We start from the raw sequence: 134,569 nt of genomic DNA, 5'->3' as shown, positions 1-134,569 counted from the left end.
ATCATCCCATGTACGCAGAACTTCCCACCAACCTTGTTCCGCAAACGAGACCATGTCATTCGATTCCACAGTGCACGTAATAGACTAGAGAGGCATGTCAAAAATGCCGCGCACTGGTTATTTCTCCACCGCGGTCTTATATATACCATATGCTCATCCAATAATGGTGAAGATCTCTCCGATGATTAAAAGGGTGAGTGGTAGTCATATTTGCCCTTCTTGTGCGTAAAAACACAGGAAAATCATGAACAGTAGAAACAGCGTGCCATATTCAAATGCGCCATTTTGAACTTTGACAGGTCAGAGGTCACAAAGGAAGGTAAAGTTACGTCGGCCCTAATTCTGGTACCGGTAAGTGTGGACACGGACCAAATTTAATCCCAAAAGGACAATTATTTTGCGTCGGCCCAAATTTCAGTTGGGTTGCCAATGTGAACAAGATAGGGAACTGGTGGGTGGACCGATGCAAAAACGTATCGCCTATTGTTATACGACAATACCTCAGATGGGTGGCACATTCTTGGTTGAAGACGAAACGTAAAACCGGAACGTCACTCACACCCATATATGTATGTTTACTTACAAGGAACTGCCTGATTTGTAACAGGTATTGGAGTTGTTTGGCCACAAGGAGGCAACATGCCCTTGACTTTAATGAGTGCTACGCTACGAGAACCATAAAAAATAACTGATTTGACTACCTGATGTATAATTCTTTACTTACAAGAGTTTTCATAAAACTATTTGGAAACCCGTAAGTAGGACAGGCACGTGCCAACTACATTTGTTTATAGAAACCATTTTCCAAGTGCCATATGACTAACGTTTTGATTTGGGAATCCCCAAATATATCAAAGGGCGTGTTGGCTATGGAGTCCCACCGATGTGGTTACAAGAGACTTATTTATTACAAACAAAACTATTTCTGTTTAAAATCTCGTGATTACGCCGGTAAGTTTTGTATGGTGGTAATGGATTTCTGACGAGTAATTATCCCACCCAGTAGCTTTAGTAAATAAACCATTACATATTCTCGTTTTGGTTTTTTGTGGTTTTTTGTTCTTGTTTTTTTTCAAAGTGTCATATTCTAGCGTCTCTATTCAAATTTCACGCGATATTGGTTACGTTTAAAGTTTACTTGCGATGAGATGATAGAATCAAGTAGAAGTGATCATTTTCTGATATCTTAACTCCTGTAAATAAATAGAGACTGATAAGATTTCCTGGTTTTTGCGTCAATGTTGATAGGAATACTCTACTAGCGTCCCTGAAATTATCGCCAAACAGACATTGCGTACCGTCACGGTGACGTCACAGGCCCCGCGTTAATGAGACACGTGATTACAAACTTGGAGGAGGCCAACCATTTTAATCAATACTGATCGATCAATAGATAGATTAGCCCAACCACGGATCCTCGACCACCGTGGCACAATCAGACCGCTGACGTCATCAGAGTTATCTTAATATTTTAATCATTTCCGGCAGAGATACATTTCTCAGCAATTAAATTCTGTCCGGCAGAAAATACAATAACAGCAGCTTTCGTGCATAGTCTTCCGTATATTTATTTTGTTTCAGAGTGACTTATAGATTTCAAAATCACAGGAAAATCGACTAAATTCTTCGAGGAATTAGCAAATAAAGTGGCTTCAAATTCCATGAAACCATAAATGGTTTCGGGTTCCTTCTGGTGCGATTCCAGTTTGCTTACCTGCTGCACAGATCGTATATTACTGACAGGGATAATGGATACAAATTATGTGTACAGAATATCATATTCAATGTTTTAAAATAAACATTAGTCCTTAGAACCGGTTTCACATTCGTGCAGAAATAAACAGCCATTATTACACTGATTTTCATTTATCTTTAACATTGTCCTTTCTGTCCTAAAGATTTTTCTTTCAAAACACTTCCTCCTTAGTTTCGTTATTTCTTCTCACTCTGTGACTGCGGACTTACTCCTCAGAATTTCGAAGTCTGGAGAGAAACGGGAAAAGGTTAAACACTTGGCAAACGGAACCGGCAAATGTAAAATTCGAAGATTGACGAGGCACTGCTCGTCGCCCACGATATTCCTCATCACCATACTCCCCCACAGACTGATTACTTGGATTTTGCAATGCGTCTATATGGCCACTGTTACAAGTCGTATTACAGGATTAATGAATATCATAAGTGCCCAGCAATTAAACGACTTCTCTGTCGAAACTTTTTCAGCTTCGTTTCAGAAAAAGGCGGACCTTGAAGCAAGAAACAACACCTCGAATAGGTCATTTTCATAATCTCACATTTTAGTACAGCGATGAATCCAATAGTTTGATTTAACACTTTCAAGGGAAACATACGTCGGATCTGCGCCTGTGCGAGTTTCTTGTTTACAAACAATGTTTTTCGTGCACGATATCTAGATACATCTCATCATCATAGCTGCAACGTTTAAATTATACGATGCAGATTATGACAGACATGTTTTAACTTTCATCAATCACCATCGTACCTTGATACAGTGTTGCCATTGGTCGTATCGATCCCATACGATCTTTGAGCGCAGTTCCAACGACTATATTCCTTTAAACTTCAACTGAAATCCGTACTGACATAATACTTCGAGTATTTTCAATCAACATATTGCATTTTTCTAGCTGCAAAATGTTGAACTTAAAACATCATTCATACTACCGAAAATGTGAAGATCGTGGCTCACTTCACGACCGACACTTAACCTCAGTTGAAATTCTGATGATCAGTCTAGGCACAGTACACCCGCCAGAGACTGTGGTTGAGGGTTTCGCCCTATTGCTTCTTTTAAAGTGCAAGATGCTCAACTTAAGACGACTGCAACTGACGAACTCCTGTCTCAATCTGATCTTAAGCTTCGAAGTCATCAAAACGGATTGGTAATGATGTGATGGACTAGGATAATATTCCTTTCATTGTTCTCAGACAGTAACACACGGCGGTGAATGATTGAGAAAATATTCATTTGACGAAACTTCGTAGCTCCGCTTTCTAACAGAGTTTAAGGCATCGCAATGCAAATGTGAAACTCTTCCCTTGTGACTTTGGCTTGATTTTTTTTTATTGCAATTTGTTTGAATCTTGTATAGGGATGGCGCTTTGTCCACCTTTACTTGTTCACGTTAGCAGCATGTTGGTCACCTCATTATACCTGTAAGAGGTATATGCCATATATATAATTTAATTTTGATCAGATTTATTTCAAGACACGGTAGACGTAAGTATGGTGACCGAGCCTCGAAATTAAACAAAGTAACTGGTTTTTAACTTCTACTTGGAAAAATGATGTGGTTTGAGATCGTTGAAAATATGCTGCAGGAAACACAGCCATTGTGCGTTTGTCTGACATTCTTCTGTTGTAAAGCTGGCTTGAAGGCAACATTGTCAGCAGACAGGAAACAGTAAACTTTCCCCAGATAACCCCTTTCCCCGGATAATCCCAACCCTTAGATTCACCATTTTCTTTGAAATTTCAATTTCTTTCTATATTGTGGCAGGTTTCATTCAGCTTGCTTTGTCCAACCATCTCTAAGAAAACAAAGAATGGAAGGTCTCCCACTTCCTCATTTTAGAGTTGTTTTGCATCTTCTTCGACAAAGGCGGGTTTCAGACATGTAACCACGCAGAGAATCCCCTAGTTTTCCAGTATTGTGCGCATATTTTCTAATACAGGATGATGTAATTGCCATTTGCAAAACTGCAGTTTCTGTCCTAAATTGAATGAAAACTGGGAACCAAAGTGCTCGTGAATTGACCTTCGGGAGTAAAATGATCTCACGTACGTCAAGACTTGCCGATGAGGGGTAGGGGACCAGGCGGGGATTTCACCCTGTTTCAGAATCTGACCACTTGCTTTTGAAATGCATAGAAATTCTGCCCCGCACGGACGTGATGTAATACACGGAGCATTGGAAAGTGTTCTGTGACCTCACATGCATAAACAGTCTACTTTTTCCTAACCCGACAACTTGATAATGGAAGAAACGGCGTGAAGAGTCACGAATTGTATCGTTTTGTATCGTCAAGAATGTCTTCATCGAGATGTAGAAAAAAGTACGAATATACAAAAGACAGAGTTGAATATTTTAATGTCAGTGTACGTGTAGTCTTCTGGTACACAAAACCATAAGATATCGCATAGTCAGACGACAAAATGACAGGCTTGGATGATTGTGAGAAAAAATGAAAGAGAATATAGATAGGTATACGTGACAAAGACAAAGAATGAACAATGTATACGGCCTGATAAAATGTATTGGGATTAATTAATCGAAACTAAAGATTAATTCGAATAGCTAAGGTTTCCGATTTATTTTCCAAGTAACTATCATACCTGTGATCAGCTGATTTCCTGTAAATTTTCGCGTCTTCTTCGAAACAAGTTTTTATCCTTTGACTCATACTGCGCTTCTTATGTTCGATTTCCTTAATTAAATATGTAAATTTATGCATAGTGTGTGAATGAGCATTGTTTGGATATGTAAAGAAACTAACAATCGGCCATCATACCAGTGGACCCATTAGCCTAAAATCTTGCATTCAGTAACCTCGACTATGGTTGTAACTTTTCAGACTTTTGGCGCATTTTCCGGTAGATTTTTGCCAATTTATAAAATGTAGTATTATTGATGCTACTTCAAATCTCTTGTCAAGATACCAAGCGAGATGTTACGTGCACAGCATGTATATGTGTCGAGTCAAAGTGTTGATATTGGTAAACGTTTCCTGACTAGAATTCATTTGTCAACAATTACGTTGCATATTATACACAAAGCACTGCGTTTGCAAGGCTAATAATTTTGTAATTTAGCATTGGGGGAATGCACATGTTTCCATCGAACAAAAATGATGAAAATGTTTCACGTAAACTGAGAATATTATCAAAAGTTGCAGCTATTGTTGATTTGAGGAAACGATCATAACAGCACTGTAAACAAGACAGCATAAAGCAAAACCCCGTAGAAGTGCAGGTAAATGAACTTTTCCGACAAACAGTTCTTTGTTACACAATATACTCTTTCCCGCCGCCATTGAACATTCTCTGAATTATGTAAAAAAATCTTGAAGAATGAATAGAGGAATAGAAAATATACATGAAAAGATTTATTTTCACCAGTCTGTTGGCGTCACACAAAATATGCCAAAATACGTCACCTCACGCGTGAAAATGTCACCCTTTTTGCTAAACACTGTTTTTCTTTCTCTTGGCGGGAGAGCTCTGCCGGTAAACATCTTTGAAAGGAGCTGGCTCTCTAACTTAACACTTGAGAGTATATTATCGTTGATCTAACACACAATGCACTACTAATAGATCCACAGACCTATTATCCACTGCCCCTTACTCAGCGGTGTGTCTATGCCGATTTGTGCACGTATTCACTTCAGATATCTCGCTGACTTGATACAGATGAGGGTTATTTCAGGTCAGATGCCGTATCGCCAAATTTCATTAGGGGAGCATGGTTACCCGCCTGCTGTACAAATTTAGGATATTTAATTAAAGCCAGTTGGTCTTCTTGTCGTTCAACATTTGCTTCATTGAGAATGCTAAAAATAAAGTTGTGTGACAGAATTAGGGACGATTCAGAATTTACTTCCAGGGGGGGGTGGAGGATTTTCAGGGGGGGGCCACCCATTTTTCCCAAGAAAATTTAGGGGGGGCCAGACAAAAATACCACAATCTTTTAGGGGGGGCCAAGGAAAAAAAAACATCAATTCAATATTTGCCCAGAATTTCTGATCTCTACAAAAGAGAACCATAGACGCTACCTGGGTGACAGATAAACTCAACATGTTTAGTTAAACTCCTTTAGCTGCCAAATTCGGTAATATTCACAGTGGTTTGTTTTATGCATCTACTGCAGTATCTTGTTCTCCTCCCTGAAGCGTTATGAAATGTCCAGTATTTAGCATGTCAATACAAACCATACAGTGAACAGTCAGGGTTGTTTTTGTTGAAAAGAGATCTCAGATCAAGTCCAGACTAGAATTCATTTATCAACAATAACAATGGTCATTTATGTTCACACTGGTATGTTGCTAAATACAGCATTGGGTGTTCTATGTAGTGATAGAATAACAAACAAATGCTGATACACAGAGATGAACATTGAACAAATGCTAAAAATTACAGCAAATGTCTTTTTAAGGTTGGGTTTACCTTGTAGCTTGTAAAGCAGTTGAAAGTTGCATGATAAAGAAGTGTTAATCTATGCAAATGTATGCAAATCACCCGATTTCTTGGCTTCTTTTGCCTCCCAATTTCAAAATTTCCAAAGAATTTAACTCCACTCCGGCTGGGTCAAATTTTCTGAACACAACAACTATCAATTGGTTTTGTTTGGCAATAAAGCTCTTACATCTTTAATAAGAGGCATTTTGAATAAGAGGCATTTTAATTTTGCTGATCATGATTTTAATCAATTATGAGAGTGTCAGTCTTTAAATCCCTACAATTTTAAAATGAAGATGGATAATGCCAAATAAAATAGTTGTTTTTTTCTACATGAATACTATCCTTTCAAGTGAAATATTACATTTCAGAAAATACTGTCTAGTTTTTGACATAAATTAATTTTTATCATTAATACAAAAATTGAGGTTTTTTACCCCAAATATACACCCACTTCATCCTTTGAGTAAACTACTGCTACTGCTACTCTTCTTTTCTGCTCCTTTTTACTATGTTTCATTCTCATCAATTTTACCCTTTCTAAATTTTTTAAATGTTCTACATAACTTTTTACAGTGCTTACATCTACTATAAACTTTTTGAAAATAAATTTATGGCCGTCTCATCTTCAAGGTGCTTTTCAGCGAATAGTTTTTTAATGTTGAAAATAAAAATATTATGTATTACTGTCAAAAATATATGGTGAAAAATTTACAAAAGGGTTGATTTTCCAATAATCCTGTATGTGCATCCAGAAGATCATGTGGCACTGCACCAATGCTATGGTGTCAGATTGTTGAAATATCGTGTACACAAGAAATTTGCTGTAGTCCAAGAAGTGATCTCAGTGTGTATGAGGCTAGGAGAAATGTGGATAGGCTTACACATTGTGTATTGATGCTAATACTTTTGTGTCCCATTCATTCTGATATGTATAATCAAAGATTTCACAGTGGCGGCTGGCAGAAAAGGCAAAAAAACAAATTAACATGTATTGTTTCGTGTCATCTGAAAACATGCACATCATGACTATTTTAAAATAAAGTTTGTTAAAAAAATTTGAAATATGAATGCTCTGTCAATTTTGAAAAATACTGCTGACAAAATGTGAATTTTGACTTACACAGGGTTATCTGCATTTAATATGAACATTGGATTGTGAATGGAATGAGCAGAATAACATGTGAATTCATGTTTTGGATAAGGTGTTTTGTTCAAGAAATGTTCTAAAATATTCCTCAGCATTGTTGCTTTCAGTGGCAGCTACTTGGTTTTATGACAACCAAATTAGAAAAAAAGAGAAAATTAAAAACAAGTTGGCTTTCACCAATTTTAATTCCTAATGTTTAAAACTTTCACCGTGAGTCTGCAAATATTCAGCATCATCAAATGAAAATGTATGCTGAACGTGTGCATGTACATCTAACTTTCCAGAAATATCTGGATATCTGCAATTGATGTACCATTAAACTTCAAGATATATATCACTTTGCCAATTATCTGCTCCTCTGATTTTCTGTTCACCATTTCTAACTGACATCTTTGCTTGTCTTTGTGTGCATCATATGTATCAGTGAGACATAACGAAAAAAGTATTCATAATTAGTAATTATTTTTTCTTCAGAAATTTACAACCGGATATGTTTATTGCTACCCTTTCCAAAAGTGTGCCACTTGCAGTCCCTGCAAATCATTCTTTTTATAGTCACATAACCCTGAAATGATTTGTTATATCATCGATTAAATGTCCACTACAGTTCCTGCAACTTGTTAGACTGGATATGTCTATAGTGTATAAGCATGCATGTATATACTAGGGGGGGGGGGCCATGGAAAAAAAACAGGAAAGATGAGGGGGGCCATAGATTTTTTCTATAATTTACTAGGGGGGGGCCATGGAAAAAAATCACCGAGAAAATAGAAAATCCTCCACCCTCCCCCTGGAAGTAAATTCTGAATCGTCCCTTATTGTAAACTTTTCTCAGTATCTGACACCTAATGAACTCATAATAGACTTTTTGTTTGTTTACAGTTGGTATGCAGCACACGAGCCTCTCCAAGACATCTGTCAACTTTGCACGCGATGCTGACACAGCATTAAAGTCGTGTCTTCATAAACACTGAACTCCACACTTGCTTACCCGACATTAAACGTTGATTAAAGCCCGTGCTTGTCTCATTTCCTCTTCTTCGATCATCAGTAACTTTTGATTTATATTTTATTATTTTTTGTTCTGTCTGTAAACTATATGATTTCTTTTCCTACTGTCAGATTCATGTTGAAATGCCCAATGTTCAAACTCGTATGTGTGTTAATGTTCAATGTCATTATCGACAGCTTTCTGTTGGTCAGAACTATCATCTTAATATTTTCACAGTAACATTGAATATTGAACAATTTGTAGTGTCTTTAGTAGGGCTAAATACTTTGTATTTCAACATACTTTTTGCAGAAGACTAAGATAATGTATTTGTTTTCCCGAACAATATGAAAGTACCGTAAAAATCTTCAGCTATTCAGTGTGCGAGTGGTCGACTTTCTCATCAGTGCAATTGTACATCAACTGCCGAGCTGTAGCTGAGAAATTACATGTGACGAGATTATTTCCCGTGAACAGACGAGAAAAATCCGTATATTTCATAGTTTCATATTCCAATTTCCTGGAAACTACGGGAAAGAAAGATATATTTTAATGACCGACTGGTGACTAAATTTCATTTCAATTTTAATTATTTTTATATTGATACTATATTTATCTAATCTCATTTACTCAACATTCCACATTTTCTATATGCAGTCGTGTGGGCGTCCCGGCTTCGAAATGGAGAGATTACGCAAAATTTGCCTTTAATTAGCGAGACATTTTTATTTCATCGATGGTGTGTGGGCGGACATTTACAACTGATCTGGAATACAGGAGATTCTATGATCGAGGGAAAGAGCTCTTTTAAATACTTGTGGCGCTTTGTAATTACAACAAAATTATAGATAAGAGAGTCTACGAGTCGATGAATTTTTTTGCATAAGGAGAAATCAGGCTGAGAAATGGAGCAATGAAAGGAAATGGACATTCTAGCGGCTGTTTTATTGTGCCGTGTCAGCACCTGTCACTGAGCTGTCGCACGGGACATAATTGCTAGGTAAATACCATCGATCATTATTCTATGATATGGTTTGTCGTGTTCTCCGGGTTACCGGTGAAAATTTATCAAAATCAGGTGGTGTGACGACCAACTATTAATAGCACTGATAGGCATTGCAAGTGGAGTGTTTGGTCACGTAATTCGTTGATGTGAAGGACTATTTTACCAACGGTCATGCGCAGAGCGATTGTAAAGCAGATGCGATTGGATTCGGTAACCAGGGTTACTTCTTGACGTTGCTTTGGATGGATTCGTCCAGGATTAACGTAATTGTACGGAACTCTTCCCGGTTGCCCGTCACACTCTATTGTTCAACGATAATGGGATTTTAATATCGATTTGTTTCCACAGAGAAATGAAAATGTAACTGCATTAGGTATAGAGTTTTCATCCCATAGGACTCTGGACGTGAACCGAGTGAACGAGGATGTAATTAATGGGCATTACGTGCAGCCATTCACTGATTCAACACACAGGAATATAATTGTTCTGTTAAATTTGCGTGCCAACGCCATATTATATGCCATTGTATGTTTTCTAATACCCCCTTTCTGAACACAAAATTCAAAGTTGGCGGTGCTCCGGTCAAACATTTTCTCAAATAAATTACAGTTGCCAGTGTTCAGATCGTTTCATTTGTGTTCGAAAGACTATAGTCTTCCTTTTGCATCAAAGTTTCCGTGAAAATGCGGAAATTCCTACTCCACAGACTGAGAAAACGAGAAGTTGTTCACACAGGGTGGGGCTGTTTTTTTTTCACTCAGGTGGCGTGACTCCTGATTTCAAAAACGGAACAGTTCACTGTTATCTTGGTATGAAATTTAAGTAAAAGTTTACCAAATCTTTCAAACGTAAGGGGGGGGGGCGACAAGTTAATTATAAATAAACTATATAGCTGTGTTACATACTTAAAAAAACAGATGCGTGAAATACAGTATAAAAATGGTTTTCATTTTGACTCATATATTTTCTTGGCCCAGAATAGTAGCATTGTCAAAAAAGTGAATAATGGTATCACTTTGATTAAATGATATGATTGCGATCAGATGTGTATCAAAGCGGAAGACGAAATGAATGGTGCCATTAATATCCCTGATCTACTTTTCCGAATTGCATTAAGATGACGTGTCCTGTAAACCTTTGACATCGTGCACAGATGACACTTTCCATAATAAATATCAGCTAAGAAAGTTGAAAGAAGGCTGAAATGGAAGCGTTGTCTTTTTCTTGATTAAAGACTTTGAAATATATTTTCCCCATAAATGAGGGGGTTTTTGCACGAAGACACAACGTGTTATTGTCCGAATACGCACTACGAGAGATTCATCGCTAGCGGTGAAACATTTTTACGAAAAGTTAGAAATACTCTGATTATTTTATCCTGAACTTGAACGAAGCATATGCACCGCCTTCCAATCGCATTACTTGGCTTAAAGTTCACCTACTCGGTCTATAGTTCAAGATCATCACGCAAATGACGACATCTCTGGCAGACGACTAGCAAAATGCGATATCTCGCAACGGTCGGCTATCAATCTTTATGGGTTTGAGAAACGTGCAAATCGTCAGCTTTCAAGATAACAATACCTATAGTACAATGAGTAAAAAGTTTATTGCACAGACAGTACGAGAGCGCACAGACAGTACGAGAGCGAGATAATGTTTCTTTTTTTGTAACAGCTAGAAATTTGCCCCAGACAGTGCGAATGCACTTCTGCTGCATGGCCGCCGTTCTTTGACACCGGTAAGGTCACGTGATCAGCACCATTTAAGGGCCCTCTCGAGCTTGCAACCATAGACAGTACGGAAACTCTACTGTTTATGTTGCAACGAATTTTTACACGATCCTTTCAATGTTTGATTTAATACAAATACAGAACATCGTGCGCAAAGACATATGAACATTTTAGTCGATTAATTTCCTCAAGATTTTTTCTTGGTTGCTCCAATATTTAGTATTCATATATACTGTTTGTCTTTTTTTAAGTTTTACGGTTATTTTCTTCTTAACCTGAAGATCTGAGTCGTATAATATGTTCCAGACCTCCGCAAAACGGGTTTTGTAACACTGATAGAGTCATCATGGTTAAAAACACAACATATATACTTACCTGTACAACAGAATACGTGAGACTTAATACGCAAGGCTGAATTTACCATGTAATATTTCAAATTTGAATTCGAAAGTTTCGGTTAAATTCAAAACCGATTTAATTTGTCAAAGTTAGTGACTCTTTCACTTTGTATGATTTCATCGATCTCACATCATTATAGATCTTAGTCTATGATCTGGCCTATTCAGAGGGCCAGAAGCTATAACTTTTGATGATTTTTTTTTTTCACAATTCTAGTTTTTTTAGTGTCAACAATAGTTTTTTGTTCCATTCCCGGAAGCGTGTTGAGAAAAAAAAAACGCTTTTCAGATTGTCAACTCAGCCTGCTCATGTGTAAACTATTGTTATTGTCGACAAGTGAGTTCTGATCCGGACTAGAATTCAAATGTAAACAATAACAGTGCATTTCATACGTATAGAAGCTATGTTGACAAGCTGAAGAGTGTAGGTGTTTCAACATGCTCTGGGGAGTAAAAGAAGAATTTGCGATCGACACACAAAACAAAAATAGCAAATGAAAACCTCAAAACTTACAGCTACCGGTCCTTCTAAAAATTATCATCACATCGTTCTATTTTCTCAAGGGATGGGCCTGCTGGAGAAGCTATCGAATTGAAGCCCAGGCTATCTTTGAATCACACTGACTTCATGCTTCATATAAAGAATTGCAGAGAATCATTTGACAAAACAGTAATCGTTGTGAATGTGCCCAACACAAAAATGATACATTTATGCTGAATTTATTGTCCTCGCATTGCTTTCATTACGACTGAGCTATGGCCAGTAGTTGGTAAAAATGCACGTTTCACATTGTTGAAGCTATCGTGCTATGGGGAGTTGTATGCCATTGTACATTATAGAACCCAAACGTGTAAGGCAAACGTGCATGACTAAACACTGTAAAAGTCTGCACGTTAGACATTTTAGACACGTTAGGTTTGCAAGATACACGATAGGTCAGCATGATTGGCATGGTAGATTTTGACCGATGTTGAAAACCTAAAATGACATACACGTTAGACATTTTAGACACGTTAGGTCCGTACACGTTAGGTTTGCACGATTGGCATGATAAATTTTGACTCATGTGGAGAACCTAAAATGACATGCACGTTAGACATTTTAGACACGTTAGGTGTGTACACATTAGGTTTGCACGATACACGGTAGGTTTGCACGATTGGCATGATAGAGGTAGACCTTACCGTGTTTGTAGGCCATCACGTGAATCTTGAGAAATATCGTATAACGTGCCGACCTCAGATTCACGGAGCTAACGTGTCTAAAATGTCTAACGTGTATGTCATTTTAGGTTGTCCACGAGTCAAAATCTATCATGGCAATCATGCAAAGCTATCGTGTATCGTGCAAACCTAACGAGTACGGATCTAACGTGTCTAAAATGTCTAACAAGTATGTCATTTTAGGGTCTCCAGATAAGTTGAATGGTACAGTCATGATATACATGTTAGACATTTTAGACACGTTAGGCGTGTACACGTTAGGTTTGCAAGATACACGATAGGTCAGCATGATTGGCATGGTAGATTTTGACCGATGTTGAAAACCTAAAATGACATACACGTTAGACATTTTAGACACGTTAGGTCCGTACACGTTAGGTTTGCACGATACACGATAGGTTTGCACGATTGGCATGATAGATTTTGACCCATGTCGAGAACCTAAAATGACATGCACGTTAGGTCGGCACGTTACACGATAGGTTTGCACGATTGGCATGATAGAGTTAGACCTTACCGTGTTTGTAGGCCATCACATGAATCTTGAGACATATCGTATAACGTACGTTCCGACCTAAGATTTACGGAGCTTAAACGTGTCTAAAATGTCTAACGTGTATGTCATTTTAGGTTGTCCAAGAGTCAAAATCTATCATGCCAATCGTGCAAATTAGGGGAGAACCATTTGATTTCTGGGGGGGGGGGATATGGAGGATTTTGAGAAAAAAAAATTTGTTGCAAGGTGTGATAGAAGAAAAAAAAAATTGATCCTGTCATGGCCTGAGAAAAAATAAATTGTCATAACATACAGAAGTGAAAAAAAAAATTGTCACAATGCACCAGAAATTAGCAAAATTTGGAAACCATATTCTCATGTATTCTTTGCCGGCGCGCCGCCATAGGCGGCGCATATGTTTTTACCACAAGCAATTCTTATGTTGTTTTTTTCCTAGCACTTACGATATAAGCATACACTACATAGGTCTACTTTACACCTCAGTACACTCAATGTTTTCCTTCCCTTCTCTGACCCAAGAAGTCATATTTCAGGACTTCTGTTGCAATATCTCAATGGCATAGGCACTATCTAAAGGGGACCATTTGACTTCTGTAAATTGTGAAAATTCAAAACACAAGACAGGAGTCAATAAACTAGTGTTAAAACCAATATATTATTCTCTCAATATAAATATGTTAGAAAGATGTACCTTGACAATGAAAAATTGAGAAACAACAAATATAATGAAATACAATGTGTGAGCCTTGTTTCTCTGACCACAAAAGATAACATCTTCCCTGAGAACTTACATCTATGCTTGGTCATGTAATCATAATATGACACCAGACGCCGGATCGCTCACTATAGAGTCCGTCAATAGTGGCGAACTTTCTCAATAACTAATCTGGCACAAGAATGACGATGACAATGTAAAAAATATCAGTGTTCAATGTCATTTTCAAAGAGTTTTACCAAGTGCAAAATAAACTGAAACTCCTCTCTGATTGCACCATTAAACACATAAATTTCTCAAATTTCCAATACGAGAGGGGGAACCCCCCTCTCGTGCTCTCCCCCTTGGGTATTCTAACAGTTTCACTTAGTAACAAAATTAAAAAACACCTCTCCGATTGCACCAGACTGCACCATTGCACACATCAATATCTTAAAAATTTCCATGCAAGATAGGGGAAAGCCCCTGTGACACTCTCCCCTAAGCCTCTCGCATGTTCTCCCCCTGTACTTTCAAATTCTGCCCGGTCAGATATCCTAGTGAAAACCCTGTCATAATACCCATCCAAACCAAACAATATACTATATTGTTAGATACTGCGTGAGCTTTTATATCTTTATTTTATTTTGACTTTGAATTTCATTTTGATGTGTTCACCTTTTTGAACCATCATGAGATAACTGATGATAGTGTAGCAGGGTACATTAGGATTTGAAAGGTCTTTATTGTTGCTGTATTTTGTAAATTTTACAATTACATGTATTGGTATTTAACTTTTCTAAGTGGGGGGGGGGGGGTCAGTCAAAATTTCAGAGTTAGAGAGGGAGGTTACTCAAATTCATCAGGGTTGGCGAGGAGGGGGGGTCACTTGAAATTTTGGAGTTTCAGGCCATAAATAATGACAGCTCCCTTATATACAACGCATTACAAACTTGATGACCAATAAAAAAAAAATTTGCACTGCTACTCCATTTGAAAAAAAAAATTGATGCAGGTCAGACAGTAGAAAAAAAAAATTGCTGTCACGCTGACAGGAAAAAAAAAATTTGCTCCCATACCCATTTCCTCCATACCCCCCCCCCCCAGAAATCAAATGGTTCTCCCCTTATCGTGTAACGTGCAAACCTAACGAGTACGGATCTAACGTGTCTAAAATGTCTAACAAGTAGGCCTATGTCATTTTAGTGTCTCCAGATAAGTTGAATGGTACAGTCATGATATACACGTTAGACATTTTAGACACGTTAGGTCCGTACAACTTTGCGGAAAAATTGGTGCGAATTCAGCGAAATCTCTCATGCGTAACGACACATATGGAACCGCTGGGGAAACATCAAGGTCAACGACAACAATAGAGAAAACAGTGATGGTTAAAGTGGCACCTGCAATATTGTATGGATACTAACCAGATTAACGCTGTGTTTGAACTATGTTGAAATCAGAACGAATGCTGTTACGTAAGGGCAATTGAAAAAACCCACCCGAACAACAATAACAACAACAGCAGAAAAATTGAAAACAGGAAAGGCTCCATTACGCTTTCGATAGTGCCTTCTAAGTGTTCAAGGCTGTTTGAGGATTAGGTAGGCCACTGTGCAAAGTCAAATGCGCTGTGTGTGTTCCCGGAAGTCTAACCGGTCAACGTTGTTAATAAGTAGTGTAAATTGGCGACACTACTTTCACGTGCGATAAGGTGATGACGGTAATGACGTCAAACGCATTATCTTTAATCAGAGTGCAAACTGACGTTACAGCCCAGTGGTTTATAATACAGGAACCAAATTGCAAAGTCACCGTTAGGCAAAGCCCTGTGTTTGTCCAGGGCAAACATTGCGTTCATTTCTCGTCATATCCAATTGTACCCTTATCTCAGGTGCTATCGGACTCCTGATGTTATCTGCGTGCGTATTGCCAGCTGATCGCTATCTTCTGGGCTTGACAGTTATTAGAGCCTTTTAATTGCATTTATCTATTACTCGGCTATTGTTTGAACTATCTGAAGTCTTTCGGTCTGTCTTTCTTGGACAAAGTCTAAGTGGTTTCACAGACAACGAGCTGCTCTTCACATTTTAACGATGTGTTTCATGCGTCATAGGCTGACGGTCACCATGGTACATTTTCACACAACTGCCATGTTTATTATTGTCTTGCTAAATGATTCTCTACAACTCTTACCGTGAAGTATGGATATTTGTCTATTCGACTAAAAGATGGGGCTTCAATTCAATTGCTTCTCCCGGCCAGCAGGACCATCCCAACAGAAAATGACCCGAGGAGTTTCACCCCGCAGGCATTTTGGAAAATTAAATTTTATTCATTCTGTCAGAGCATTTTACTGACCAATAGATCCATGCTCTTCATCATGTTTTAGGAACAAACTCGTATGCTGCGCCATCGTGACCGTTCATCTTATGTTTTGTATTGATGTCTATTCGGTCAGCTATGTTCAGTGTCACCCTGACCGTCTCTTTCACTCAGCTGCCCGCCTCACCCGAGAACAAAATAGCGGTAAAACATTTTCTACGGACGTTCTATGTGAAACTATACTGCTTTTTAAATGGAGTGCCTAGTGAGGTAACTTGGCAGTTCTCCATACCCGTTGCCTTTAAGTACATCTCATTTACCCTTCCCTTGGCCGATTAAAACTAATCCTCGAATAAAACTCCGATCCTCTTAAAACGCCCACTCGCTCCTGAACATCACAACATCAGTGTGTTTCGACTACAGTATCCCCCAAATTTAACAAAACCACAAAAAAACATATAATACGATACCCCGTGTCCCTTACACAGGCAAACCAAGGCAAGATACACACAAAGACCGGCTCATGATCCGCATTTTTACTTTACTGTAGAGAATGTTTTTTTTCTTTTCAAAAGAGTCACTCATTCTTCTTGGGTCAGCATATGCAAGTTCTCGAGTCTTTTAAACAGTATTAAATTTATCACTTTCAACAAATTGAAATACCAGTATGTATCTGCACTGGGAGGGTGAATTTGCCAGCTAATGTGTCAGTTAATAAACTGAGTACGATTCGCCAACCGCAAAAAATGCCATCAGCATGTCAGTGAAACGAATAATAATGGCCCTTGAATCCATTGGTTAACACAAACAGGAGACAGACATCAATTTATAAGCTGCGTTGACTGGAGGAATGTCAGTACGTGACAACGCATACCGTATTAATATGCATGAGAATAATAAATGTATTTGATGACAGAAACAAAAAATTAATAAAACCTATCATCAAAATCGCCAGCATTCTTAAATTGTTTATACATGTAGGATATTTCATAAACAGCATGCATTGGTCGCCATTATATGTACACTTTGCGAATCTGTGCCATGGTCTATTAAAGGTACCTCGGGCTTACTCGAACTTTGCACCCTTATAATTTACTCGTTTCAGTGCGAAAACAAAATATTAATCAGAACAAAGTAAACATAATTTGACATGTTAGTGTAGTTTATACTTGTTTCAGCGGCTTAAATTGTCGCTGCACCCTCCAGACAGCGTCTCTTTCATCTGATTTATCGCGAACGAACTGCGCTCACATGGTATCATGCGTGATATTCAATTTAAAACTTCATCTTTTCATGCGCGGCTGCAACATTTTGATGTGTTTTCCAGAATTGTTTCCGTTCGTTAAATGATGTTTCTGATTCTACTCCCTCAAATCATTTGTTGTTCAGCTTGCCAACGCAGCCTATATGCATGCAATGACGAATATGTGAATCTTACGTACCAGAGAATTAATTTGTCAGCAATATCACAAATGTTGTACGTTCTCAATGCGTTCCGTTGTATTTCTTTGAATTTCAAGACTTTATGGAGGACAAGGGGAAGAAAAGATACTTGTTTTATAGAACAAAACGAATGAAGATATTTTTATAAACTACACTTTTTGTCCCGATAAAGCAGTTGGTCCCCAACAGGACCAGTTACTGCTAACTCTGCGGACTTCAAATCGGGATCAATCGGGTGGCTTAACAAAGGTGTCAATAGTACCATCAATTACATCGTCGGGCCCAGGCCCTTATCAAAACACTGACCCCCAAAGCATTTTTGTCCTGGAAAAAAACTCGGTCAGACTTGAAGTATTCAGACAAATTGTTTTTCAGACACTTGCTGTAGCCTCAGTATGAAAACAATATTATAAATCAATTTTAAAAATGCCATTGAAACTTCGGGAAGCGGCGCGTACTTTTCTTTCACAGTGAGAAATTAGGAGCACCCCGCCTTGACTTTTTTGACAACTTGCACGTTTTTGACTTTTCTTCAGTAATTTGTTTTATAAATGTTGAAAACGCAGTGCATACAATCCAAAGCCTTCGACCACACATGAGGCTGTTCACCTTTTTCTTCTATTTTCGTACAGTCGGGTCGCAGCTTGTCCCATAAAATAACAATAAAATATAACAATATCTCTTGTGCATCCGAGTTCCAAAGCCTGTAAGTTATAAGGACTGTTTGGGCCCTTGTACAGTGTGCTATATAGAGGCGTTCGGGCCGGAGCATTTATTCGCTCATTACATCTTATCCTTCGACCATCCTAAATCTATACCTGTAAGCCTTCTTGACCAACAAAACCACCGTATATCAAAATAATTCAAAAACACGAACAAATGTCTAACGAAAATCAGATAAAGCCACGCGCTATACACCACCCTATAAAGGCATGTAATTAAAAGGTTATGTAAAATGTTCATAGCCTTCCATGGTCGTCGGCTGAATAACTCAGCAGGCGTATGAACACTAGTTGGCGCTGTCAGTTCAGATTGGCCGGGACAAATTAAAAAGTTATTCCCAACAAGGTATCGTGCTAAAAATATTACCGAACACGCTGAAGCTGCCTGTTTTACGCATCGATTTCCAATCGGGGACACTATGTTCTTTCCAAGTCAACTATGAACGACCGAATTTCGGTATCCAAGCAATTCGTCATAGACTGATGCACAAACAAAGAAGGGGTGGGGCAGCTCCAATTGACTAGTGCGCCTTATAAGCGATACAGGGTCAGTTCAGGTGACCAGTAATGGGCGGAGGGATCAAAGTGATTTACTTTAGCTGTCTTTGTGATCGGTACAGAAACTCGTAAAGCTTCCAGGTGTTGTATGGACACAGCGGAGACGTACAGAATGGAATTTGAGGTGCACTTTAGAAGAGTGGGCAGGCACAATACTACTCCGCACTTTTGTTGTATTCAAAGATTATGAAGTTATTTAGTCCTCGCAGACACCATCCTTGTCAAAAACAAGACTACAAGATGTCCGTATTTACGGCATCGCGTGTCACATGTACTACCAGTGCAATTGTTGCGATGTCGTCTTAAACATACAATTTTCACTGACTTTCAGCCGTGAGAGCGGAGCTCAGACAAGGAGAGTGAGTGGAGTGACATACATGTAATCATTTGCGCGGTTTCAAACCATCTAGGCCTAGTTTAGCAGCAAACCGAACCATGCATGCAATAACGGGTTTCCGTGGTAACGGTCCGTTCTTCTACCGTGCAGGTTGAGCATTATCACCATTCCATCTTACGTTTGAAAGCTCTAAGTGAAAATCCAACACAACTGATAACATTTCCCAACAACTTGAAACTTCTTACAACAAACACAGATGTAGATTTATCAACAATAACATTATTTGAACTATATTTAGAGAATTGCATGGCGATTAAAGTAAAATAAACCTGTATGATTTACGCACATTAAGCTGTATCGTTGCAGGAATATTATGTAGATGGTCTTCATGGTAAACTTTGCTTCACGACGAATATTCTTGACAAACTGAAACGGAATAATTTCTCAAAATAATACCGGTGGTATAAGTTAACGTCACTTAGCTTGCTCTGGAAGTTGATTTTGAGAGAGAGAGAGAGAGAGAGAGAGAGAGAGAGAGAGAGAGAGAGTATTTTTCAATGATGTCACAGCTGTGGGTATCATCACCTTGATATGCTGAACAGTTCATTTAAGGTTCAAAGTACGTCCTAACATTCCCACGACCGAAACTCCCTCGAATCTTTAAAACTCGCACCTTGATTCTTTGAGGGTTTAGAAAACGAAAAAACGGAACAAACTCAATGGGATCGGGTATTTCGTAAAGAGTTACAGCTGCGATGGATTACCGGACAAATTGTACAAGGAAGAAAACAATAAAACCCACTTTACAACATTTGTCGCCGGTTGAAAGGTAGGTTACTTTATAGACAGACAGTAAATATTGGGGTACCGATACACAGAGAGAGAGAGAGAGAGAGAGAGAGAGAGAGAGAGAGAGAGAGAGAGAGAGAGAGAGATGGGGGAGGATGATGTCAGTTTACTCCACGCATTCCAGGAAGCTGACGTCAGTATACGATGTTCTCAAATTGAATACGTTTTTACGGGATGTTTGCAAGACAAATGACGTTACTGTAAATGGTCAATTATATTGTAACTTGTATGCATATCCTTAGAGCTACAGAACAAACTCAACACTGATTTTCTTGTGTCCCGTTGTTTGACGCTTTCTCTTCCATAGTCGCCAAGAAACACTTGACATTTCCTGATTGCTTTTTGATAGGCAAGCCACAGTGATGTACCTGAATGACTCACCAATAAATACTGTACATTGATGGCAACCGTATTATCTTTCTCGTACTTAAAAAGATATGCCATGGCATGTACGTGGTGTCCACGCCTCTCTTAACGGCAAGCAAAACATATCAACATGTGGCGCCTACAAGGGAAAGCTTTTCATGCGAAGGGAGGCAACCACTTGTAGTGTACATGTGCATGCGGGTTTATGATTGTTAGAGAAGCCACGCATTTTAGATCATTCACAGAACAAACTGGAACTTTTGATCGGCGTTACGTCAATGCCATTGATGGAAAGTCTGTGAGTCAGTTTATTTTTTTATTTTTAGACTATTATTTAAGAAATACACTTTAAGATGGGAGAAAGATATTATAAAGGAACTTGGGTGTGGGGGAGGATACGTGAAAACAATGTGACAAGTCGGGTGGGAACTCAGAAAACATTTACAGTAGATGAAGCACTATGAAAAGTTTGACGCATGAGTTGGATACCTATATAAGCTGAAATTAAAACATGAAAAGACCGGAATATTTTATCAAATTCATCTCAGGCGTTGCTGCAGTTCCACAGCCCACAACTTTCCTGGACAACTTTGTGTTGTGGGGAAAGGGCCACCTTTACCCGCAACACAATAGTAGTATTATCGGGGAAAGTTGTAGGGTGTGTGGAACTGCAGCAACTCGGAGACCGCAACAAACTCAAGAAGTGAATGATGTGGAAGCATTAATATTTGGGTTGTTTCAATCCCACAATTATCAAGTACTACAATAGATAATTATCATTCCACAGACAGACTAGTTTCGTTTGTCAACAGTTGAACAACTTTCCATCGGTATTTGGTCTTTGAAGCCTGATTGAAGAGTTTCCTGAATTTGAGTCATCCTTCGTTATCATAAAGGCCCGTTTTTCGAGCCCACGGTCTGATAATACTATAAATTTCCTACACCGTGAAGGTGCTTTGCCACTGTTTAGAGCACCAACATAAGACAGTTGAAATGAAGAACTGCAGATTTACCTTGTCAGATTACTGTTAACATGTTTGCACACATCAGCAAAAATAAGAAGTCTGATCGAGTGTTATCACATTAGAACACATTTAAAGCAAACTTTGGATCCATGCTACATTGAAAAATGATTGCTAGAGCAGGTTTGAACTATCGTAATGTTTTTGAAGTCTTTACAATTGAGAATAAAGCTTTACTGGAACTCTGTTAGTAAAGTGACGCATTTGAAATCTTAATGTTTAAATGAGGACCAGTGCCCTGACAATTTTACTAATCACAAATTTTCCACGATTCTTGAATAAACTGGATATCATGCTGATTTATGGATATTGATATGATGGGTGTCGATTACCTAGGAAAATAAATGATAAATAAAGAAATAAACAAACAGCAAGTAAAAAAATAAATTGCAGGTATGTATATGACTTTTGCTTCTTGTCCCAGCTTAATCTGCTTATCCCATTGCACTTCGCAGACGTCCAAGTTTATCATAGTAAAACCATCTCTTATTCTGAACACACCCAGGCTTCAAAATTGTTGTAGATATCAAAGTCTTCTATTTGTTTCGTTTCAACAGCTTTTGTTTCTTTTTTATCAGAACAGAGCATGGATGGACAAGACTGGAGAATAATGGGCCCACACTAAGATGTAGTAGAATTGACATGATGTTAGGGGGTATGTTGTATTTATTCACTATGCAAGGCCTACTCGGACAAGCACTGATTACAACTGTGGGGAGGATGTGGCCCAGCATTGGTCAGGAATGCGCCACTCACTACAGATAACTTATAAATCTCAATGAGATACATCACAGAGAACAAACGGGATGGCAAGTATAGCTGATTACTTCTAGTAATAGCTGAAGGTAGTATTGACTGGCATTGAGTATTTAGGGAATATTTCCCGGTGTCTTGGTACCATCTGGAATGATTAGGCCACACCGTAGCAGTAAGGATGTCCTACAATGCTTTGGGAGGGAAAGTTTTGTATCAGTTTCACCTCAACGCAAATCGACGAAATGGAGACTTTCAAAGGAGAACTAAGGTCAAACATCAATTTAACAGTCAATGTCAACAAACACTAATGCCAGAACCAGGGATTGATGGCGTGCTGCTTTAAAGGTATACAAAGTCACGATATTTGTCCTTTTCAATGTACAGAATATTACCCAAAGGAAATCTGTGTACTTGGGAATCCAACTGGGGATATGCTGTGATTGTCACGTTCAAGTGGAAACAAAGAGGATCACCAGCTGTTTAATCACATCTTGGCGACTTTTGATAACCTTGCTGCAAGCTGTGGAGGAAACATCACAAATGAAAAATGAGAATATTTTCACAGCATTTATTCAAGGCAAGGTTATCTATCCTTGGTGTGACAATGAAGGTTACACTCATCGGGTGACATAACAAAAGTATCAATGGATTGCCTTGAAATATTGAAATATTGGCATATGGAGTGATCTATGACTTTCAATGAATACCAACTTTCACAGTCCTAATGCTAAATTGCATTTTGATTGGTTACAAAGATGCTGGACACGTAGGTCGTATTACAATGTTGATGGAAAATGTATGGATTGAGAGACCCCCTCCCATGGCTTCAGTAGGGGAAACGTGAGAACATCTCCTATCTAACAGTGGGAGTATACCTTTTGTAAATCAGACGGAGTTTCAACTTTTGAACTCTGCCAAATGTACAACGCAGGTGTCGGATGGCAAATCAGTCAATGCTTTATTTTACACTTGTCAAGAACAGGAAACAGTGTTTGCACAATTAACAGGTACAGCTGGTCATTTAAACATGTGTTGCTACATTCAGAAAAATCTCCCGGCCCTCAGGACTCACACACATACCTGTGATTAACACACACACACACATACACACACACACACACACATTAACACACAACATGAGATGAGATGAACACACATTAATTTGACAATTTTGTTTATTTTGCAAAAAGAAAAGAATTTAAAATAATAATTCTCCAATTGACTATAATGCAATAAATGCATAGTTTGTACAAGGGTTTTTCATAAAAAATTTTTCACATCATATTCCGTTCACATTATGATAACAAAAGACTCCATTGTGTCTCCAGCCTTTAGAAAAACCAAAAAGAAAAGTACATTAACAATTATACAGAAACTGCCATCTAGGATATTGGCTAATGTCTTCTAGCGTTTTTTACAAAGTGAGCTGTAGGTATATTACAGTTATTGGGGAAGATATACTGAACAAGACCTGCAATTTTGCAACACTGAGAAAATGCAAAAATGAACGGGCAATACTGTATGTTGTTCAATCGAAATAAAAAAAGTACATCATGTTGTATTTGTTAGATGTCTCAGCGTACCAACGACCAAAAATTCTCCATATTTATGAAACACAACTGGCAAACTGGTTGCGACAAAACTTTTCTTCATGGCTCGTGTTTGATCTGTTCCTGAAAAGAGTGACACTGCCCAGTTTTCTTATTATGTAAAAATACATCTTATTGGCTGGTCAGTTTTTACAACAATATTTTGAGCCTATCTGCTGTCTCCTTGCATATGGGACTAACCAATAGACTGCTTCCTTGTATTGTCATCTATAATATGAGGCTGATAACTACTTATTACTATATTACAATGCAATAAGTCCACAGATAAACTTCTGTGGGTAAAAACTTGGAGTTTTAAATTTATACAGCAGTGATCTGTACAACTGGTATTATTATTGCACCTATGTGATATTTGTTTTTTGAGAACTTTTGAAAACCACCAACATTCTACAAATAAATTAATGCACCTAACCCTCACCATTAAAATCTACATGGGATCTACCGTCATATAGCTACTACTTCTTTCTAAAGCGATTAATGGACTTCTATCTGATATCTGTATTAAGTAATGCAACCAGTACTGACTGATTCATTCATCTAGTACAAGAAGTATGAGGATTTCATTTTGTGGCCACTCACTGCTCATTGGGTTCGATAAGAGTTCAACTGATTGGTCAACATTTGGCTCTTCTTGATATTTGGGCTTTGAATGGCCAATCAGGGCAGGGTTTTTGGAGTATACACTTCACCAAGTTCTTTTACAGCGTTTACAATCTGCTTGGAAGGATATTAAAAGTTTGAAACAGAGAGGCATGATAAAATCAGACCTAAAAGTTACTTTTACTAAATATGTCACATGACTTTACACAACTCAAATGTGTGACATGACCAATAAAAAAAAAGCACCACTTCTGTTGTAGAATGAACACATACAAACAGCTTGCAAGACCTGAAATCTTTAACTTTTCATTGACTTGGGTTTCTGATAAACAAGCAGCACAACTTAAAAACAGTCTGAAAGTTTTGCATAGACAAAATGATGACAAAAGTGAGAGAATAAGACACTACAAAATAACACTAAATGTGGAAAGAATGAACTAACAATACAGCACCTCAGATATCTGATTGACCGTGTATACATTATTGTTATTAGTGAAAGACAGTTACAGCTATCGTATGAAGCAATTTCAACCAGGAACATGTGAGTTCAAAAATACCATAATTTCCCCTTTTCTAGATTTGCTTTGTCAGCCTTTTTTTCACATATGCTTGAAAAAAAGATATATATCAAAATGACATTGAGCTATGCATGGCAGAGAGTTAAGGTGAGAATCAAACTGACCAATTTTTTGACCTTATTTCATCATTTGTCCTGTTCAACCTATATCTTTGTGAACAGGTCTATAATCACCATTAATAACAATAGGTTTGGGCCAAACCATAGGGTACTGAAGGGGTTAATGGTCACAGTGACAGAGCAATTGCCACTGTTGAAAGTCGTTTGCTTTCACAGGCTGTACATACATTTAAAGAAAGTTAAAATGACTGTGGGACTATACTTTTGATCAGAAACACAAATGGAAAACCTAAACTTTATAATCAATGTTTCAAATATCCAAGTTATGAGTGCCTATTCCCAATTTGTTTTGTAATGTGTTTGTTGTCACGTTGAAACACTGCAAAAATACTGCCGTGGGTTGTTTTGAAAGAAAAAAAACAACAACACCTGTGCGTATGCAGCACTTTGTGAACTGACAACTGTAAGTCTTGAAAATAAAGATTGTACAGGTTACAAATGTATTTGGAATTACAATATAAAAACTTGTGCAATAAATACAGCTTGTACAGAATCGATTCATCTGTTAATTTGATGACTGAAAGAGTCTGTAAACAGAAAGCTTTGAATTTGTTACATTTTGAAGACTGAAAATTGCAAATGTGGACATTTATCAAACTTTACAACCTTTTCCATCAAGGCTTTTCATTTTCTGTTGAAAGCAAACTGCCTAATCACAGCTTTGGTTTACATAATTACACATATAACGATACTCTCATTTTTCTGTTTTCTGTGGTTGTATGACAGATTTATGATAGCACAAATCTTTCTATTGATGTAATTCAATTCACAGATATTTGTGAAAAAGGTATGTTTCAAAAAATGTCAATTTTATCTTTGCTTGGAAAACAAGTAGATGGACCATTTGATTTTTTTCACACGATTCCTGTGTAAACTTAACCTCGTCAATGAATATAAAATAAGAAAATATGAAAAACTTGAAAGAAACCAAACGGATACTAAACTTGTGCGTTCATGAAATCAACTTCCATACCTGTCGACCATAATGCGGCATTGTATTGTATAAAGAGTTTCACTTTGGTTCAAAATTGTGCGAAACTTTGTGCACACTGCACCAATGAAAATCGGCATAAACCTTTTTTGTTTGAAAATTTCATGGTAAGTATAATTGCTGAGGGCTTGTGAATGTCAGATTATTTCTTCTTTTGGTACCATTTATTTAATTAATTATCAAATTTGTTTTTATATCGTACAGCAATAAAAGTTCATGGAACACTTTCAATTTTCTTTCATCTGAAATAATTTTGTGCCAGCTGATATTTGGACTGTTGAAAGACTTGTCTATGAATGATAAGCTTTTGTCACAGTTTAGTCCGTACAGAAGCAAATGTAAGAATCGTTTTTTCACAAATCAACACAGACATATTTAATTGTATTTGTCGATACAAAAAATGAATTTCTGAACAGCTCTGCTCATACAGCAAAAAAAATAAAAACTACTGAAGTAGTAAAACATTATTTATTCTGTTTGCAATTTTACTTAAAAACAATAAATTCAAAAGCCCAAAGTTAAAGTCATGTGTAAATGTATTTATAATACAAAAAATCACGAAGAAAAGCCTCTTCACTTACACCGTTTACCATAAATAATATTACTCAGCAAAATTTATCACAAAAAGTATATAAAATATTCATCACATTTGAAATTAATCCGAATTTTGTGATCAGGGGCTCCGGTAGAATTTGCATAATAGACCAAGAAGTTACGTTGTGTGGTCTACAAATTCATCCCAAATTTTATTTAAATAAGATATTTACATTATATTTGCCATACAAAAAATGACAGGTTGGTGATATTTTGATTAACTTGCTGACTGGAAAACATAGTGTTTCAGATTCCAAGTTGACTGCTAAGTTAGGCAAAATACATGATACATGACCTTGAGAATTTTATACATTGACATGAAATTACAAGTATGACACCATATGCAAAAATATAGTACAGAATATTTTGGGTGAAATGGCTTTGTACTGGGGGAAAAGTGTGGCTTGAATTTGATGACTGTAAAGAAGGAAGAATTTTACAAATCAAAGTATCCTAGGGGAGCCTGTTGCTTCACAAAGGGTCCCCTAAGAAAACCTGTTTGTGCTCACAAGTAACATTTCAGCCCCGTGTTGTTTGGGTGCGCGATGACCATTTTAAATAGAAATTTATTTTTGGTAGTGTATTAGACTTGATGCTTGAGGTCTGTGTGCACAGGAATCTGGGAATCATTCTTCCCAGAGTATAAAAAAGATTAGCGGCTATTTAACCTCGGAATTTTCATGAAACATGCAGGGAACGTGATCTTATTGGTATTCAAATTTAGCAAGCCGACTTGACAAGACTTGAACCGGATTCATGGCTTGGCTGACCTTGATTGGGGGAATAATTATGTAAATGTACAACAATGGCATGATTGCACAGATACAAATAAAAAAAAAAGAAACAAAATAAATTCCACAGAAAGAGATAACAAGCTTACAGGAGAGCTTATGATGACATTTTCATAATTCCGATATTTGCTATCAAACCTACATTCATTCATGAATTCGCAACGACACCATTACTGCTGTAAAACACAGAAGTGAACATGCGTTGTGTGGTGAGAATAGACGAGAACCAGAAACAATTTGCACCAGATATCCTTCAAATTCCTGGGCACAAAGGCAGGAATTTAGCCCTTTGACGGGATTCCGTCTGCATTTCCGAATAAACCCCTTGTACCACTTCACTGCTTCACTTCATTGCAGTGTATCTGCATTACTTGTATTCTTTTTCCTCCAATGATTTTTGCAAGGTGACCTGTCCAATCCAGACAGACATAGCTCCAGGGTCAAAAAAATTTCGTCTGTGAACTTTGTTTCCGTAGCAGGCTGATTGGACATCTATTGCCTTTCATCAAAAGAACATCAAGAGAGATTTGAAAGACAAGAATAATTCCCAATGGAAAGATTTGGACAGTGATGTGTATTTGTTGTGGGTATAGCAAAGTGACCTACTTTAAGACAAACCTTCTTTGATCGCATTCCAACTTGCAGAGTGATTACTGTATTAACAAGTCCTTGTTTCTCACTCTGAAATGTTGAAAAACCCTTGAATTCAAAGATTTGAAGAATAGATGATCAGCAGTCTGTCAGAGATAAAAATTCCCAAAAGATCTACACTCATTGTTGGCAGAGAATTTTATGATAGGGCTTTAAGGACAGTGGCTCTCTGTGTGTAATGTGTGTATACAGCACATCACACCCTCAGAGACATAACTCATTTCAGCACCCGGACCAAGGTGAAACCCTTTCCTTGCTCCATGTGCTGGTGGCAGATACTGCCACCAGTTCACACCTGACTGGATTTTATAGCAAATGTGACTCCTTTTGTGCAAATGAACAGACCATCGCTAGAAAATATGGCCAAAAGGGGAACATGACCACACGAAGCAAAAATATTTGTTTTCCATGAGGGTGGGGTCCATTTCTCAGATCTTTTTCACATTATTTTTCTACCTCAGTACGGTCAGCAAACTTGTCTTCTGCCCTAATTATTCAGTCACTTATAAAGAAAATACTGATTTTTAATGACAGAACCATCCTCAAATAAAACTTTCAGGATTCCAATTATTTTCCCATCATAAACATTATGCAGAATACTGATATTAAAGTTACTGCGTCGATACAGTCTTCTCTTTGATTTTTATATCGCCATGTTACATATTTCAATCTCATTGTCTTTGTGCTCCACAAATTAATATCAGTTTTATTCTCTTGAAGGCTGAAGTCACCAAAGAGCTTAAATATTTTAAGTCTATAAATAAATAGCATCCACAAAAAATGTTGTGAATGAAATCCCCTAAGCCTTGAATGGATTCTTCCAGTCAGAGTTACATCCATGATGATGTGCAAACGTTGATGCCTGGCCTGCGGAACGTACCATTGCAATACAGGGAGTACTGATACAAAAAATAACTGTACACACGGGTCCTTGTGTCAACTGAGATCAACTCCTCTTGTCGCGAATGGTTCCTTCCAGACTGCCATTACGTAGAATTGGCCATTGGCTCGTTCCACTTTTTCGTTCAGGTAGTGCTGCCCGTAGAGCGATGTGAACGGCTTTACTCTATACCGAAGGTACTTGTTTCTTCCACAGCGGTGATTAGTTTTTCCAACAGCATTGCATAGGATGTGTATGGCGGCAGATCAAGTCTGTTGAAGCACGTATGAGCTCTGAAACATAGCAACAAACGTAGTCTTTTGCTGAATACACATACAAAGTGCAGAACATTTTGGGTGGAGTTGGGTGGATACAAGCACTTTGATCTGAGTGCTTGTACTCTACTTCAGTCAAGAGTTTTGAAACAGTCAAAACAAACCGCTCAAATATCAAAAGGAACCAAACTACCTGAACTTTAAGGAAAGGTGATCTGTTCTCGTCTGTTTTGAATTTTTGGTTAGCTTAAACTGGCTTATAAAAACACTAGGATGGATTAGCTCTGATGGTTATTAATTTAGATTGAGGATATAATGTTACCTATACACAATGTGAATTAATCATCTGTAATTCCATCTCAGTCACATTTCAACTATTTCACACTGATTTTTAAAGTACAGCTGGGTTAACCTACAGTGACAGGCTCCAGTAACCCAAAGCTACAAAATACACACACACACAGAGGGAAAAACTCACCTGGGCAGACTGCTTATCTTGCCCCACTTTTCAATGCAGAACTTCCTGGGCCCATTGCTGCCCCTGAGCGCGGCGAATCCCTCGTACGGTATGCTGGAGGTGCCCGTCACGAACTGGATCAGCCGTAGTCGTCTCTCGTTGTCAAACCTCTCCACCGCCTGCCAGAACCACTGAATGACAGGGTGTTTGTCATGATATCCTGTGAATAAAATCAAACAACATACAAAATACGATAAATGATATACAATGTCATAAAATTTGATTATGATTGGATAATGGAAGGAACGTGGACAGCCAGCTGCATTGTTGTAAGGTTATCTGTGATTGGTAAATTTCTTTTTGGTTCACTGTCACTGACCAATCTATGAATTTGTTCACCAGGTGAGCAGACTCTCTAACCAATGACACAATGCCACCTGACATGTTCTGGGTCAGGCCAAGAAACAGTGAGTCTGCAAATACCACTTGAATGGCAACCAAAACCCATGAACCGGCAGGTTACAATGAAATGTCATGGGAACAGGTGAATCTGTGCTGCAGTATTCCACACTTTGTGGACACAGCTTACATAGTTACCATTACAAATGTCTGCCAGATGATACGATAGACCAACAAAGTTGGCGTAATAATAAAAATGTAGTGGACTATCTGCAAGCTAACAATGTCACAGACCACTTATCCTACTTCCATTATTCTGGGCCCTTTACCGGGTCCACTGCAACCTAAAACAAGGATAATAGGGAAGTAGCTTGATATTACACTACGGACAGGCTTTGCATGAGACAACAGAAATCTGTCAAGTGGGTAACCTGTAGACTTTGGTACAGTAACAGTATTTATATTGTTTGATAGCCATGGAGAAGTAACATACACCCTTTCTGTTGCTAGGGATTTGTAAATGGGGCATGTCTACATGATGAAATGTCTGCAACACCCTAAAAATAGTACGCACACTGTTGAAATTTGACACGGCTAGTTTCTGAAAACTGTCATCTCACTGGATGGGATTTTTCCTCCCATATCAATCTTTTGACTTCACACCTGTTGCTTTCGCACAACGCCGCTAAACCTTCACCCTCACCTGTGCCATGAGGAAAGCAATCTAGGAACAAAGTTTGTATTTTTGGGGTCACGACGACGATCGCATTTCACACCTCTTTGTTTGCCCACAAAGCCATCATTCAAGTCATTTGATGCTTTATTGGTGAAGCGCTGAAATACCGGAGTGTCACGGAGAACCCAAATGCTGTCCTTGGCATCAACAATAGACAGGTAACCTTGTCCAGTGGATGACAATAGCCATGGCCTGAGAAGACCCCCACACAGCAGCTCCGCTATATCAGTCAAGGTCAAGTACACCCGTCCAGATTCATGTTTCCTATTGTGTGATTGGTTCGGCAGCATTGTACCTCACCCTTCTGTCAGCGAGGCGTTATCTTTGTTATCTTGATCAAGATCTGCTGCTGCCTTTTCAAACAGGTACGCTCCTTATTAAAAAATACCTCCTTGAGAGTAGTGTTTGTTGAATTTAATTAGCAGGAATTCATGCATCCCCACAGCTCTCTCCCTTGCAGCTATCTCCATTGTGTCCACTGGAATCTAAGGACAGTATAGACCCCCTCAACTTTTGTAACAGGTTTTTCTAAAACATGGTCTTTTCAGAGTTTTGCCATTGATGACAGAAAATTTCTATGAAGCAATTTCCGGAACCTTGACCAAAGCTCTGAGCATTGAAAAATGCATTTCCTCTTAATTGAAGTCGGTGATTTTAACCTTAATGATAATTATTTTGTCACTTTTCAAGTCCATTTGACGCACACAAAGAATATGCTGAATCTCTTGAGCTGTTAACATTTATTGAGTTTATAAGATCACATTCCTCAGGTTTAACGCTTTTTTCCAGGACTCAATTTTTCACTGAGGGCAAAGAATTGTGAATTCCTTCGTCAATAATAATGAGGGATAATACTTAAATACCTTGTACAGAATGTACCTGCTTTAGTCCAGGTTGGTGGTGATAATCTTTCAAAAAGTTACGGTTATCGTCCCTTTCACAGGTTGTAGATTGTACAACAGATCTTTGAACAGAAAACAAAATCAAAGAGTTGTGAGAAAAAAAAAGAATTGAGATTCAACCTACCTGATCTGTACTCTGAGTGTTTCCTCCAGTCACTGACATCGACTTCTGCGATACCAGCGATGACCAACTCCAGCTCCCTGGCATCAAAGACCGAGATTAGCCTATTGTCCATGACTTCATAGAAACCCCTGACTAGCATCTCTGTCTGTTCAGAGACTCCGCGCTCTATTCTCCATTTCACCATGCGCTCTATGTACTCTTTCTTGTTCTTCTCCGTGACTGGAATGTTTTTCCCGTTTGTTTTCAGTTCCCTTTCAGTGAGCTGTAAAAGTAGGCGGACAGAAAGCGTTACGCGGACAGCTCTGAACAGAGAAGACTCTGTGTAAGAGTTAAGGGAGATTTATATAACAGCTTGATTGTCCCATTAAATTGCACTGGTTGAGAATGTTGAATACAGACAGCTGTAAAGGTTTGAGGTAACCAAGTTTAGAGTTGTCTTAATAAACAGTCCATTTTCATTTTTCTTCCGCAGCAGAGTTATTGACTTTTTCTGAACTGGCAGCAGTTTTTTGTTTATTGTCCTTTCCTCTTTAACAGCCTTGACATTGGCTCTTCATTTATGTCAGCTGCTGTATCACACAAACACTGACCCCTGTCCAACCTAGCCAAGAACTTCTCAATCTATCCAACCCTCTCTCTATTCCTACTGAACTCCAAAACAAACAGTTGTATAAACCCCTGCCATCTATATTGTAGAGCAGTCACATCTCCTATGTTTGCACGCCCTCTATAGTTAGGAGTACATTTTATGTTGTTTTACACAATCTCTGTCTCCAGTTGGCGACAATCCCTACGTGGTGACCTGAGGGAAACGTAAACCTATCATACATTTGACACTTCAGTTTACTTTGGTCAGGAACTTTTCATTACATTTCGAAGTTGGAGAAAACATCTTGGCAAAAAAACTGAGGTAGTACCTGTCCAAAGACTTCTTCATCTACTGTAAATGTCAGATCCAAAACGTCGGTGATATCGTTGTCTTTCAGCCATTGTAAACTCTGATGGAACTCAGCATCCAGATACTCCAGATCACTGAGTGTACACGGCCGACGCAACAGAGCCTTGTAGAAAGGTCTTGTGAAGAAAGCATCTAGCAAGTACTGATGGACTATGGTCAGACCTATTACACGTCCACAAAATCTAAACCTGTCAGAAGACAACAAGAGGTTGAGCCACGGTGAACATTTTTGAGATTTCTATAATTACAACTATGACAGGAATTATCAAAAGAAAGCAACTTATTATATATAGCACATAAAATATTGCTGATAAATAAGGGAGGTTACCATTTTTAGGCTGTGATGAAATATGAGACAGTAACACAGCTGGTCTTGAATTTAAAATCTGTGGTCTTGACAATGTTGAGCTAAATCACGAGAAAAAAACTGCCCTCTAAGATACCTTCTACAGAAACTTTTGTTTTTGTAATGTTTTACACTGCAGCTCCATGCATGTGGATATTACATCAAACGGACAATATAGCACCCCATATACACACTTTCCACCTTATAGAATTCATCAAATTCAGACTTAACAAACTCAATTGTGTCAAAAGGGAAAAGTATAAAAATTATTTCGGAGAACACTTACCATTCAAGTTGATTGTCTACAAATGCTGACATTGGGCTGATCTGTACTGTGTATGTATCATTAGCAGAATACTCAAATAGACCATAATATGGATTAAATAATTCTCTTGATAAAAGAAAGAAAAATTCTCTTGATGGCCCACCATAATCCAACCTGTGAAAAAGGGTGATAAAATTAATGTATACTACTGTACTTTATTGTTTATTAGAGGTAACACAGACGGAAACATTGTTCAAAGATAGTGAAGTTAAAAATAATTATAGGTGGGGTTGAAGGCACAGGATTTCTATGAAACACTTCTTTGTTTTGACTTATCAGAAATCTGATCAGTGTTTTCTTCCTCTTTCGATGTCATGATATGAACAATGGCAGCCAGTATTACAAAGAGCTGTTGCCACAGTATGAAACTACTGTAATTTGAAAGTCATCTCTCACGGGACATGAGTTTGAAAGTCCTTGACAACTGTGACAGCAGTTTCCTGCATATTTCGCTTTTTCTCAGAAATTTTTGTTGAAATCCGTTTCTATATTAATTTCTGAATAATTCCTTAACTGTGTCAGTGAAACCAGAAATACACTGATTATTACATTATCAGTTGATCTTTGATGACATAAAACTTAAATATCATATACTCACCCTTCTTCACCGACAAATGATATATACAATTTATTCTTCTGTAAATCTCTCTTGGGGGTTGCCATTATTTTATTGAAAGCGTCCTCCAATAGATGATCTCGCCTAATATTTAACCTGAAGTGAACGCAAAAGTAAGACAAAAAAGTTATAATCTGAAATTTTATGACTAAAATTTCACTGAGTAACAAGTAGATATAAAGTTTGCTTTATACCATACCTCATTGTGAAGATTATTATTTGTAGAAACTACATCATGGAATATCGTTATTTATAAACATAGGGCCAGCAAAATTCACACAATCTATATATATTGGACAATAACAGAATTTTTTTGAATTAATAAAATAAATCCATTGACGGATGAACTTACTTAAGTTTTCCTGGTCCTTGTCCATACCCCTTGGATTCCATCTTCCGGTGGAAATTCCTGAGTTTAGCTTCAAAATCTCTTCTGTACGGTGCTGGGGCTCTGGCGTTAGCTCTGGTGAGACCTGACCAAACAGGAAATTGAAATTTCAGATGAGTATCTAAGTTGCCCTTCAGCTAATTCTAGCCAATTATCCACTTATCTCAAGGCTTTACTTACTTACAATAAAAAGTATGAGAGATTTTAAAGGGACAAAGTCGGCCATTTTTCACGAATTTTGTTTGATGTAAGATACTCCTTATATTGTTTGACATGTTGAAATATACTGAATGTATGGTTGACCATGAGGATATTCAACCCCAGTTTTAGACATGGTAAATGAAACCAGTGCGAAAATGAATTAATGGTCATGACCATTAATTCATTTTCGCAATAGTTTCATGTATCGTTTCTAAAACCTGGGTCGAATACACGCATGGGCAACCTTTCAGTCAGTATCTTTCAACATGTCAAACAATACGAGTAGTATCTCGTATCAAACAAAATTCATGAAAAAATGGCCGACTTTGTCCCTTTAAGACTTTCCATTTTATACTGAGTGTTCTGTTTCTTTCTAAAACATAATGTTTTATTTTTAGTCATTCACTACTACACTCTCAAAGCCCTCTATGTGCTGCACAGCTCCAAATCCCTGCAGTAGATTGATGAACGCCCTCAACGGTAAAGCCTGGTGTATGGTGAGACCCATAGCAGGCTGGGCACTGCTTCCCAAAAGCTTGGCTTTTCAACAGCTGGCTGAGCTAGGCTATGCAAAGCATAACCATCAACATTACATGTATGGCAAAGGGCAATCTTACATACGAAAAGAGGGTCTGTAGTTTGCACTGTCAAACAATGAACATTTTCCAATATACATGCTAGTTGGTCTTTTACCTGGAGATGCTTGCGGTGAGTGTTGAGGTGACCCTCTAGGTGATGCTGTGCTTGCAGTGTGTACCACTGTAGGTATATATGACATGATATCTTCTTCAAATAAACTGTAAAGAAATGCAAACTACAAGTGAAGATTTCCAAATTGAAAACTCTGCATCCAGCTACATAGTTTGTTTCCTCACAGATATTTATGGTTACATTATTAGAGACTATGCAATATGAAATACATGAGAACTCACAGATGGTTAGTCATCATCTCAAACTTCAATGCTTACAGAATATTAATAAACCTGTACATGAATGAATACTGCTGTGTTATATTTCAAACTTTAAATGAGTCTGCTTATTACGAACCAAAACTTGTAAGTTGAAAAAAAAATCCATTTACTGTCGATAGAGGGCGCTTTCCGACTGGTTTTTCAGCACATTTCTGTCTTTATAAATTCTACCCTATTGGTATGATGCAAGCAGACAAGCAAAGGGAAGCCACTAACCTGAGAAGAATGATCAAGTCAATATCATTCGAAAGTCTGTCCAGCACCTCTACACCTTCCATTCTAATATGATTTATTTTATCCCTGAAAATATCGGAAAAAAAGTATATCAAAGTACTGCAAAAGGTCTTTCATACATCGATCAAACCCAGTGTTTTATGTCATGTTGCGTAATATGCAAGCTTGATTAGATATGGAAAGGTCACACATCCTGGCATTTATGACCTGAAAGTGACTCAGAAGGTCATACTCAGGGCATCGGTCCAAAATATTGCAAAATGGAGTACCCCTTCTCACAGAAACTTCCTCCCCTGGCTAAAACTTCCTCAGGAGTCTAGTTGAGCTGCTGACCTGAGGTCACACATCCTGGCATTTATGACCTCAAAGTGACTCAGAAGGTCATACTCGGGGGATCTGTCCAAAATATTGCAAAATGCAGTACCCCTTCTCACAGAAACATCCTCCCCGGATAAAGCTTCCTCAGGAATCAAGTTGAGTCGCTGACCTGAGGTCAAACATCCTGGCACCGAAGTATAGTATGACTATAATAGAACTTTACCAGTTTTTTTTATTTCAGTACATTTTGAGCAGGACCACATGTGATTTTAATTGGAAACATTCAATTCTAGACCTTGGCCTGCCCATTGGAAATCGTCCAGTTCATTGTACACGTGGTCATTGATCTATTTCAGTGTTCAGACAAAAAATGAGACCACTGGTAAGCGTTAGATCACTCGTTGAAGTAGAGCTATTCCTGTGACTTGTGACAGGGCCTTGAATATTAAGGAAAATTGTCAAAAGTGTGAAACAACCCAATAGATGATTGAATCACAGCAAAGGCTGTATACAATCACTACAACAACACTGCCAACATAGATGTTACTTACTTTAGCAATGTATTTGATCCTAATGCTGACTGCCTTTCTTTAAGAATCTCCATAATGTTTGGCTGACGTAGAAATGCAACCACCTTCTCATTGTATGCTGCAAAAGTGGGCAGAAACAATTTTTTTGACAATATAAAACTTAATACAATGAAGCAGAATGAATTCCAGCAATGTACTGCAAAATATAGCCTAGTTAAGATGTTTATCAAACTCTGTTTAGATTTACAATATATGCGTATGAAAATTCATGGTTATGTCTAGAAGATTTAATTTGAATAAAACTCCGTTATCCATAGAAAGTTTTGGCTGTATTGGTCTGTAACAAACTTTCCACTGAGAGTGTTTTTGGAAAAAAACATAACTCTTTTTATGGTCGTGTGAAGATAAGAATGGACAGTGAAATTGATCCAAATGTTATCACACTTGTGTAATTGGTTTGTAAAGTTGTTCAAAAACTTGCTGCAGTATCAGTACTTGTAATTAACTTGAGGCAAAGAACAGACGGATGATAGTGTTGTTTCACAGCAGGCTTCAGCTGTAATTGCTGAAGTAAAGCAATAAAACCTCTCGGCTGGTGTAGGAACTGATTAGTGTCTATGTTGTGGGATAAATGTTTCCTACAAGTGTACACACACTTGTATTTCAGTAGTGCCATGGCCGAGTATATATGTTCAAAGTCGAGTGTCTCGTACTATTCCCAACACGATAGTGCCCGTCTTCATTTCTGAGGATGACTTTCACAGCATTCTTACGCTGATATCTGTCGAATGACGTTCCATCCACGTACATTTCGAGAACTTTCTCACGTACTGCTTCTGGCGTACTTACACCTCTTTTTCCCGCCGGATCATGATTTTTTTTGCACAAAGAACTTCATACAGTGCGAAGACAACAAGAGTCTAATGACAACTAGACACTGACTTGGCTGTGACACTCAGGGCGGCGGTAAGGAATGTAATATGATTCTGCGTATGTGAAGTGCACCGCAAAGTGTACTCCCATGGTGTGTGTTTATTAGGGGTCCATAAAAGCTCTCTGATTTTCACCGCAATTATAACAAGTCAGTGCAACTTCTAAGGCAAGTTTTGAAACAACTTTACAAACCAATTACACAAGTGTGATAACATTTAGATCAATTTCACTGTCCATTCTTATCTTCACACAACAGTAAAAGGCCGAAAAGCTTGATTATGATTGCCAAGAGAGTGTCCTTACCAGTTGGAACTGAGTTTGTTGGTCTTGGTCTGCCTAGTGTGTCCACTGGTCTGGGTCTGATGGGTGGGGTTCCCTTCACACTGCCAGTCTACAGATAAAGATCAAAGATTAGAACAAATACAAGATCAATATATGTGAATAATAACGATGTTTCATTTATCTGTAGACAAGGGAGTGTGATTTCCTATGAACCAACAATCTACATATACATGAATGAAAAATGTGATAACTTCTGGAAGTATGCTATATTGTCTTACTTCTCGAGTCAAGTAATATTTGTAGACAGTATTGCAGTCTCCTTGTCGTCTACAGACGAGAAGCTAACAGTTTTGAAGACATTTCAAGTATGATAGTGAAAGTAGAATATTCAGGTGCTACAAGAATCCATTATCTGTGCTGAGTGTTCTTACACTATGGTGATGCATATTCCACTGTCATCCGTGATTATATTTTTTCCCATCCAGCCATCATAAGAGTGTTTTAACATTCGACTGTTATCAAAAGACAGCAGTCCCGGATCCTCCAGATATTTTAAGCATATACTTGGTTGTTGTAAATTTACTGAACATCTCTGTGAAGTGTCATGGAAGATGACAAGTCCAGTAAATCCATATTTGATCTTCACACCAAGTGAAAGGACTGCACCCATTATCACTGAGGCTTTTTGACTTACTTGGCAAGAATGCAAAAATCTTACATAATTTCAATCAGAGACTGTAAGAATTCACTCCACACACAATAAAAAAGTCAGATTTCTTACCAACTGATATGAATTCCTGATATCATCTTCACCAGCACTTCTGCTTCGTGTCCTTGATGAGGGCACCTGTAGCATGTTCATACTCTCAACAACATTTCCCAACGGCGGTTTGTACGGAAGTCTGGGATCTATGAATGTTGTACTTCTGTTGTTGTGGTCAATGAAAAATGCCTAGAAGGAAGACAGCAATGGGGAAAATTGTCAGTGAGAATATTTTGATGTTATATGCACTGAAAACACTGTCATTTTTATCCCTTTAACTAATGCAAGAAAGAGGCAAGCGTGGAGGAAAAACAAGAATAAAGACCTGTCCTCATTCTGTCATCATCACCGCCAGAATGATATTTATCCCGGAAGTTTTCTCACCTTTCCCGCTCTGTCATACTTGACTTCCCATCCCCTTGGCAAGTCCTGTGAAGTGTCTGCAAAGTGGTTGAGAAGAGACACCAGGTCTCGGTTGTGTTGGTAATGTTCGTACTGGCTGGGATCTCGGCGTATCTTGTTGACCATGTGTTTGAGAGATGAATTCCTGGCATATTGCTGGCTGGCTTCCTACAGGAAAAAGAACATAGAATTGGTACAGTATTATGTATTACAGGTGTCTTCTGAAGCTGTCTCACAAAATGTTATTTTTCTTGGGGTTCAATACGAGATATATAAAATTGAAAAAATTACAGTGCTGCTAGTTTCATCTCACTGATAGTTTCGAAATGAAAAAAATTTTTGTCAAAGAACTGACATGGACATATATTCTTTTTCCAAAAAAATCCTTGCTATGGCTAAAGATTCTGAATGCCTATGAAAAGTTTTGATAATGTTACAATTGGAACCTTATCAGTGCTTTTTTATCTAAATATTTGATGGAAAACAGTTTGGAACTCATCACCTTGCAAAACATTCTTGCTTTGTCAAAGATCAAGTGTAAGCAGACAGAGAGAGGTGCCAAACTTACTGTATTTTCGTGAAGTACAGCAAAGAAATCAGCTCTGGTCATAAACTTGACTGCTGGAGAGTGGAGCAGTGAGCCTCTCTCTGGGGCAACATTTTCACTGATGTCACTGCCACCTGTGAAATCAAAACAAAAGGAAGATGAGATTAACAATATCACTGAAAATTTTTGTTCCAGTAGAGATAATTTTGAAAAAATATCCAAACATTAAAGTAGATGTTCTAAATGACTTACCTGTAGCACCTTGTGTTTCTTCAGTAACTGTACTAGCATCAACATCTCTGTCAAGTGTTCGTCTTATGCTCTGATATCTTTGTAAAGAGATAATAAAATTTGAGAGAAAAGTCAATGTTTGAAATATTTGTAAATCATACATCCCATCATACGGGCTTCATACACTTCCAAACCTGATTACAGTGTAGCAAGAAAACTAAGTATCTGAGAGTAAAAATTGGTCTAGGCAGAAGATCAAGACAGTTGATTCAGATCACAATTTTTTTAATATAGATTTAATCGCAATTTCATTTGTCTCATAAAAGTCAGGGATTGATTCTCTCTACAATGTTCAGGTTTTGCATACTTAGCGTCAGCGTAGTTTGGCTCTAGTTACCACACATTTTTTTTATGAGAATGTCAAAAACGTTTGACTTTCTTTACAATATTTACAATCAAAGTTCAAGGGGGTTTGACTCAAATTATAGATTTCATAATTAGAAACAAATAGATTAAACGCTAATAATATATTTTATAATTAGACACGAGTGAACTTTGACTTGGTCACAGCCTCAACGAGGTCTGTACTTTGGTGTTAATCAGTAAACTCATCATCACATGAGTGAATATGTATATATACACACAGGTGTGTGATAACAGATAATTGACAGGTCACTTCAGTCAGCTGGGTTGTCACAAATTTGTCATGTCATATCAACTGGAAGAATATGATTGGAATTCTTAGCTCACTGTCTTGTGTACCCTAAGAATCACTGCACACGTCAAAAAATGTATGTGTGACCCTTAAACAAACTGCTTCATTTTCTAAGAAATGATTGATCCAGTGCACAACTAGATATGAACTGAAAATGCTCATGTGTTCTGTTATATATTGTAGTTCGTTATACCGGTATGTTGCAGTTGTGTGTAAATTTAAACCTTCGCCACATGTTTGCAACTTCATTGAAAGTGTTATGATAAGCCTTTTTGAGTTATCAGGCCAACAGACTGACAGACAGACAGACAGACAGACAGACAGACAGACATCACTGTGAAATTAGCTCATGTGTGTGAACATGTGAGCTCAAAATTCACAAGATTTCTTTCTATAGAATAGGAATCATCCTTACAGGATACTGTAAGATGAAAGGAATTGAGCTATATAAGGTTGTCTTCTGCTGATGCTACTTTTTTAGGGCAAATAAATATTTTTTATATAAAGTTTTTTTTAGGGAATTCAGGAAAAGTCTATGCATGAATCAGATTTGTATCAAAACGAAGATCTTATCTCATGCATCCTGTTGTTTTATGATATCATAATTTGGCATGATATGCAGCGTGATAATAGAAAGCACAGAATAATACAACAGGCCAGTGACCTCAATGTGATAAATTAGTTTCCTGTATTCAGTCGTGATATGTGTTCACATATACCCGGTAAGTACATTCAAGATTATCTATACATCTATATTGACTGAAAAGATTACACACCCACTGCAATATTAGATCATGCACCCATTGAAACAAGGGTTGGGGATGTAATTTGTTTGTTCCTACTTTCGCATAAGTTCCTACCACAGTATTACAAATACAGTATTTTTATTCTATCCTACTGTATGTTGACTTTGGCCAGAAGGAAGAAGGGAATTGCATATTTTCTTTGGACTCAGATAGGTATGGAAGTTTGAATGTATCATCGTCCCTAGCTGCTTTGAACTATATTTGTGTGATAATCTGCAGTTCAGTGCCCTATCTAGTATCATTGGCGTCTATTGATACATATGAACAGTTTCCGTTGAACCAGTGCAATGCAGAATAAAGTTCAGAGAAAATCTTATATGAATGGTTTCAATAAATTTGGCCATAGCTTCTCATTAGCGACTTCATTAGTGATGTTTGGGACATCCCGGAACAGGTACCATTGATTGAGTGTCACCAAGACATGCGTACTGCGTCATTGTACCTGGGGGGTGTGGTGCTGTTTAAAGTCAGCTATATGATAAAGGTACAGACTGGCGGGCATCCCTTTGTTTGTTTATTTACAGAACACACCTATTACCTATACTCTGAAATGTCACAATTAAGGCGTACTATCAACCACCATACTTCCCGCTGAATTTTTGCAGGTCACCAATCTTTCTCAGTTTTCTTACATTGGCTTAGTGTCAACTAATTCTATGGCTAGAGATTAAAAGTCTGATCTATGATAAATTCAGAAAAATTCAGTAATGTCTACCCTCACTTTGATTCTATTATTATAAAATGTCAAAATTGTGAGAGAAAAAAAATATAGGTCAAAAGTTCATGTTGTCCATCATGACCTTCTTTTCTGCAAAGTCAAGAGCACTTGTGGATTTCCGAGTAGATGCTGGCTATTCCTGAAACTTTTGTCACAGTTATTACTGTGTGATTGTCTACCTTGTTTTATGACAAAATGCGCCATATTCTTATCAAATGCACCTCAATCAACTTGTTTAGTGAAAGAAATCTGCAGGAGAATACCACCCCTATCAAACAAGATCAATGGAAAATTATTTTAAATATCAATGTCAATGTAACTTTTGTGGCAAATTTGTTGATAGAAACTTTGGTTTTAAATCAAAGTTGTGCATTAATTGCCACTGTAACCAAATTCTTTTGAAAATATCTAATGGAATGCGTACGTGTTCAATACAACGTGGTCTTGCCACAGGTAAGTATAAATAACATAACAGCTGTCATGCTACATGACATTTCTATTGACATTATTGACATATGTTTATTATTTATTGATCCTTGAAGTACAGGGTAATTTCAACACTTTCGATGATGTCATTGGTATACCTCCCTTGTCACTGGGTTTCCACCAGTATCTGTTTTCAAGTTGTTCTCATTTGTATTTCTAGAAACTTCTATTGAAAATACATGCGTGAAGCCTTGTCTACAAAATTTGACAACCAAGAACTACGCCGCCCAGATGTCAATCAGTGAATATGACACACACATTCATACATTTCTAATCATCGTAAAAATCTAACTCTGGCAAAGGTCACTAATTCCAGTGTTCACACAGTCAAAAGTTGTCTTTACCGTAATTTGAGCTATATTTAATTTGTAAACAAACAGATATACGCTGTATGGATAAATATATTTCTGACATTATTTTGGTTGCTCTCTGGCTTCCATTTTAAGATCAATACTATTGTGAAACAAAACAAAGGCATGCAAAATCGTTAGTTTCCAGTGCTCCATGTACACAACCATGGAGACAGTAGCTTACATGCATGCCATAAATATTATACTTATGATTATCAATTATCAATATAAAATACTTTATTACATTGTCTCAAGGACCTCTATCACCCTGTGCAATTAATATTGGTATAAAACAGTCTACATTTTGAATTTAACTTAACACAATAAGTGTCAGATCTATCACTTTTTTTAATGTTCTGTGTGCTTTATAAAAGGCTCTTTGAAAACAAAAACCTAAACCTAAGGAAAGCAATGGAAGTTTATAATGATTTGTGGTAAATTTGAGCAAGTTCAAGATGATTTCATTCAATTTAAAAGCACTATATCTTTAATTTCTTTGTAGAATATCACTGTGTTCGTTCAATAAAACACACACACTTGCTTTACTCTTCTTGCTCAATTATGATAAAATACAAAGTACAAGCCTTGATATACTACAATACACTGTGTACAATACACAATGCTACTGTTGACAAACAAATTCTACTCCAAAAAGAATATTACTATTATTACAACATTGGACAATGACACACATACAGGCTGTGTTGACGAGTTGAGTAGAATGGACATGATGGCGTGGCTTTGGAAGTAGGGCAAGGAATTGTATATTATAGGCAGATGAAAAATGTTTGACAATATACCAAAGTCACAGCTAAGTGCATTAACAGCTGTACAGATTTCATACCTTCTGTCAAGTTGTTCTCGGCTTTGTTCGGATTCTAGGGACTGCTGTCGCTTGAGATGTTCACGACCACCGATGGATGGTTTGGTCCATGTTGTGGTTCTGTTCACATGGTCTATGTAGAATATCCGACCGTACTGGTCCACTCTGGCTTCCCAGTCTAAAAAGAGGAATACAAAGGCATGAAAATATTTACCAAGTAATCTTGTTTTCCGAGCAAAAAAATTCTGTGAAAGTCTTTGAATTGGTTGGCATGTACCATTACGTGAAGGTAGAAATCTTAAAACTGATGATTCGACTGACCGGCAGTATGAGTTAACATTTCATGGAAGGCACATACCGGTAGTACATGTATCTTAAGATAAACTTAAAAGATAAAGATGGTTGTTATATTTATGGATGAATTATTGGTGTTGCAAACACAACTACAAATAAAACAGTGAGAAGAAGGCTTAAATATGACTGCTGTTGTCTTTGTTGAATCCAGATTTCTGTGTATGACAATACATACGATGTCATCCATCATAACTTCTATGCATAAATACATGTGTCTGGTGCAAGACATCCGTGAGCAAGGTCACGCAGAAAGGAAGAGTATTTTGTTTGCGAACTGTAAACATGGCACATACTCGGTGGAAGAGGTTCTTGTCCCGGAGGCAGCTCCACTCTCTGGTAGGTGATTCTCTCGCTGTGTACGGGTGGTGGCGGTAGCGTGTCCTCGCTGTCGGTGGAGGTTGACTGAGACTGCGACGAGGCCAGTCCCTGGGATGCAGCCCCTGGCAGAGAAAATATACACTGCATGTTAGACGCGCCACATAAACACACACACGCACACACAGGCACATGTACCGGTACACATTGGCTGTGAGCAAGGCACAGGTGAGGATGTTGTCTGTTATCTAGACAGGATTTAGGGATTGCTCCTCTGTTTGGTGTTGATGTCAATTCCTGTGGTCTCTTCCTTCCTGTGATTTCATGCTTCCTGATATTTGGTAATGTACTGGCATCAGTTTCAGCTTTTGAAAGCAGTGGTCAGCTTTGTTTGGTATATTTGAATCCAAAATCTGAAATTCTTCTATAGTGCCCTACAGCTTCCTCAGCTGTAACTTTTGATACACTTTCATCATTTTCATTCCAAAAAAAGATTGCGTTTTTCTTATATTCTTCTTCCAGAAATTTGATTAAACACAAATTGCTACCCTTGCCATTGGCACAGTACTTTTTAACAACATACAACTTCATTGCTGACACATAAATTCTAGTCTAGACTTTTTCAACAGTGCCCTTCTCAATCCCTGGTTCACGCATTGGCGGATATGTGAAACACTCTGGTGAATAAAGCTCATTGAAAAGTGCAACTCTATTATGTGAGAAAAAGAGTAAAATCAACATTTGTGAAGTGTGTAGGTGTTTTTATCAACTGATACTGCACGTCTTCTTCTTGTCTAAAAATAACTGGAGGAGGAAAAAGGAAGTTGGTTGATGCTAATTTTAACATCAAGCTCTCAGAAGTGAAACAATAATCTTGTAAGAGAAATAAATAAATGCCTCATAAGATGTTATCAGAGAAATTCTGTGATGCAATAAAAATTTATGACTTTTGTATTTTCAAAGTTTATTGTGTTCAAACAAAAAAAAGTTTTGTCATGTATGAGACATTTTTCAGTTTGCTGATTTGCATGCAGTGTAAGTATATTGCCACTGTATGCATAAATTGTAAATGATAAAACAGATTGACTGAAGGTAGTGTGCACCTTGTAGACCAATATTCAGACTCTCAAAACTTTTACGATACCTTTTTGGCCAACCTCTTGTGGGGGGGGGGGGGGGGGGGAACTCATTTTGAAGCTCATGGAAATAAAATGTTCGCTAACTTTTTTTTTGAAAATCAAAAATTCTGCTTTTCCCTATAGAGTTAACATAGAGGTGGTAGTTGTTTCTCTATGTTACCAAATTTTGCACTGTGGCCCCTAATTTTTTATTCTTGATTCGGACAGGGAGTGGTTTCAAGTTTCCTTACAAATAATTTACGCAAAGGTTGAAGTCTTTCAACGTTGAGGCATGTATTACATTAACACTGAAGTGTCATTTCATGCAAAAAGCAGAAATTGTGGTTGTATTATGGACCAGCAGCCAGTTTTAGCCATTTTGGTCTTTGAGCAAGTCTGAACTGGTATGGACAGAAGTGACTGAAGAGAATTGTCACAATTTTTGTGTACTCACTTTGCGCAAATCATATTCCTGTCATCCCAGGTCTTAAATAAACACAGTTTCACAGGTAAAAATGTCAAATGCACAATCAAAACCATGATAATTGTCTCATAACGTGAGAATAGCTTCTGTTTTCTGTGATTGTATTCTCATATCAAAACCAGCTGTAAAGTCTTTTATGACTCTATTTAGCAATTTCACCTCCAATAAGCTCAACTGCACCAGTCACTAGACCACAATGGCTTTATACGGTGGCGATGCAGCCGTCTCCCTGAAACTAAAATCTTATACTTGGTTCATAATGATCACGGCACAATATTTAAGTGAGGATGCGGACTGTTACATGCCTCATGTACATGATCTACAATTCTTGGAACTTTACACCAATGACTTTGTGTAACTTCCCCAATCTGTATGCCTATGCTGCAACAGTTCAGTCTCCTATCAATATGCTAATATTTATTTTGTTCTAGTTCAATCATGTAATCACATCAAATTCCAGAGAAGAGGTACCCAAGGACCAAACCTGTCTCTACTCTCAGAACTTTTGATATTAAACAAAAAGTCCATTCAAATTGGGAAGTCCAATTGTCGGCCCGAGGGAAGGTTTCGCAGCTACGCTGGAATCCGGTGCAAACTCAAAGATAAGGTACGAGACCAAATTAAATGATACGTCCGCAGATACAAAAAAGCCCTTCCCTTGGTCAATTGACATATCTACGTGTGTAGCTGTCAGATATAATTTGTAAAAGGGTGAGGAAATACATAACACACAGGATTTTAACATTTCATACACCATTTACCAATATCAGTTTCTGACGTTTAATTCTGAGAAAAGGCAAAAATTGCCTGAAAACACACACCTACGGACAGATGTTAACCATTTAACCAAACTCTGATTCAGTTATAACTGATGTTCACTGCACAGACATAAACTGTTATGTCTCTGTCTGGACATTTAGATAAGAAAACCACCAACTAACACTCAGAGTTGGAGTACTTGTAGCAATCATTTGAATCACTCGGAGATTCTTCAGACTTGGAACGGTGACAATCTAAACCAAAAAAGTGATTTCAACATCCCTAGCTTGTACAAAGGTTGATTCATTCAAGAAATCTGGTGACATACTTCTCTCAGAAGTCGGTATCTGCACGGTGTTGTTTATCAAATTGCGCAATGTCTTCATGTATAGTGAGATGCTGAATATTGGACAATTAAATGGAACATAGGAATTTGGAGTCGCCAATATGGTATATAGAGAAAGACGTCACTGAAAATTCCACACGTCTGTGGAATGGAAGACTGTTACATTTCTTATACAAACACCACATTTTCATTTCTGTTGCCTGAACGGTGCATGATTTCTCTCCTCAGAAAAATTAATTTTCAAATAAAATATTACACATTTGAGAAAAGCAACTAGAATACAGAAAGTTGAGTATTCATGGTCTACCATACAATGGTGAAATAGTTGCAGTATGGGGTTTTTTACATAAGAAAATCATGTCTGGTGCATGCTAATTTTGTTACCTTTTACACCAAATGTCAAACACAGCTGATTTTTGTTTGAAGAGATTTGAAATGTTTCATTTTACACTGCGACTTAATAAAATGGAACACAGCAGCAAAGTCTAGTTAGTCATTCTCTCTCTCTGTTTTGGTCTTGCCATGACCTTTAACCTTGCCCTTGCAATGACTGGCTCATAAACTTCCACATATACCATTGCAGACAGGACTGGGAACCCAGCGTTATCTCAAAGTGCTGGCATCAAATCAAACATTATCTGACCAGCAAGCAATTAAATCCAGATTTTGCGGTGTGTGTGTTTTTTTATCACAGAATAGCATTTCAAGGGGAAAGCAACAAACCTTGAAAGTCCACTCTCCAGAGTAAGAAGATCAGCTTTCAAGGTCAACCCTGGCAGTTGGATAATTATATAACGACCAATCTCGCAATTGAAGGAAACTGAATCAGAAAAACTAAGGTTATATGCTGACTATGTTTTGCCTCCTGAGAAATGACATTTGTGCCCAGCATGTGTAATTCACAAAACAAAATTTTCAACAATCAGGTTAAGCCACACCATATATTTATGTCACTTCTTATAAAAAAAGAGAAAGCTACACAATTATCAATTATACTTCTAAACAAGGCAATTAATTACATACTGGCTGTTTTTTTAACTTTACCATAAGGTTTTCACTGATGTTAGTAAATGGCCGGAGTATGAAATATCACACACCATGACAAGAGGACCCATGGCAAAATTTCTAAGATTTCCTATAATTATGCACGCTAGCATAAAACTTGATGAAAATTGCATGAATGGCACGACAGAATGTATTTACTATTTGCTAAAGAATTTAAATTGATCCTCTATTAAAAAGAAAATGGTGTGAAAGAGGAAACATTAACAAAAAAATTGCCGTCAGATAGTTTAATTGACATATATAAAATTTAATGAGGCAAGATCTTGAGTAGTTTGTTGGAGTGAAAATTGAGAAATTGATGACATCAAACTGAGGGATACTTTAAGTGAGACAGAAGTGTTCTGAAAAGATACGGAAAGTTTCCGAAAAAAGTCAGTCACAGGTAATATTTACAGTAACCATTTCCCTGTACATTGCGTATAAATTACATGTAGTGTGAGAAGTACATGAACTATATAGTCTGCTTGCTTCAAACACTGTAATAAGATTCCATGACTGCATTTTTATAGGTAACAGTACACCCAACTAGTTCCTGACAGGAAAATCAAGAAATAATAAAAATGAAAATAAAAAAATCAACCGCAAAATGAAAAATAACTTATAAAACTAAAAACAGTAATTTTGACTATGGTTACCTTGAGTAGATACTTGTCTATTTTGTCCGCATAGTCCTATGCCTTTTCTCCTCGGATAGTGAGGAGGGTGATGGTGGGTTTCGAGTAGACACAACATAGTAGCTGTATGGATCCTGAAACACTACTGACTGACTGACTGACCGAGTGGCTGAATACCTCACTAGGTCATACGTCAGGAAGTACCCCCAGAGTAAACGATGATGTCATCAACTTTTTAGCGCTGGCTCGTGCTAGCACGCCTACCGTGCCCCATTACGCTGTTCCTGGATAAATCAAGATATAATTGATGGCGGTGCGTTCTCAGAGGTGACCCCTTAGCTGCCCTCAGAACAACGCAGAGTTTGGAGGACGTTGACTCCTCCACTGCCAGAGGTAATGAACGCATGGAACGTGACATGGTTGATGAAACCAGCGGAGATAATAATTAACAGGACTGTTAGGGAACTTTGTTGTATCTCCAAGATTGTCACTGCTACACTGATACATAGCGAGATACCAAGCCATACTAGGTTTTCACCAAAATAAAATTATCATAAACCACATATCGACAAATTGCTGTCATTTCCCTTGGAGATGAATGAAACAGATCACAACATAAAATGTACATTGAAATACTGAGACACCATTATGAACTGCCAATTTTCACATGATACCGCTCTTATCATAAGCCTATTAATTTGTGGAGAAACAGTCTCCTGTGCTCGTAGACTAGTAACCAGTTTAAACTTGTGGGTAAGCCTATAGGCCTCAAATGTAAAGTTTGATATAAAAGTAACTGGCACACCAATGATACAGTAAATTATGGATGTGTTTTCCGAAGCCTGAGATGAGAAAAGATTGGAACTGAACACCCACAGCAAAACTCTTTGGGCTGCTACCCCTGACTGAGTACCCTGACCTTGTTATTGTTTCAATGTCACCACTTTACAACATCACCAATAAAACCTACCATGCCGACATCTAGTTTTATTAATTACAAAACAATGATACACGTCCTTCATGAGATATGTTCTTAATTGTTTCATGGTAGAAATATTTGTTCTCTTTAATACTTCTGATGGAAGTCCCAAATGCTGGGAGTAGAATGCTGCAGTAAAGCATGTACCTGGTGTTCTATTTCTAACATTATTTGCAAAGCCGCAGTTTTAATAATTGCGAAACAGAGATATCTGCCCTTCATCAGATTTGCTCATTTTGGTATTTTGGTAATCTGCGTGTCTTAAGGGAACATTTCATAACTGGCAACTAGAACCAGACCCCTTAGAACAGTTTTTAAATCACAACACAACTTGAAACGATACCAAGCATCTTTTCTTTTTACAATGAAATCCTGATATACTTTTGTAAACGTGCAGTTAGAAACGTTCTATGACAGAACCATGATCAATACGCTGACCTGGATTGTCTGTGGCAGACAAGGCTGTCAGTGCTGTTCAAATTTGAAGGAGTTTAAATATGGCATGATGAAATTTATGAGCGTTCAGAAAAGATCCACTTATAGAACTCCGTTGTCCTTGGCTCAAGTTTTTGTCACATGCCATCTTTTATCTCAATAAATAAGCTGACAATATTTATGATGGCGTGACCCATGTACATGAATGCATTGTACATACATGTACACTGCTTCTGTAAAAATATCTTTGTAGTTGAGGACTCTGAGAATGTATTGAAGAAATCTACATAATGTTTTCATGCTCTATTAGAATCTACATAAAGTTGCAAATGTTGGAAAAGTCCCGAGTTTTCAGTAACGCTCAGAACCTCTGAGCAATCATTGAGGAGGAGTATTAATTGACAGCAATTATTTTCACGACTGTTTACAAGTAACGACAAGGACAGAAATAGTTTTGACAAGATTTGTATAAATGATATGTGTTTTCTGAGATCTGATTTTTTTTAATGGAACTTTGTAATTTCATAAGAAATCATATATTTTCAATTAAATGGTCCATACACGGACTTGAACAAGGAACACCGGGTTGTTTTGTATCAAAGGAGTCAAAAGTAAACACGGATCTAGACAAAGCACACACTGGTAATCTAAGCAAAATACTGGATACCATCTCATGATATTGACTTTCTGATGTGACTGACTGATTTTCTCCCAACTTCTCACTGCAGGTGGTTTTGACCACACCACTGACTGATTTGACCGACTTAGGTGAGTAGGAAAAAGTTACAGATGTAAATACAGATGTAGATATGGAAAGATGTGTGGACTTAATATGTAAAGAGGAACTGTTGACGTGTATTGTAATGGATGATTGATTCAATATCATCTCCCTGAATGGAAAAATCTTTGGTTCAACAATCCAAGAGAATTACTGAAATATTGACAAGCTTTTCAACCACCAAGAGACACTATGTACATACCATTACAGAAATACTGGTCTCTCAAACCTGTCACAGAAGACTAAAAGGCAGTTCCACCATTTCTCTTCTTTCGTAAAACGTGAGGCAAACAAGTTACTGGTATAATATCAATGAAGAAATCACAGAGGGGAAGAAGCTTTACCTTTTTTGTTAGCTCCAAATGTGACACGACGCTGTTGTCTGGGACAAATATCAACCATTTTCCCTGGCGAACTGTTTCAAGAGGTTTGATTTCAGCTGAAACAACTCAAAACTGCTAACAACTCCAGTACCATTATCTGTTAAATACCACGGCCATCACAGTAAGGAAATCATGCCAAACTGTGGGCAGAGATCCTGGCTATACTATAAAATCAACCACATGACAAAAACATGCTCTGGACCTATCCATAAATATTCATTGGATGTTGGAAAATGAAACAGTTCCTCATATCGTGACTTCCGGTGCAGTCCAGCTCTGTGAACAATTTGAAAACTTTTGTAGGTAGGCAGCAAAGAAGCGAGTCGGACTAATTTTAGCAATTGAGGCAATTTCCTTTTCACCAAGTGCAGTGCTTGGTTTTCTGGAATGTCGGGTAGCAATATTTTTTGGGAAGAGGAACACTTCTACGCAGGAAGTTACTTGAATTTCACGCTACGATGGCTACATACTCTGATACCATAAATGGACAAGCAAAGGGTCACTGAGGTCTTACAACTGACATGAGAACACTGTTCATTATGACCTCACTCACTGATCTAAGGTCAATCATTGGAGTAACTTGGCATCTGATACTCTAAAGCACCATGTCCCTCTCAGTTGTCAAAATTTGCTACAACCAGATTCATTTCCCCCAGTGTACATGTAGTTGTACCAATGTGCTTGGAATGAGAGGTGGTTTAATACCTTAATAAATGTTATCAAATTGCTGCACACAATATAGTCTAGACTTTTGTTTGATATCTGTTAACAGGATTTTGATTTCTACTGTACTTTTGTACCACATATACCCAAGACTTGTGTAACTCAAGCGGGAAATCACCTCACATGAGGACATACATTGGAAACCATGCATACAGCACACAAAGAACAGGATGCCATACCGGTACTCAAAGTTTAAAGGGCTAAAATCATTCACGTGAGAAGAACTTAATATAAAAATATATCTGTCTTTGATCCATAAAAATGCTTGCACAAGCTTTAACATGGCAACAAAAACATGTCGAGTATCAAATTTCAATTGCAGCGCTGAAAACAATTTATGAGAACTGGGCGGTGATTTACCGATTAAACACTTTCTTAATCACTCAGTTACAAAAGCATGTGACAGAAGTATCAGATGAAATATCCTGGTTGTCTTGTATCTCAGCCTTGTTTCAAACATAAAAAGTTAAAACAAAATAGTGTTAGCGTTTCAAGTTTGAAACAAAAGTTAGACTTAGACATCCTGATGGCTTTGACGTTACAGATAAAAAAATTTCCCTGCTTGACCTTGTAATCTTTTTAAGAATTAAAAGTGACACAGCAGATATCTTTTTTGTAGATCCCTATAAACCTTCTAACAGTGATCAAATTAAGGCTTTCATGCTTCCCCCCTGTCATATGGCTGTGATGATGATAAAAGAATATGATGTAATGAAAAAGATTTTTTCTGGAACTTTACCAGTTCATGGCATCTCAAAAATCAAATATGGAAGTTACTGAGAAATAATTTTATCTTGATGACTTTTTTCATCACCCCAAAAAATTGCACAAAATCCAAAGCAGACATGCCTAACAAATTTTGAATGCATTATCCCTACCAACATGTACACCAATTATCAAAGAAATAACTATGTCACTAATAGAAATCTTTGAAATTTTTGAAAAATCATAATCATATGCTTCAATTCTGCAAAAGCAACATCTACAAGATTCCATTCAGTTCTAGATACTCATCCAAACATTTCTCATACCAAAGCTGGTCACAGTCGGGGCAAAAATTTGTGTCTACAAATGGACACACAGATGGACAGAAAGACAGACAGAGAGTCAGACAGACTGACACACATACAGACTGACAGGGTGATGGCATTGCCCCCCCCCCCCCAAAAGTGTGCCCCTGCCACAATGGGCCAAAAATAACAGTAAAGAATTCTATGTTCTCAACTAAAACTGTAAGATTTGTTCTCTGTAAACGTAATTTCAAAATAGATTTCATTTCACAGCAGAATAGCTAATGTCTCCACATTCAAAAAACAGAGAACTGTATGGATGTGGTTTCATAAATCTGATTTTTCATGTATTCCTGAGGCAGATTTCTGATCAAACAACCTCCACTATTAAACATAGCACACGACAGCAATTATCTGAAACAGGATCTAGACCAACAGATGTTTTCTCAATCATTTTCAAGAGATAACTGACAAGTTTAATTACTTGGTTTGGGCTAAGACATACTGTACAGACATTCTAACATTTAGATGTACTACCTCTCTATGTTTGAATGAATACAAAATATAGCTTTGGCTCTCTTGTACTGTTCATTGCCATGAATGACCTGTGTACATAACACTTTCTGCGTTAAGGAAGTATGCACTTCAAACGTGAAAGACTTAAAACTTTTGCTAAAACTTTCTTTAATGAAACTTTCAGCCATTCTCTTACTAATTAAAAAATAAAATTTTCAATTTTCAAAAAAAATAAGCAGGTAAAGTTTTCTTACACCAACAGCTTCAAAATGAACCCCCACCAGTGGTAAATCAGAAGAGAAGTGTAAAAGTTTGAGAGTCCCAATATCTGTCCCAAAGGCACGATCTACCTTAATTGCCATCTTAGATGACTAGGCAGACACTCATGTCATTGCAGCTAGCTGTGCACAACTCTTTGCCTGAATGAATTTGTATGACATTTCAAAATGGCACCAAACCAAAGAATGTGGTTTTGTAACTGAATTCCAACCACAGCCACAAGACAGATAGGAAATACATACAGTTGTAACTTTCACTCCCAGAAAAAAATCACTACACAGTAATGGGTATTACCGTAAAGAATATTACTGTACACAAAGGACTGTTTGAAGAGTCATCCTTTTTTTGCTGTTTATATATATATATATATATATATATATATATATATATATATATATATATATATATATATATATATATATATATATATATATATATATATAAAATATTTTCAGCATATAGAAATGTATAAGAATTATATATATACATATATATATGTTTATATATAATATTTTCAGCATATAGAAATGTATAAGAATTATATATATATATATATATATATATATATATATATATATATATATATATATATATATAATATATTTTCAGCATATAGAAATGTATAAGAATTTTACATCATTCAGAAATCAACTCTTCCAAACGTCTTTCACTGCTGCATGAAACAAAAAAACATATATATATATATATATATATATATATATATATATATATATATATATATATATATATATATATATATATATATATATTATATATATATATATATATATATATATATATTGATTTTTTTTGTTTCATGCAGCAGTGAAAGACGTTTGGAAGAGTTGATTTCTGAATGATGTAAACTTCTTATACATTTCTATATGCTGAAAATATTTCATTCAACTGTACTGCTCAGTTCTAGAAAGAGTTTTATCAGTGCCTGTTCTACTAGAAGCAATAAAATATGATCTTTAATGGAAAGACCAGGGATGCTACCTATTGGATTTTTTTCATTGTCATTTTGCATTCTTCTCGACAAAGCTAGCTGTTGAAGGGCAAAATGTGGAGTGCAAAGATGGATTAGGCATCTGTTCGTTGAAATACAAGGACACTTGTCACAGTTTTAAATCACTTCTGGATTGACCAAGTGCACGTTACGTAACTTGTGTAGATACTGTGGATTTGAGCAATTGGAATCACTGAAGCTTACCTGCTCGCGCATGTGACTGAACTCTCCGCTCCCATATTCTTCCCCCGGTGGGACTAGAAGCTGTTGAAGTGTTGGTGGATGACATAGACGATGCACTGTTCGTTGAGGGGGTAGGAGTTGGTGCTGTGGCAACTGAAGTTCCTGTTGCAGCCATGGAAGTCGAAGTGACCACAGCATTGGTAGCACCAGAGTGGTTGGCAGCAGTAGCAGTAACAGTTGCAGCAGCTGCAGCGCTTGCATTCCCTTCCAAAGATGGGGTCCCGGGGTCAGCTTGATCAACGGCAGGCTGCATATGAAGCTGCATCAAGCTGCTATTGCTGGTTCTACGTCTGTCGGACGATGTCGCATCCAGCCGCTGCCTGCTCCCCGAGCTGGCTGTGACTGTCCTTCCAGGACTAGATTCTCTGGAAGCCTGCCCTGTGCTGCCCAAACCCTGAGAAGTGGTATCCAAATGTGAGTTCTCAGTGGAATTAGAAGGTCTCCTTGCCTGTGACTGTTCTGTCCTTGATTCAGAGAGCATGGATGAATTTTGCACTGGGCCTATTGATGCCTCCCTTGCTGGGGATTCTCCGATGGGTCTCGATTCTCTGGGCTCTGAGGTAGTAGTTTCACTCCTATATCTATTGTTGTTTGGACTCCTTTGCTGATTTGCTGCATCCTGTTCAACTTGCACAGGTAGAGTCCTGTTAGCATCGCCAGCCTGCTGCACCGCGGCACTACTCCCGCTGTCATATGCACCATCCACTTGATACAGATGAGAATTCTCACCATAGATATTGCTTGGGCTGCTCAAAACAGCCACACTGTCGCTGTTCAGTCCACAACAATCTCCTGAGAAGTTAGTATTGCCACTTGCCGCTGTGGTCACGGCCGCTGTTGTCGTTGCTGCTGCAGCTCCAGCAGTCGTAGGGAACACAAAGATGTCATTACGAACGGCTGGCGGAGTGATCAGAATACTTGGTGACCTCTGTGATTGGATTTCCGATGAAGTCTCTGATGATCCTTGCACAGATGGGGACACTGCACGAGGGGATGTGCGAAGAGATCCCGACCTCCGGGGTGATCTAGCTGGACTTGTGGAAAGATTTGACATTGGCACTCCGACTGCAAGGGGGCCATTGGACAGCTCGACTGTTGGGCTCCTATCAAAGTTGTCCGGTGTCTGAGTCCCACCCTCTGAGATCTGTGCCCCTGGCTGCAATGTAGTCAGGTATGGTCTAGGTGATGGCTGCGAATTGCGAACAATATTAGATGGAGATCGGGATGGAGACCGCGACGGAGACCTCGAAGGCGATCTACTGTTCGGTGAAGATGATACACTGCTCCTTGTGTTGAGTGAATAGGAACAAGCAATACTTTGAATGTCAGCTATGCTATGCGGAGTGTTCCTGGTGAGCTCCTCAGTTGCTTGGTTAAGCTCCTCATCGCTGAGGGCGCTCTGGTTGCTTGGTGGTTCGGTTGGCGTTGGTGGGGGCGCAACACTACGACGATCACCACCGCCACCGATATCAGTTCTCGGTGGCCCCGAACAAGTTCTCCTCACAGAGGCATGCGAATGAACAACTTCAGCTAGTCTTGGATTATTGATATTGTTATTTATTGCCACAGATTCATGGTTAGCAACGTCTGTGTTTCCAAATGGTATGTTCTGTCTCTCCTCAAATCGACTGCCAGGGCTGCCCGGTTCCGAGTACGATCTCCTCAACAGCTGTCTGCGTTGCTCTATTTCTGTCTGAGAGGTTGGAGATGGCAAACCTTTGGGAAAAGATGGAAAATAATAAAATTTAGTAATGTCACATTTCCAAACACAGAAAATCTGAACGATTTTCAGCTTTGAATTACTGTCTACTTGAAAATCTGACATTTCTCAACCATGCATAGGAATAATGATCCATCGTGCATACTCTATTGGACATGAACACAATGACAGTGTAACAACTTGTCTGCAAGTTGCTGTAACATTGTAATTACGACACTTGTACTTTCCAAGCTGAAGGAAGAAAAATATTATCTAAATAATATGTTATTGTAAGGATCTGTGTAAATAACACATATATGTTTCAATATTTAGTATTTTCTTCATTAAAATACTGATAACTTCACCTTCTTACAGTGTATGTGTATGTGTGACAATACCATTAAAACTACATGATTGGAGCTGGTGTATACTCGACAAGTGTTGCATCATGGTAATGGGTGTGCTCAGATTTCTCAAAACATCTCTGGACAAACATGAATTCTGTTTTCATTAATCTTTTAAACTCTAGTGACCTATGACACTGTATGGAAATTTTCTTCCTAACAAGCCCATTCTCAAAGAGATATGCAGATTGCCAATATTAAAAGAATGGCCATTTAATTAATGAGTAAGTTGGATATTAAAATTGAAAGATCCTTGCTTGCTGTATTTGAATTTCATACACACATCACAAAGAAAGACAAAGTTATTTGTTTGTGTGAACACATCTCGCCTGTTTTATTCTGACGGCATTGGTTGCCAGTGAAAGAGAGAATCAAGTTCAAAATTATTCCATTGATGTTCGAAATTCTTCTCAGCAAATGTCCACAGTATGTGCAATCATTGAAAGATATCCCTGGGCATACTCTCCCTTCATCTAATTAAATATTTCTAACTAGGCGTGATACACCAGGGCCACTACAGTTAAGTATGCTCTATATTGTGCATTTTCAGTTGCTGCTCCATTGTCTTGGGTTGGTCTTTTGAGTCCTTTAAATGTCATCTTAAAACCCATCTTTTGGCAGCATTATGGTACTTATCTAATTTTATCGGTAATTTTTCATTATTATGTAAAGAGCATTGAGATGTAGTGTAGTGTGTTTTAAGAAATAAATATAATCATCATTATTATTATCGGTATTTTATTCTACTTACTTTCATTATCCCGGTGCCTCTCTGCTTCCACTCGGAAAATCAACTGACCACTAACGTTGTCTACTGGGCTTCTCCTCATCAGGGTGTATGTCAACACATGATCTCTGAAAAGAAAATCAGAAATCTCCAGTTAAATTTTTTTCAAATACATTCAATCCATTATTTTTCGATGCAGAAAGTATTATGCAGACGTTTCCTTTGTAATAGGGTACTATCTATGTTACCATGGTATTACATGAATTCAACTTATATAAAGGACCAACTGGGAATATGGTATGTCCAGAGTAGTACATGTACATCAACATGTGTACAGGGAAGTACAGTAAAGACTGTCCCAATGTAATATTTCCCGTTGCTCTCTGTTCATGTTGAATATGAACCAATCACACACGAATATATACAAAAACACCAACTTAAATGCGATGCGGTTTTTACAATACCATTTGTAAACACCTATCACATTGTAATGGTTCACCAATGGAGTAACAGGTTAGACCTGGAATTCAAATAGACCACGGTATAAAAATTTGCAGGTGCACAAATGCACATAGCAATAGGTCTATTTGAAATTTTCCATACATGTTTGTACACATGGGTTTGTTTGTACCGCCATCATGTACTTCTTGGGTGTACTGAGTTTATGGAAGTCTGTGTGTCCTTTCCTATTAAAGTAGAAGCACTTCGGTGTTCCTTGTGTCCCCAGGGCATCCATGCATTCATACATGTAGCAGAAAATTATGAACACCCTGAGGGCTCAGACAACTTCCTATTATATTACTTGATGTGTACATGAAGAAATGTACAGAAATACACCATTTATTACACCACTACCACTTGTTGGGGTTCATTTGAAGCTCATAGAGAATGTACTGTTGTTACTTCCTTACTTTTGTGAAAATCGAAATATTTATATTTTTCCTATGGAGTTAGAACTGGGATGCACCAGTAAATAATGGGTGATTTGTTTCTTTGGTCCAAAATTTTGTGTGGTGGTCCTTAATTTTTATTCTTTATTCTGAAACAGAACGGTTTAATATTTCCTACAGACAGTTTCAGCAGAAGTTTAAATCTTGCATATTGAGACACATACTACCTTAACTTGAACTGACATTCAACATCTTACATGTACTGGTATGTGGTACATCACACATCATTTCATTTCTGTAAAATTTGCTGAAAAATATTTCCCCTTTGAATCATTTGTATTGGTGACAGTTTGTGATTTGTAGCTGTAAAGTGGATTATGTTCTTAGCAGCTAGTGATTCCCTTTATGATTAATGGCGGACTAAAGAGTCTACACTTAATTAATTGACCTGTTCCAGTCTGTACATGACACAATTTGTAAATTACTAGTCCAGGAGCTTAAGGTAGTATGTGCCTTGAAAATGAAAGACTTAAACTTTTGCTCCAACTTTCCTCAGTGAAACTTTCAACCATTCTCTGACTGAATCAAGAATAAAAATCAGGAGTCAATGAGCAAATTTTGGTACTGGAGAAACATTTACCAATATCCGAAATTCAAAATGGCCACCACCCCTGTGCTAACACTATGGCGAGAAATAAAATTGACGATTTTCGAAAAACTAAGATGGTAAAAATTTTTCTCATTCCAAGAGCTTTAAAATGAGCCTCATAAGTGGTAGATCACACAAGAATTGTAAAAATTTGAGAGTCTGAATATCTGTCCCTGAGGTGCGTTCTACCTTAAAGGGGAAGTTCACCAAGGATGATTTTTACATATGTGCAAGCTTTGTGGTCACTTACCCGGAAAAGCTATTTTTGCCATTTATAACTTGCAAGATTTTTCACAAAAACCGATAGAAATAGTACAGGAAGTTACTCATGTAATTTGAATGATGGGAAAAAGCGCCAAGCTTGGAGCTTGCATAATGTGATATGGAAGGGACCATTTTCCCATGGGTATGGCATTGTCCACTCACCCATGCTTAAACCAGGCTGTGTGTATTTACATAACTTTTGTATATACCGAGTATCCTTGCATAGACGATGATTCACTTATAATAAACTGTCCACTGTTAGACTTTGTGTTGCTGTGTATTACTGTGTTACTTTGAGTGGACAACGTGGGGGCCATACCCATCCGGAGATGGTCCCTTCCATATCACATTATGCAAGCTCCAAGCTTGGCGCTTTTTTCCCATGATTCAAATTACATGGGCTACTTCCTGTACTTATTTTTATCATTTATTGTAAAAAACCCTTGCGAGTTATAAATGGTGAAAATAGTTTTTCCTGGGTAAATGACCACAGAGCTACCTGGGTAAATGACCACAGAGCTACCACATATGTAAAAATCATCCTTGGTGAACTTCCTCTTCCCCTCTACATTTTATTAATGTATTTCTCCATACCATAGAATTCAGCTTTTAATTCACATCAAGACATTATACCATTCAACTTCCATACTGATAGTGCTGCCTCATCTTTTCTCCTGAATGGTAATATTGAGTCATGATACAATACCAAACTTAGAGAACTGGTCTTGCGAGTGCTAATATTTCGCACACCTCGTGGACGATACATCTTCTCTGGTGTATCTCATTATCCGCCTCAGATTCATGTTTGACAACATTAACAATAAATTTACTATTTTTCAAGTTTAAAGACGTAAATTAGGTACCTGGGGATGGTGAACTGATTTTTCAAGTTTAAAGACGTAAATTAGGTACCTGGGGATGGTGAACTGATTATGATATTCAATGTCAGATGTATTTTACACCAAAAATCATTTCCGCAATGACAAAGAAGCAATGCTATTGTGGGCAGAATCCAGGGTAGCTACATTTTCCATTGGGATATGAACTCCATGGCAATATGAACCCTACATGACAATTATCCATACCATACAAGTACCAAACGGAAACATTTATGGGAAAATTAATCCCTCACGACCATCAGGCAATGTTTATTCCCTCTTTTTCACCATTGTGGAACACCCAGGGCAACAGTAGCTATTCTTCATAAATCCTGTCATGGGACGCTGAATAATAGCAGCGTATCCCGGAAACCCTAGCAGGGAAAACTAAACATGAATGATTGACAGATAATGAATTTTTATGTAGATCAGTAAAGCTAACTATAGCAAACATCATAGCAATTTGTAGAACTTCTGAAACCTACTTTTAACCCTTTGAGTGCGCTAAATTTTTCCGTCAAAATTTTTGTGCAAAATTTTAACAATTTTGTATGATTTTTTTGTAATTCTTATGACAGTTTTGGACCAAATGGACATTACTTTTCATTGGCTACAGTTGTTGATCAAAATTTTGGAAAACTTCTAAAAAAAAAATTGTCTGGGTTACATTTTATGAAGGTGGTAAAACATTGACTTTGGAGCTCAAAGGGTTAATACTCTAGTTGTTTTTGAAGTACCATGTAGTATTATCTGACTGAGGAAATGGGTAATGTATAAACATATTTAAAATATAATTCAATTTGTAAAGTAAACATTAGTCTACGTAATATAAATACAGTCAACAATGGTAGAGTTTCTTCAGTCATGATATACATAGATATGCATTCAAATACGTGAACATACAAAAAGAGATATTACATGTTAAAAAGCCTCAGTTTACTGAGAATGTATCTGTTTGAATTGTTTTTGTATGATTTTTTTGTAATTCTTATGACATACAAAAAGAGATATTACATCTTTCTTGATTTTACATCAGTCATGATATTGTAAAAATTATAAAATGATATATAGAAATAATATCAGGAAAATTGTGTTTTTGACCTCAAAAAGTCCTTGAAAATTGCTTAAAAAGTGAAAAATCCTTGAATGTTACGCCAACTCTGAGTGTATAGACCCTGGTTTTAAGGTAGAACGCACCTCGGGGACAGACATTCAGACTCTCAAACTTTTACAATTCTCTTCTGATATACCACATATGGGGGTTCATTTTAAAGCTCTCGGTGAAAGAAAACTTTTCACTGGCTTAGTTTTTCGAAATACGAAAATTATTATTTTTCTCCATAGTTAACACAGGGATAGCGGCCATTTTGAATTTCTAATATCGGTAAATCTTAGGTAATTTGTTTCTCTAGTACCAAAATTTGCACGGTGACCCCTTATTTTTATTCTTGATTTAGAAAGAGAATGATTGAAAGATTCCTTGAGGAAAGTTAGAGCAAAAGTTTAAGTCTTTCACTGTCGAGGTGCATACTACCTTAAACCCATAGGAAAGCCTGACCTTGTATTATTGATGGATTTGTTTTCTACTCTCAGATCAGGGTTTTCAGTAGAAATTTGCCCAGGCGGAGAAATGTAAATTATAGGTGGAGAAGGAAGCCGAGGTTGGGGTGGGGACGTCGTGTCGCGGCGGCGGCAGCATAACATTGGCAAGGTATTTTGAACAGCAATTCATCCAGTTTTGTTTAATGTCAGTGTAAAAAAGTCTGTATTTTAAAAACAAAAACTGTTTGTGGTTTTGTGTGTTAAGTAGAAAAATGTACCATCTTACTCATATCATTTGTTTGTTTGTCCTTTCTTCACTGTGTCACTGTCTGATGACATTTTCCATGAGAACACAAACAGTTACAGAGATGGTCAGTGACCTAAGTTATCATCCTATGTGTTGATATTACAGTGTGCTAGAATCAACAGGGAAGCAACAGTAACTTTTGTTATATTCAATAAAGAGTACTACAACTACTGGCAGATATTCCATGAATTTGGCGAAAAACTTTTTTTGTGATTAATGCCAAACTGAATGTAGTATCGAATTTACATTTCAATTAAAAGAATATGTTGTTCATATTAAAACATGTCACACTAAAATTATACAGGAGTCATTAGGAAATCCCAGGTAAGTAGTTCCTTTTCTCTTTCAGTTTAAAGGGACAAAGTCAGTTTTGACTTTTTTTGATATCAAGAATACAGGGAATACTTGCATAATAATTACACTCAGTATGCACAATGATGTCAATGCAGAAACTCAAAGTGATGAAAAGTGTGAGATACAACCCCTTTATTTACCAATTCAATGAAACAAAAAAGTTAGCTGCTCTAGCAGTAAAACAACTTGACGTACAGCCTCAGGATTGGCATTGGAGTTTGTTTTTTATTTTTCACCTGCAGTTCACAAAAGGCCTCTAAAAAGTTTGTGAATACACATTTCAGTTAGATGCAACAAAATGACAATAGAAAAGTGTTTGCAGTATCAGTAACAACTATAATGGGCTTCCTACCTCTATGACTGACCTTTTAAGTGCAGTACACTGAAACTTGTGAAAGAAAAATATTGTCTCTTTTTTCCATAAGCATATGCTGTGTCAAAGAAAATACACAAGTAGTCCTGAAATATTGTGTTGCTTTCTTTTCCCCCAGCAGTCAGACACTAGTACATGTATCAATAGCAAAAAAGAAAAACATTGCATCGCCACCAAAACAAATGAGGGGAAGTCTCCAGCTGGCTGTGATGTATCTAATGAACTACGTGAATAATATTTACATAAATTATAAATTTGCCTACCGTCTGCAAATGCTACAAAATTGGATATTTTTTACCGAGAAAATTAACAGAGTTCACGCGGGGCAAAACACGTTATTTATTACTAGATTCAAAACTTAGTCGATAAAATTGAGACACTTTTTCCAGCATTGAAAGGTTTCATGATCGGGCCATTTACCTACAAATGTACATGAAAGCATGGATCGCGTGCTAAATTTAGAGCAGGCGGGAGATACGGTAGAGCGTGCCCATTCCACTTTCCTTTGAGTTGAAATCACAAGAAATATACGTGAAAAGCCATCCCTGAGACGTACAATATTTCTCAAAATTTTGTACACCGCCAAATTACCGTTTTCGGGGGTAAAATATCGAATTGCAACCACAACCGCGAGTTCATAACTGACCACTCTCAGGATTTTAGCATTTTAACGTAGATGGTTGATCACGTAAAGTCGTAATTCTACTTTCTAGAACAGTGCTATAAACAAATCCCTTGCTCTGGCGTCATAGTCGCGTACGCGTACTTAGCGCACGTAATACAACATGTTGGCGATGCATGACTTTGATTTCGCTCTCTGAAGAACACCTCACCAAAATACTAAAAAAATTATATTGATACATTCATCGGACGGCTGCACTCGGCTCATTACCACATCAAAACGTGATCGCTGACAGCTACACGCTTTCCTATGGCCGGTCGCTATTGTTTTGACTCGTAGCAGAATATTAATGAGGTCAGGGAAATATACCCAATGATATTGCCGCTTACAGAGGACAGGCGTACTTTCACCCAATGATATAAGATATTAGAACAGTACACTGACCTAGTCTGACCTCGCATAAAAAGACGTTGTATGCATACATAGCCCAAGTAAGTTGAACACTATGCGTACGGAGCCTGGCCTACTATACGTGTGCACGTTCGTCCGTTTTTGGCTCGTTTGTCGCGCCAAGCCCAAACATCGTGTACTTTTGTCACTCAGTCGATGGTCATAATTTGTGAAGTATTAACCAAAGTTTGTGCCATTTTATAATATTTTCCCCCAAATTACAGCCGGCGAAAGTGCTGTCACAGACGTACAATTTCGCCGGCTGCCGGCTTCTGATGAAAACACTGCAGATCCTTGGAAACCCCGCTGATTAAAGCTAAGCTCGCGGGAGTCGACAAGCTCATCCTCACAGAATGGAAAGGGACAAGCTGAAAAACTGGTGAAGGAGAAGTTGATGACTATGAACTTGATATATGACATTTGATCTAGGTCATTTCTCTTTCCATCAATCAGTGTTGATCTGGAGTGGAGTTAAAGGGAAGCTACTCAGCATAATCGATCCTCATTTAAATCCAAGTTTTTAACAGCTCATTGATTTTAACAGCCAGCCTTCATAAATTTTGAAAATCACTTCCTTGTATTGTGTGAACTTCTTATCTTTCACAGCCTCCTTCACATGTTTGTAGCATGTACTAGGACAAATACATGACAGACTGTGTTAGCAATGCTCAGCAATGACAAGGATGAAGTAAAACCATCAGCATTTTGCTCCTGCTTTGCCCACACAACTTCTGTTTCACTGAGGGAAAATAAATGTAAACCATAAGGCAGAGTTTTGAATGATGTGAAATGCCATTCTACAAAGTGTTATTCAACCTGGTAGATACATGTACTAATGTCTGTATGGCCACTATTGTTTGAATATACATATATGGCTGCTGATTATAATTGATGGTTGATTATTGTTACTTTTCATGTACAGCTATGGCTGCTGGTTTTAATTGATGCTTGATTATGGTTACTTTTCATGTACGGAACTTGGGAATGTCTGTTCAGGTACACCATGAATGACTGCATCATTCTTTTTTCCACAGATATCAATACAGTGTTTGTTATAATGGTTTGTACTGCCTTGTAACTTTCTGTAGCCTGCCACTCCATCAGAGTTGTGTTGTGATGAGCTGTGGGACAATACTGGGGACAATAAAATACAATTAGTTGGCTATGGACTGCAGCAATCACTGCCTTGGAGAGCTCTCAAAATTTAGCATTTTGCCGTAATCAATGGAAATCACCATCACCAAAAACAACAGCATTGTAGCAGTAACCCTTTCACCACAATGGTTTGACCCAAAACCCAATTGTTACCAATGGAAATTTACAGCAAATTTGGGGGGACATGTTATCCTACAAATTACGACTATTACTGGATAAAATTGAATCCAACGATGAAATCTACAGTGGAGTGGCACAGTTAGCACTATAAACTGACCTACTTATTATGGGGAACTCATACTTATCCAAGGTGGTTTAGAACATAACCAAACGAATACCTGTAGATAGCCAGAAAAGTGAAGTGAAAATTAATTATGTGGGCAGAGATACCATGGTTCATTTTGTGAAAAAAATATTCATCAAAGAGAACTAAATGACAAAATTGGTAATAATTAGTAGTTTGCTCGAAGGACTGACAGCAAATAACTATTTCAAGTATTGATAAGAGTAGACATAAAATTTCTGAGGTGTGAAATTTTGGACTGTTAATTATAGAGAGCAAATGAAGCAATAAGTGTTATCTTTGGTAGACGTTTCACCAGCGTGTTTTTGTGAAACTCTGCATGTTGAGCAAATTATTTCCTGGTAGAAATCATAGTTTTGGGTAAAATGCCGTATTCCTTTCTATCCATGAACTCCTTTAAAATTTCCTGATCATTATTGTTTATGAGGCAAATCATCTATTTGTGATACAACTATGGCTTTGATGTCATGTACATTATGAGAAAAGCATGATAAATGGATAAAAAATTACAGGCATAGGTAGAGCAGATGATAACATCATTAAATCCAAATAAATAATACTGGTATGTCATTTAGATGCAGAGCAGTAGACCCTTTTACATGGTTGTGTACACATTACACTGAAAGGCAAATAGAAATAAAAAAAATTTCTGAAATCCCAGTCATGTTTTCCTTTCATGTCTTCTCTACAAAATGCAATATCTGAGACCATTTCAGACCCAAAAGACAAATCCTCACTCAAAAAGTCTGATTTACTGCTGAAAAAGAATACAAACTTTCCCATCTATCACACGGAAATTGAGATCTAGTAATCTGAACCCTGGATATTCATGAAGCAGATCAGCATCAGAGTCCGGGAATGAAAAGTTAAAAATTTGCACAGCAAAGCTATATCATGCTGGGTCCCTGGGAAGTGTGAAGTGAGAAGATTGATAATAGTCATTTGCAGTAAATGCATGACCTATTCAATGCCATGGGTACTGTTCCGTGAGCAATATCTCTTGTCTCAACTAACATCTCAAACATTTTATCATTTTTTCCATGATACTCTGATAAAAAGAAATTATTTCCTGTTTTCCAAGGGTCTTTTCCTCTTTCACCATTGAATTATTTAATATTTATTCACATTCCCATGTCTCCATTGCAAACACATCCCTTTTATGTGAGTTAAACAATCATAGATTTCTTTATAAAAGTTTTCATCCAGCACTTTGCCTACTTGAAGCAAAACTTCTCATGCCCCTGGTGGAACTGACTTTTTCATATTGGTATGTTTCAAGTTCTGAACTCTTAGTGTACTGTTGTAGAGACACAGAGGTACAGGAAGGTGTGGAGGAGGGTTAGAGTTGCCATTTTGGACAGTCAAAGTTATCAAGATTTTCAAATAGGTATTCTAGGGAGAGTGCTGGAAGATGTTGACCACATTAGACTGGGTTACATATTACTGCCAATAAATAGTTACAAAACCTATTCCCTTACAAACTATCATAAATTAACTTTATTCTGTCAGAAAGGGGAACATTTCAAGGCATGTCATTCAATACCATCATCAATTACACAATCCAAACACTGAAATTCCTTTGCTGATGCTCATTGCACTAACAATCGTGAAATCCAACATACATCATACATTTATTCACCGTCTCGTTTTGTTCTGTCAGATTACTGATATAAAACTGTATCACCAAGGCAATCAGATATATAACAATGCTGTGCCGTGATGATACATTACAAACATATATCTCTGACTACCTCATGGTGAAAACAGAAATCCCTTTCAAACAAACTTCACAGTGCGGTGATCAGAAGTTTGGTGGAAAGATTACAGGAAGCCGCACCTTGTGATGAAACTTTGTTGTCACGTCTCTGAGACACTTTCCAATAGAATGTCAAAATGTATACCAATCTAACTGCCAAATGTGACTTACTGTACAATTATCATATTTCACAGGAATTTAACTTCACTATTTTGATGTTTGAGATCATTTCACTGGGGTTTAAATTCACTATAAATTTACTTGTAATACAAAGAATCTATTGATCTTTAACATTTTTACAACGATGCAGATGAGCGGATAATTAGGGAAACTAGCGAAATTAAATCCCAGTGCATAATTAAATGATTTTTAATTGTTGATATTTTTTTAAACGATTGTAATAAACTAACGGTTGGATTCTTTACTTGCTTGGAGAAACAAATGTGAAATCACTGGCTACCCAAATCAGGTCGTTAATCACATGATTCAGGTGAATTTATCAAAGCATCAAAAGTACTGATGTTGAGTATGTTTCTCTCAGGCTAAATTGCTAGTCAAAGCAACTACAATAGTGCTGGAGATCGAAAGGAATACAAGTACGCAGAGAATTTTTTTCAAGATGTGTGACAACATCGAGATTCACCTAGCTCTACTGCCACAGCAGTTCAGTACAGGCAATGGTTGGTTTCCAAGGTAACAAAGTGCAACTCCTGTCATAAACAGTCTGCTGGACAAAGTTGAACAATACACAGAACATGATGGAAGACTTGAAAAATACTATTTAGATTTCTGTGTTTTTCCCCTCTACCCTCCTCAAGAGGCTATGCTGTCAAATTGTGGTATATTATATAATGCATATTACTTGGCCATCCGAACGACATAAATTCATGTCTTGCGGGGACTGAAATGTCCACAATCGTGGTGTGATTGCTGTTTTAATTAAACCTCATAAATTCAGCGACAATCAGTAATGATTGAAAATGATAATAAATATTGCACTACAATATGGCATACTTGTACATATTTAGGATACCTGTAAATTGTTATTTGGACTCAGTTCTGTAAAAGAACACTTGAAGGTGACAGGGTCGTGTCAGCTATAATGAACAGTGTGTACACACAGTTCATTAGCAAACAAAAATTACTTGTCCTGTCATAGAAAAAAATCAAATTATCGCCTGACAGACCTAAGAGAATAATATACAGACATTGTGAATGCGTGTAGTCTGGGTGGCTATGCAGAATACCATCACTTTGTCAAGGCTGTATATTCCTTACACAGTCCTACTTACTTCACTTGCATTGGCTAAATACTTGTTCCCTTACAGGTACATTTGTACAGCAAAACAGGAACGCTTTGCCCTGAATTCTGTGGAGGTGGGAATTAGTAGCTACAGGTAAAGTGCCATACATCAATCTGAGTGAGTCTCTGGGGAAGTTTACTGAGAGTGAATTAGGCATTCACAGTGTTTTAAAGTGTTTCCCCAAGTGTGGATATGCTTGTCAATAATAGTGCGGCCCAATGCATCAATGAGCAGAAGTGCATAAACAGATGGGAACAAAATTTCACTCTCTGCTACTAAACATTCACGTTGGCGATGTTTTCTATTTGTTTTTGATGTGTGAAAATAAGAATCAAGCAAATACTGGTGTTTAAGGTTTTGGCTTTGAAGGCAGAAATTTGAGAGAGACTTTGAATTTATGCGTCTGAACAAAACTGAAAGCGAATTGCCGGTAGTAGCAGCAAAGAAATGTTCGTGCTGGCAAAGTTGTAGCATTCACTGTAATGTTTCTTTTAAGCTTTCTCTCCTTACCTGCCTGGCAAACAACAGAGCAGAATCAAAATGAAGGACTGTATGTCAAATGAAGGTCACCTGAAATAACTGCTTTGCAACGCAGGACGCATGTTACACACTGAAGGCTATACCTCACATTTACATTCAAATTGATGAGACTTGCCTCCAGCTCTATTATAACTAACAGGTCAAAGGTTATGCAAATTGATGATGAATCCTGTATCAGAGTAAATAGCTGGGGCTGGGGTATGCAATAGACCTTTAGACTCAGGGCAATTTCGTCTGCAAGACATCAGACTTTCAATCATCATAGCAAATTTCTTGGTCTATTCATTGAAGATGAGGTTTTTCTCATAGATTTTCAATGGCACTGAGTACCAAAACTGAAAATAGCAATGTCATTTCTTCTTTATCTTGAAACCTGCAATTGAGAGTCTCTGTGCTGAAAAAATGCACTTGCAGTGCGGGTGTAATAATGACAAATTTGCTAAAAAATAAATTAAAAAAAATTATTCCTTTTATTCACACATTTTTTCCTTAAAATTAACAATCTTTACTGTTCAAGGTTTTAATTTTACATTATTGTATGATGAGAATGAGAACATTTTGTTCACTGAATGAACTTGAAATGATTTTCAGTGATTTTCATGAACAACGCTGACTTTAATCATTGTTTAGTACTATTTGTAGGAAATCAAGCATAGTGACCCCGTCTTTTGTCTTTTAAGTTTTTATTATTCTAATATACTGGAATTCAAAAATCAGTAATTAAAAAGTGTGACAATCATTTCCATTTTCCCAATCATACATTCTTAATTAAAATTTGGAACAACAGAAGGCTATTTTTTATCAGCATAATCATGCATGAGAGAATCCCACAATTAGTTAAAATTTTCATTAAAATTCTCCCGTCCATACAAATGAACCCTTTCAGTACCAAAGTCTATTTTTGTCCCTTTATAAAATAAACCCCTGTCAATTTTTCTCAGATTTTTGCCCAATTTTGAGAAAAAACTGTAGCCATTGAAATGTGATGTCCATTTGGTCCAAAATTATCAAAAAATTACAGAAAAATTCATAAAAATCGGTAAAATTTTGCACTGAAATTTTGGCAGGAGACAATTACAGCACTCAATGGGTTAAATTGACTGGCTTCATATCTGACTTATTATGAGTATGAGACAAAATTGTCTTTCATCAGTGAACACTCTTTGACAAGAATACACTGTGATGGTATGAAGAATTCAAAGAGAGCTGATGAAAGCTAAAAGGGACCAGAAACTTGGCCTTAATAGATTAATTGGAGGTGAGTGCATATTTTGTTGCATGGATTCCCCGAAAGCAAAGAAATGCATCTAGAAAGGCGGGTTTGGATTACAAAGTAATAAATGATTGATATCAAAACACTCACCCAAGATGAACTCTTTCCAGCAGTCTCTGGATTGGAATGGTTAGCTTGCCTAAAAATCTACTGATGATGGGTCTGCTCTTCACAAACTTGTCCTTGACCTCCATCTCCAGAACGTCCGTCGGCAGGGCCTGGAACTGGAATTCCTGAGAGGACAGTAACCACAGAAGAGATCCGGGATGAGCAGGAAGTACAGGATAGACAGTGGAACCATGTTGGATTATCGGGAAGGCAGGCCTGGATAGTCGGAGTGTTTTATGGTGATTATAGCCTTATGCCGGGCCCAGCAAGCTGTATACGCCCCCAGGTGTTCAAGACACTGGCTGGGAATATGATACATGCTTCAGCCACAGGTACTGTCAATGCGAGTGTATGCGCTGAATATCAAACAGCTTGTCAGCTGGTTGGGAAATGGATAGGATCTGCTTAGGCGGTGCACTTAGAATATGGAAATCTCCTTGCTTAAGGATTTAGCACTGCATTTTGATGTGATGGCAACTGACAGATGCAAAAGTTCAACATCTGTCACTGCCCTTGGATGTGTCTCACCATAAATCCTGATCGAGTATAATTCAACCTGTAATGTTGACATCACTGCAGGCTAATCGGCAATGAAAAACCCTCTCATTTCGATTATCAGGTATTAAGAGTATTTGATGGAGAAGGGGAGTAATGGTTAAATGTCATTACACTGAGGGGGGTCGTCTTCAGCGTTGGGATAGGGATACTGCTTGGATTACGGTTACCAGTTGATATCCTACCATGGGAGTCTGACGGTAATGACACTGATGGTTACTTCCCTACTGGGACAAGCGTTCTTAATGCACACCATTCCATTTGTCTGATGTAAAAGGCCCAACCACTGCCAAGCAGTGATAGCCCTGGTCAATCTCAAGTGGTGCACAGGTACTGCGATATTAATGACTTTGATGTTGTAAGAAAGGATGTTGTCAGTGGAACTGTATCGGCACATCCTGACAGAAAATTATTGTTGTCACCTAAATGACAGATATTCATATGAAAACTTCAAATGCATGGTATGATTTGACAATGGATTTTGAATCTTGTTACTGGATACACAGGACTCTCAATTTTTCAACCTATTTTCCTACACACTGTATAAGGATGACCTTCATTTCTTTTATGGTACAAAAATTTACAAATATTACAATATTCAAATGAGAGCATTAATATTTCACAATATCTGGAAATGCACATTACTACAAATATTCAGTAAATTTTAGCCACTGCATTTTGATTTTTTATCAGTTCAAAATGGTGAATGGTGCGTACAACAGAAATTATTTGGTAAATTTCAACACATTCCAACAATTTGCTGACATACAGCTTCAACACTCACTGCTCAGCACATAATGTACTAGTATAATACAATAACATGATATATGGCATAATTTACAGTTAGACTGCCCCCAAGAGGTGGTAATTGCAGACTCATATACATCAAGTAATAATTGTCCTGTGTAACTGCCTGGATGCATGTCATTTGTTCCAATGAAATATGACCATGCTTTTACCACTGAATGGAGTGTCAGTGAGACTGAGCTACAATTTAACCAGCATTCTTGCACACACATCCCTCGTACTAGCATATCAATTATTTTGTTTTAAAACATGGTTCAATTTCAACAGAACCTATAACTTTCAGAGCGAAATAAGTCACATCAAATATACAGTTAGTTAGAGAGACAGTAGCTTGCACTTTTGACAATATTTTCAGTATTTTTGTTCCAGAAAACAAGTACATTTTCTAACTTTTTGTACATAAAGTTTGCTGAAATACAAAACACCAGCCTTGCAAATACACAACATTGTGTTCAATATGCAATGTTATCGTTGACCAATGATTTCTTGTTCTGACAGAAATTCAGTGAGCAACAACAACATTGGACATTATTTGTGCACAGTGGACGTGTTGACAAGTTGAAGACACAAGGCACTCCCAACACGATTTTGGGAGTAGAATGAGAAATTGTATTTGAAAGACAGAGTTTAAAAATAATTGAATATATCACAGCCATTGGAGCTCTAAGGATAGAATAATTTCACCAATTGTATTTTCTCATAATTTGAGCAAAGCTAGACAAAAACATCCCAGATAAACTGCAAACATATTCATTGAAGTGGTGTGAGTGATTTCTGAAACGATTTTGTCATCCAAAGGAGGAGAATATCTTCGAAAATATTATATTGCTACTTCTGTCATAATTTGAAGACATCTGAATGAGAAAGAACCTGCACATCAAATGTCAAAGCAATCTGATGAATTGTTTCTGAAAACCTTTCTGTCATAAAGAATGATAAAAATATCTTACAACAAAGAAATGTTGGAAAATTCACCATAATTTAAATGAATGCAAAGGGTAGCACCCCCTGGGAATAAAGAGTAGCACCCCTGGGGATCTGCTATTAAACTTGACAAGGCTTTTGGATAAGCCATTTCTTAACAGACAATGTCAAGACATATATCACTTTCAAGAACACCTGGATAATTTCTATGCAGATGCTGCTAGACTTTTGAGGTCCCTAAACAGGTTTCTTGGTTAAAGCTTTAAAAAGAGTATAAAATAACATGAACCATTATTTCCTGAATATCAAGTACTTTCAATTTTCAGTTTCATCAGTTTTTTAACCCTTTGAGCACTGCAGTTTTTCCCACCAAAATTATAGTGTGCAACATTTTACCAAATTTGTGAATTTTTTGTAATTTTTTAACAATTTTAGACCAAATGAACATCACATTTTATTTGCTTCAGATTTTCATCAAAATTTTAACAAATATTAGAAAAAAATCGACTGGTGTATATTTTGATATAGGCAACAAAAATTGACTTTGGCGCTCAAAGGGTTAAATTGATTTTCAGTGTTCTATCCGGGAATTTGGAATTTCCGATAGCATAGTGACCGATTTACAGTACAATGTAATCAATTGTTACATATATAAATGAATTAATTGTTATTCAAAAATTAAAAAAAGAAGTGGCCACTATGCTTAGATTGCTCTTGGGAGAACACTGATTCTGTACCAATGGATAGAAATATGATTTCACTGTTTCTCTGAAATTAGTGATTACAGAAAGGTTTTACAGAGGAAACACGGCACAGTTGGTAAAGAATGTTAGGAGGATTAAGCACAAGTCAGTGTCTCCTCGCGATGTTTCTCTAGAAAATGGCACAACTGAGATTTAGTTATTGTGATAAATCAGTCTATTAGGGGTAGCCATGGTAATCAGCTGAGAGTTGAAGTAAATACGAAAGTCACATCCAATTAGGATGTTGTGCACTACCTAAGGCTAGGTTCAATTACCAGACCAGATATGAACTGAATATGCTCACGTGCATTACTGTGATTGGTGACAGAATGACAAGAACATTAGATAAAGTGTTGGAACTGATTTTGTTTATAGTTGGGTGGCCAAGGCATTTTTTTCTACTTTTGACAGTAAAGTGGTATGGTACGAAGGTGAAAATAAAAGGTTGAAGGAGCTTGATTCATCAATCAAAGTTATGAATTTTTTAATAATGAAAAATGACAATTTTTGGCTTTTTCGTCAAATTTCTGCCAAGAATTCAGTCTCATGAAAGTTCGACAATCTGTTAACTTGTATTTATGTCATATAGAAACATGAAAATTTATGTTCTGGATCAAAATTTTGTTCTTATTACAGAAAACCGGAAAATGGAAAGTTTATAGTACTCAATGTTCAGGGACTATCAATTTAGGTGAAATGTCCATGTAGAAGATGACTTCCTTGTTAAACTGAGATAGTATAATGTAAAGTTCGATATGTAATATTTTTGCCGCTGAATGTCTTGTATATTTTTGTATTACAGATTTGCGTTTCTATTTAATTTATTATTTTGCAAAGTGCTCTGGAAATTTTTGGTTTTAAATTTTCTACTCTGAATTTTTTTTCATTTCTGACCACCCCTCCTCTCCCAAAGTGTAATGGTTCAGTTATCTTATTGATAGCTAGTGGGATTTAAGTACCAAGACCATCCTGAGTATAACAAGTAGAATATATTTTCCAATAGAATAGATGGCTACTAAGCTGTCAAATTATGGTGGAATTAGATGATTAAATAATTATTGATAGTTATCAGTTAGTAATTTGTATGTGGAATTCAAGATTGAAGCTTTAGTATTGAGATATTAAAGAAAAGGAGGCAAGTTGAAATGACAATGACAGCATCAACAGGGCATAGTTGAATGAAATGCTTTTTAATGTTGAATGGCATTGAAAAGGTCATTTGAAAGTTATGTTTTGCATAATTTTGTGCTTGACATGACTGCATAACTGAGTATTATGTGAGTGATTGTTGTTATAATTTCTTTATACTGCTACCCACACTGGTTTGTGATCACTGTAGTAGGATTCAAGTACACCAAAATCTGTAGACTGAATATTTGTATAAATATGATCAAGGCAAGATCCATAGTTTGTTGTTGGTTGTTGGATAACTTGTTGTATTTGAGTTGGTTTGTCATAAGTTCAATCAATTGTTTTGCTGAAGATGTTTCTTGTAACAAATCAATATTGAAATCACCAAGTATCACTGTTGGTAGATTATTGTGGAGTTCTTCATTAAGATTTAAAAGAGCTCGTTTTAAATTGCCTATTGGTGTTGAAGGTGGAATATAAATAGCAACAACTTGAAGTAAGCCAAATGTTGTTTTGTATATTGCTGTGATAAACTCGCAGTGTAAGTAATTGTGTGATTGTGGAACCGACTCCAGGATGTTCGCTTTGCTATACAATACTAGGCCATGATATGGTCTTGTTGTTTGATTTCTGTTATCGTCATGTCTGGAAATTCAAAACCTGGAATTGTGTAATCATCATTTTGATCACCACTTTGTAATCTTGATTCACTGCAAATAAGTACATGAGCTGATGTCAAACTGAAATCATTGACAACATCTTGAAAATGGCAATGAAGTGATCTTACATTTTGATAAGCAACAATAAATTTGTTTGGTATATCATATGGAAAAGTCAAGCAAAGTTGTAACATGGAATGTGATCGCATGCGTTGCATTTCTTCTGTGACATCACTGCTGACAGATATTTGATTTTCCTGTAATGTGGTTATGTGAAGACCAGCAAGTTTTGTGACTCTGCTAAGGGCAACATAGTGTATATGACACTGGTTTCTGTTTGAAGCAGTACTGAAATCAACAACAACATCAGTGAGAGTATCACCTTGGCAACGGTGGACAGTCTTTGCACTGGCTGGTCTGATGGGAAATTGTTTTCTAACAACTTCAGCATTTTTATGTCTTCCTACTCTGAATTGCCGTGATATCTGTGTAATGGGTGTCCATGCTTTGGTTACTCTCCTCTGGTATAAATGTCGTTTTTCTTGTCGCAGTGCTTTGCCAACAGTGCTATCATCAAATAAATCCATAGAACCATGACATGATCTAAGTCTGGTCCATCAATAAACTTTATTACTCCTGGAGTGCCATTTATTAATCCATCATCAACACACAGATTCATACATAGTTCAACTCGTTGATTTATTCCAATGGATAATTGAGATACTAATCCCATTGTCTTTTGAGGACCTAACATTGCAACTATGGTTAATGTTTTTTGTTTCACTGTTTCAGAGACATCCCCAATTACAGTATCAGTAGCAGATACATTTGTTTTAGTTTCTGTAAGTCTGTCGTACACTAACACATTATGGTTATCAACAAGTCTGTTTTCACAGTAGAGATGCACTATTGAATCATTGTACGGTGGACTTCCATTATTGGTTTGTACTATGCGGGTTTTCAGAATACTGATGTCATGTGAAGTGTGTTTTCCTTCACGTACACGATTAAGTAATTGTGCGAAATCCAGTCATCTTTTTGACGCATAATATCTGTTAATTCAAACATTTGAATAGGTCTTTCCAGATATTTAAAGCAAGTGGTCCATAATCATGCCTAAGATCATTAAATATCCAGCCATCAAAGACAGGCTTCAATTGATACAGGTCCCCAAATGCAACTATACTGACACCACCAAAGAGCTGATTGTTTGCCATGATTTGTTGAAGCCGAAGGTTGATGTAGTTGAACATACCATTGCCAACCATGGAGATTTCATCAATGAAAATAATTTTTAAATTCCTGTATTTTGCTTGCAAAGTATTTAGTCTTTCTGATGTTAAGGGTTTATAGTGAAATCCTTGGCTTGCAGGAATCTGCAGCGCTGAGTGAATTGTACTCCCTTAATATTGTATGCACCTTGCCTGTTGGTGCCATGAGTAATAGTAATACATTGTCAGGATTTTCACCAGGACGACTTGAAAGATATTTCAAAAGTACTTGATAAAGTGATTTCAGAACAACAGATTTACCAACACCTGCTCCACCTGTAACAAACACATGCAAAGGATCTGTTTTTGTTTTAATCCAATGAATTATATGATAGAATATTTCTTTTTGCTTCTTGTTAAGAATCTGTAAAATGGGGTACAGCTGACTGTCAGGCATTCGTGGGTGTTGAAGTTCTTCAATATTGGGATTGTTTACAGCCATGCCAATGTCTTGTCCTATGTCATATTGTGAATGACTGTCGTTCTGTGGGGCAAATATGTTCATTGTGTCACTTTGTCTGCATCCTTCTGCAGAGTCTTGTCTTTCCTGATGTTCTGTATTTGGAGCAATATTGTCAAACATATCCACAGCTGTATTCTGTACTGCTTCAATTGCTTGATCTAATGCCTCAGCATTTTTATTGTAATCCTTTTGTTTAGTATCTACTTCCTGTTTTATTTGCAAATAGCGGTCATGGTATGTACTACAACCAGCCAATAGTTGATTTTCATGTCTCCAATGATAAAACAACATTACTAACTCTCTGTAATGATTTTCTGAGTCTCTCTCTTTATGAAAACGAACATATCGGATGACTTTACTTTTTGTGCGTTTTTTGTAGATAAGTTTACCGACACGATAAGTTGTCCCACTGTTGTTGTTGTCATCATTGTAAACATCATCATTGTCTTTCTTCTCTACTTCATCAGGTTTTTCCCTTTCAAAAGTATACAAGCTGCAAAATCTGCCAAGCACAATTTCTCAAGGGCTTTTGGACGACGCTCATATTTTTTCAAGATGTTGTCACTTTCTATATCAGTAGCATTTGCCGGCATATTTTGTATTTCATCCAGTGGTTTCAGTAGAATAACTCGATCATTAGGGGGTGATGTATTAACAAATATGACATCTCGTGATGCTCTCCTCAATTTCATTTGCATAGTTAGATACACAGCCTCTTGGGCACTAACTTCAACATGATTTAGGAATTTGTTTCCTATATGTCTGACACTCTCCCTGATGTCTTGATTTCCTTCTCTCACTTCATCTACAGCTCTAGCTAGCAAGTTACTCATTCCTCGTTGAGCTTTGCTGATGTAAGATGCTATGTACATTGCACAGGCATATGGATCTATAATAAATTGAATGTCCATGTTTGCCCTCCATGCTTTCAGTAGAATTTCATTATAATTATTTATTCTGATTTCATTAGGTGATCTTTTGAGGAAGATTTTTTCAGATGTTAGGGATGACTGTATTGCTTTAATGTAGGTCTCCTCATCAAGTTGTATTTTGTCTAAGAATTCATCAAATGAGAGCTTTTCTCCGAATTGTAAATCAGAAAGTACAGTTTTAATACGTGTATAGTGTTCTTTAAGGCTCTGTTCTGTTGTTTCATCAATATCCATAGGTAATGGTTGCAATATCATTGTTCTTGGCATAGGTGGTAGAGGAAAGCCAAATCTACAAACACACTGACCTTTGACTTTACATGTTTTTGCATGTCTATGCATCTGATAATTTATCAACTCTGCAAGGTTTTCATCACTGGTTTCATTGCTGCATGTAATATACTGATCTATGAAATTAATAATTTCATCATCATCATTCTCACCATACTGTGGTGCATCTTTGATCCATACAAGCATGTGTACATGTGGTGACCCTCTTTGTTGAAACTCGACTCTGTAAAAGTAGTCCTGTATTTCACCCAAGTGGATGGTGTGAACTGAGTAGAAAATCATGCATAAATTGCTGAAAGCAATGGTCAAAGTGTCGAGCACAAGTAACCGGGTCTGATTTGATCAGTTCAGACTTAGTATTCCATGACATATTTAATATATCATTGTCTGTGTACTCCTTTTCATGAACTGTCTTTCCAAGAATTTTCAAAAGATGTATCCACTTGGACTCTGCTGATGAGAAGGACATGAAGTATGTAGGAATTGCAATTTGGCGTATCATAGCAAAAATGTCTCTCTTAGCACTTTCCCAATATGGTGGTGACCCTCCAATGTTTTTAATGCCCTGAATCCTTCATCAAGTCTAACTATCTTGTCTACATTTTGAGGAGATTGCACTTCACCAGCTGTTACTTTACGGCCTTTCAGATTACATTTGCGTAAGCATAATGATGCTTTGTCATTGATTTGCTGAATTTGTAATTTTTTCAGTTTGAAGAAAATGTTCGGAACAGATTTCGCAACTCTTCGATCTTTATGTCGCAGTTCCCATTTGCATAGTGTACTGTATGATACTGGGATGTTTGTTCACTTTGTCTCGGCTGACCACAAAAAATTGTTGGAAATGAGAGTTCTTCGGAATACTTATCTTGAAATATACCTAAAGGTCTGTTGCCTTCACCCGGGGCAAAGCAAAATGCTCCTTGTGAATCTATGTTTCTATCATAAGAAAGTGAAAGCATTGTATCTAATGTTCCAGCAGCCTGATCCTCTAATTTGATTTCTTCTGTCCAATCATCATTGTTATCATCACAATCATCATCATTGTTATTATCAACATTTTCATTACAGGATTCCTGTTCATCTATTTCAGAATTAAGATTGCAATCATTGTCCTGCAAAAATTCTTCCCAGTCATCAGATTCATTCTGATCACAAACATTCCAATTTGTACCAATTGTTATTTTTTTCCGCTTTATACAAAGGACTGTTTTCAACTAACCACTTTGCTGCCATTATCACTTTGTGAGGTCTAATATTTTCAACTTGGTACGCATGATTGTAGCTTATTTTCCTTTTGAATTTGACAGGTATTGTTTGTGAATCATTGATAGTTCTGGGTAATGTTGAAACAGTGCTAGATACATCAGCTATGACATTTACAATATTGCCTTTGAGACTAACTTGTCTACCCCGTGGCAATTCTCTGATTTGCATGAAAGGAATACGTAAGGCAACAAGTCTTTCTTCAAGTGGATGTAATTTTAACTCTGGTGGGATTCCTGGGAATGACATTTTGTTTGCTACAGCACAAGGTGGCAGCTTGGACTGTTTTAAATATGAGTAACAAGTTTGACATAATGGTGACATTTCATCATCTGTGGCATTTACATAGGATGATGCCAATGATGACAATTTACTTTTAATATTATTGTAATTTACAACACTTTCTCTGTACCACAGCTGTTCACAGCACACACATACAAATGTTGGACCATTCTGAACTGATTTATGGAAAACTTCAATAAGTTCATTAATTGATTTGGCACCACTGCAATTTCTTTTAATTTCTTAGCTCTTGCATCACCTTCTTTTTCAGCTTGTCTGTACACTTCATCAGACCGTCTGAATTTCTTTGATTTAGCATTTCTCTGTTGTTCATTTTGTCTGTACACTTCATCAGACCGTCTTAATTTCTTTGATTTCACATTTCTCTGTTGTTCACTTTGTCTGTACACCTCATCAGACCGTCTTAATTTCATTGATTTAACATTTCTCTGTTGTTCATTGTGTCTGTACACTTCATCAGACCGTCTTAATTTCATTGATTTCACATTTCTCTGTTGTTCACTGTGTCTGTACACTTCATCAGACCGTCTTAATTTCATTGATTTCACATTTCTCTGTTGTTCACTGTGTCTGTACACTTCATCAGACCGTCTTAATTTCATTGATTTCACATTTCTCTGTTGTTCACTGTGTCTGTACACTTCATCAGACCGTCTTAATTTCATTGATTTCACATTTCTCTGTTGTTCACTTTGTCTGTACACCTCATCAGACCGTCTTAATTTCATTGATTTCACATTTCTCTGTTGTTCATTGTGTCTGTACACGTCATCAGACCGTCTTAATTTCTTTGATTGAGCATTTCTCTGTTGTTCACTTTGTCTGTACACTTCATCAGACCGTCTTAATTTCATTGATTGAACATTTCTCTGCTGTTCATTTTCTCTGAACTCTACCATTTCCTTTTTTCTTGCTTTCTTTTCTTGTCTTTCACTTTCTCTTTTTCTCTATAATTTGCACAGTCTGTGGTTTCAGCCGTGTCATGAAATGTCTCTGTATCTCTTTTCTCAAGGAAATCATAGTGCCCACTATCAATTTGTCCTTCTACACGGATTGCATGGTATAATAGGTGTATTGTTTCAGAGGATTCACCTTCAGTGTCGAATGGTTCATTCAGAACATCTAGATGAACTGCAATTTTTACACTGTATGCCATAGCAGCTGCATTTATTTCAATATGGCCACCATGAGTTGCCAAACCTGGGTCAGATATAGACATGTACTGTCTGTAGTCATCTTGATTATTTACATGATATCTCTGATATTCACCTTTAATGAACTGCTCATATTGATGCCAATGATCAATTATATAGTTGACAATTTGTAATCTTACAGCATTATGATGAATCTGAGATCCAAAGAGACCTTGACTTATAGCCCTAAATAAACAATTGCCATCACCCTCAATAACCACCTTTCTGTAAGAATTTTGTGGACATTGTCTTTTATGTTGGAGATGCAATTTTCTCTTTTCATTTTTGGCCTTGTGGCTTAATTTCTTTACTCTCATTGTATTGATGTTTTCAACTTCTAACAGATGTGATAAGATTCCTTCAGATTATTGTACTTGTTGCAGTATCAAAAGGTATAATCTGGAATAAATGCTGTTGTGTTTCACTCAAGAATTCGTGTACAAGTTATCCTTGTATTTCTCTAGGATGGATGGATTATTAGATAAAACACCAAGAATAAATAAATATATCTCTGTATGTTGTGTATATATATCTTGTGGCAGTCACTATAAAATTAAAGCAAGTACTCAAATGTTCCAATTTTTAAATATTTATTTGATTCTTATGATGGTGTGATTGTTATAATAGTGAAAAGTGAGCCTTCTAACGGCCAAATGTCTGAGTGTTCTGTGAGCCTTCCAACGGCCAAATGTGCAAATATGAGCCTTCTAGCGGCCAAATATGAGCCTTCCAACGGCCAAATGTGAGCCTTCCAACGGCCAAATATGCAAATATGAGCCTTCTAGCGGCCAAATACAAGCCTTATTATAGCAAAATCAACCTCTTGAGCAGTAGTGGTGCAGGACTTTGGCTTGTAGATGTAATCTGTATAAGAAATAAAATCAATATATGATTTGAGTGGCAGCATGGGCTAAGGGACGGACCATTAGACTTTGTAGACTTTGGCAAGGGGGGGGGGGGCGGGTGGTCAGAACCGGAAAAAAAAAATTTTCAGAGCAGAAAATTTGAAAAACAAAATTTTCAGACTTCTCTCCAAAATAAAAAATATTCACAACGTAACCGATAATAAAAAATTCTGCAAAATTCAGAAAAAAAAAATTTGCAAGTCTATTTTCATTTGAAAAAAATAAAATTTAAAATTATCGGACGTAAAAAAACATTTTCAGAATCCAGTCGTGACCACCACCCTCCCAAAGTCTAATGGTCCGTCCCTAAATTTAAAGTTCAAAAATACCCAGTAGAAAGTTCATACCAACAAAATGTCACCCTATCAAAAATACTGCCAAAGTACTGCTTCCATTTGATCAGGACTTTTCAAATAACTGCAACAAATTTGAGTCATGTATGTAGCCCATCATGAACTGTATAATATATCAGTCTATTGAATTCTAAAATTCTTTGACAAAAAATAGGAAGACATATACCATAAAATATGCAAATAAACGGACCTACCCTAGGCATTTTCCAGGTAAACGTTTATGATTTATCTGCTCAATTTCAATATTTTGAAAAACAACCTTTATATACAACAACTACACTTCCCCCTCTATACAATGTTTGGTTCCTTGAAAAGTGTGTACTGTGTCTTGAATGACCATAGTCGGCCATATTTCTATTGGAGATGCGTATTTTTTATTGAACGAATTTGATTTTTTTTCCATATTTTTACGACTCCTCAAGCACATCGTTCTCGAGATTCAAAATTTTTGATCACTACCATAATGAACAAATTTATCTTTATCTCGATGAAATCATGTCTATTTTCACAAATTCAAAGTCTAACCTTTTGACGCAATAACTTCTGACGTCGCACGGATACGCATACTAGTACACCTTGGCCACGTCGGCCATCTTGTTTTTCCACTAACACGTATCCTCACCACTTGTTCATATTTATGACTCATCAAGGACACCGTTCTCGAGATTCAAAATTGTTGATCACTACCATATGAACAAATTTATCTTTATCTCGATGAAATCATGTCTATTTTCACAAATTCAAAGTCTAACCTTTTGACGCAATAAACTTCTGACGTCGCACGGATACGCATACTAGTACACCTTGGCCACGTCGGCCATCTTGTTTTTCCACTAACACGTGTCCTCACCACTTGTTCATATTTACGACTCATCAAGGACACCGTTCTCGAGATTCAAAATTGTTGATCGCTTCCATAATGAACAAATTTACCTTTAGCTAGATGAAATCTTGTCTATTTTCACAAATACAAAGTCTAATCTTTTGACGCAAAATCTTCCGACGTAAGGATACGCATACCGTACACCTTAGCCACATCGGCCACTTGTTTTTCCACTAACACTAACAGTAACACGTATCATCGCGACTTGTTACCATACAAGAGAGTGAAACACTTACCTGACTTTTTCCTGTGACGGTCCTCTAGATGCACTAAGGTTTATGAAGCAGCTGAGTGCCGTGACCTTGCTTCGGATTGCCAGCAATAGCCGGCCTTGGACGATATTTCTGACGATGAATACTATAGTACTACGGCTTTACTCTAGCCAGAGACGATGCTGAAGTTGGACTCAGTTTCGGATTCAGTTTCGGATTCGGTTCTTATATTTCCAGCTTATGTTATTATTTTTTCGAAGAATATAATAACTACTGATACACAAGGAGATATTTTAACTAGATGAAATTACTGCACAAATAGCATGTATTTTATCACATAAATGTAGCATGTAGTTCACGACATAAATGTTTCATATATAATCATAATTCAGTGTTCTCCCCAGGATCAAGCAAAAGCGTAGCGGCTAATTTGCATAATCATTTGCATATCATTAATTTATATTTGCATATGGATATAAGCTTGCACATGCACCCAGGCATTCATGTACACTCACAACAAAATGCAATGGTAACACACAAGTATGCAATTTGAACATCATGGAAACTCTTTATTACACTTAAATAAATCATCACACTGCACAGTATAGTACAATTGCAATTAAAATAGAAGATTCAAACAGTAACAGCAAGTTCAGATTGAAAGCAAGAAATGGTTCGTCTGGTTGGAGTTTCATTAATACATATATTGCTAATAAAATTGTCAAAAATTGCCAACAAAGAGGAAAATTCATAAGTTTAAGCTTTACACAATTAAAATGTAATTGAGTTTTATATCATTTTTGAACGACAAACACCGCGAATAATGTTTCATCACGGGGATCAATTTCAACCAGCCGACCCCCCCCCCCCACCCCCCGCGTAACTACCACTGCCACTGAACATCGTCGTTCGATTCTTGATTTTAAAAATACCACAAAGATGATCACAAGACATGAACTAAGTACGACTAGAATCACTCGAAAATCAGGTGTAAAATCTTTCAGAGAACGTGTCAGAGTGGAACCACACGCGACGCCAGGATCAATGTCAACACGTTATAAACACGTCGGCCAACATGGCCGCCGCCATATTGGAATTTATGCAATGTGAACTCGATCGCGATCGTGATCGTACTCGGACAAAAAAAAAGATCATCGTTGTAAAATCATAATCAACCTCACTAGTCAACTGCTTCTTTTGTTTCTTTTGCAGTCCATTTCGTTGATCAAAGCATGGGAATGTGATCAAAGGCCCCGCTAGTGCTACACCGCCTAACTCTGTGAATACTTGTCCTCGATGTATACCGGGCTATACCGACTAAAGGTCTTTGTTGGTCGTAATAGTCGTTGTAGAATGAAAACTTGTGAACAACCCAGCCGATTCTTCTATTGTTTTAGCGTTCCTCTCAACACTTACGGACAAGTTATCGGACGCATACCATACTTCACACCTTCCACTCTTTCACCAGGTTGAAAGTTGCTGTGAGCGCTAATGTGTAGACAATGCATGCAACAGCTGGTAGCTACGCAGAGCGCTAGCGTGTGAACTAAAGGATGGCGGGAATATTTCAAAGCGTAGCGGGGAGAATCAAAGCGTAGCGGGGAGAGGCGAAAGCGTAGCGGGACCGCTACGCTAAAATGGCCTGGGGAGAACACTGATAATTTATAAAGTTTAAAAAATCAAAACACTTTAGGCAGTAGAGCAAGGAACTGTAATGCATGACTACACAAGACAAAACTGCTGAAAATCAGTCAAAAGTTACAACTTATGAGCTGTCCATCTCAATTATGGGCATTATGCAGTTCAGACTATTCAAGCTAACAGTACTACGCACAATTCAAAGAATGCATTCAATGCTATCTTTATTACGCAACATATTATGTAAAACAACATCAATCAAAACATCAAATTAATACAACATATTAACATTAAACCATGTGACACACATTGTGACATATAAAATGATTAAAGTATGTTTTTTTAAATATTGTTTTCCTTGCTCGACACTTCCTTTAAATTTTAAATTAGAGTGCTTTGAAGCTTTCTGTAATTTCTATTTTTTAACCATTTGTGAATATATGCACACAATTTATGCCATGAAATATATGCATTGTTTTATTGTGATCTTATTTTCACTTTGTCTAGTGTGATTAGATATTATTTTAGCTGAAAAAAGGTCCAGGGAAAGTAAGGAAAATCCAGTATTCCACAGTGTAACAATTGGCTGAAAATATAAAATTTCTTTCAGTCTCTCGAATCCGAAACCGAATCCGAAACTGAATCCGAAACCGAATCCGAAACCGAGTCTAACTTCAGCATCGTCTGGCCAGAGTGTAACTTGGACATCATGCTTCCCATAGACTACCATGTATCAGAAAAATTAAAACTGTGATAACTTCATTAATATGCAAGCCACGCCCACCAAAACCTTTTCAGTTCTAGCCATTTGAATTCTGAAGATGTCTACCAAATTTGACTGAAATACGTTCAGCCGTTTTTGAGATAATGGGGATACAGACACACGGACACACAGACACACACACACACAGACACACAGACATGGCTAAACCATATGCTCACGTGTGTGAACACGTGAGCAAAAAATGATGGTCTTGTGGATCACTATTAGGTATGCGGTAAACAGGCACAACTGGAACCCCCTTGTGGGTTTTTTCTGTTGAGAATCAGCATCAACAGGTTCAAGGCCTGGGATCCACTAAATCACCTCATTACACTGACGACATGAGCTTTTATCAACCGCTGTCGTGAAGGTTGCATGGAAATAAATTGCACCATTTCATCCACATGCAGGTTGATGCTGGCGGCAAAATCCAGCACAACAAATACCCATTCTAACTCTCTGTTCAAAGGCAGAGGTTGTTTATCAGTTTTATATCAAAACAAGCCATTGCTGACGGCCCAGTTCCCACACAGCAGGTGCATGGTGGTATTGGAAAGGTGACAAAGTTGTCGGCTGGCAAATTGGGAAAATCTGCTGTCTGATAGAAATCAGCATGATGGTGGGAAAATGTATTCAGCATATTTTTTTCAAACATGTATGCACACACCTGTTTGAGGTTATGTGTGGTAATTGTTTTGTGACTGTATGGAAAAGGTGAAATAGTAAATCTTGTAGATATCACATGATGAGGGCAAATGGGCAATGTCATGGAAGCTATTATTCACTTTGTTGGCTGAAACTTTCATTAATTCAAAACACTGATTCAGCTGTGTTGAGGTATTATAAATAATGACAATTTAGTAATTAAGAACAAGAGACAGTGAGCACAAGGGTATACATGTGATCTTGACTTGTGCATTGCATCAGCTTATAAAAATGGATTCAGATTCATGTACAGATTTGGGATGATTTATCACCGAATTTTGATAAAGTTTCCTGCATATTTGATTGTATGAGAACTTATTTCATGTGCATATGTAAGTCTTAGTGGGCTGTCCTTGTACCAACTTTGAATAATACCGGTCAAGGCAAATCCACATGACTGTAGACATGAAAAGAATGGAAACAAAATGGCCACCAAGTGGCCACATTGGATTGTATCACTAAATCAATCAACATGCATATGTATACCATGGTGTACTATCCTTACACCAAGCTTTAAAAAAATTGGTCTGATGGATGTCTGAGGCATCTCTGTGGATGGACGCACGTATGCATGCATGCCTATCAATATTTAAAGAGGCACTCCTGCTTGGTAACATTTTTAAAACACATTTTTTTAATGCCAACTGTCGATATTTGACGTGGCGATTGCGCGCGGATCGCGAGATATCGATAAAAACATGTCATTTCCCGAGCGTATTTTTCTCATCCCGAAGTTTTACGATCGTTTCTGATTTTGACGCGAAAGTTTGTTGTTGTGCTGATTGACGATATTCTAGGGAGCTTACAATAAGTTCGAACGACGCAATAAATTTACTTCCCACTGCAAAGACTTCATATGCATACCACTCGGCGGCCGCTATGTATCAACCGCACGTACCTGTCCTAGTCACCTATGCGAATTCTGGTGGAATCAAACTTTGTTTTTCATTTTTTCTCAGAGTCAGTAAGACTCGACTTTCCCCCAGGGGGCATGACCGATCACCGACGCGAGTGGTACTGTGGCATACAGCAGCGTAAGCGTAGACTCGTACTCCATAGCTTAGTTGACAATGGCCCCAGTGCCGAACGTTCGATGTTCGGAAGCTGAATTGAGGTGGGCCACCGGAATTCAAACTTTTACTTTTTTGAGGACATGTTTTTATCGATATCTCGTGATCCGCGCGCAGCCGCCACGTCAAATATCGACCGCTGGCATTAAAAAAATGTGCTTAAAAAATGTTACAAAGTGGGAGTGCCACTTTAAGTCCCCCAAACTTTTTCCGCGGGGACTGACCAATATTTTAACTTAATACAACTGCCACAAAGCAAGTAATTATTTATCATACCTGACTTTCCCAGGATGGATTTGTGGTGTTCTCTGCTATTGTTGTCCTGGTGTCCTGGCCATGGTGTGGTAAGGTTGGAAAGCTGGCTCTTTTACCAGGCTGAACAGACAACTTTACATATGGGTCTGGATTGAAAAACATTCCTTTCTTTAGGGACCTTGCATGCATATCTGAAAAGTGGAAGTGAATAAAGAATAAATATTAGATGGATGACAATGTGAAAGGTACATTCCCTGAGCTGCATTGCACTAAATTTAAGCACCTGTTAAGAAAATATAATTGAAGTTTTCTGATAGTGTCTTAAATGTACATAGGTTTAATAGGCCTGACTCACAATGACGTAAGAGTTCCTTCATTAATATGCATATATATATACAAATCTGTCTGAAAAATTTTGACGAGACTTCTGGAAATTAATCTTACAGAAATTCAGATTTGGTACTTTTACAAACACTGATGCTCTGAATGACATTATCAAACTTGTGTGCCAAAACAAAATGATTACGAACAACAGCAATAAAGACAAGCGTAAAGATGATATTTGCCTAATTTTCATCAGTGACTGCATATATCGCATGTGTGTTTTCTATGTTTACAGTGTTTAGTAACAAGCCAACAATCACGATTAGCATTCTTTCATTGTCTTCCCATGGTCAAGTTGGACCTACTCATCAGGCAGCTGCGGTGAGATTGTAAGGCAAAGGAAACACTACTCACCAGATATTGCAATGTTGACAAGCCTGGAGCTATCCATTTGGTCAGGGATATCTTGTTGCAAGTTGGCACTGGGGTTCTTGATGGTAATGACCGGGGTGCTGCAACGCAGCGCTCCTGTGCCCCCATGGTAATACTTGAAACAAACCTTGGTTACAGCTGTCAAAGGAAGAATTTAAGAAAAGTTTGGGAGCTTTCACTTGCATGAAATGGGGATGACTTCAGGGAACAAATCATCCACAACTTGTTTTGATGTAATTTATGAAGTGAGAAATTGTAGCATTCCTCTGCTAGTGGAATTATCATCATAATGGGAAAGGTATAGAAGGCAAAGTTGCCACAACAACAAATTATCTATTCACATCAACAGGATTAAATCAAGAAGATTTAAACGCCTTTTTCTGAAAGTTCTAGTATTTATACATATGTAATGGTATTTCATGAATGCATAAATGAAACTCAAGCTTCATGAGGTATTAGCCAGGTATTTCTAGCTTGTTTTTGGCAATCAAAACAAGAATATATAAAATAGCTGAATATTCAGAAAGACTTTCATTCCTATATTGAAATTACGGAAAAAGTATGATAGGACTGGCACAGCAATTGATCAACATGGCAGCACAGCTGGGTGCTTGTAACTTACGTTCAGCGAAGTGAGGCTCTGGTTCAATGACCCATATTATCTGACCTTTGTGGTGCCCATGGATTCCTCTGTTCTTGTATTCCAAGAAGTTGCCCGGGTTGTTTTCATCTGGAAATCAGAAAAGTGGACAAAAACATAGGTAATCAGAATTGAGAAAGAGTAATGCACTGTCAAAGTATATTCTCAGTAACATATGTATCGCATCATCTTTTTTATCTTTTCCTTGTGTTTGATATTTTTCGGTACTGTCACCAGCGCAATACTCAAAGAATGAGTCAGAACTTTACTCTGTTGACTTTTCAATGGTATTATTTTTCATGTAAACGTTGAGATGTACATCATTAATGATAGGATGATACAGAACTATTTCAACGATGGCCTATATGCCACATGACTACATGTACATGTATATCTGCAGTTCTATATAAGTAAATGCATTGTCAGTTAAAATAATTTATGGCTGTCACAGTGACAGGTAAGTCTGGGTGAGACAGATATTGTGAGGACAAATTATGTACTGGAACATAAACATCAATAGAAATGAGTAAATCTTCCTAATACAACAAATCTGAACCATTAGGACTTCTAAAGAGAAGTGCAAATGGCCAATAACAGCTGCGTGTACATGTACGATCCTCAATGCGAAATTCAATTGAAATGTATTATTGAGCAACGCATTTTCCAATTACACTCATTCATTGAGTTTGTTTTGATTTAATATGCCATTCCAAAGTCAGTGGGTCAAATCTTCTACTGACTTGACTAAAATGAAGCCTCATTGCCAAGACTGTCTATGACACAGATAATCATGAAATGCAGTGTTTTCAGTCTTGAACTATGAGGGCGCCCTTCCTATTTGTCAGCTATGCAGCACAAAACCTTGCACTCTAACAGCCCAATGTGTAAGCAGCTGCCTTGTGTTGAATAATGTATCTACCGTAAATCACATGGAAACGTTCTGATTTGTTGTTTTGAACACTCAGCATCAGACAGGCGTCTGTTTGATAGATTGTCAAGGTAGTGCACTGAACAGACCTTGAACTCGGTGACTTGAGTTCACCATGTGAAAGTGCTTGAACACAACACATCCTACTCTGTGATATCTTTTTTGAAGAAAACATCATGATATATTAATGGAGGAATCAACCTGAATCAACTCCTCAGGGAGAATTCTCATCTTGGGATAAAGAGAAAGTTGATACCATGTCAGATTTCATGAGTTTCCAAGAATCCCTGCAAAGTGACTAATCCGCTGGCAGTCTCCTTTCACACACGGACGAAATACAGGCCAGAGCCAGATGCCAGAGTGCATCATCCCACTTTAAATACATGTAAAGTTTTCATGAGAACGAGGGTTAACGTCTGTGGATGATTCAAGTCTTGCCAAGTTTATCATATGGCAGACATTACAGGATGTGTGAGGGCTCTAGTTTCTAAACTCATCGTGTTCATAGCATGAAATTGTGGTTCATATACACTTGCCTGCGTACTCTCAGTTGTGAACGGAACAAAATGTCATTGTTGAATTCCTAAAAACTGCAGTATCAAAGTAGCATACACCCGTCTTTCAAAACTGAAGTCACATGACAGGAGTATATGTACACGAACATGAATAAAAACAAATACTGAGTCAGCATTAATTTTATTTATCATTGGTTTTGATGAGCCAGAAAATGTTGAAAGTTTTTTTAATATATGAAATAAGCACAAAGACAAATGCTTTGCTTATATCAAATCTGCATTTGTGGTTCACTTTAATCTTTAGACTGTTATTGCGTGGTTAGATGAAGAAAACCATCCTTCTCTCACAGGAATTTTGTGTAATATCTTTGAGTAAACACAGAAAGTGCTTTTATATCATCTTGATAAATGACTTACCGGTAATTATATCATTTAGCCATCGACAAAAAAGGGCTATCACAAATACCTATGTCTAGTATCCATGTAACTATCTAATTGTGACCTAAATGAAAAGCCATCCCTTCTGACTACTCAACATACAGTTCTATACATGAACTTTTCTGTGCTGGTGCCAAATGCTAAGTCAGCCATCTTATGGCACATAGGTAGAAATTTATAGTATCGTAAACTTTCTGTCTCCGAATTTGACTACCTTGATACACCAATGGGGGAAACTCTTGCAGGGTGACTTAGGGACGGGGATGACATTTACTGGGAAGTCATTCTTCGCGAAAACACATGACAAGTCACTACTCTTGATATTGTTTCACTCTGCCTGGAGACAAGTGGACTTCTTTGCAACATAATTGTAACAGAGCAGTGTTTTTTGTGTTGAGGAGAAAAACAAGTCACCAAATTCATCCCAAAAGATGGAGAGAGTGATGCAGTATTAAGTCTTCCGTCTAGCTTCAGAAATCTGCAGACAACACTTTGGGATGATGTCTGTGAGCATGTTATCCACAAACAAGCTAAGAAGTAAACCTCCAAAATACTATTTGAGGATGACCATAGGCAATACAAATTTTCTTTTTAAAGTACAAGGCCCAAGCAAATTATTGGTAATACAAATGATGTATCCTCAGCAGGCAGTTTCATTTTCCTCATCTAAAACTTTGGAATATGCTCCAATGATTTTTACATATACATGTAAGTACACACATGAACATGCAAAACCTCCTGCATGAAGTACACATTGTTACACAAATCTTGCAAACAGAAAATGTCTCCGTCTACCATACACAGAATAGTTACCGGTAATTTGACAATTCCATATATTTTTACGGTACAATTATTATACTGAGGAATGCATTTATCATCAATTTTATCCTATTCGGTTGTGTAACTAATCACGCAGTTTGCACACAAAACCGTGTATTCGGATATAGTCCGAACTAAATTCAATTGACTAAAGGGTATCATCTGTGTGTTTAGGATGGTTTGAACAGGATCTGTATTGTTGTGAGGTTATCACCTGTGTATTTTCGAAGGTTTGAATAAGATCTCTAGTTGCCTGGTGATGAAACTTCAAAAGTGGGAGAAGGGCACATTAGTTTCAGCAACTGAGGTACTGTATGTGCTTCAGCAGAATAAACTGAAACTGTATGTAATTTTAGATCATAATTTTTTCTGGGATATGCTCACTCACTGTGTGTTACTACGGATAATGATTCTACTGATAAATGGACTATAAATCCCCATATACTTTTGTTTCAGTCAAAATTACCAAAATTCAGCTGGTTACTATGGCAACTGTCCATTGATGCATTTACGTTTCTACTTAAAAAATCATTTATCTTATAATAAGATACATTGCCAACATAATGACTGTGTTGACATTCCATGAAAAGCTGGTAAAATTTTCCATTTGCTCCTGGGAGATTTTAGGCTTTCCGTGCAGATGAGAGTAATTTCCAAACCAAAGGTAAAATTATTGCGTTGGGAATGGAAAAGGTTATAAAGTGTCTCTTGTCCCTATCTGAGCTAAAGTGTTCAACTCAGCGGAGATAAAACATGACTTTGAATATTTGGAAATTTGAGCATCTACTGTCATTCAGATGGGAATGGATAATACCTCAAGTTTATCAGATGTACAGGTAGTACTGGTACACTAGAAATATCTACAAGCATGATAAAAGAAGAAATTTCCTCTGTGATTGGAACAGCTTTGATTGATCACACACGCTACAGATCAGACAATATATACAGCAACCATACTCCTGTATTGGGTTTTATTTTTGCTATACATAATTTGGTATCAGAAATATCAATTTTTTTTTCAGAAATATCCATATATTTACGGTAAGCATTTTTACACAAGTTGCATTAGATTTCAAACCATTTTATTAAAAAAAGCAAAAAGATACAGCTGACAAGACTTAAGTACTTCGAAGAATTCACTCTGGTGGTACTTGAATGAATGGCAGTGTGTCATTCAGAGACAGCTTAGCCAACAGTGCATTTTATCATGGAGGATTTTAAAAAAAGTAATTTTAATTTTATTTTCCATGTATATGACATTTTCTCCATTCAGCATATACTCTTATAGATATAAGCAAACATCCAATTAGCCAATACTTTTCTGATATCTCTTTTATTCTATAATTATTTTTGTCTCTTATTCATAAATTCATAACGATCATAATAAGTTTGTTGAAGTCCCAAATGTAGCAAAACCAATCACAAATCTTGTGAAAAGAAATCAGTTTGACAACAACAACCACTTATATTCCTTTAATCCATGGAAATAGCAATCCTTTACAGGTGAAAAGCTTGGATGAATTCTCAGCAGAGAGCAAGCATGTCTTGAGTTGATATTTTGAGGCTGACACTACAATGTGAATGTACAGTACATTTGAACACGGACTATAAACATCGCTATTATACAAGCATTTCGTTGCACTATCAAATACAGGGCCTCTGACATTTACATAATTGCCGCTACAGCAATGAAACCTCAGTTGACAGAGAGGGAAAAAAAACTGAAGTGGAGCAACTTAACCTGCAAGGTTCACAGAGCAAATGTCAGACAAAAGGTCAACGGAGAAACTTGAAATCGAAACCGTCAATTATTATTCATAGTTCAAAGCACGGAGTCTCTAACTTGATGACGTGCGCGTAGAACTCATTTAAAACTGAATTATGATGTTTTTATAACTGCAGTCTTAATGTAACTGTAACCCAGATACTATATTTAGATAAATAAAGTGCTGTTTGTAGCGTGATAAACAAATACATCTAATAACGTAGTGAAAATAAAAACCTAATGTACACATATCAGGTTTCTTGGTTTTTATATTTATTCTAACAGACTCAGTTTTCAATGAGCTGTTACAGTGTTATAGGGGAAAAATGTGAGAATAATCAGCCATGGCCATTATCTAAGAATTTCCTCTGCTGATTTTGAAGTATTGTGCCCATGTGAAATCGACTAGTGATAGATTTGTTTACTTTGATTACAGGCTTTTTGATGGAATGTTTCCACGCAGGAAATTAAACTACAGCTTGTTTTATTTATTGGGAATGGGAAAGGCAGGGTTGAAGTTAACTGCATATGAACTGAGTGGAGTTTTACGCGCATGCTATACTCACTGGATTATTAATTTTTCACAGACGCCACAGGAACAACATGAATATGTAAAGGATAAATGACGGTGACCAAATACTATGGCAGGTACCATGGACACAAGAAAGGGGTCATCTCAAAAACTCACAATAATATTGATGCATATATACACATCCTAAGAAACACACGCTCTACATGCAGATGTCTGGTGCTAAAATAGACGGTACACGTACACACTCTTATCTAAATATGAACACTTGGGTCAAATGCCGATCAGTGATAATCTTGGTACTGAGAAACATGCACTTTCACTGTATACTGATGTCACTTTAAAACAATTTATTTCCAAGCAACTATATAGCTTCATTAAATCGATAAATTTCTTTGAAAGAGTTATAGAATGCTTCCATGCATGTTCATTTACAGTAATAACTTTTTCGTTCTTGGAAAGTGTTGGTGAGTGATCTATCCTTTATTTACTGATGGTGATATATGTTACACATTTCTACCGATTCTTGTATAAAGGGTCCAAAACTTGTCAAATTTCCAATTGAGGAAAAAAGTATTCTGACAAAAAAACACCACAGGGTAGCAGATACTGATAAGACTATCTGCCTGTGATTGTATACAGTACAGTGGCGAGACCAGATTCTAGTTTTTTCACTTAGATTTATCTTCACCAACAAAAAGAACGAGTTACTTTATCTTGGAGTACTGTATACTACAACCAAAGGATGCCATATTAGAATGAACCTCTCTGAGTAATTCACTTTTTCTTGAAAAGAAGGGGCATAAATGAATGGCAGAGCTCTTTAAATATTTCTACGGTATGCAAAACGAACACAGTTCAAGCGTACTAGCATACATCAACATCTCGCATCATTCTAAATCAATTTGTTAAAATCTAGATTGAGGCACATACATACAATACTCAGTACTTCCCTCATCCTGACAGCCGAGCAGAGTTCAACAAATTGTCATCAACGTTGCTTTTTATTTTTTGACATATGTGCACACACATACATTTCAACTGGTTTGTGTTTTTTAATTACACCTGTCACAGTGAATCTGCAGTTTGACAACGTGATGATCACACCAGAGCCCACCAGAGAGTGTTTTCTGCCTGCATTGACGTCATAGTGTGTTGAAGACGATACAGCATGGCTTTCACCTGTTCAGACACATTGACACGTTTGCCAGTTCTCATGTAGTGTATGTGTGTCTGGGCACAGAGAAAGACCTTCACCCACTTGACTTTACGGTAGTTTGAAGTCTCTGTCTGATGGGATCATTTATTTCCTAGTGATACTTATTGAAAATTATACTCAGTTTTTTGTTCAATGGAAAGTTTGCTGGTTTAGATGCCAATAATGGAGCACTATACACTATTACACTTTGTGTAATATTCAGGTATGATTGGGTCAAGAGACTGTCTTGATCAGCTTGTGTCAAAGGACTATGTTATCCCTTTCAATTTCCAAAACAGAGGCTTTACAGTCATGAACGCCCTCCCTCACCCTTAAATCTGACCTCCATCGTATGATATGCTCATGTATGAAATCTCCCTCTCTATACAGTAGAATTTGAACTCCATCACAGCCAAGAAAGTAATTATACCCAACCCTTGAAACAACACTAGCTCTAACAAAAAGAAAGCAAGAAACACAGAGCATCTTTCTGAAGTATGCACTGTTACATGTATAATACCCCTGTCCCTAGGAGACTTTTTCTGCTGCCCACCAACATATTCTTGTCTTGTCCTTACGAGACCCATGACACTCAGCTGTCCGCTGCTCTGAAATCTATTATCCCTGGTAAATTTATATGTTTTGTCGGCTGGGATTAACATCTCCAGCTGCTCAATGTTGGCTTCTTCAATGCTATTCATAGAAGTGTGTCGTTTATCATCAGCTGGAGAGACCTTTGATTTCTAGATGATTATCACCGCAGAACTGATAAACACTTATGCTCTTGGGTATATGTATTATTTCAAAAGTAGGTCACAGCTTTGCTGACTTTCATTATAGGTGTTCATGAAATGCAAAAACTTATGTTGTTTTTAGGATATTATGACTTATGGTGTATTAACTTGGCCTGAAAATTGAAATTTCTGTATTTAATGTTACAAAAGCATTTTAACAATCTGACAATATTTCTGTATTTAGTTAATGACATCTGCACATTTTCATTGGCTGAACATTGGTGCAGCTGAAAAAAAGAAATCAATTGAAATTTTAAATCCTGGCTTCGATCCATTCTAAAAACTCTTCACTTTGACCCAATTTTGGCAATAGCCTTGGGACATTGGTGATGAAATCAGAAAAATATCTTTCTCTGCCGTTCTGCCTCGGTTGTACACATTGACAGGAGAACACGAAACTTGGCACACATCCCAATAAAATCCCCAAGGCTATTTCCCCAAGGCCTCGGGTAAATTTTCCCATAAATGATGCATGGAAAATTCAAGAATCACTCTATCTAATTTCATTGCAATGTTGTGAACGCAAAGCACAGCTATGTCTACATGCCTGTGGCATTTTGAAAAATTACAAGGGCAAATTATTGGAACGCTTTAATATAATTAAAATAGTTTTGTTTGACATTACATGTTTTATAGTTATTGTTTTTGAAATGATTGAAGAGTTCAAACCTCAGTTCATGGGAAAAGATAGCTTCCATCATTCATAATACTTAGTGACTTGTCTTTCTCGAGTGAAGAAAATTTAATCCTTCCTTAAATCTTGTCCTTTTGATCAAGCTTTAACATATAAAGCTACCATTGTGTTTAATCTTAAAGGCACATGCCCATGAATTCACTATTCCTTTCATTTTCAAATACTACATAAAATATAAAATATGTAAAATGCTATATGATAAAGATAATCATACAGATTTGAATATACATGTACCATATTCGTTAAAGGCCCCTTGTTCCGTGATGCAAAACTGCATTTACTCTGGGGAGGAGCTTAAACTTTGTCAACGTGATGCTTTCTGTCAAATATGCTAAATGTTACTTTATTATTTATGCAAAATAATTGAGCACACCACTCAAACTTTTGATGACTTTCAAGAACGTATTTATGTGATAAAAATTGCAATTATTATTTTGAACATCTTGTAGTTAGAAAATTGAGATAAAACTCACAGCTTACAATTTACAACAAGGATCAGCTACACTGAAAAAAGTGTGAAACACCTAAAGCAAAAGAGACAAGCTGGGAACCTGCTTACAATGAAAAAAACAAATAAGATTTTGGCATTTAGGGTTTAATCTGCAGACTGGAAAAGCACTTACGCCTTACCAATTCTCCTGACAGAGAAAGTACTGCAGATATTTTGTCGGTGGCTTTGCTGGAGCACTGCTTGTTTAACTGTGTGTGTTTGCGCATTTCTCACTTCATTACTCAGGAAACAGAAAGTGAACTTCCACAGGGAATTTGTAGTAGAGTTTTACAGTATAAGTTACTCTTTAGAAGGCACAATTTTAGACTTAGCATTACCAGCAAGAGTTTTGAACCTCACAACAATCTAAGTATAGTGCCAGCGTATTATCTGTATTATGATCACAATAAATCTTTGTACAAGAACAATTCTTGTTCTAATATACCAGATAATTCTATTTTGTTTTGTGATAAACAACATGTATTTGCATTTTTCATATACAAACATGGTAAATTCATACTTCCAATACACAATATGAAATGAGCTTTACACTTTAAATAATTTCTTAGATAAAAATTGCAGAGCATGTGAGTGTTGCTGATTCTCATATGTTGCTAAGGGGCATATGTCAGATGGAGAAATGTACTGTGCAGTATACCCTGGTACATAGTGGATGCTACATTTGTAGTGACCTCTACCTTGGCACAGATTCTGTACATGCCACTGTGTGAGTAAATGCAGTTACATGTGAACATGGTAATTAGCTTTTTAGGAACTGAACTTGGTCCAGCTGCATTGTTCATCACATTTGCAGTCCATACATACAAATCTATCATAACACTGGTGATCCAGTCCCATCAACTTTTACTGGTAGAGAACTATGGTGTATGAGAAATAACTGAAGAAAATTCAGGTGATCATGAATGTTAGAGAACCAATTGGTCAGAGACGAAGAGCGAGTCGAATAATATTGACGAGGAAGAGTGACCTCATCAGTGAAATATCGCAGTACAACCACTGGGGCAAGACAGACCATGGAGATCTCCATGACACTGGAAACATTCTTGTGACTTGGATGACGTGTTTATCCTCAGGGTGAATAGAGTATTAAAACTATAGATTAATCAGAGGCATTCTGCGCTGGGAATGGAGTGAAATAACACTGCTTCTCTGAAGTGTATATAATATTTGAAAAGTTGCACTGTACAACTCTGGAGCCGATTTCACACATCTACAAGTACACAGGCCAAAATGTCAATGGTTTTTGACAGACAGAAAGCTATGATTATTTCATGAGACAGAGAGTCGGGTATGTTTGATGGACAGAGCAGATTTAAATCCGTAAGTATTCTAGACTTTTTTGCATCTAATAAACACTTCCGGTGGTTAGTCAGGCCTTTAATCTCCTTTAGTGAGCCTCTTGATACCATCTGACCACTGTGATATTTCACCGTTATTTATTAAAGACACATTTTCCAGAATGAGTTTTCAGTCATTTGGAGGCAACGGTGGCACTCAGTAAATTTGTCCACAGCTGATAGTTACATGTCCTATATTGTAAAACACCCTAGAATCTATACATACACACTACACATTTACTGTGTACGTATGTATGTGTGTATTGTAGTTGTAAAGAGCAAAATAATTCGAGAAATACCAGCAATGCATTGGTTTCCAATGTTTTGGAAAAATATTACCGGTATGATAATTTCCTAACCTGTGATTAAAAAACAAACACATTAAGTTTATCAAAAATAAACTGACAGCTCTTATTTTGCCTGTCAACTCTATCCATTATCAGATGCCTTATATTAATGGAAAACACCTCTGGGCATTGCATACCAAGATAATTTGTTTCATTTTTGCATGTCAAGGTGAATTTACTTCACTGAGTGAGAGGGACAAAAGTGGTCTGATGGAATGAACTGCGTGGTCACTTTAGGTTGTTAGTCAAATGCCCCCAAAAAATTCATTGATCACCATAGTTTTTTTTGCACATTTGTAGAAAAAATTTGTAGTTAATGACCTTTTCCCAGATGTATATTTGTAGCATATCAGGATTTGCCACGACATATCGGTATAGTTGAAAAAAAGTAGTTCTGGACATGTACACCGTACCAGCCATCAACTGTTGCTACTTTCAATTGCACTCCCCCCCCACCCCACCAAGTTAATTTAGCATTGAAAATAAAATAGGCTAAACTGCAATGGACAGCACTGCATACAATATTTCAAGTTGAGGCAGCTGGATTGCATATCCAGTGTGTTTCAGGGCTTGCAGCTGTCCTGAATTTGAACTCACCCAAACTTTCGCCGTCTTCAATTTGCTGGAGTTGCTCAAGAGTTTCAGCAAAAGTCTTGCTGCATCCCATACTCTGATCACTGACCTCTAACACACAGACAGGCTGACGCATGAACACTGGCAGTTAATAGTGAGACAGAGAGCCAAACATTCAGGCACGATTAATTCATGTCCACTTTGGGTGCCCTGCTCAGATCCACACCACCAAAGACACTGATGAGGCACCCCAGCTGGGAGTCAGGCTGAGAACACCAACTGCACGCCGTAGGTGAAACATGGAAACACATTAAAATGAGGCACTTTCCCACAAAGGCGTGTGGATGGGGCAGAGCTGTCCCGGGTCACTCAGACCTCGTCAGATGCACGCTTCATCAGGCTTCTGTTTCAGGCACAAGTCAGTACATCCACACAGGTGGGTGCGTCATCAGATACATTAATGCACAAAGCATGCAACTCATTACTGATAGCTGGGGCCTTGAAATATGACTCCCATGGGGAGCATTTTTCATATCTCTACAAGGTTTCATAGTAAACTCCCAGACTTGAACTTACCATAGCCTGACTATGCAAATAGTATTTCAATAATGAAGAATGATCTCTTGTGAACTCTGTTAATTTTTAAGCAACGATGCCAGATATAAGATTACAAATGATGAGAGTAGACTTTTTAACAGGTACAATGTGAATATTTGAAATGTTATTACAAGAGTTAAAGTTAATGGATGGCTCATTAAACTTTCTCTAAGGCTGATTGCAATAATATATTATCAGACTAGAAATACAGTACCGGTACATGACCAGATAGCAGAACAACAACATACAAAATTTTCATGGGCAATGTATATGCTCTGACTTGTTTCATACATATACTTCCAAACAATTTTAATATTCAGTATCAAAATTTTCTTGAAATAACTTGAGATATATGGAATTTATAAATTGATCAGCGCAAATGAAACCTCAGAGCAACAAAAATGTACAACTTTAATAACTATGAATGTCATATGGATACCGATGTGAGAATTGTATTCATCACTTCAGGAAATGACTGGAGTTGTGTTGGCTAGCCATGATAGCATACACAAGATTTGCAATACATAACACTCTGCTAAGCAAGGCAATTGCCAACTGTACAATGTTTTGCCAAATCACAAACTGGATACTCTTTTGGGCGTAACTTTGTAGACATGTATCTGGGACACAACGATTGTACTGTAAATGTGTGTTTACTCAGGTTCTTTTGACTTCCAGACTTCGACAGAAGAATTATTAACCATTATGACACCGGAGACAACAGCATTCAACTGAGCGAACGTATTTAACAGAAGAACCTAAGACATGACATGACATGGCGGCAAAACTTTATAGAACCATCAAATATCTTAGGTGCCTCTAAAGTCAGATTGAAGGAGAGGTCCGTGGTAGTAGATTGACTTCATTTGCTACATTTTATTCACCTTTATACTTTAAATCCATTCTGAGATTTGAAGTGTCATTCACTTGGGGAGCAGCAGAGTCCCCTGGTACTAAGTACGGATTTGAAAAGTGAGAGCCGGAAATGTCCAGCTTTTTGCCTGACTTAATAATACAAGAATCTGCAAATTTACATGAAATTCAAAACCCTGCTGTCAAAGGACACAGATTTCTTCTGGGGTGAATTCAGAGCTTGCTCAATATTAGCCTCCAGCAAGATTGAATTACTCAGCAGTTGGCTAATGTTGATACTGTCCCTACTTTCTGCTTGCTTGTCATCTATCTTGTTTTTTCTCTCGGAACAAGAAGAGTTTGCAGGAAGTCAGAAGTAACCAAGGTATAGTATTGCAGTCATTTTATCCAGGCAGTAAAGCTGAATTTCACAACACAAAATACCAACGTTCTCCATATGAGCTATCAGATCAATGCCAGAAGCGAAAATGTCTTCCATCTTGTTATTATCTTCCGTTTGCTATCACTGCACCAGTCTCATTTATTTGCCATGATCACATTCAGTCTCCATCAATCTCTCTGATATACCTTGGGCAAGTCACTGATCAATATCATGACACCTACGCGCGGTAGTCTCTCCGAGAAACTGATGAATCAAAATTACTTTCCAGATCTCCCCATTTCCTCTTCCCACACCTGACCAAACGCTGAGGAAAATTTATGATCTAAAATCCATCTTGCCTTGACACCTGCTAATAATTCCAAAATCCTGCTAATATTTTAGTTTTTGAGTCTACTGTCTTTACATTGCTGATGTAATATCTAAATGTTCTTAAGTCGCTTCACAATGCTGGGAATTTGCTTCATTTTCCAGGTCAAGGCCAATGATATGATCTGGACAGGATGTCGCCAAAGTTTAGTAATCTGTCAAACTTTATTACAAAGATATGGGCATGACTTTACTTCAATTCCAGCCTTTAGGCTTAATAAAACGGCTACACGGATTGTTAAGTTGTCAATGGACGACCATTATGTAGGGCTGGTCCATAGAATGACTGAAGAGGGTTGAATTGAAAGATGTCAGATTTAAAGAAACTTAATACTCTTCTATTGGTTGAAAACACAACGGAGATGACAGTGGTCAAAACATCATTATCTTGTCATGATGCAGTATGAGCATACAAAAAAAATTCTCCCTGACTGGGTTATTCTGGAGAACGTAATGAAAGACTCCGAATTTGTAGCTAGTTGTAATTGTAAAAAGACCGTGCGTTACTTTGTTAGAATACATTTGAGGGAATAGAGAATCTGTTTATAGTATACAGTCACCTGTAATCTAAATATGCCCACATACCGGTATGGTCAAAGGGGCGTTCCTTGGTATTCAAAATGCCCATGTGAGGGTGCTGTTTTTAAAAAGTGGCCACCCTCTTAAAATCTGTGATTGGTTAGAGTTTCTCTTTCCATGGTTTCTGTGACAAAATGGGAACAGGTGACAGTATACCTTAAAAGCACTAGTACCGGTACAAATTTCATATGCAAGTGACAACACCGGCACACAGTCACTGAATACACAAAGTTGAAATCTGTCACAGTCACGTCTGCATACTCAGGATAGTCATTTCATGAACACTACCATAGGTACTGAGAGCTGTTCCCTTTGAAGAGAAGTACCGTAGAAGACAGATCTAGTAACAGTCACATTGCCATACTGTATGACTGGATACAACTTAAAAGACAGTGTGATGGGCAAATCATAATGACATTTATGACAACAAAAATATTTAACTTGATATCACAGAAAATAGCTGTATTCATAATCAGTTGGCGTCATTTCACAAAGTAACGATTTATGTCACCTTTGCAACTACCATTTACTGACTTGAATTCATCAGCTGCAGTAGAAAAGCAGACTTTACTCTGCAGCAAAATTTAATTACTTGCACATTTATTCAGGCAGGCCTGTCTCGCTCCGTGAGGTACCATATCTCTCATTAAATTACACGTTTCACGGTCACATAACTTTCATTGCATTATTAAGAGACAAATATTCAATTACCAGACTACACTCACGAGCTTTAGCTATTGACATGACAACCATGTTGTACGCATATTTAATTAAATACTACAAGGCTTGAAGAGCATTCTACTATTTGAGATAACGTTTATTCCATTTGCTGAAGTCTTCTGAATTCTTTCTATTGCGGTTCTGCATAGCTTCAGTCAGTATCATTTGAATATGCAAATTAGTCATGATTGACTAGAGTCTTTCAGGAAAGATATTAATTATAAAGGCTGATACATGCATGCTGGAAGCTCACATGACATGCTTCTAATTTCATTGTCGGTGATTGCTTCTTGGCTTTCAAGGAAATACATGAACACTAAAATTGAATTAATGGTAAAGGGAAATCGTGGGACACTTTGATCTTGCCATGTCTATGTACCTATACACTGCTGCAGTCTTTTCACAACAGATCTGTATGTCACACACTGCATCTCATGAACTATTGGCTATAGCTTAGATGTACAAGACTTTGACCAATGAGACAAGCAGCGAGATACAAGGTATCCATGGTTAAAAGAAAGTACATGTACATTTACTAGTAGTATAAAACGATATGAAATTCCTTATCATTTTATAATGTTACCTGTTTAGGTACATGAGATCAACACAAAATACTTCGATCTTGCAAACGAAAACCATAGTGTATTAAGAGTCTGCGTCTGGAATGGTTTGGTAATTGGTATTTGTTAGGTGAAGATTCACACACAAGAATGGAAGTAGTTAAAATTCTCTGAACCAATAAATTGTGAACAGGGAGGTTACAACGACATTCATATATAGAGTATCTTGGTTTTCTTTTGCAAAGTTTTACATGTTGGAGTAGGCAGAGTTCACTGAGTGGTACTTGTTTGTTTCAATATGCTGATGGACATGGACTTGAATGCATAGGAGCAAAAGCACGTTTTCCCAGTAGCAAGGTCACAGAATGTCATCGCCTGCATACTGAACATTACTCAGCTCTGAATGATAACACATACAAACGTAACGCGGCGCTTCACACAGTTATTAGCACTGTTTTGTGCTACAGTATACTAGTAGTGCTGGTGGTGGCAATATCATACCGTAGATGCACTTGTCTTAGTAAATATTTCCTTTGGATACATCAGAAACCAAATAACTCACTGTACAAGGTATCATATGTGTGTCAGATCAACTTATAAGTACACTGCTGCAGCATTGAACCCTGAGAAGTAGCTCTATGATTTATACAAAATCAACAATAATTTGGAAATTGGGCTCTTGTTTTCAAACTGTGACTTTCTTGAATTAAATTCAAAGTGAAAGGATTTTATTCTGAGTTCAAGGGTCTTCAAAACCATGTGCGTAATAATAATGAAGCATAAAATTGGGTCAGAATAAACCAGGCTAAACTTAATCAAGTGGAAGGTCAACCTTTAAAGAAGAATTACTTGACTGTTTTATAATAACTGCGTTTCCCAGTAATTTTCTGTTGAACTGTTCAATTTTCTACCTGTCAGTAACAGTTTTCTACATGATTAGGTACTGTTGAATTATATCATTGCCATTGCTTTTGATACGAAGACGCAATACCAACTCAGTGCAATTATAGCATGGAAGTGGGTCAGCTCCTTTGGCACTGCACTGCAGAATTGATAACCATTCACGTTGCAGCACTCTCTCATGGCAAAATCACGTATGAGGTACACCAAAGCTTACCCTTACTCTCACGCGCAGTGAAACTGACTCAATTTAAGTGAGTGCTGAAAGCTCACACTTGAGTTTTCCATACCACACATACTGGTATTGAAGTGATCACAGCAAACCTTTGATTGCAAAGTAACTGAAAACTAGTGTTTGATGCACATTACCCTTAGAATGCATGTCAGTACTTTTCTCTGAAAAGTGTGAATTTGATTAATTTCTTTATTACAACTGTACTGTTTCTATAGTGTAATATACAATTATGACAGCCTTGTAGTATTGAGCATAAAAAAGTGATGGACACAAAGCTGTTTCTTAGTTATTGAGGAAAGCAGACAATCAGACAAATTATATTTACACTTGATTTTAAAAGGGTAACTTTAAAGGGTAACTCTTACTGAGTCTTGCTGGCTGGTTCAGTACAGATGGATTATGATGAATTTTTACTTTTAGACAAACCTTGTGTATTTGCGGAGTTTTCTGAATTTCTCATTGACATGATCAAATATATGACGAGGCAATGTTGTTTAATTTCAATTAAACTTACTGTATACACATTTACTGTAGTGCCAACATTTTAAATGAGGCACTTGAATAATGCATGTCTTTCATGTTTGTTGGAAGACAAGCATTACTGAAAGGCAATCTAAAACTGTATTACACTGAAGCATGTACAAAGCATAATGAGTGTGGCTATGTAGAACATTTCACCAGCATATCTGGAAATACACTTAGTTCATTGTTTTATCATGACTGTCCCATATGCTATTTTTCAAATACCTTTTGCCCATGTCTGTACATTTGTGTGAAGACATAATGGATGTCAAAGCCTGCATCAGCATCTATGTGTATTTTGAAAATGTGATCAATACAAGATGCTTCATGTAGTCCCAATACTGGAGAGTACACGTGTTTTATTTAGCCTGCAATATTGCTTTCGAGTCCTGGCAGTCATTCTGCTTGCCATTTGTTTTGGGGCAATTTGCTGAAATGTTTGCAAGAACTTGGCCTGTTTCCTTGTTACATACAGAATGTTTCTTTATTCCTACTCTTAACCCTTTCACCCCCAGTTCCCTGTGTACAGGTCCAACTTTACCATAGAAAACAATGGATTTGGGTCAAACTATGTTGGTGAAAGGGTTAAACACTACATCATGATGTTAACTTGAAATTGTAGAAGACTGTGAAGTGATGCAAAAATCAGCACCTTTAGTTTCTCAGAACATTAAGAATATAACCAGAAATTCACCTGTACCGGTACATGAAGTGAGATGTTGTAATACCGGTAGAGTGCTGAAAACTTTCAACACCATGGTTTGGTCAAACCGATTGTCGTCAATGGTGATTGTGGACCTGGTTACAGGGAATTAAGGTCAACATCTTAACATCTACTCAGCACTATGCTGTAATTTTTTTGAAAAAGATAAATTTATTTCACCAAAGTGGCAAATAAAACAAATCTACATGACTGTGAAAGTGTCAAGTAAGTGAACAAAATTACACAGCAACTTGTCTGCAAATAAAAATCAGTCATTGAACTAAAAAGAAGAGAACGAGCAATATGAAAAACACCATATCATCAGATGTAAGTAAATCTGTTCAGGATAGGTCTTACAACACTGCTGTAATGAATGGGGATTCATGCAGAAGAACGCCCTCTATTGACGACCAATTGACTCTTGAACATTTGTACATAGGTAATCATGAAACAATATCTCAAAATCAGGACATACACATGCAAACAATGAAAAAGCCATTCTTTAATGATGTTACATTTTGTAAAATGTGAACTTTAAGTCTGCGTCAGATTGTGACCTTTTAGCACTGCACTACAAACTAGTCATATCACTAAAAATAACCCGCCTGGTGCTGAGATGGTGTGAGCCCTTCATGCTCAACAACTCTGATCTATTTTGCTTTGCCACTTTCCTCCTAATCACCATATGACCTATTTGTGGATTGGAAGAGAAGCACTTGTCTGAGTCACTCAAAGTGTCCTGACACCGCAGCACACTGTGTGACCTGACTTGTAATTACAATTTTGCCGGCTAGGCTATACACACAGCTTACCCTTTGATATTCAAACACTGATGATGGTATCGTAATGTTCAAAGCTCCAAGATCCCTCAAATAACCTTAATTACAGGCAAATAGTTCCAGCAAGCAGCTGAATATACAGCATCGCAGACAAATTCATATTATATCATGACAAAAGTTGCTTTAACAGTGATATGCTGGTCCACTGTTTTCACCCTTTCACCACCATGGTTTGGCCAAAACCCATTGTTATCAATGGTGAGTGTGGATCTGTTTACAGGGAATCGGGGGTGAACAGGTTAAAAGTGTTCTTCCTTGCAGGTTGTCCCAAGGCAATGACTGGACAAATTGGACAGCAAGAAACTGGCTATAAACCTGCTTGTATGTCATTGTCGCTGCTGGCAGTGCTGCAAAGAATTGTGCTTTGGTGGACACAATGCATGAGCAACAGCCGCTGGGTAGTGAATACTCATCACCAAACTGACATTTGCTTTCAAACTGTCCAAAGTGTTGGTTTTTTTCGGTACATCCTGCACTTTCAGCATAACTGTCATGATGTAGAGGCAAAACAAATTCAAAACATCAGATTGGAGCATAGGGTTAGCATTGGCTAAGGTGACAATCTGTGATACTGAGACTAAAACTCCCCCAGGAAATACATGTACACAAGAAAAATAACTCGTATAATTACATCGCAAGTCATGAGAAAAAAGAAATTTGTTTCTGACCCTAGGCATTGGGTAAAACTGATACAGTGATTCAATTTTCTTGGTTTTTAATTTGTTTCTTTTTTCCTTCATTTCATTTTGGTTTGAGTTTACCACAACAGCTGCAGATTGCCCTCTCTTCCTTTTTAACATTTTTAGGTACGAACGGAAGGCAGCTCCAAACACACATTGAGTTGATTAATTTTACTGATACAACATTGTGAATAATTCAGGTTGTGTGTTACATGTATGGCTGTCTGTTTTGGAGCACTATGGTCAAAATTTTCTTTGTTGAACATACCCAAGGTTGGGGGGGGGGGGGGGGGGGGGGGGGGGGGGGGGGGGGGGTGGGGGGGGGGGGGGGGGGGGGGGGGGGGGGGGGGGGGGGGGGGGGGGGGGGGGAGAAAGACGACAAGATATGCAGGTTCTCAGTGATCATGTATGGTAAATGACCAGGAACAAATCTAACTTTTCTATTGCCTAATCAAGACTGTGGATATCTGTATCTAAACAAGAGTGTTCAGTAAATTTTCACTGGCATTTCCAAGTCATGTTACATGGGTTCCCCTTGGCCCTAACGTGCAAACGAATTTACAGTATGGGACAACACAGGTATTGTGTAGGTTATCAAATCATCGGCCTTTGTTCTTAAACCTTTCAAACACACTGAATAATGCAGCAAGCAAAAGTAAAAATGGTCACCAACTTAATTTGACTACTGAACATAAAACATGTACTTCTGTATCACCACTATCTGTGAGAGGCAGAACACTTATCTTTTAGTGGCTGCTTATCAAAGTGTCATTAAGGACTTCAGCGAAGCCATTTGCACAATCTAGATAAAAGGTCCACAGAAGAGATGTGCACTGATCAGGTATGTACAGAGGGTAGAGGATATTTGTGATGTACAAATGTGAGGCGGAAATAATTTGTCAGCTAGCTCTGGCTGCTGTGGAATGGACCTGGAAAGCTTCACACGAGGGCTGAAATTTTATTAAAGACTGACAACAGGGCAGAGATATGGAAAAGCTGTATTTGCTTAGTTTAACTTCAACTGTTCTGTGCGCGTTGGACAGCATACATGTACATATTGGACCTGCCAAGTCGTATTCTCCTGCAAATATGCAATCAACTGCTGCTCACTCGATCATTCATACTGCTATTCTCTCTCCGAGAGTGACACTCAGCTTACAATTTGTACAGCAATGAATGCACATTCACGTGCATCAGACGCTTTTTCCTCATACACTGCAATTATACCCTTCACATGTCAGCTCTCCTGAAAGCATCCTTTTCATGGCAGAGGAAATTACCATCACCAGCATGACATACGATTCACTGGGAGTTGGGATAACATGGAAACATCACACCATACATAATTCAAGCCTACCTGTCCATTTTATATCTATTCCCTTGAGTTACACAATCCCAATTGCAGGTTGCCATGACAACTGACCATAATACTCCGCCTACACAGCAGAAAATCTTTATACTTTTCAATTCATAATGTATCACCTGTATACTGTACAAAACGACTCTTCACATCTCCTTCTGTCGATACACTGATGCATTTTGAAAGTGTATCGCAAGTACAAATGAGCTTCTCAGACATTTCCTGCCTCTATGTAGTACCAAGTCCAATGTTAGCAGATGTGCAAGAGCTGTTTCAATGACAAAGTCAGTCCACAATGGTTGAGTTTTAGTAGAGCGAGCTAATGCTTTTGTCTTGTACGACTCATCAAAATTAAATCAGTGTGAGTGGAAACACTTTCTAACACAGCTGATCAACAGCTCATTCGATCTGAACTAAAGGGTTTATGTACCGGTACATGTATCAGGCCCACATGGTTTCAGGTGGTACACTAAGGTCATAAAAAGTCGCGGGTACAATGTCATTTGTCAGAAGGGAGAGTTTTCTTTATTTGAACTTTTATTTTAAGAGATTATTTAAATGTATATTTATGGCTTATTTAGGAAGATTTGCATTACCCTGAAAGATGATAAAGAAATTGCAAAAAAAATAGTTTTGTTCAATGTACATTATAAGTCTCTAAAATTAATGAAGGCATCACTTCAGCCTATTTAAATCAAACCTATGCATACGCACGCAGCACTGCCTCCATCACTCTACTTTCACATTGTCAAACAGGGATTTACAACCCTGCAATTTTTTAAAGGTACAAACAAGAATGTCTGAACAGTCCAGGTTGTTTGTTCTCCTTTAAATAAAATATCACAGCTTGACCTGTTCAAACATGAGCACATATGGATGATGCAGACTGTTATCGCTATCTTACTGAGTAAATTTACAGTCTTCATCGGCATGTGCAAGATTCATGGATTTTTCAGAGGTCAAAGTACAAGTTCATAAGTGAGCCTGGCCAATTGAGTTTGTGATTCCTCGTTTATCAACTATGGATAAACAGTATTTGGACACACATACGAAACTATACTGTGAGAATAACTGTTGCAATATGTTCGTTAGAAAGCTTCAATTAGCAAAGATACATTCATATATCTAATTTTGAAAAATTCATTAAAGCATTAAAGTTTAATGAGAGAGTCATCCTCTGATATCCCCCAGTGGATGGCACAGATACTGTCACCTTTTACAAACAATAACAGGTGCACTGGGATAATGCTCAAAATGTCATGAGTTTAAGATTCCCAACATCAATAGACATCAGCACATACACTGAAAACAAATGTTTAACGTTTCTAACATTCAGCATAAAATGACGGGAATTTTCAGTATTGCACGGTATCACCAATGCCCAACAGAACATTATCAGACATGTGTATATAGACATCAGAATGTTCAGAAATAAGGTAGAAGTAGGAAAGAGTATGTATGAAGTTGTTGCCTATTTTATATCATTACAATGTATGCAGAAAGGTGCATCTATGATACAATCCTGAGAGCAGTATCTGCTGGGAGAGGAGACCCATCAAATTTATAGGTGTTGTAGCCATGGAAATGAGATGACAATGGCGTATTATGCAACTTCCCAGAGATCAATTCAATTGCATGCAAACATCAATTACTGGACGTGTGAACTGATTAATATTGGCAGCGGCAAGAAGTCCACAGCCGGCGTGTGTAATGAACTTGACCTGCAATTTCAGAGTAATTAAATTTCTGCTAATGAGATAATTGTGCTAGGAGCGGCCTTCGCAGTGAAAAATCGAATCAGTTTATGCAATTCTGAGTCCCTTGAATAGATAATTGATAATTAAATCTGAGAGCTATGGTTATCCAACCTGCCAATGTGTATCAGTAAAGCTGCCTTCTGCATATTGGGAAGGTCAAATTCGTCTTTGTTATAATGATAATATTAGCAGATCAAGCATACCCGAAATTGATGGATAAGGTTTGCATTATTATTGAAAGCAAATCCAGCTGAACATGTTGACAAATTTTCCACAAACATCTTTCATCATAATCAAAGACATTTCTTGATATCTGTGTAATATTGACATCTTTTCCATTAACCTGTACAGACCCTATTCCCTGTAGACGGATCCGCGATCACCATACCCGGCACATACCAATGGGTTTGGGCTAAACCACGGTGACCAAAGGGTCACAATGTTGCTGTAAATAAAACTTGCAACTGAATGGGAAATTCATAAATTCATGAATTATACATGTCTACCGAACAGTACAGCAGTAGCCAATTAATACAGGTAAATTTTTATCAATTTTTTTTCACTCCACGAAAAAATGTCTGGTCTATAATAAAATATTTAATCAGCAGACAACTGTACAATAAACTGGTTTTTACATAAATCCTTGTGAAAGCAAAGGTGTTTATTTTCTACTAAGGAAATTTGTCCCACAGAAAATGGGTTATACTAGCTGATATGCCCTAGGCATCAAAATAAATCTTAAAATCAGAAATCTAAAAACATGCAGAATGGAAAACATATTGTTCCATTTTTTTATTCCTGTCTGAGCTGTCATTATAGTATTGATGGCAAATGATGGGTTTGATGAAATGGTTCTGGGAATGGTTGCTGACGAAACTAGTTGGACACCTGGTACTACACTTGAAAATATCTGAATATGGGTGGGAATGCAGCGTGTGCATTAATTCTCCCAGTCTGGGTGAAATTCACTGTCCATGATAACGTTTTCCTTTCGGAGTAATTTTCCAGACTTGCCCAGCCTGATAAATTAGATCACACAACTTGATTAGATCAAATCCATTCATTAGTCACCGAACGACGTCGCACACAGGGAGAGACGTAGACAGCACTCGGCTCTGTGATTTTCAATTTAGCGTTTTTATATCACATGAGTGATTGCCTCTTACGACTGATGAATCAGTGTCATGAATTTTATCAAAATCTTTATTGATGTTAAAAAAATCCATAAGGAGAGCCCAGTTGTTCAACATCAGGATTGAAAGGATATGCTTTGTAAATAAACTTGCCCCATTATGAGAGTCTTAGCAAAACTTAATGCTATCATCAACTCAATTTATCATGAGTACATTTTGAAAAGTTCAAACCAATTCACCACCAACGTGTCCACACTGCACAATCACTTGGCATAAGCAAAGCTGCCAAAGACACATTTCCAACCAGAAAGGCAGCACTTGGGTTCATTATTATGCAAGGTGGAACTGACGTGGTTAATAGATTGAGTACAGTAGGTCTGAGGGGGCTTACAGAGGGTCAAATACTGTCTGCTTTGAGTTCAAGAATCAATACTGTACACAGGTATATCAAGAGTAGAAAGTTACAGTATAGCAGCTACATTATACTGAGAATCTCAAATATACTTCTGCAAGTACTCTTTTAACTTGTACCTCAGTACTGGTATGGTTGTTCCTCATGTATTGTCTCCAATACTGAAACTGGCCTTCTGTGTGGTAAATGAGGGTTATCAAACAGCTAGGCAGAAGTAAATGTAGTTATATTAGTAAATAGAGGGAACCTGCCATGACAGATCGAAATTTTCGAACCTGTAGGAAAGTGAACAAATAGAGTTCACAACGGAAATCATAATACCCAACACTGACAATAAACATTTTATTTCTCTACTTTTTCTTTCCATTGGCAGCCACAATCCACGTTTCAGAAATTATCCAATCATGAGGGCTTGACCTTTCACCTGATGTGACACAACATACATGTACAGCACTACACAGTGATGTCATCCCCAATGAGCCGACACTTGCTGATACCCTTCAGGGTCATGACCCTTGGCTCTTTGTGGATGATAAACCCATCAGCATATACAAACCACAGACAGTATTATGTCCCTGTTCAAAGGTCTTGCCTTGTATGCTGATAACAGAAACGTTGGAAGGAAAGTTTCTCTTGAAAACTGATCACCCCTGTATCTTTCTCATCAGACGTTCATGTCTGCATGACTGACTTCACAATAGCATTCGTAGCATGGCTGGAACAGGGCTCTGGGCAAGCAATGCTTAAATGCAAATGATTTCTACCAATGCACGGTACTTGCCCTCAGGCAGAACATGCTAGCAGACAATTCCTATTTGATAAAACCTCTTGAAAGAGATAAAATTCCTCCATTTTGAAAGAAAAGATTTATGTAATTGTATATCACAAGCCATGACATTCACATATGTGATATTATTTTTTCCAAACTACTTGTAATTTCATTTCAGCTGAAGGTCTATCCAATTTTACGAAGAAAGAACTTTAAAGTAACTCATGAATTCAGCAGATAAGAATTTACAAACATTCAAGCTGATAAAATTTGTGTCCTGAGGACTATCCTTGTCCTAACTTGTCAACCTATCAAATCCACTTTAATGTGAAATTTCCTTGGCTTTTCCAACACCATTTTTTCCCTTTTTTTTTGGTTTGATTTAGTCATTTGCTTCAGGCATCTTTTGCTTGTACGTGAGTGAAATACAATTTCAGTGATTCTTAACTCCGCCTATGAAATCACAGACAGAAAAAGAAATTATGCATGAGTTATCAACAACAGGGCTGCAGTACGGTTGAGCAGTCTTCACACATGCAAGATTGCTTCACATCATGTTGGAAGGGGCAAGTGTGTATTTGGTGGAGTTAGTTATTTCTCTAACTCAGAGTATATATACACATGTAACAACATCAAAAGCTTTTCTTCACATCTATTCTTCCACACGTACCGGTACTTGGAGAAAAATCTTCATTACCAACTCAAGACTACATTTATCTCATTCATCACGGGTGTAAAATGTATATTTATGGTATGAAATAGCTGTGGCAATCACTTTCTTGATTGTCTCCATAATTTTTTATATGTTCATCGATATTTACAATCCTGTTCCTAGGGTTAAAGGTTAAATACTTTATTTGATTATCACACTGTAAAGGTATGCTGTCACCTGTTCCGATTGTGCCACAGTTACCATGGAAAGAGAAAATCTAACCAATCACAGATTTTAAGCGGGTGGCTGCTTTTTAAAAACAGCTCCCTCACATGGGCATTTTGAATACCAAGGAACGCCCCTTTGACCATATATGGGCAAATTTAGATTACAGGTGACTGTATACCTTTAATATCACATAGACAGTACTCTTTGTTTATTTTGGAATATAAAATTCACTCTGGAGGAACATTTGTAAACAATTATGCAATAGACTCATGTTCTGTTTGCCGAATGTCTGCATTAACTCTTAGTGCAGTATTTTTTCCCACCAAAATTTGAGTGCAACATTATGGCAATTTTTATGAATTTCTCTGTAATTTTTTTGACAATTTTGGGCTAAATGGACATCACTTTTCATTGGCTACAGTTTTTGATTAAAATTCTGGAAAAAATCTGAAAAAAAATTGTGTGGGTTACATTTTATATAGGAGACAAAAGTTGACTTTGCCTCTCAATGGGTCGTAATAGGAACATGTAGGTACCATACAGTACTGTATACATGTACAGTGTGAAATAAAGTTGTGAAACACACCAGTAATGTTGCACATGTTATGTATGTGCTTCCCCTTTCAGGGCCTGAAAAATTTAATTTTTATCCACTTGTCCCCGGACAAGTAGCCTCTATTTTTCTACTTGTCCGTAGCAGAAACTCACTTGCCCTGAAAATTTTCCAAAAAAATGATTCTGCTCTTACCCAGATTGTGGGACCTCTCCTACAATGATTTGTGACAAATTGGTGGTATTTACAGTTTTTTAATTGTAAAAAAGTACATTGCCATAATGAAATTAATTAATATGCTTCAGTTTTTATGAGAATTCTTGCAAGTTACTGCATTAGATGTGTTTAACAGAAATAAATACTAGTAAGATGTTTCATCACACTTATGACTACAAAACCAGAAGTGATTGAAGACAATAGTCTAATGAAGGCATTTAACATGTTTTTTTCACTACCGCTGTAAAGTTCACTTCCTTTTTATAATTGCCCAAATGACTGATACTTTTTCATTGAAATTGCAAAAAAAAATAGGTTGAAAACGCTAAATATCTGAGAGGAACTCCTTTCTCTTCATAATAGCTATAGCAACTTGCCATACCACGGCTTTGACAAGCTAGGTGGCTTTTGTTAAGGTCCGCTACAATCAAGATAGGGGGTCTTGACCATATAAGGAATTCAGCATGGTGACCTACACAAGCTTGCTGCGTACGATCGAAGAGTGGCATGTGACTCACGATGCTGAAGTTATTTTCGTATTCGTTTTCGTATTCGTTTTCGTATTCGTATTCGTATTCGTATTGGAGTCACTGACAGAAATTGTTATTTTTAGTCCAGGTTTCAGGTATGAAACGTGCAATATACGATATTTACTGAGGTTTAAATATTGTGATAATTTGATTCGTAATTTCATCTGCCAAATTTGGTTAAATTTACATAAATTTGCATTTGTAGATTTTAAAGAATTTTGTTCACTTCATTTATTTGAAAAAAAATACTTAAAATCGGTTGGGATCTGGTAAGGCAGCATCTTCGCTTGCCAATGTCTCTTGACCGGGCAGCTGGATGCACCCCGAAATCACGTGGTCAGTGCCAAGTAATGGGACTCGTGAGAGCGGATGCAAAGGAGCTGCCCTGGACTGTACCATTGTTTTGCGGGGAGGGCAGATTTTTGTGAGGCGCTGCAAAACGGGTGACTGTTGAAAGCTATGATGAACGGGGGACTTGTCTAGGACAACCATCTGAATAAAAAATGTGAAAATTGTTATATCCGGTCATCCTTTTGGACTCACTTTAGAATGATCATATCCATTTACAATTTGTATTTCAAGTATTTTACTTGATTTTGATATGGCTCTACCGTAATAACAATACAATACAATACTTTACAAAACTCAGGGAGTGCGGTAAGGCAAAAATTACAAAATTGCAAGTTACGACTAAGTTGTACGTGCTGCTACAGGGGAAAAGTAACATAAATCAATGACAATAGGTAGTTTATCTTTCAGAGTAAAGATGTGAGCAATATTATACATAAAACCGGATCGACCGACAATTCATGTATTACATTCAATCAGGGCTCAAAGTAGCGACCATTTTCAGTCGCATAGGCGACCAAATTTTATGAGATTGCGACTGAATTTTTTTCAAGACATTCTCCATACCGTATACGTGATCAAATACAACATATATTCGCTCAGTGTTCACGGAGCATTGTCCTGAAAGGCCACGACCCCAAAATACGCATTGAATAAGCATAGCCGTTGAGCGGAGTTACTCAAAGGTTTGAGCGCGTTCTCTCCTCTGCACAGCGCTGCCAATGTGTCTGCTGATGTTATCTTGAATGATCTGTCAAAATATCCCATGAATTTAATGATAATTTTACTACAATCCAATCAAGTATCAGAAGCAGTTTTAGTGCTGTCACATCATTTCAATGAACCAATCATAATCCCAGCATAAAATGTCATCAAAATATAGCTGACAAGGGAAAACAAGCAACCAGTAACTGCAACATGTTTCATGCGTTCACGTGCGTAATGAATATTTGCGTAGTGGCATGTGACCGGCTAGACCATTTCCGGAAATCGTCCTTTGGAAAGCAGATCAAAGCATCGATTTCATCAAGCTTGGACTGGATTATCCTGTTTCATAAAGGTTTTTGTTTTCAGCTAGATCTAAATACAAGCAACTTTGTTGAAATATCATGGCAAATCTGCCGGGTAGCGACTGCAATTATGTAGAACCATGGAGGTAGTAGAGAACAGACCATGGATGGGACTGTGGCGATGACCTCAATGACCCGAGCGAGTTCGATACACGCCACAAGTACCGCTGCGATATCACAGCTAGGATTAAATGCGCATATACGTTTGAGTTTTGTTCTCTTGCCTACAAAATATCTATCGAAAGTTGATAGTTGCTGCATTTCTATTCAGAGTTTTTGTTGAAAAAAGTAGCTATCTACGGCTAGCGGCTTAATTGGTCCCCCAAAATAGTACTGCTGAAAGTTTTTGGAGTGACCTAGCAGAACGGAGTTGTAGAGCGGGGCAAACTGCGTAACACTAAAACTGGATCGCACAGTAACAAATGACGGAAACCGATCGAGCCAGTTGCGACAGCTACTAGACTAGCTGAAGTCTATTTATCATAGAATACAGGTATTTCTCGATATTTGGCGATACATTAATTTCCATGCATACTGGTGTATCTTATCATAACGCAAGTTGATCAACATGTTCACATGGGAATGACAGTTGACGCAAACGCAAGGAAAGAAAAAGAGATGGGCCGTACTGAAATAAGACTCTGACGACAGCTCACACATTAATTTAATCTTTATTAGGGAAACAAATGTACCGATCGGGACATAGGCCTATGATACCATTTTATTCATCTCGTTTCTTTTATGACGCTTTCCCACATCATATGAGATGATATTTTCTTTGCGACAGCAGTCTAAATATAGCATGTCATCGACTTAGGGGCATGCGATAACGTTGAGCCCTGCATTCACTGTCGTTATGACGATCACTTTCTCAGAGATATCAGTTTAAAACAAGAAAATTACCTTTTAAGTTTACAACTCGTCAAATTGGGCGGGTCAGCTAAATTTCCATTATCGATACTAATGATGTCAACAGAATGTTTAAGTTGGTTGTTGTGATAAAGTTAATACGAAAACGAATACGAAAACGAATACGAAAATGATGTTTGTTTAAAAAATCTTTCCTCCAAAGACTACTACTGGCCCACAGGCGCCAATAGCTTGGTAGTCTGCTAAATAGATCGATTTTTGGCTCGATCTATCGATCCCGTGGTCAGTATGCCCGCCACTGTAACCTAGTGAGTATTTTGGTTACAATGGCGCGCATATCGACTACGGGATCGATAGATCGAACCGAAAATCGATCTATTCAACAGACTACCCAGCTAAGGAGTGCCTGTGTACTGGCCGTTTGTTTTTAAAATCTCTCCTCTAATTATAGCAACGATATCTTTCAATCTAGGGCCTAAAAAGATTGGATCTTTTCAACTTACATTCTCAAATATTGAAGTATTGATATATTGTCATATAAAAAGCACTTTAAGTTCTGTAAAGACAGAACTTTTATATAATACGTACGAAATTTGGACTAAAAATAAAAATTTTGTCAGTGACTCCAATACGAATACGAATACGAATACGAAAACGAATACGAAAACGAATACGAAAATAACTTCAGCATCGTCGAAGAGTGCATGAGACTCCTTCTGGAGAAATTTCTGACGGCAAAATACTACTTTGAAAGACAGGGATATAGTGCTTCATCAAAATTTTGGAGTTACAGATATTTTTAGGTAAAGTTGTGAGCTTCCATCACACTACATAGTGCCGTTTGATGCTCCGTGCAGTGTGGCTAGAAATTTCATTCTGCTTGCACACTGTGTCTAACAGCTAGCAGGTTAGTTGGGTAACGGAGGTTGTCAATAAAGTTTGCATTCACTGTTTCACTGTCCAAATTGTTTGGTGAAAAGTTAGTTGTTCTTTTTAAAATAATCCAGGCTTCCGCTTCAAACATCATTGTTTGGTTATTATCTCGTTACATTTTACATGTAAAATGAGTGGAGTGTACGTGGCCCGGCATTGGACCCAGGTCCAGTGGCTAGTGGACGCACATCGACTTGCTCAGACCACAGGGGCTCATAAGTGGCTAAGTTTTTCTTTCTTTTTCAATGTTACAAATAAACTAGCTGAGCCTGAAGAGCACAACACTTGTGTAGCTGTCTTTTGTGTAGCTTGTATTGGCATGTATAGTGCGCCCTCAATAGGGAGTGTGATCATATGTAAATGCGACCTTTAGTTCCGTGACCTCTAGCCATTCCTACTTCCTGTCCTCGCTATGCTTACTGTACTAATTTCCCAAATGGCAATATACGTCAGTAAACACAGCGACGTCTGTACGCATGGCCGGCCATATGGAGAGGGAAGTAGGCATGGCTAGAGGTCACGGAACCAAAGGTCGCATTTACATATGATCACACTCCCTATTGAGGGCGCACTATACATGCCAATACAAGCTACACAAAAGACAGCTACACAAGTGTTGTGCTCTTCAGGCTCAGCTAGTTTATTTGTAACATTGAAAAAGAAGAAAAACGCTGTAATATTGACTTATATAGCCACTTGTAAGCCCCTGTGCTCAGACCATGAATCGCAAACTGTAACAGAGTATTTTAAACTGATTTTTCTTTAGTGTTTCGGTTGAGACGAAAAAATAAGTCCCGATTTGAGTGCGTCCGAATGACCCATGTCTGGTACTTTCAAGGGACATTGTTTCTAATTTGCGTCAAAAGACGAAAGATCGCACTCTTGGCAAAACACTGAGTTGACTCTGAACTTTCTGCCCGCGGGCAAGTGAGGGCTAGTTTTGCGCTTGTCCGTATTAGAAATCAGTCTGTCCCGGGCATCGGGCAAGCGTATTTTTCAGGCCCTGCCCCTTTTTATCCTTAATTAACGCAGGATTTTGATTATTTTGACAAACTTTTGCCATTAATTATGACACAAAATTTAGCACAGTACTTTTTCATAATTAATATGATCTTTTGTGGTCTTTCCATGATCGGTTTTCATTCACATGCTCTGGTAGTTGAAGGATGCTACAATTTTCCGTCCAAGGAAATGTGTCATGATTTTCATCATTGCAGCCTACTTTTGCTATTTAAATGTGATATTCCATTTCTTTCCCAGTGTTTTAGCCTGCAAAACTATATATCCAGTAACGCAAACAAACGGTGAAACAGCTGGAATGCTATAACATTGCCCCTAATTTATGCACGTCACTTGTAACTGATTCATCCTTGAAGCCATAGTCCACTTTCACTTTAAAGTTTTCATTCATTTACCATTCCAGCGCTTAGGACACTGAACAATCACTTCACTGTCTTTCATAAGAAGCCAATGAAATCACTCCTTTCAAAGACAACATACAAAATTGGAGTAGACCACCATGGGATGTGATTGATGATTGGCCATTTGGAGAGCAACACAAGTACTGTATCCATAACAGTACATGTAATTACATGCAGTTCTCTGCTAGATGGAACAGAAACACAGATCCTTATACTACTGCATGGCTTCTCTTACTTGAAGCTGAAGGCTGGATTACAACAAGTCTGGTCCAGATTAATGTTTGGGAGTTTCAATCTGAAAGGGAAACCTAAATCTGCCCACTTACAATTTTCCACTGGAGCCTGATTGATTTTATCAATCCACGATGCAAAGTGGAGATTTCGCCTGGCCATCACAGATTAATGTTAATCACACTGATTCATCAATCTTGCAGTATGCAAATAATACTGCTATTAACATATTTTAATTAATTATCTTTGAAGCGGCACTGAAGAAACACTTTTCTAGGAATAGAACATATTGCACAATTAAACCTGCACCTACTCTACAGTATGTCTGTCATGCATGAGACGGTGTAATTTTTTTCTTTTTCACAAGTGGGTCAAAAACGTCAAGATACACTGTAAAGTGTCCACCTGGTCTGTATAGCAACAAATTAGTCATCTTTCTACCAGGCTCCACAGATAACCATAGAAATATATACCACTTGGAAGGAAGAGGATTAATTTTGAGACTTTTTGCAATATTGCTTGCTAAAAGTGCTACAGTAAATAATAGATTGCTGAGAGCTTTTCCCTACAGTTCACTGTTGACAAGGTCATAATTTTTTCTTGTTCAAAAGACATAAACAAATGATTGAATGACATTGGCAAAGAGAAGAGAGTGATGCCGTCATGACTATGGATGGTATACATCTAATTTCTCATATGAAATATACTCTAGATAGTCAGTGTAATGTCTTTGTCCAAAGGGAGACAAACTGTGTATGTTTAATATGTATACAGCTCTAGGATACATACACTATATTCTTCACTCATCAAACTGGATGGAATGGCGTAGAGGTCCGCGCAAAGCAGAGTTCATCATATTTCAGAACATTTCTTGAATGAAACACGGCATATTTTCATTCAGCTCGCAAATTTACTAGCTGATGAATTACTTTGAGAATAGATATGTAAACACTAAATCAGTCATCCTTGCTAACGGAACTGCAAACCTGATCAAAATTTATGGAATGTTCAATTGATATCGGCACCGGTAGTGACAGCGATAATGAATTTATCTCTGGGTATATTACTATAAGGGCAATCTTCTCACAGGCGGTGACGACTTTATCCTGTCTATTACTGGTTAATCTGTGATAATGAATTGGCAGTTTGGCATCTACGGTGAATGGTCAATCCATCACCATTTGCAATGCAACCACAGATATACTCAGCTAGTATGTATTCAAATTGCACTTCCAAAATATCTGGTTTTGTCACTGGCTAAATCTGTATACCCATGTTCAATATTAAAATGACCTTTCTATCTTCACCTCTCAGAAAGCATATATAAGGACCTCTCAACCATTGAAACTGCTGTATTAGGCTTGTTTCCTGATGACTAAAAGTATCAACATCACAGGATTATATATTGTTATTTAGAGACACTGTAAAAACATTAACACACCATTAAGACAGTGGAATGGAGGACATCTTTGAAAATAAGCAGTCCTTTCCTGCAAAATGTTGTGTGGTGCTGACTGAATTTGTGTACTCGAATGTCGCATGGACTGAACCATGCCTCCAAAGTAAAGCCTGGCAGGGTCACAGCTTTCTGCTGACAGGAAATCCCGGCTGCAACACCGAAACATCACTAAAATGCCACCAGGACTGCACTTACACGACACTTGACCAGCCTCCTGAGTGTGGATGTACCTGTTTTCTCAACTTGAAAATGATAATGGATGAAATTTCAACATTACCCTTCAATGAAAGACCTAATGACAATCAGAGTTTAAGTCTCAAACAGAGTGCATACAATCACATGCTTGCATTGACTGAGAAAGGGCAATCCTGCCCAGAAGCAAATGAATTCAGACGTTACCATTCTGGCTGCAAGATTACAGGAGCAATCCAATTAGAATCAGACGCAAGGATTGGCATTCTCCTTGCCCTCTTCAAATTCCATTTCATCTTGGCCTTACATGATCTTCCTCAGATTTCATCTTAGGCAGGTCATCCAGTTGTCTTTAATAACTTGCTCAAGGCGAAAAACACAACAAACTGAAAGCAGAAGCCAGTAACTCCAGATTCCAGCTTTTAATCAGATTGGTATAACATCTGAACTTTTTGATCTACGAGTGTTTTAGTCACATCATTAAACATAAAAATCCAGACTTCTGAAAAATGTCCGAAAGTTTTTTACTTCGCCTTCAAAGATAGACCTCTCTGCAACACTCTATGGTTTGATAGCTTGCAGATTACCCAAATTTTTACACGTGGATATTCAAATTCAATCTTACTTTTTCAACACTTGGTACACTCTGTACAAAATCTAACCTTTACTGTGACTGTAAGTGATCAACAGTGCGATTGTTTTGCCAGTGTCCTGACAGTGACACGTTTATTTTATTAGTAGGGTCACCCTGATTTCACCCATTGCTACCCATGTTTTGAAACAGTACCCTGGTATTTCTGTGCAGCTTGTTGTATTTGCTCAGCTGGGGTTACAAGACAAGTGTAACGGGTCATTTCCTCTGCATTTCAAGATTTTTTTCCCAGGGTCTGGTTTTGAAAATTCACATTCTTGAGTCGCAGAGACATTATTATAAAGCTTCATACATGCGTAATATAACCAAAACAGTAATAAATTAAGTGTGATATCACATTTACTGGAATTTTCTCAATTGAGATCCACTCTGACTCTGAGCAATGAAGAAATGAAAATATTTTAAAAAGAAGTGGAGAACAGGTACATACATGTATTACAATGCACTGGTACATGATATGTGCATGACAAATTGCCATGTACAATACACTGAATATGGCAAAATTAACCCTTTGGGCGCCAAAGTCAATTTTTGTTGCCTTCATAAAATGTACCCAGTCAAATTTTTTCAGATTTTTGCCAAAATTTTGATAAAAAACTGTATCCAATGAAATGAATGAAATGTGATGTCTGATTGGTCCAAAATTATCAAAAAATTACAGAAAAATTGATAATAATTAGTAAAATGTTGTAGTAAAATTTTGGTGGGAAAAATTACAGCACTCAAGGGTTAAATACACACATGAAGTGAGTGCTTTCAAAAAAAACCACCACCAGTATAGTAGATAATAGTAAATAGTTGTCAAAGCGAAACAAAATTTCAGATATTTTGGCTTGTGAAGTACCAAGAACAATGGCGCTGTATTACACTGAAAACAACAAACATATTGGGACTTGTGGGTGGGTATTGCAAAGATGACGCATCAAATCAGACAGAACTCATGGAAGATTGTTTGATCTGCATGCTTTCAACTAAAATTCAGTCTGGTAATTGCCAACTGACATCCCTTGGGACAAAAAGGCTTTTTTTCATGAAACACTGAGGTTCCAACTCTGTGAGTTCATGGGAACCAACATCTGTATCTTTGAAATACATTAATAGATTGTATAATGGCAATAGTTTCTCTTTCCGTAAATGTCACATGTCAACTTAGTTGAAATACATCTGTATATATTTCAAAGTACATGAATTGCCAAAAGCAACTAACTAGTGGTTGTTATCTAGGTTTAGGGATTTCCAGCAAAACGTTTCCTATTGCCACAGACTCTGGGAATAAAAACAAAATTAGCAGCTCTGTAAGAGTGTGTGGCATTTTGATAACCTGATTAGAGCTCCGCATCTTGAATTTCCGTGTACAACTCACGAAGTGGAACAGTGGATTTTACAGCTAGCTAAGTGAATTTTTTTTTATTTCTGTAGCTAGGCCTCGGGGTAAAAGCCGAGCTGCATTTGATTTGCCTACTGAGGCTATTATTAAATACACTACCTTTGATTACAGCCTTGTTGGTTCAATGAAAGGTAAAGCCCATATTAAGAAAGGTACACATGCATTGGCAGGGAAATGATTTGTTCAGTTTTGTGCCCGTAAACATGACCCCTATCACCATAAAAGCTTCTTGTACATTGATATTTCAATCTTGCTGTGAAAAATCCAGTGTTCTGATGAATTTCCCCCACAGACAAGATGTATTGTATGAAGAGACCCAGAGACACTGTTTTCCGTCTCGAAGCATGGTACCAATGAGACAGTTATCTGACGCATCATCGATCACCCAGATGAGGAAAATTTAGAATCAAAGGACTTGGGATTGATTCAAAATGTTGGTTACACCATAAAAGTTTCCACTACACTTTTATCAATGTAGTAGTAGTAATTATTTTATCCTAAATGTTTGATACAAGTAACTATTATATAAAATTCTTTTTTTGTATTCCATGTTTTGTCCAAGTTGGCAAATAAAGCTACACTGACTTGATTATTTATGATTTATACCAAGGTCAGATCATGATTGTCTGATTTAGAGTCTGATATCATATTGGGTATATAATATTTACACCAAACAAGCGCCTCCCATTCCTGCTTGGATTGTAAAAACATTATATTCAAATGGAATGCTTACTCAATTTACCTTACATGGCAATAATTCCGATACTTTTTTTCATGATGCACGTCTCAATTTATTGACCAAATAGCTTACAAGAATTTGTGAAGAAGAAAATCAACATTATCCTGTGGACTGAAAGAATGAGACACAACATTATGCTGTCAAAAAGTTCAATTTTCAACGCTTCTTTTGGCTGTCAAAATTGGCAAAAAGCCTCTGCTACTGTACATGTATCTCACCTTTAACATGCTTTATCATATTTCTGACTTACAGAGTTGACGCATGAAGTTGCAGGTACAGCTATGGGACTAATTCTGTACATCAATGTGCATAATACATGTACTTTCAGAAACTACACTGCCTTCCAATCGGTGGTTCATGAATATTCATAACACAACATAATGGGATTTTTTCATCTTTTAGATCAAATCGAAAAGGGAAATCTGAAAGGCGATAAGGCCTGTGGAAGAACAATCAAGCCATTCAGAACAAAGTTCCACCTGTCTATATAAATTTATGGATTGCAAATGCATATTATGTTTGCTCTCTTAAAATATCAATCCAGGGTTGTTGGGGATGTGATGCCCAAATTATCCGCAAAACATAAATCATATTCACTGTGTATATTCTTTTGATGTTAAAATACATAATTTGAGACCATTAACTCTAAATGGTTTGACGAAGCTTGTGATCAATACAGGAAAAAGGCACTTGATGAGCGCTACTCAGAAGTAAATATCTTCTGAAAAGTCAGCATTCTGAACCCCTACTGACAAACCCTTCCAATGTCTGGAAAAGGATACCTCTTTTTAGTATACAGTATCAGTTAGGTTGATGCTGTAATGGATAGTTAGCTCATTTTCCTCTCGAATGTTTCAGTCTAAAGAGGTACATTGTCCTAATGGGGTATATTTGAGAAAATATAACCTGAAAACTGTTGATTTATTCTACTTTTTGCAGAAAACAGCGCTTCATGGGTGGAAATATTGACTGTTAATAGTTTGTTAACTTCTCAAGTGCCTGCAACTTTTTTCGGTACTTTTTCTGTCGGTGTATAAAACTTTAAAATGGTGCTATGTAGGTGTGTACAGGAGGCAGTGCTCTTCTCTGGGTCAGACTGCGCTATATGGGTAAGGTACTACTTTTATGATGATTCAACTCTAACCTTTGGAAACATGCCCTACAGTAAAGCATGCTCACATTTCATGACAATTTGACCTTTGACCTTTGACAATAAGCTTTTCCACATGTTCACACAAGCGCAAGTAGGACAAGGTTTTTACTGTTAAACTGAAATTTGAAGTCAAGATTCCAAACAAACCAACATTACAAAGTGGAAGTGAATCACAAGAATTAGGATTTGGCACACAATTGGATAGCATTTAGAACAGAAATGCCTCTAAATGATCCAAGGAATGCTGGAAAAGATAGCCCACATCGTGTTGCACAGAAACAGAGTTCCCATTCCAATGATCTATGTGAAGCCATATTTCATCCTAAAACTATTGCTTCCTGCTAACGTTACAAACATGGCTTTGTTTACCTTTTCCCTTGAGAAGCACTGTACATGTATTTATGAAATGAGACATGTTATAAAACATTTATTTTTTCACTGAAGCTAGCGTATCATTTTCCAAGTCCCTGGACTTTCTCAAGAAGATGTGATTTCCATGCCAGAACTGTCAGAATATCTCAATACAAGGATTGTAAATTCTACCATGTGTTGTTAGCTGTTCCACTGTGTTGGAACAGTATGAAATTTACATAGGACCTCATTGAAATTGACATAAACGAGGGCAGACTATGCTGCCATAGAGGAAAGGTGAAAGGTCAAGTATGCAATTACCATGTACCACTTGCATCAATAATGCTAACAGTATGATAAATATAGCAATCAATTAGACATTCGTCTTTTGGAAACACTTCATCAAAATTATTTAAATAGACCATGCAAAAGGTACTTGAAGCTATTACACTTATATTATGATATTATTATGAACAAACAGTAAACATAAAATAGAGCTTTAGTATCTCCTTCACAATTGTAATACAATATATGATGGCTAAATTTCATGAAGTCATATTTTTGTTGCTATCAATTTGAAAGCATGTGTTTCACTGGTTCATGTGCGAAAGATGGCATCATCGGAGCCGCTCACATAGAATGTTCTGGCGTTCAAAACATGGCATTGAGCACATGGCCCGTCTCTGCTTTGAACAATCCATAAGGCTGTATCGTGACAATGAAACAAAACTACCATATTTTACAGGCTGATGACTTTGGTATGAATGATCAAGTTTGTCACATCAACACTATAACCTTCCATCCATTGTGATTCACTTTTCTGAAGGAAATTATCTTTTGACCTTGAAAATTTTTAGTCTCTGTGTTTAACTCTTGTCTGATTTTCGTTTAATCTACAACCGATTTAATGATATTGATAATGACTAAATTGACGGCACAGGATCAAAGGTATCACGCACAACTGGATCTAAAAAAAGTTCAGATCTGTTTAGCTGGCGTGGTGTCTCTGCACGTAACCCATGCTAGACTTTCACCACAGACTGACATATATTAATCAACCTTTGTGTAAAATACTGCATTTGCCTTGGAATAGTTTGTATATCCTACTCCTACACGAGTGTGTACCATGTGCCTGTTCCCAAGTCTTAAAGCCAAAACTTTTATTTCTTATCCTGACTTGTCCAACCTCCAATCCTAGAGGTGTAACACATCTGAGTATTCATCGAAAGAGACACTGGGAGGAAATTTTGTGTCTTGAATTTTTTCCAATTAAACTTTGATTCAAAACAAGCTTGAAGTAATGTTAGCCACATGTTTCTTCTAATACTACCCAGAACATGCAACGGGGTACCACCATCTATGAATTTTGTATGTTGCTTAAGGTCAAAGGTCATCCTAAATTATGTAGGGTGAGTGCAATGGGTCTGGATTCTGGGTCTCTGTCACCTCAGTAGAAACAATCATCTCGCAGTTGCCTTCTTAATTTACAAAACCTGACCTCTGTCACTCTTGTACAACAGTAAAGCGAATGATTTAGTTCTGAAATTAGCAGTGTGTTGGTAATTACCGAGTGGCATCCAATATCATGAGCTCACTGACTGGATTAAATCACTGGCCAGCTGCCTGGGAACACTTGTGCTGAGTCTGCGGACAGTCTCCATTTAAGGACAAAATCTGATGTACATTGATGCTTTACAGTCATGTCAGAACTCAACACCACACTGCATTACAGAATAAATGATCTCAGCAATAGTCTGCACATCAAAGCAGATCAAAGCTTTCTAAATGACCTACATGTAAAAAAAGGCAGACTGGCCATTACTGCCCTAATGACATCACACATCATCAGATAAAAACACATCCTTGACTCTTTACTCAGAGTTTCTAATGCAAGTCGTCATACACATGAAGAATATGTAGACAAAATTAAAATAATTTTTGTCTCACAAATGAGAATCAACCATATAATATTCAACTGTCTAGTCACAAACTACATCTATGTATGTTATGAAGAGCCCAACCCTATTTCAAATAAATGTTATGAATTAAAGTAAACAAAATATTTCAGTATTATATATGCAACAAAATGTGCCATATTTAAAATCAAATGTCCTTTGGTATGCTGAAAATGACTATATGACATAACTAGATTAAGTAACCATAATCTTCTTCAGAAACCATTCCACAACTGAATTAACCCGGAATTCCAATGTGATCTTGCACAAGTAGCAATAAGAACTTTATATACAGTTACATAGTAAGCAGATAAATCACCAGACTCAGTTTCAATGTTTACCTGTGTGATCAAAGTTTCCGCTCTTGACTCACCATGTCAACAAAGGAAACTGAAATGGCACACACATGACACCACCGTGTGGAAACCACAGGGCCAGCCTCATGGCGGATCCAGTGACAATAGAGGAAGCTGTTGAAGATCAAAGAGAGATGTTAAATACAGATCAAGTGTTACTTACTTAGTCGGAAGAGACCAATCCAATCGCTAGCACCGACTTCCTCTTTGATATCCCAGTACACAATCAGGCTATCCCCTGTCCCGACTGTGTACGAGTACCTGCTCACCGATAAACTAGAGCGGTTTTGCAGACTCCGATGGGACAGGTTGGAGTCACTGCTGGACCGATCATGCACACTCAGGCGGGAGAGTCCCGGTATGGCAGGAGCAACACTGTATCGCTGGGGAAGCTGCAGGTTCTGTATGTTGCGGTTACTCCGACTGGCAACGGTTGCCATCCTTGTTTCTGCAACTTGCTGACGCTTACTTGCAATCTCTCTGATCATATGAAGGTAGTTTTGTGCTAGTCCAATGGTTCAAGCTCCTAGAAAGCATGGTAGGAACCACACACAACTTATCCAAAAAAGAAACCTCTTCTTTACTCCTGTGAAGAAAAAAAATATTATCATTTACACTATCCATAAAAAATGTCTGCTAATACGGTACCCTTTAAGCCTTTTTTTTAAGACAGTAATCACTTCCCCTTCTGCTATTGAAGTCAGTCAAAAATGGTATTGAAGCAAACCATACATATTTTCATTTACATGGCAGGGTAAGTTATGTAACTTACAGTTTTGATCTGTAAAATCATGTTTACATTATGTGTTTGGGGCCTTCACATGTTCAACCTTTTGGAAAAATGCAATAAATGGGGCAATGCTTCACTACTTTTAACCAACTTGATCTGATGGCAACATATGAACTTGGGACTTGTCCAGATATTATACTTTTATAACCTGCATAGCGAAATATCAAATGTATTGGTATCATTGCCTTTCTACTTTCAAGCATAAATCTATATATTGTAAGAACCTATCTTTGAAAAACCATTACTTTTCTGAACATTAATAAAGTTTAACAGCTTTAAATGATACATGTTGGATTTTGTTTGAAGATGCCGTCATTTGGCCAAAACAACCAATTCAGTCAATGATGTAATTAGGTATGCATACACAGAAATGTTAACCGGGTAATATATAGAAACTTATTTCGAACTTGGTAAGGAACTTTGATGTCGTTTTACTGAACAATGTACATGAGCAATCAACGGAGCTTGAACCTGTGAAATAATGAAGGCAAAATAAAAAAATAGTGTCAATGACACTGTCCTCCCATTTTGCAATGATAGTAAGTACTAGTACACACATGACATTGCATTCTTACAGCTTGACTAAGAAAATTCCATTGCAAGTCCAAATTAATCTTATACCACAGCAATATGAAATGCTCCATCTCATAATGACTTTTACACGTCTGACAGAAAACAACGCTAGGATCAAGACTATCATGTTTTACAGCAATCCAACAAATACTTTGGGAGAAAAAGATTTTTTGACAAAAAATGGGAAAAATTGCCCCAAAAATACAAATATGAAAATTTCACCACAATTTGAACAAATCTGACAAAGGTCAACCCTAGGATCATACATACAAGTTTTCGAGGCAATGGGATGAGTGCTTTCAGAAAAGATTTTTTGACAAAAAATGGGAAAATCGCCAAAAAATACAACTTTCAAAATTTCACCACAATTTGAAGAAATGTAACTTAAGTCACTATAAAGAGCCTGCATACCAAGTTTCAACCAAATCTGGCCAGTGGTTACAAAGTTTTAGCAATTTGCAGGATGTTTCCTTTTTTCCCACTCATTTGCATATTTTTGACTTTGACATGTTTATTTCAACAAATTCACATCTCCACCCCTCGATGCACCTGTCCATCAAATACTAAGATGGTAGGTGCATACATACATACATACATACAGACCATAGACCCTCCAAAAAACCCGGGTCTATGGACAGACAGACAGACAGACAAACAGATAGACATGCATACATTTATTTTTACAGCTTTTAACCTTCAACAGCCGACCAACTTGTCAATGTTAGCTTGATCAACTTGATACTACTGCTTATAATAATATAAATGAGAGTTAATTACATTCTAATTAAAGTAAACAAGACTTGCTTATCAACATTTACGTCATAAAAAACAGCATATCTGTCAGGTTATAAAGAATCTTCAGCTGGTTATCTTTATCAGTATTTCATCCTATTAACCAAGCACATTTTAACTTTCAAATTAACATTGCAAGTAAGTTCTGTTGAATAAGTTGAGCCTGTAGGTACTCAGAGAGAGCACACAGAAGAGACAAATGTTTGCAACTTAAGAAGTTCAAGGTCATCAAAAGCATTATAAGGAATCATGTAACACTTTCATTGCACTGTTTACACAGATTGCATAATTGCTATAAATAGCACATGAGGAATCTTACAGTCCAGCTTTACCATAAAAACCCTATCACTTTGACCACTCTTTTAATTGATCACTCTATTTTTTTCCTCAAAAAGTAATTTTATTTTTACCTTACCAAGTCAACCATAAATGGAAATTGGAACTTTCCCTATCTCTATTTATTTGACAAACCTATCATGACAAACTATTATGAGCAATTTCTTTTATATAACATACAGAGCACAATATATGATGGTTCAGAATATGTCAAAGTTGGGATTCAGGAAAGTTGCCTTTACATGTTTTAATCCTCCAAGATGGTAAGCATTTCACCATGACCTGTCAAAAAGTTTAACATTCTAATAATTCTACACTAAAATTATTTTGGCTTTGTTGATATCCTCATTAATTCAATTATTTAAAATCATATTAATTATTTTTTTCTGGGTGAATTGATAGGGTTTATACAGTACAAGAGTTACATACAAGGTAAGTCAAATTCAGTTAAAACATCAATTACCGTCGGACATTGCATCATTCCTATAAATAGCACCTCAGCCTGGAACAGCACAATCATAATCTACTCATTCACACAGGCAGTACTTGACTTTGAATGAATGACCTATTTCATTTCACCTGTGTACCAAATTTGAAAGCATGACAAAAAGTACCACAAAATTTGCAAATTTCAGCTTGAGTTCACAGAGTCATCTTCAGGTCACTCCTAGGAACCTGCACACCCAATTAGAAAGTAATGGCATACACAGTTTCAAAGAAGATTTTTTTTAACCAAAAATGGCAAAAATTGCCCAAAAATACAAATATGCAAATTGTGCCATAATTTTGATGAATTCTATTTTGAGTTTTCACAAGGTACCTGCACGCCAAATTTTAAAGCGATCCAACCATTGGTTTAAGAGGAAAAGATTTTTTACTAAAATGGCAAAAAAAGAAAAAAAAATTCATTAAAAATAGAAAGCATCAAATATTGACATCAAATCTATATGTTTAAATGAGTTGGGCCTAAGGTACCTAAAACCTAAATATGACAATGATCAGATGAGTAGTTCCTGAGTTATTGATTTTTGACCATTTTCGCTTTTTTTTCTACCTCATTAGCATATCTATGGGACTAAAAAGTTCATTTTAACAACGGCACATCTACATCATATATAGCATCACTACACCAAAAATCAGCATAATACGTGCTGCGGTTTTTGAGTTTTTGCGTTGGACGGACAGACATCCATACATACATACATACATACATACATACATACAGACAGACACCTCACATACAGACTTTTTTCAACCATATAACCTCCCAATTGCCATACATGTATGGCAAATGGGAGCTAAATAAAATAAATGACACCAGCTGTTTGGATGAAAATTAATCATCTGCAAATTATGTCAGCTTTACATTTGATCAAATTAAGTGTGTAATAAGCTTGGTTGTTTACAGACATGATAGTTTCAACGGCAAAAAACAATATTCAGCATTATAAAAGATATATACAAAGCAAAGTAAATAGTACATGGATACACACTACACAGTTCCCCCTTCTCCACTTTCTATCGACAAATCACAAAATGTTCATGGTCAAACGGGTTATGCATGTTTGTAGCCATGTACAGAAAGTAAATTGCATGATACTGTCTCTCAACCATGGAGGCAGCAGCTCTGCCAGTATGCATAGACAGTAGAGTACATAACTACTATGCTCCATAGTACCCATGTAAACACATACCATGATATGCCCCACCCCCTTTTTCACACTTTTAACATTTATAGTCTCTACCAAGGAACATTTGGTATATTGAACTTGTTCTCTTATAGTTGATGCTGCAACTTTCGCTGGTCGAACTGTAAGTTTTAATGAAGTGATTTGCTGGTCTCAGAACTGAGTAACTCTCTTCTGTGCTGTTTCCAATGACGGATGCAGATCTGAGTGTTCATCTGACAGCGGTTTATATGTGGCATCCTGAAGAATTAAACACCCACTTGCCTTCCCTTTCATTACCATGTACCGCCGCCTAACCTTTCACCGTGCGGATGACATGTTGTAGCACACACGTCATAATAAATCACTCTTGCGTACAACTTCCTAAAAACTTTGGCAGCTTTATGCGGAATTCGGAAGCTAGGTACTCTCCATCGAGAATGAAAGTTACTCACGGTTTTGCGGCCTCGAAGAGTTGCTCCGATCTGTTCAATGGAACGATAGAGCTGGCAGTTTATCTCGATTCGAACCGCTTTTGGAGTTTGAAAACAAACGTTTACTTGGGCTACGGCTACATGACGAAACTGGCAATCAATGAGCAATCGCTTCAATCAGTACGTTCACATCGTTCACGTGAGAAAAAACCTGAACACCGATATTATCTTCAGTTTGTGGTATGGCATATCCATATTTTGAGGCAAAACCACTTTTTGGAAGCCGACTATCACTTCACGTAAAAAATTACAGTTTGCACATCGATAAAATATCTAATGCACGGCGTTCATGCACCATCTCTTGTCTTGTCTTGATCAACTATCAACCTGTCTTCCGACGACAGTGTACGGTACACTTCGTCATGATTCATAAAGGTTTGTCGAGCTTGGGTTCCGGGGGCAGAAGTATGATTTCTGAAGAGTGCATGAAAAAAATGACGCCAAATCTGTACAAATCGCACCAAAGATCATATGCGTCATATTTCCTTTTAAGTTTTGTAAACACTTACCGTTGAAGCGCGCTCTGCTCAAAACTTTACGCGACGAAAAATCGCTGCTCTCAAACTCTTCGGCTGGTCGCCATCTTGAATATATTAATATGCTATTGCATTATGGGTAGGAGAAGGATCGAAGAATATTTTGACACTCCCACAAGAAAGGCCGAGTGACGCAAAAGTTTATTTTAAGAATTTATAATGATTTCGTGCACCTGTTCTTGGAAATGCTGCCCTTTACGTCATGCGTCACACATCCCGGACAACCTGATTCAGTGTCTGAAAAAACGTAAAGTTTTGTGTAATGAGGTCATAAATAAAAAAGAACACTTGAAAAAGAAGATAAGGATTTTTATAAACTTTAATAAGACCCATAAATTGAGAATAACAATTTTATTTCAATAATACTTTGATCCATTGAAAACTGAGTAGAAAAAGGAAATGAGAAAGAAAAAGTTAACATTATGTCAGTGTTGGTGATGTCCTTGAAAGATAATAAACAATCAGATTTCAGTGAAAGGCAATATAACTTCCTTATTAATCACAGAAAAGCTGTATTACAAACTATCTTTTTCATACAGTGAATAGCATTTTACTTTGCTTTTTACGTCTAACATTTTCACACACAAAA

The 134,569-nt window shown here is 37.3% G+C and overlaps 1 protein-coding gene and 1 long non-coding RNA gene across 3 annotated transcripts; both read right to left on the bottom strand.

The window, feature by feature from the left end:
* Positions 1-23,444: 23,444 nt before the first annotated feature.
* Positions 23,445-134,219, bottom strand: LOC139140505 (E3 ubiquitin-protein ligase HECW2-like). 2 transcript variants are annotated; one of them, XM_070709809.1, is made up of 25 exons: positions 133,954-134,219; positions 128,956-129,378; positions 89,644-89,751; positions 89,004-89,159; positions 88,287-88,456; positions 70,929-71,071; positions 58,202-58,305; positions 55,309-57,063; positions 44,585-44,731; positions 43,959-44,115; positions 40,061-40,137; positions 39,830-39,942; positions 39,244-39,429; positions 38,878-39,048; positions 38,118-38,205; positions 36,903-36,999; positions 36,016-36,099; positions 35,522-35,625; positions 34,592-34,712; positions 34,222-34,335; positions 33,585-33,737; positions 32,912-33,140; positions 31,995-32,256; positions 29,855-30,053; positions 23,445-29,394 (listed from the first exon to the last, which is right to left on the bottom strand). In XM_070709809.1, the coding sequence occupies exons 2-25, from the start codon at positions 129,278-129,280 to the stop codon at positions 29,283-29,285; spliced, it is 5,175 nt and encodes a 1,724-aa protein (XP_070565910.1). In that variant the 5' UTR covers positions 129,281-129,378; positions 133,954-134,219; the 3' UTR covers positions 23,445-29,282. The 2 variants fall into 2 exon arrangements, with proteins under 2 accessions (XP_070565910.1, XP_070565911.1); XM_070709810.1 differs by lacking the exons at positions 128,956-129,378; positions 133,954-134,219 and adding an exon at positions 100,134-100,528.
* Positions 82,055-85,570, bottom strand: LOC139140504 (uncharacterized). Its single transcript, XR_011554004.1, has 2 exons — positions 83,859-85,570; positions 82,055-82,345 (listed from the first exon to the last, which is right to left on the bottom strand). It is a non-coding gene; the product is annotated as an uncharacterized lncRNA (long non-coding RNA).
* Positions 134,220-134,569: the final 350 nt, after the last annotated feature.

The sequence above is a fragment of the Ptychodera flava genome, chromosome 9 (genome assembly GCF_041260155.1).
Source record: "Ptychodera flava strain L36383 chromosome 9, AS_Pfla_20210202, whole genome shotgun sequence".
NCBI classification, from domain to species: Eukaryota; Metazoa; Hemichordata; class Enteropneusta; family Ptychoderidae; genus Ptychodera; species Ptychodera flava.
The sequence above is the reverse complement of the archived record's forward strand: the minus strand, read 5'-3'. Positions and strand labels throughout refer to the sequence as shown.

Excerpts from the sequence above, each read along its gene's own strand:
- LOC139140505 (XM_070709809.1), bottom strand. The coding sequence starts at position 129,280 with ATGATCAGAGAGATTGCAAGTAAGCGTCAGCAAGTTGCAGAAACAAGG. Across the intron at positions 34,713-35,521 it reads CTCACCGCAAGCATCTCCAG|GTCTCACCAGAGCTAACGCC; the intron begins GTAAAAGACCAA and ends CTGTTTGGTCAG. Across the intron at positions 33,738-34,221 it reads TCATTTGTCGGTGAAGAAGG|GTTGGATTATGGTGGGCCAT; the intron begins GTGAGTATATGA and ends CCTTTTTCACAG.